The 125979-nt window shown below is 50.3% G+C and overlaps 2 protein-coding genes, 3 non-coding genes and 3 pseudogenes across 9 annotated transcripts; 2 read left to right on the forward strand and 6 right to left on the reverse strand.

Moving 5' to 3' along the window:
• Positions 1–1633: 1633 nt before the first annotated feature.
• On the reverse strand, positions 1634–80734 carry SCARB1 (scavenger receptor class B member 1). 5 transcript variants are annotated; one of them, XM_030859995.3, is made up of 13 exons: positions 80376–80734; positions 38120–38277; positions 35495–35636; positions 31963–32166; positions 29489–29584; positions 27529–27644; positions 25296–25462; positions 18930–19048; positions 14056–14129; positions 10563–10614; positions 9515–9661; positions 6281–6409; positions 1634–2616 (listed from the first exon to the last, which is right to left on the reverse strand). In XM_030859995.3, exons 1-12 carry the CDS (start codon positions 80499–80501, stop codon positions 6281–6283), a joined length of 1530 nt encoding a protein of 509 aa, XP_030715855.1. In that variant the 5' UTR covers positions 80502–80734; the 3' UTR covers positions 1634–2616. The 5 variants fall into 5 exon arrangements, 4 of the variants coding, with proteins under 4 accessions (XP_030715855.1, XP_030715859.2, XP_060166003.1 ...); XM_060310020.1 differs by lacking the exon at positions 1634–2616 and adding an exon at positions 40416–40507 and having other exon boundaries at positions 2711–6409; positions 80376–80495; XM_030859999.3 differs by lacking the exon at positions 6281–6409 and having other exon boundaries at positions 80376–80733.
• A 6102-nt stretch (positions 80735–86836) lies between these two features.
• On the reverse strand, positions 86837–87159 carry LOC115855520 (E3 ubiquitin-protein ligase RBX1 pseudogene; annotated as a pseudogene).
• An 18167-nt stretch (positions 87160–105326) lies between these two features.
• On the forward strand, positions 105327–107114 carry LOC115855108 (large ribosomal subunit protein uL11-like; annotated as a pseudogene).
• LOC115855561 (U6atac minor spliceosomal RNA) lies at positions 106546–106656 on the forward strand (annotated as a pseudogene).
• A 4859-nt stretch (positions 107115–111973) lies between the features above and the next one.
• UBC (ubiquitin C) lies at positions 111974–114546 on the reverse strand. Its single transcript, XM_030859994.3, has 2 exons — positions 114253–114546; positions 111974–113420 (listed from the first exon to the last, which is right to left on the reverse strand). Exon 2 carries the CDS (start codon positions 113415–113417, stop codon positions 112044–112046), a length of 1374 nt encoding a protein of 457 aa, XP_030715854.2. The 5' UTR covers positions 113418–113420; positions 114253–114546; the 3' UTR covers positions 111974–112043.
• Positions 114547–120539: 5993 nt separating this feature from the next.
• On the reverse strand, positions 120540–120611 carry TRNAA-UGC (transfer RNA alanine (anticodon UGC)). Its single transcript has one exon. It is a non-coding gene; the product is annotated as a tRNA-Ala (tRNA).
• A 3129-nt stretch (positions 120612–123740) lies between these two features.
• On the reverse strand, positions 123741–123812 carry TRNAD-GUC (transfer RNA aspartic acid (anticodon GUC)). The gene has a single exon. It is a non-coding gene; the product is annotated as a tRNA-Asp (tRNA).
• Positions 123813–124275: 463 nt separating this feature from the next.
• TRNAF-GAA (transfer RNA phenylalanine (anticodon GAA)) lies at positions 124276–124348 on the reverse strand. The gene has a single exon. It is a non-coding gene; the product is annotated as a tRNA-Phe (tRNA).
• Between the last annotated feature and the right edge of the window lie 1631 nt (positions 124349–125979).

The raw sequence follows: 125979 nt of genomic DNA on the forward strand, positions 1-125979 counted from the left end.
GTCATCAGACTCAAGCTGGGGAACGCTTTTCACCTTCGGGTCTCCCAGGGATCAGGGCCAGGCGGCAGGCGCCCTTCCCCAGGCCCCCGACCCCGCAGCAGGCAGGCGCAGCTCTCCCCAGCCCTCCAGCCCCGACCTGAGGGACACTCCCAAACACTGGCTTCGAGAACTGATCTAAAGATTGAGTAATCTTTTTGCAGTTCTTTTGCAAGTCCATGGTTTCCACTTTGCTGCCTTCTACAAATGTGAAGAAAGGTCAGATGGACGCGTCAGCTGATAAATCAGTAAAAATACTTTTTGATGACAGATTGTCACCTGATTTTTGCCCATTACTCAGCAGTATTAAGAATTGAGTGACTCTATTAAGATATCCCTTCCACTGCCAGCTATGTACTTATGTAAACAAGGCTTCTCTGCACTTATACAAAATAAGAATAGAATCGACGACAAAATTGGTCGCATCCTGGCAGTAACAGTCATTCATAGATACATAAATTCGTTGGGGGTGAAGAGGAAATCACCAGCTCATTAGGAGATGTATTTCCCTGCAAATAAAAAACACAGTGTGATACCACTACAAATGACGACAGTTTTTTAAAAGCTGGAAGTGCCAAGGTATCAGCCTGTATGCAGAGCAGGTGAAACGATCATACCTTAATGGTGGGAATGCAGAATGGTGCAGTTACCGTGAATATTGTTAAACACAGACCTATATCACGTGTTACCATATGACCTAGCACTCTCACTCCTAGGTATTTTACTTAAGAGAAATGAAAATCGGGAATTCCCTGGCGGTCCGGTGGTTAAGACTCGGCGCTTTTGCTGCTGTCGGCCCCCGTTCGATCCCTGGTCAGGGAACTAAGATCCCGCAAGCAAAACAAAAGAAAAAGAAAAGAAAATATATGTTCACACAAAAACCTGTACATTCGTGTTTTTAGTAGCTTTATATTCATAATCGTCAAAAACTGTAAACATCTGAAATGTCCTTCAACTCATGAATGCTTGGAAACCTGTGGTACGTGCCTACGATGGAATTCTACTCAACGATCAAAAGCGGGGTCGGGGGAGTGGTCCACGTGGATGCTATGCTTTCTAAACAAGAACTGAATTCACACAGAATTTATATAAAATGTTAAATATACACAAGTTTAAATTTTAGGGACTTCCCTGGTAGCGCAGTGGTTAAGAATCCGCCTGCCGATGCAGGGGACACGGGTTCAATCCCTGGTCCAGGAAGATCCCACATGCCACGGAGCAACTAAGCCCGTGCGCCACAACTACTGAGTCTGCGCTCTAGAGCCCGCGAGTCACAACTACTGAAGCCCACGCACCTATAGCCCGTGCTCTGCAACAAGAGAAGCCACCGCAATGAGAAGCCCACGCACCGCAACGAAGAGTAGCCCTCGCTCACCACATCTAGAGAAAGCCCGCGCGCATAGCAACGAAGACCCAACGCAGCCAAAAATAAATAAATAAGTAAATTTTAAAACAGGGGAAAGGCAAGTCTGCAGCCCAGTCCCTGAGAGACATTCATGGCAGTAACCAGAAAGGAGCTACTGGCTAAGAAAAGAAGAGCCCAGAACTTCCCAGGGGGCCCTCCCATCCCCCCTCAAACAGGCTGTCACAGACTCAGTCACTTTTTAAAAAGGTTTATTATTTCAACTGTGAATTATTTTTAAAAGATGATAAAATTCATTTCTCTTCCAGTAGAAAAGAGACAGAGGCTTGCCCTGGAGACCAGGAGCCCCGGGCAGACGGGTCACCCGACCAGACACCCAGGCTGATGGGCCCGGGGCTTCTCCACCTCCTCCCAGGCACCGAAGAGCTGAGGACCCTGGTGGGGGGCGGCTCGGGGCACAGCCTCCTGCCACCCCAGCCAGGGAGTGGCCGGCTCAGTATACATGATGATGTCAGTTTAGGCTGGAGGGAAGGGGCGCAGACACCCAAATCCGGCGCCTGTGCAGACTTCAGGGAGATCACGATCCTGCAGGGGGTTAAGGATGTGGTCGGCGGCATCTCCGTTTTGGGCCCAGATGGGTGTCCAGTGGCCACAGCTCCGGGTCCGGGCTGGGCGCTAAGCCACGGCCCGCGGCCCACCTGGCTGGTGCACAAGCAGTCTGCACTCCTGGACTAGGTTTCGGGACAGCGGCCACAGCCCCTCGGAGTAAAGGCCCTGTCCTGCCTGGGCGAGCCACCAGGCGGGGGCTGCAGTGTTTCGAGACTGACGGAGAGGACCGCTGGGGAGAGGTGACCTGAGTCCTCAAGAGCTCAGGCTCGCTCACCCAAGGGAGGGGACCCTGTGCCCACAACACCTGTGGTCGGGCCTGTGGATCACTTGGAGAGAAGGTTCCGGAACAGTCCTTGTTGACGAGCCTCTCCCCAAGTCCCCTCAGCAGCGGCTCCATCCCTGAGTGTCTGCACACACCTGTACACACACGTGGACACGTGCTGGGGGTGTGTGCAGTGTGCGACAGGCATGTGGTAGCAGGGGGTGGCTCAGACTTTGGGATTAGTGGGCTGTCCGCTGAGAGAGTCCTGAAGAAGCGGGGTGTAGGGGCTGGAGAGCTGGTCTGGCTGAGTAGCCAAGCTGGGCTGGCTGGCGGCATCTTCGGGACCCTGTGGAGAAAAGGGGAGGTGCTGCATCACTAAGCCCCGCCCACCAAGCCCCGCCCGGACCCTGGCTCCGCCCCGTACATCCTCCACCAGCATGGAAACCCCCCTTGGAGCCCCCATCTGCACCCCCCCATCAAGCTCGAGATGAGAGAAGACTGGAGTGACCTACAGACTCCTGGGACTCCACTACAAAGGGTCTCCTAATCTCATGAAACACCATCTTGCCATGCTCTCACCCATCTTAGAGATGGGGAAACTGAGACCCTAAGAGACTTGCCTAATACAGTGAGAAGGGCAGAGCAAGGAGTCCAGGGCTTATATAAGCAATACCGTTAACACAGAAAAGCTGGAAACCACCTAAATGTCCACTGATATCAGAATGCATTTAAAAGACAGAGTTACAAGATCGTAGTCAACCTACACAGCTGTCACACAGAAAACTGAAGAGGGGAAATCCAGCTGCGGAGTGATTCATATAGTTTGACACCACGGAGGTAAGCTTTTTAAAAATTATCTGTCGTTCGTGGATACATATATACAGACTTAGAGGGGAAGAAACAGGCAAACACCAAACTCCTAGCGATGGATGTCTCTGGGGAGAGGGGGAGGGGCAGTGGGACTTGGCGAGGGGGGCAAAGGACACACAGGGAAAAGGTGAAATACGACAAAATGTTAGCAGGGTTGTTGGGTCTGGGTGAGAGGGAACTCAGAGCGTGCAGTTCATCTAGTTTTACATTTTTAAGTTTCTCAATTTAAGGAAAATTTTAAAGGTAGCCATGATGATAAGAATTGGGGGCAACTTTTCATCCCCCCAGGCCCTGGCTTCCTTCCCCTCGAAGAACGGAGACGCTTCCTTGCCCAGCAGCTGTGGTCGGAAAACCCCGGACGCCCCTACCCACCTGGGCCTTTGCTCACAACCCCCAGGGGCCTGCTTCACCGCGGGGTGGGGTAAATCAAACCCCACTCTGGGTGGGGAGCGTTGGGGGACTCCTGACTCCTTTCCTCGGGGACAGAGCTCAGGCTTCCGCGCACCGAGCCACATTCCAGCCAGGGGCAAGGAGGGGTGGGCGTGCGCCTCTGCCGACACACCCCCCGACACAGAGGCAGCATGGGACAGCGGGGGTCGGGGGGCGGGGGATTCTTAGCGATGTGGGCCCAGAGAGCCACGACTGGAGAAAGCCTCGCTCAAAAGTGCAAAGGGGAGGGCTTCCCTGGTGGCGCAGTGGTTGAGAGTCCGCCTGCCGATGCAGGGGACACGGGTTCGTGCCCCGGTCCGGGAGGATCCCGCATGCCGCGGAGCGTCTGGGCCCGTGAGCCATGGCCGCTGAGCCTGTGCGTCCGGAGCCTGTGCTCCGCAACGGGAGAGGCCACAACAGTGAGAGGCCCGCGTACCACAAAAAAAAAAAAAAAAAAAAAAATTGCAAAGGGGAAACTGTCTTCCCAAGAAAGACACATGTACAAACCTTCAGGGAATACACTTCCGTTTAACTGAGGAATGAGGACTTGGAATTAACGAGAGAAATCATGAGACTGCAAGAGGTGATCCTGGAACATGTCCCTGAAGGGCTGCCCAGTACCATTGTCCAGGCTATTCACTGCACAAGGGCACCCAGCCAAGTGGGTATAAACGGGGTGTACTCTGTTTGCCAAGCCCTCAGCCCTAAAGTAGGCCATGTCTGCACAGAGGAGCTGTCTTTTCTTATTCGCAGAAAAACACCCTTCTGGGCTAGTGGAGGCCCCATGTCCTCCCTTTCCTGGAGCAAAGCAGCCCCTCAAGGCCACCCCCATGCCCAGACACGGGGCAAGGTATAGGACCGTCCCCAGGGACTCAGCACAGGCTAGAGGCCGAGCTGCAGGGATTCCAGGTCTCCAGGACCACTGGCCGCTTCCCAGGTGCCTGGTCCCCTAAAGCAGACCCGACAGGACACTGCCTTCCCCAAGTACACGTGACCGGGGGGTAGGGGTCTCATCCGGGCTGAAGGCTGACCTGTCTTCCAGAAGACAGAGCAGTAGCATCTCTTTAATCAAAAACTTCCCTAATAACTTGACATTTGGATTCTGCTGGTAAATCACGAAGAGACTCCAGCTTTGGTTTTGTTTTATTTTTATTTTGGGGGGGGCAGGGAGCAGGACATCCTGGCTGTGTCCAGGGAGGTGCAGCCATGGGGCTGAGACCTCACAAACACCAGCTCTATCTATGCTAAAAGCAAATAACCCCCATCTCTGTGCCTGAAGACCCCACCCCTGCACCGCGAGAACGCCAGGCAAGTTTCTGCAGAAGGGAATCGTGGCTGCAAGGGGGCAGGGGTGCCAATGGGGCCAAATTGTACACAAGAAGGGCGTCCCAAGAGGAATTCTGGGAGAGAGGAAGGCAACGGGGGGCTCGTCTCCAGCTAGGACACCCTGCCCCCTAAGCTCAGGAAGACAACCCCCTTAACACCCAGCCCTGACGTGGTCGGGCTCTCTTATCCCCAGATGGGCAGTAGGAGCCCCCCAGAGCCTGGCTGGGGGCACAGCGGTCCCTCCCTCCCGCTCCTTGCAGGGCTGGCAGTACCTGCCAACAAACACACCCACGCCCAGCGCCCATGTTCTATTTTATCTCCTCCTCCGGCCCTGGCAATCCAAGCAAACTGGAAGCCGCCAACTGGTCCCAAAGAGTAGGGCTGTCACCTCATCCCCAGCCTGTGGCTCTCAGGAAAGCTATTTAAACCCGAGCAGGCCCAGCCCCAGAAGCTGGAGAGGTGGTACATTTTTCAGAAACCAAAAGCTATAATCCGAGGCATAAGCATAGGGCGACTCACCCCCGCCCAAACCCCAACCGTAGGGCCCAGAGCGCTGCCTGTCACATCCCCTGGTGGGACTCGGCTCTCCTAAGACCTCAGACCTAAAGGAACACAGCCCAGGAGGTGAACCCCCAAAGGCACTAGCCTCCGTCTCCCGCAGGTAGGCTGCCCGATGAAGGAGGGCAGCCAGTTAAATGTGAATTTCAGGTAACCAGCAAACAGTTTTTCAGTAGAAGCGTGTCCTGATAATTCCATGGGACACACTTAGGCTAGAAATCATTCACTGTTTCCCTGAAATTCACATTTAACTGAGCGTCCGGTTGTTGTTGTTTCTGGGGCTGTTTGTTTTTGCTCAGTCTGGCAACCATACCCTCAGACCGAGTCCTAGATCTACACTTGGTGCCCAGGGGATGCCTAAATTCTTTTGTCTTGGCCAGTCATCCGGATTTATTTAAACTTATCTACATCAGGATCCTGTTAGGGGGCCATTAAAATACAGATTCCTGGGCCCCACCCATGACGCTATTCCAAGAGGTCTAGAAGGATGTCTGTGGACCTGCATTTTTTCGCAGACTTTCCCAGAAGAGTCTATATCGCACCAGAGGTTTGAGAAGCAGCTGAGACCTAAACCTCGATCCTGCCTTTCTAAGACAACCTTGCAAACAAGACAGCAGCCCACTAGTCACCCTCCATCGCCTACCACGCCTGGGATCACTCGGAACGTAAGAAGACAACAAAATACACAAATACGTATTTTCAATCTGTAGACACTCCAGGTGAAGTTCAGGCTGAAGAGATGTGTGAGATCCCAAGCGTTTCAAGCCGCCAGAGTTCTACTCACTATGGGAGGGGATGGGGGGCGAGAGGTGTTACCTGGTACCCACCTACAGTCTTGCTTCTTGCAGTACAGTCCCCTTGGGAGCTGATGTCATCAGGGATTCAGAATAGGCCTGAATGGCCTCCTTATCCTTTGAGCCCTTTTTACTACTACTCCAAAATAAATAGCACTTCTCCTAGAAGATAACCAAGCTAATTTATAGTTGACGTTGCAGCCGAACACACACGGTTTTTACACGGTTCTCCGATTTTCAAAAAGCAGAGGGTGGGGTACAGAGTTCTAGAGTCCAACCACCATTAGTGACTGGAGTTGGCTGAGACCTGGGGAGTGATGGTGTCTTTCACCAAAGACAGAAAGACGAGCATCTTCAGGAAACACACTTGGTCAGACGGGCAAGCTGAGCTGAAAAGGGTTTGTCAGCCTGAAAATTTAAGGCGAATCACGGAGGGGAGATGGGCCGTGCTGGGCAAGGTGGATTGGCCGAGACTCAGAGAGTTGAGCAAGTGGCATTTTAAGTCTCATGCTCCACTGACTGAGCTAGTGGGTGGCATCTTAAATCGACCAGAAACAGCGACATTTCTGTCTAAAAAAAAATTTTTTTCTTTCAAGAATGACTTGACAAAAACGTCTTTGAAGAGAAATTAAAATACGTTGAGTTTAACGACATGCCATTCTTTTTTTTTTTTTCTCCCCTATCAGGACAGATACATAAAAACACGTAAGGCCTAACCCCTGCTAAACCAAAAAATACGTAATGGGATAAATTTCAACGACTGGGCCTCCAGCAAAACCTGCGGGGAGGGGGCCTCAACCATGGTCAGTAGAGACGATGATATTCTTATCGGATTTGGGGGACACGGATGGGGGATGTGAAGCAGGGAAGCTTTCACATTGTTCATCCTCACCGTCTTCCCCCTCCCCCTTCTGACGGACCATTAGGAGAGACAGAGGGCAGAGGCTGTCTGGTCCAGCCCCTCACCGCTGCTCCCCTGGGCTTCACTCCTGGAAACCCATGCTGGCCCCAGGGAGGCATCCATGGGTTGGGGGCTAGGGCTTCTGCCCCCTCTGTCCTCCCAGCATAATTCATTCCAAAAACCCTAGGGAGTTCCCTTCTGCTCTGGCTGGGGCAGTGACAGAGGACCGGGCCCCCAACGTTCACTGGGGGCTCAAAACACCAGAGGCTGGTACCCTCACACCAGTGCAAACCTTTTCCCCCAAAGGACTGGGAATTTGGAAGGGAAATCAGGTTAAGGGTCTGAAAGCCCAGGTTAAGAGCCTGGAAAGGTTTATCCTCGCCCCAGCAAACAAGCAAGTTAAGCGAGCGAGCGTGCGAGCTGCCTCCGAGGAAGAGGAAGAAGAGAAAACGCTGTTGGCCGGAGCTAAAGCAAGAAAGCAGGCGTTGCAGGTGGCCCGAGGGGCAGCAGGGGAGCTGCGCAGCCCCCGACCGAGGCTGAGGCCTGTGGCTCCAGGACAACTCGGGGGGCAGGGGGCACCGGGGGGGGAGGTTCTGGTTCATGGATTCAAAATGGCCTTTCAAGACTCCCTGCCACTGAGCAGTGTCCCCTGTCCACCAGGTAGCTGCCCACCCATCCCCGCTGCCCCGGGGGCCTTGCATCCACGGGCCTTGTCACCATGTGACGGCAGTAACTTGCTTAAAGCCCCCTGGTCTCCGGACCTCACATCCTACTCATGTCTGTATCCCCAGAACTGTGCACAGTGACCCCCCCATAAGCTGTGAAGGTGTCAGTGAATGCCATGAATGAATGAATGATGCAAATCAAGAAGGTGTATTTGTTGGAACTTCCCTGGTGGTCCAGTGGTTAAGACTATGCACTTCCACTGCAGAGGGCATGGGTTCGATTCCTATTTGGGGAACTAAGATCCTGCATGCCTCACAACGTGGCCAAAAAAGGGGGGCATTTGTTATTGGCCCCTCTTTTTCCTGCCTCTGAATGGTAGATGCCCCAGGGCTGGCTCTTCAGGGCTCTTCTCCATCCGTGCTCCCTTCCCCAAATACCTGCTCCTATCCTGGTCCAAGCCACCATCCTCGCTCACCTGGGCCTCTTCACTGGTCCCCCTGCTTCCGCTTTCCCATCTGAAGACCAAGCGGCCACACGTTAACTGACCTAGTCACTCCTCTCCTTTACAGCTTCCAACAGCTTCCCGTCACCCCCAGAATCAGTTCCAAGCTGCTCACCCTGCATTACAGGACCAGGCATGACCTACGTCGGCCTCTCAGACGCCACCTCCTCCCCCGCTGCCCCCATGCCCACTCCCCTCCAGCCACCCTGGCCCTGCGGAAGCCTCCAACACACCTCACCCACCCCTGCCTCAGGGCCTTTGCACTGGCCATTCCTCCATCCGGAGCACTCTTTCCCTGACTCTGTGCTGAGCATTCACTTCTAAGCTTAAATTCGACCTCTTCCGAGAAACCTTTTCTGACATTATCTCTATAGTTGTCGCCAACGCCCTGGGATGCTACGGTGTCCAACTTGGTAGCCACATATGGCCGTTGAGGCTTCGAAAAGGGGCGAGTCCCAGTCAAGACCTGATGTAAATGTAAAATACACACCGGATTCCAAAGACTTAACCAGAAAGAAAATGTAAAAAATTTATATTTTTTATATTGATTACACGTGGACATGGTCATATTGATATTTTGGATATATTCGGGTTAAATAAAAGATATGATTAAAATTAATTCCCTTTTACTTAAGGTGGCTATTAGAAAATTTAAAATCACACACGTGGCTCATGTTGTATTCGTATCAGACAGCACTGCCCTAAGCCCATCACATTTTCTATTATCATCGGTGAAATCATCTCTTCTGTTTATTTACTTGGTTTCCACCTGTCTTTCCAACTAGAATGCCAGTCCCCGCACCCCCCTTCCCCCGGGAGTAGCAACTGCCTTGTTCACTGTCGTGTCCCTGTCCCTGCCAGAGCCTGAAAGCCAGCAGCTGCTGACTTGAAGAACAAACCATCAAGTACCAGGTCTCCTGATCCAAAACCACCTGCAGCCCCTCCAAGGGAGGGTCCCCAGGCCTCCCAGAACAGGCAGAGAAGTGGCAACAGAACATGCAAGAGAAGCAAGGATGCGGCAACAGCTCCCCAGCCCAGGAGGAGACCTAGGACTGCCGCCCGAGGCGGGCTGCAGGCTGAAGGTGTCCGTGGGCACAGCAGGAAGGGGCTGCTGGGGGATCTGATCTGAGCCCCTCCTTCCCCCAAGCAGGCAAGCAAGGGGCCACTCGGCCCCGGCCAGGCTCTGGCCACCACCTACTTGGCTCCGGATTTGGTAGACGATGGGGATGAGCAGCAGGACGCAGCCCAGGGCAAGGAGCACGTACTGGGCACAACGCAGCACCTTGGGCATCAACACCAGCTGGGTGTAGAACGTCTGAAGGGTCTCACCCTCCATTGCCCCGCTCTGGCGAAGGAGAAAGACAAACAAGTGGACTGGTGCCACGTACTGTGGGCTGAGGGTGCAGACGCCACCCCACACCACACCCCTCTGTCCCCCAACCCCTCTCCCATCTCAAGCCCACTGGCCAGAGCATGCGATGGGTGGAGCCAGCCATGCCTCTTATTTCCTCTGGGGCCACACAACAGGACTACATTTCCCAGACTCCTTGCAGCTAGGCAGGCCCATATGACTTGTTCTGGCCAATGGGATGGGGGCACAGTGATGCTGCAACTTCCACGCCGGGCTCCCATATGATTCTCTCCATCTCTTTCCCAATTTACTAAATGGAGACGGATTCTGAAGATCTCCAAGAGGGCAGGACCAGAAGATGGAAGGAGCCTGGATGTCCCTGAATGTCTGCGTGGAGCAGAGCTCCGCCTGCCCCCCATCAGACTGTGATGTGAGTGGGAAGTGAGCTTGACATCTGAAGCCTGTCTGATCCAGCGGTTAGCTCACCCTGATTTAAAACGAGCTAAGCCAGAAGGAACCCTGAAAAGCTGGGAGAGAAGAAATTTCAATAAAAAGTTGACACCCTGAAAACCAACTTCCCTTCATCTCAGGAGAAGGGGCCATGTGCATTAACAAAATTATTTTACACCCTGACCAGGGACTTTACAGTTTCATGCAGCTCCTGTGTTCCTCATCTCGTGTGATCCTTTCAACCCAGTGGGATAACTGACATAAAGTGCTTGGAGAGGGCGAAGTTTCTAACAGATGGTTCTGCATTACTCAGTCCAGCTCCCCCAGCCTAGCCTCCCCACCACACACAGCCTCCTGCCCCAAATGCCCACATCAACTCCTCACTGAGGCATCAGACACCACGCCCTCGGGTGCCCAGTACCCGGGGAGAGGGAAGCAGCCTTACCTCTCCAAACCACATCAGTGGCAGGATCACCGGCTCGATCTTCCCAGTTTGTCTGGAAATAAGCGAGACCAAGCAAGTGAGAAGTTATGTCAGGGTGTCTTAGATCAGGCAGCTCTGGACCTGCGATCGGAAGCCCCAGGGTCAGGAGGGATTTGACGTTGCAGCAACTTGGTCGGCATGGGCTTGAGCGATGGGCATCTCCTGACAGGGCGCAAACTGACGACCCAACAATATCTCTTTAAATGAAAAATTCTTACGTGGAGGGGCTGCCAGGGACCTAGCTGATACCCATGTGTTCTTTTTTAGAAACAGAATCCCGATCTTATTCCGGATGGCAATACGCCCAGACAACAAACAACACGGTTTATGCTGATCACTTGCTTTCCTTTGGGGAGTCTGGAATCTGGGTCCGTGCCAAGCAGAAGGCGCCTACGTGACCAGCCCCCAGTAAACACCCTGGGTGCTGAGTTTCTACTGGGCATCTCTGGTAGGGGACATTTCACACGTGTTGTCACAACTTGTCACTGGGGAAATGAAGCGTGTCCCGGTGTGACCCTCCTGGGAGAGGGCTCTAGAAGCCTGTGCCTGGTTTCCCCAGACTTCACCCCGTGAGCCTTTTCCCTTTGCCAATTATGTTTTGAATCCTTTCTCTGTAGTAAATCACAGCCGTGACTATTAACTACATGCTGGGTCCCCTGAGTCTTCCCAGTGAATCATCAAACCCGAGAGTGGCCTTGGGGACCCCCGACACAGTCAGCTACTAGATAGCTGTGTGACCTTGGCCATGCTACTTACCCTCTCTGTTCCTCCTCTGTAAAATGGGGATTATAATGGGCTCCTCACAGGGCTCTAGTGAGGACGGAACGTGACACCATGAAAAATACCCAGCATATAAAAAGTGCTCTAGGGGAGTTCCCTGGTGGCCTAGTGGTTAGGATTCTGGGCTTTCACTGCTGTGGCCTGGGTTCAATCCCTGGTCAGGGAAATGAAATCCCACAAGCCGTGTGGCACAGCCAAAAAAAAAGACATATAGTGCTCGATGTTTATTATTGTTGTCTTGTTGTCAAATGCCTGCAAACAACTGGACAAACAAATATTCTGTAACTTCACCATTCCTGGGTCTGCTTAAAGAAGGCACAGCTGGAGGGGAGCTGGTACTCTCTCAGGGGACAGGCACCAGAGTCAGCACAGAAGGTCAAAATCCTCAGTCACAGTTCTCAAAAAGCGCTTGTTCAATAGAGTACTGTGCAGTGAAATGAATTTACACCGTATCACCTACAGAGGAGACAGACACGGAGGACGCTCTGGAAATACAATGGCACATCCCCTTCACTTCAGCCTCTTTAATCTGAGTTTGTAAGAACTGATGTCAATTGAATGCACAGAGTGTGCAACCCTGCTGCCTTTATCTTGTGAGCAAACAGCACAGAAGTTCCTCAGACAAGTCACAGCCAGACAGCTCTGCTTCCGGGCGGGCGGCGGTCTCCAGACATTTCCCTCACAGGTTCCTCGACAGCCCTGGGAGATGCCGACAAGCACTGCTGTTGGACCACCGCCCTTGAGACCACCATCCCAGCCCACAGGGGCAGCCAGGCAGCTGTGCGGCCTTGGTTCCGAACAGATGGGAACACAGAGGCCCAGAGACATCAGGGTGCTGGCTCAGGGCCACCAGCAGGCAGAATCCAGCCACCCAGACAGACTGCTGGCTTGAGCAGCATTTGTCAAAAATCTGAATGAACTCCCAACAGGTGGAATGTGTGCTAACATCCAGATTTTGAAAAATGCATTTGCAAATGCATAGGATGTGGCCACACTGAGTGCGTGGGCCCTGGCGCTGGACAGAGGCTGGCCCTTGGTCCCATCCCCACGGGTTCCACTTAGTCACCTGCCGGCCCTGCACATCCAAGTTAGCAGCCCAGGCGCTGAGGGACGGGAGCCCTGTGGAGCTCACGTCTGGGCAGCAGACACCTAACGCACGCGTGGGGCTGTTTCACCCGCCACAAACGCTTCAGGAACAAACTCTCTGAGCAGCCTCAAAATGTAAAAATGAAAAGCTAGTGGGGGAGTAAGGATGAGCTGCACTGACATGCTCACCAGCTCAGACAAAGTGTTATTCTTTCCAGCTGAGAGGCACCTCACAAAACCAAACAGATGCTCACATTCCTGCAGCCCAGGATCTTTCTGGGGGAATTTTTTTTTTGATGAAACTATTTCAAATATGCTAAGAAGTACAGGGGACTTCCCTGGTGGTCCAGAGGTTAAGACTCTGTGCTTCCAAGGCAGGGGACACGGGTTCGATCCCTGGTTGGGGAACTAAGATCCCGCGTGCCACACAGCGCGACCAAAAAAATTTTTAAAAATAAAGAAGTACAGACCCTGACGTAACGACCAGTGTGCTCCCTCACCCAGCTCTATCCTAACTCGATGTTATAACAAGAGCTGGCAAGGATGTAGAGACACTGGCACCTCCCACGCTGCTGGTGGGAGTGTAAAATGTCGCAGCCGCCCTGGAAACCAGTCTGGCAGCTCCTGAAACGCTTAAACATAGAGTCACCATATGACCCAGCAATTCTGCTGCAAGGTGTCTACCCAAGAGAAAACACACATCCACACAGAAACTTTAAATATTCAAAGCGGCACTATTCATAATGGCCAAAAAGTAGAAACAACCCAAACGTCCATCAACTGATGAATAAAAACATGGTCTTTCCATGCAATGGAATGTTATTCGGCCATAAAATGGAATGAAGCAGTGACACAGGCCACAACGTGGATGAACCTTGAAAACATCATGTTAAGTGAAAAAAGCCAGACACATATTATATAATTCTATTCACATGATATGGCCAGAATAGGTAAGTCCACAGGAACAGAAAGTAAATTAAGGGTTGCCTGGGGCTGGGGAAATGGGCAGTGACTGCTAAAGGGCGTGGGGTTTCTTTTGAGGGGGTGGATGGAAATGTTTCAAAATTGATTGGGGTGACGCTGCCCAGCTCCGTGAATGTCCTACAAATCACCGAATTGTGCACTTTTAAAGGGTGAGTTTTATGCTGTGTGAATTAAATCTTGATAAAGCGGTTACTGAAAACCAACTCCAAAAAAAGAAAAAGAAACCCAGTGCTTAAAGAATTCCTCCCATCAAGTGAACGGTCTCACTTCAGAAGACTGTTTGCTAAGTTTCCACTTACAGACACTTGGTTTTGGCAGGATTTAATTTTTGCTACTCTGTCGAATGGGAGACAGCTTGGATGGAAGAGTCTGGCTAATTTGGGGGACAAATGTCAAGAGAGTACAGGGCAGGGATGTCAGGATGCAGTTTGGGCTCGGCTGAGAGCTAAGACCCCCCTCAGGGGTTCAAGGGGCAGGGACCAGATTCCATATCCCGAAGGACCATCTCTCTCCCCAGATGCCAGGTTCCGAAGGACATGGCCAGAGTCCCGAGTCCCTGATCTCTCAACAGCAAGGCAGCCCGGGGCTCCCAGACCCCACTCACCCGATGCCTTTCACAGACTTAATGTAGAGGCTCAGCTGCAGTTTCACAGAGCAGTTCATGGGGATTCCGGTGACCTGCAGTGACAAGAGCAGTGAGGGGCCCGGCTTCCCTGGAGCCCTGGGGACCCCTTCAAATGGCCCTCTCCCTGGTCACGCTCAAGAGGGTACGTATCCCAAATGAACTGCCCATCCGATGGGGTTTCCGCTACCCATTCAAAGCCCTGATGGGTAAACACATGTTCCCCAAATGGCTCTGATGTCCACGACCTCGAGGGATCCCCTCTGGTGAGCCAGCCTCGCTCTGGATGGAAAAAGAACTAACCCTTTCCATCTGTTCTCTTGCATAATGCATCCCCCAGTGCAGAAGGACGTTTCCCAGTCATCGCCCCTCCCTCCAGCCTCCAAATAAAATAAAATAGATTTACATGTTAATAAAGTCACTATCTTCTCCATTCACCCCCCATTCCCTCCCCACCAGCGTCTCAAAGAGAAAGTCTGCAGGGAGCTGGCTCGGCCCCTAGTGCCTCTGCAATACACCTCCACCTGACCTCCATTTCAACAGAGCTGGCCTCAGGCTCGTGCCAAGGGCAGGCGACGCTATTTTACAGAGAGCCCAGTGATATTTTGCGTTCTTTACTTGGAGATTTTTCTTTTCTTTGGCTGCACTGCACAGCTTGCGGGATCTTAGTTCCCCGACCAGGGATCGAACCCGCGCCCCCTGCTGTGGAAGCGCAGAGTCCTAACCACCGGACAGCCAGAGAATTCCCTATTCAGAGACATTTTTAATTTCCGATTTGAGGTCATGATAGAAAGCTTCCTTTGTGCAGGAATTTTTTTTTTATGAGATTTTTTTTTTTTTAAGTAGTAAGTCAATAACACAAAAAGTGACACACATATAGGACCAAAACCAGGAAGGTGCTTCCAGAATGATGTCAGGAAATGAGAGTGGAAAGGAACCTAGGTTTGAGGACAGACTGCTGCTTCTTAGCTGAGACTCTTCTCATCTGGGAAGTGGAGACAACTCTGCCCACCTCACAGGGTTTCTGCAAGGGCAAAATAAGGGATGCAAGACAGCCACACTCAGAGCTATAAATGCTGTGCTGTTATCACATACACCAGTGGGAGAGGGCATTATCTTCCAATATAGCCTGGCATCCTGAGGTCCTTTGGGACCCCAGGGGCACAGAGCAACTGGCCAAAGGCCATGCTCCCAGGACGGGGGAGAGTTTGAACTTGAGAACCCGGTGGGATGGGAGTGAGATCACCCGTGTGCAAAAGAGCCAGCAGGGGTGAGGCTGCCCTGCTAGCAAGGCTGTCCCTGGCTGGTGTCTGCGATCCTGGATTTCAGGAGGGCTCCCACCTCTCCCTGACAGATAAGAAGGGCTCACTGTACCAGGACAGTTTGTACAAGCACTGTGGTTTATGCTGACACCTGATTTCCTTTGGGAGTCCGGAATTTCGGTCTGTGCCAGGTAGACAGCGCCTATATGACCAGTCCCAGTAAGAATCCTGGGCACTGAGTCTCTACTGGGCGTCCCTGGTAGAGGACACCTCACTCGGGGAATGAAGGGTGTCCTGTGTGACCCCTGCCCTGGGAGAGGGCTCTGGGAGCCTGTGCCTGGTTCCCCCAGACTTCACCCCGTGCGCCTTTCCCTTTGCTGACTGTGCCTTGTGTCTTTCACTGCAATGCGTCACCGCTGTGGGTACCACCATATGCTGGGTCCTGGGAGTCCTCCTAGCAAATCCTCCAACTTGGGGGTGATCTTGGAGACCCGACACATCCTGCTTTCTAGACTCTACATTCTGGGGTCTCCACTCAGGCCACTTCCTTCTCCAGGAAATGTGTCTCCTTCCTTCCTTGACTGTCCAGCCCCCTCTTCTTGGGCAAAGCCCCGCCTGTCCCCCACCACCCCGCAATCTCAGAACAGAAACTTGGACCCGTGAGCCCACGTCTGTCACCACACACACACACACACACACACACACACACACACACACACACACACACCCCGGTTTCAGGAGCAGGAAAGAAGGCACCAGAGAAGCCGCTTCCGGCAGGCATTCTGTTTTCCGGGCTAATGAGATCAGAAACCAGCAAATCGACCCCATGACCATCCTCCCCAAATCGACAACAAAATCCAAGGCCACTTCCTCTCCCCGTCTGCCCCTGACCTGAAATGAGAAGTAGAAGTCTACTTCTGCATCAGCTGATGTGCTGCTGCAAAACAGCTGTTTGCATTTCTCCAGCCTCCCAAACTTAACTGTTTCTCTCTCAATGTGGGGAAAAAAAAAGAAAATCCACGCAGCACAATGCAAGTCACCAGTGACAACAGAGAAAAGATCTTGCTCTTGCTGGAATACCCAGAAGCCAGCAGAGAGAGAGAAAGAGAGAGAGAGAGAGAGAGAGAGAAGCAGTGAAGTGGATGAACTAAAAGAGAAAGTGGAAAACCATTTGTTAGCTTTATAATAAAAGCCTTTTAAAAACTGGTTAAAAGTTTAAGACAGTATGGAAAAGCCTTAACACAACTAACAATAAAGGATGAATTTAACATAGAGCACGCAATAGATTCCTATTAATAAATTACTATTTATTAAGTAATTAAGTAATAAATTACTTAATTCATTAATACCCACTTAATTAACTACATATTAATACAGGACAGAACGTAGTGGGCATTAAAACAACTGTTCGTACAGCCAATATTTTAAATAACTGTCAATGGAGTATACCCTTTAAAAATTGTGAATCACTACATTACACACCTGTCACTTGTATAATATTGTATGTCAACTATACTTCAATTTTTAAAAAAAGGCTACATACTCTGCGGTTCCAACTATATGACGTTCTGGAAAAGGCAAAACTACAGAGACGGTAAAAGGTCAGTCACTGCCAAAGGTTGGATGGGAGTGAAGGTAGGAGGGGGATAAGTGGGTGGAACACACGGGATTTTTAAGGCAGCGAAACCATTCTGCAGGAGACTGTAATGGTGGATACAGGTCACGATGCATTTGTCAAAACCCATAAACCTGATGGACACAGAATGAAGCCTAATGTAAGCTATGGACTATAGTTAATGAAGCCTAATGTAAGCTATGGACTATAGTTAATAATAATGTTCATTCATCGACTGCGACAAATTTCGTGCCAGGGGAAAACGACGTCTGGGAACTCTCTGTATTTTCTGCTCAGTTTTTCTGTAGGCCTAAAACTATTCTAAAAACCAAAGTAAGGACTTCCCTAGAGGTCCAGTGGTTAAGAATCAGCACTTCCACTGCAGGGGGTGCCGGTTCGATCTCTGGTCGGGGAACTAAGATCCCATGTGCCGCATGGTACGGCCAAACAAACAAAAATGAAAGTATATTAATTTTTTTAAAAAACAGACATATGGGGCTTCCCTGGTGGCGCAGTGGTTGAGAGTCCGCCTGCCAATGCAGGGGACACGGGTTCGTGCCCTGGTCCGGGAAGATCCCACTTGCCGCGGAGCGGCTGGGCCCGTGAGCCATGGCCGCTGAGCCTGCGCGTCTGGAGCCTGTGCTCCGCAACGGGAGAGGTCACAACAGTGAGAGGCCCGCGTACCGCAAAAAAAAAAAAACAAAGAAGACCTATGTTTGAATTCGGCCTCATCCCTTACTCACTCTCAAGCACTAATATCTCAGTAAATCAAACCCATATTTACTGAGATACTAGTACTTCTGTGGTAACTACTAGAATCCAAGCGATTAACAAGACAGAACAGACCTTTCCCTTATGGAGCCAAGAATCCCATTTACTAGCTGTAGCACTTAACTATTTGGGCTACAGTTTCCCCATCTGTAAAATGGGAATAGCAATGCCCACCTCTCAGATTATTGTGAAAACTAAATGAGTTGGTGTGGGTGGAAGCATCTAGAATTATGCCTGTAGCATAATGAGCATTCTATAAATATTTGGTGAATGTGAAGTGTGTGCAGTCATAGCTGACTTCACTAGCTGGATTTTTATTTATTTTATTTTATTTTATTTTGTTTATTTTTTTAATTTGGCCGAGCCGCACAGCTTGCGGGATTTTAGTTCCCCGACCAGGGATTGAACCCGTGCCCTCGGCAGTGAAAGCACGGAGTCCTAACCACTGGACCGCCAGGAAAGGCTCAGCCTGGATTTTTAGTGAAAAAAAAAAAGAGAGAGAGAGAGCTAGAAGGTGGAGTGCTGGGGGCTGGGGATTGAGTCAGCGGCTTAGAAAATCTGAGGAGTACCAAGGAAAACGGCAGGGAACAGCACCGGGTAGAAGAGCTTCCAAAAAGGCCTGTGGGGGAGACCACAAATGTCCACTCAGGAAACAGAAACCCACAGAATTTATTTAATCAATGATAAAAAGCCACCGAGTCCAAATGGGCAAATTTCCAGGGAACGGAGGCACTAAGAAAAGAAGCAACTGGGTAAAAACATGCCCACGGGAGGGCCACACGTACAGGTCTGATACCCTCCTGGTCCCTGTTCGCAGACAAAACAACACACAGGACAAATTCCCCAGAACCCAGTTTATCCACAAGATGTTCCAGGCTCTTGTCCGCACCTAAAGATCTTTACGGTATGCTGGCGCAGCCAGAGGGCTGCCTCTGGCTAATTTGCAGGCTGATAATTCCTAATTAATTTACTTTCTTATAATCCTTTTATAGAGACAATTTCCTTATAAAGAGATAAAGTCCTTGCACTATGAAGTCGGGGCAATTTGAAGGCTTGATAGCCTAGAAGCTATCACTGCCGAAGAAATCCAGGCTTCCCATCACCCCCACACTGGAACATTTTGGTGCCTAGTGGGGAGAGGAGAAAGCCAGGTGTGCACCAAACAGAAATCCCCGCGCCCACCCACAGGCTGACAGGCAGGGGCTCACCGGGTGGACGTCCAGGAACAAGGAATGCTCTTCTGGGTTAGGGTGGAGGCCAGACACTGCCTCTGCCAGGACTGGGTCAGCGTTGTAGAAGTGAGGATGGGAGAGAAATAAGGGTGCGTCTAGAAGGCAGAGGGGCAGAGAGGGGATGTCAGACAAAGGCAGCATGTTGGCACATCCAGAGACCTGCCCCTGTCACACCCTGAGCTGGGCAAGGGGATGCGTAGGTGATGAAACACAGCCACTGCCTGCAGTGCACCCCCCTCATGATGATGACGAGATGCAAACAACAATAACTAGACAGAGAGAATCCGTTCAGTCTGCAAATATTTACCAAGCGCCCAAGAGGCACCAGGAACCGGAACCCACCCAGCAGGGGACATGCTCGGTGCCACAGGAAGGGTAACATAGGAGCTGCTGCTTCTGCCAGGAGACATCAAAGGAAGGAGAAGAAGCCGGCTCAAAGATGCCAGACAGAGAAGGTGAGGGAATGGCGTTCCAGGTGGAAGGGATGGCAGAAGCCAAGGCAGGGAGGTGGGAAGGTGCGCGGTGCATGTGGAGCAGACGGCGCCCGGAGGGGAATGACGGCAGCTGAGGACAGAAAGACTCGGACTTGGGTGAGAGGAGGGGCATCTGGACCGCCAAGCCAAGCAGCCCGGACTGTCTTCTGCAGGCGACACGGCAATGATCAGAGATGCTCAGGTGTGCACACCTGCAGCCAGGTCTCCCTAACGTCCACGGGAGGGGAGAAGACACACCTGTTTTGCTCCTTCTCTCCCAGCAGCTGGTCTGTGGGAGGGACGCCAACGTGTGAGAACAGGGACTGACCTGGGTCCCTCTGAGAGGGAAATTCACACCCAGACACCCGAGGCTGAAGCTGTCCATCAACTGACCAAGCGAGGCAAACGCCAATGCATGCTCGTGTGCTCAGGACAACACACAACAGGCCCGATGGACAGCAAGTCAGCGGGGAAAAGAATAAGCCTCTCTCAAAACTGACGAGGATCAAGAACCGGCACATCAGAGACAGAACGCAGACTGGCGGTGACAGGGGCCGGGGCAGAGAGATGGGGAGTGAGTGTAAATGGGTACGGGGTCTCCTTTTGGGTTGATGAGAATGTTCTGGAACTAGATTGTGGTGGTGGCTGCACAACGTTTTGAATGTATTAAATGTCACTGAATTGTGCACTTTAAAATGGCTAATTGCGGGGCTGCCCTGGTGGCGCAGTGGTTGAGAGTCCGCCTGCCGATGCAGGGGACACGGGTTCGTGCCCCGGTCCGGGAGGATCCCGCGTGCCGCGGAGCGGCTGGGCCCGTGAGCCATGGCCGCTGAGCCTGCGCGTCCGGAGCCTGTGCTCCGCAGCGGGAGAGGCCACGGCAGTGAGAGGCCCGCGTACCGCAAAAAAAAAAAAAAAAAGGCTAATTGCGGATTAGTGAACTTCACCTCGATACGGAAAAAAAGAAAGAAAAAACAAACAAAACTCACAAGGTCTTCTTCCCTAAAACCAGCAGCCCGTCTGCTGCCAGCCAGGTGACCCGCATTCCTGTTTCTGTGTGTCTGGCAACCTCCAATGTCTAGATTCTTTCTGCTTTTCTTAGCAAAGCCAAGCATTGGTTTGGAATAAAAGCTGAGATTTAACCGCTGTCTGACTTCATTTTTCCCAGAGTCCTTTTACATTCATTGCCTTAATGCTTCTCAACATTAATTTATTCATCCTAGTACCTCTTTGATGTGTTGCCATATTCAGCTACCCCCTGCCCTGTTACACAATGTGCTTCTCTGAAGCAACTGCTATTGCTCTACATAAACAGCTATATTTTCAAGGACGAGCTTGCTATCTGAGGCATAACTGGCAAACACTTGCCAGAATCAGAAAATAAATATAGGAATAAATACAATGCGGATGAATGAATGTTGCAGATTCTAACTAGAGACTGTTACCTACGTGAGACTTAGACCCTGAGACTTTCTCTTTCTCTGTCAAAAAGAAAGACAGACGAGTGTTAGACAGGTACTTTCTTCTGGAAGTGATCAGGACAGAGAGAGAATGGAAAGCAGAAGACCTCTCTCACCACGTAAGTCAGTGTTATATAAAGCTACGTCTTTGGACCTTTGAAGTCTTGGGCACCACCAGGGACAATGTTTCACAATTTGGAAAACCCTGTTTCCCATTCTCCCCTCTCACTGTGAAAGGAGATCAACAGAGCAAACACAAGGACCGCCCCCCTCCCTCGGTAAGGGAAGCAGTCACCGAGCCAGGCCCTTGCAGGCGGCGCATCTCAAACAAGCTCCATCCTGCCTCCAAGGCCAGGGTGGCAGGGTTGGGGGGAGACTGACACGGGCTGGACCGACTTGCCGTCACCTTCCCTTGCTTCAGCTTGCTTGGTTGTTTTTTTATTAATTATTATTATTTTTGGCTGTGTTGGGTCTTCGTTTCTGTGCGAGGGCTTTCTCTAGTTGCGGCGAGCGCGGGCCTCTCACTGTCGCGGCCTCTCTTGTTGCGGAGCACAGGCTCCAGACGCGCAGGCTCAGCGGCCGTGGCTCACGGGCCTAGTTGCTCCGTGGCATGTGGGATCCTCCCAGACCAGGGCTCGAACCCGTGTCCCCTGCATCGGCAGGCAGATTTTCAACCACTGCGACACCAGGGAAGGCCAACTTGCTTGGTTTTTTAATAGCATGCATGCATGTACGTGTTTCTTTCTATTTTATTTCCAAACAGACTGAGAGACAACACCCAAGTAATAAATGGTAATTCATTTATAGCTTTATGGCGCATCTAAGCAGACCTAATGGCCCGGGATCACCACAGATTAAGGGCCTCCACTGAGCAAGCCTCAGGACCCTACACAGCACAGAGGTTGGAGGAGGAAGAGTTCTCTGGGTCCGAGAACTCCTCAAGGCCCAGCAAGGGAAATGTGTGGGTATTTCTTATCTTCAGATGAAATGCCACAGAAATACAGACACAGGTGCACCCGAAGACATGTATGAGAGAACGTTCTTAGCAGCGCTGGGGTAACTGTCCACAGCAGAACCTCGTCGGATGCCCATGAACAGCAAAAGAGGTGAGGAAATGGAGGTGTGGTCCCACCGTGGAATACTATATAGCAAGGAAGAGGGCACCCACGACTGCGGGGACGGACCTCACCAATGCAAAAGTGGGCGAAAGAGGACATAAGTAGAGAAAAAGGAATATATGCTTTAGGATTCCGCTCACATAAGCACCAAAGGCAAGCAAAGCTGTGCTGCCAGCAGTCAGGCCAGTGACGGAGGGGGAGGTCACTCCTGTCCTCTTTCCCCATTACTTGGTGGAATCTCAAAGTGCACGTGTCAGTTGGGCCTCTCCCTGTATATACGTCTATTTCAACGTAAAAGAAAAATTTTTATTTGCATAATACGTACATAATTCCCTCGCACTTCTGAAGTTCTCTAGGCATGTGTGCTAAGATGAGGCCGCGCGATGTTCATCCCTAGCCCTTGGCAGTGGACGGATATGTAGTTTCTGCCTGTCCAGCACCCACTCTTTCTCCTGGAACCTATACCCCGAGAAAGCCCCTCCCCTATTTTCAGCCGCCTGTCACGTGGGTGCTGGCCCCACCCACTGGAGCCAGGGGCTGAGCATGTGACACAGCCTGGCCAATCAGCAGAGGCCACCCTTGGACACTTACTGGTTCACAGCTGGTCGTGTGATGCAAGCCAGCCCAATCAGAGCAAACTCTAGAACTTTTGCTGGAGTGAAGAGGAGCCAGTTGTCCCGTTTCTGCAGGACCCAGAGCTGGGAGGAGGTGAGCCTGGAGGCTGGAGGGGAGAGCCTGCCTCGCAACAAAGCGGTCTGGAGGAAAACTGAGCTAGCACATGGCGAAAGGCGGCTTCGGACAACAGCTGAGCTCTAGAGCTATGCCTAATGCAAAGGTAAACCGAGAAGTACCCTTTTAGGCCTAATCAGGCTGGTGTAGCACCTGCCACTTACCACGGCAATCGTGTAGCACACAGCCCACCAGGTGTCTGCACTGTCAGCCCACCTACAAGCAGAAGTTCCTGTAAACACCAGTGAAGAAAGAATGAAGCGAACAGGGAACAAGGGCAGGTGGGCCAGAAGAGGCCACGACAGAGGTGGGCACTTCCAGGCCCCAGCTCCAAACCCTTCACGCACGGAGCACCTCACTGCCTGAACTTGGGGAAACCATCCAACCTGATGGCAGTCCTTCCTCCCAACCCTGCAGCAAACTACGCCTCCCAAATTCCCATCTCCAGCTGGAAATGTGGTTCCAACCAAACGGGCCGCAGAAGGCGAGACCCCGGAAGATAAGGCGTGGCTTCTTGTCCTACCAGCTAGGGCGTCACACCCTAGCCTCGAGCCTCAATTCCCTCGGTGCAAGGTACACCCACACGTCCATACGCTCCCGTACTGTGTGAGCACCCACTACATACTGGGCCCAATTCTAGAAGCTAAGGACAGAGTCCTGCGTGGAGTATTTGCAAACCAATACAGGAGACAGACAATAAGTGAAATAAAAGACACACTCAGTGATTTCGGGGACAATCAAGGGTGAAACGACAGGAGCAGCTGGGAGGCGGGGCAGGGGGGCAATTTCAGGATGGAAATCAGAGAGCAGGCCTCCTGGAGGAGGTGGCATTTGAACAGACCAGAAGCAGGTAAGGGAATGATTCACACAGATCTACAGCAGCCTAGGGAACAGCGGATGCAAAGGCCCTGAGGCAGGACCAAACGAGCTACATCCTAGAAACAGGGAGAAGGGGCGGGGCTGAAGAACATCAGTGGGGAAAGTACGGGAAGAAATGACATTAGAGAGACTGCCAGAGGCCAGATCCTGACGGCACTGGGGCCTCTGTAGGGATTTTGCTCTACACGCACGGGGCGCTGGTAGACATTTCAAGCCAAGGATTGGGTGGCAATCCGAGATTTTGAAAGGTCCCCTGGGCTGCTTGCTGGAACAGTGTCCAACAGAACTTTCTACGATGATGAAAATGTTCTCTTTTTTCACTGTACGTCCCACAGGGCAGTCTCTAGGCACGTGTGGGTGGGAATCATTTGAAATGTGGCCGGTGCAAGGAATGCACTGCCTTTTTAATTTGATTTCATTCAAACCAATTTCAATTTACCTTTTTTTTTTGGGGGGGGGTGGTGCCGCGCCATGCAGCCTGCAGGATCTTAGTTCCCCGACCAGGGATTGAACCTGTGCTCCCTGCGGTGGAAGCGCAGTCTTAACCACTGGCCCGCCAGGGCAGTCCCCGATTTCAATTTAAATAACCACGCGAGGCCAGCGGTGACCGCACTGGACAGTCTGCGAAACGGATGGTGCGCGGGGCGGCCACAGTGCAAGAGGAGGGCCAGCTAAGGGCCTGGACCGCGAGGCGGGGGGCGGGAGCAAGCAAGGACGCAGGCAGGGCGCACAGGGCTTGCTGGCGACCTGGATGAGGGTTGGGAGAGGGAAATCGAGCTGACACCCAAGTGTCCAAATTGAGCATGTGAGGCGGGGCCGTCTCGGGGACTGGCACACAGCTGGAAAACACTGACGATGTCAGAGGACAGTGTGCCAGCGCCAGGGGCCGCATCCAAGCCCACAACTGCAGAACAAGAGTTCACGGAACCATCAGGTGCTGCCAGCTTCCTTCCCTCCCCAGGTGGGGTGGAAGGTCCTCCCCATGAAGCCTGCCTCTCAAGCCACCTATCACGACCTGGGAGGCAGAACGATGCCCTTCCCAAAGATGTCCGCACCCTCATCCCCGGGACCTGTGAATAAGTTAGGTTACACGACAAAGGGAATTAGGTCGCAGGAGGAATGAAGGCTGCTAATCCGCTAAAAATAGAGAGCAGTGGCCTAGATTATCCAGGTGGGCCTGATATAGTCTCCAGGGCGCTTAAAACTGGACAAGGGAAGCAGAAGAGCTTCAGAAAAAGAGATGTGACCACAGGAGTGGGATCAAAGACTTGTGATGTTGCTGGTTTTGCAGACAGAGGAAGGGAAACCTGAGCAAGGGATTCTAGGGGCTTCTAGAAGCTGGGAAAGGCAAGAGAAACGGAGAGTCCCCGTCAACCTCCAGAAAGGAACGCAGCCCGCTGACACCTGGATCTTAGCCTGGAGAGGCCTGTGTCCGACCCCTAAACTACGGAGCTGCTTAAGATCATAAACTTGTGCTGTTCTAGGCCACCAGGTTTGTGGGAATTTATTACGACAGCAACCGATATACCCAAAGCGTATTTTTTTTTTCTGGTTATCCTTCTGCTGCCCTATTTATCTCCAGCCTAATGGGATTATCAAGAGTATGGAGGCCATGGCGTAAACAGACAGATAAGCCCCTCATCACGGGCCACACCCTCCCGCCCTCCCGTGGGGAATGACACATACTGAACCTGCAGGTGCTGACATTCTGAATTCCGGACTCCCGGCACGGGCAGAAGCCCTCATTGGGCGGGTAGACGGACCCGTTGGCAAATAAGGTGTTGGGAGCCACGAAGCGAAAGGTGGGGATGCCTTCGAACACCCCCTGCTCCTTGTAGATGAGCTTCATGGACCTGCGGGGACAAACGATGGAGGATGACACCCCAGAATGAGGTGGCTGGAAGTGGGTGGCCCGAGTTGAGCCACGCCCCACGGGCACGGCCACCCCCCGGGTCCCAGCAGCCGCCGTCTCTCGCCCGGCGAATTGCAATGACCTCCCTTATGGGTCTCCCTGCCTCCCCCGCCTACGCCAATCCATTCTCCGCAAGCAGACGGAGCTTTAAAACAAGGACAGAATATATCGCGACCCCACTTACAACTGCAATTGCTTCCAGTCTAATCTAGAATAAGATCTAATGTCCTCACCATGGCCCACAAGCTTGTAGAGGGTCCAGCCCCTGCCTACCCGTACTGCACCCCACAGGTGGTATTCCTCCCACATGCTCCATCCTGCCCCAGGCCCTTTGTATCTGCTACTCCTGCTGCCTGGAACGTTCCTCCCTCATCCCCACATCAGACCTCAGTTCTTCACTCAGGTCACGGTGCGGTGCCTGGAACGTTCCTCCCTCATCCCCACATCAGACCTCAGTTCTTCACTCAGGTCACGGTGCGGTGCCTGGAACGTTCCTCCCTCATCCCCACATCAGACCTCAGTTCTTCACTCAGGTCACGGTGCGGCTGTCAGCTCCGTAGGCAGCAGCAACGTGGCCGACACCCTATTCCCTCTTCTGCTCACCCTGTCGATTTCTCAAAGGCACGTCTAACCTCGAACATGGGCTGTGGATCAGAACCGCTCCACCTGTGCTGTCCACGGGGGCCACTCAGCACACGTGGCCTTAGAGCCCTTGAAACAGGGCCTGTCCAAGTCAGGATGCAGCTCTACGTGTCAAATGCACTCCACATTTCTACGACTTGATACCCCCAAACAATGGAAAACAGCTCTTCAATATTTTACATCTGTTTACACATTGTGAAATGATACCATTTTGGATCTCCTGGGTCCAACAAAACATCATTAAAATTAATTTCACCTATTTCTCGCTACTCTTCTTTAATGCGGCCACTAGAAAGTTTTAAACTGCAGATGGGACTTGAATTATATTTTTATTGGAGAGTGCTGGCTTAGACAATAGTATCATGTCAATGCTGAATTTCCTCATTTTGGTGACATGATGGGGTTATGTAAGAAAATGTCATTTTTAGAAAACACCCACTGAAGTATTTAGGCGTCCAAGGTACTCTCAAAGGGTCCAGGAAAAATATACAGAAGGAGAGAGAGAGAAAGAGAGAAGTGTGGGATGAGGATAAAGCAGAAGGGGCCAAAGAGAAACCACTGGGAACTTGGGGAAGGCGATGCGGAGGAAGTTGCACGTTCTCGCAACTTTCCTCTAGGTTGAAATTCCTAATTTTAAGAAGTGAACACACACACAGCAAAAGCGCCTCCGCTCTCTGACGCTCCCCTGGGGTGCGTGGGCCTGAGTCCCCCGCCAGGACATGACTCCCAGGGAACCATTTGTCTCTGTGGGGACCCCAGTGTCTCGCAAAGACAGGGCTCCATCAGGGTTTGCTGGGGAGGCAGGTGGGTCAGAGTTCACATCAGTGAGATCCCAAGCAAAGGGTTTTTCCAGAGTGGCCTGAACAGAGAAGCCGAGGACAGGACAGCACCCAGAGAAGAGCTCTAGGAGCCACTGTCTCTTCTCACCCCTCGGCCGGGGCCACCGCCATTGTTCAGCCCCAAGCTGACCTCCGAGGCTGCTACTCTGGAGACTGGAGGGGCTGCAGGAGAGGCACCCAGATGTCACAGCACCCAATGGGAAATTAGGGCAGCCGAGCAAACAGCACAGGGGGCCCATCGCTTGCCTTATGGCACGGTCCCCGGCAGTCCTGCCCATTTCCTGCCCACCACGACCGAGCTCCAACAACCGCCAGCAGCCTCTGTCTGGGCCTTGCAAAAGCACCAGCGATTGGCGTCTGCCCTTCATGGGCAACCAAAGAGAATTCAAGATGGCGCCAAAGGCCGCCGGACACACAGAGAGACGAGCGCTTTGCAATTCACACCACAAGCCGCTTGATTCCGCTCTGAGCAGCCACAAGGCAGATTTCCCAGGAGGCCCAGAATGTCCCACGTCGGGGCAATTACCGGCAGGCCTCGGGGCTGTAGAATTCCAGCGAGGATTCAGGAGTCATAAACGGCGCCCATATCTGCCCGGAAGTCCCATTAATCATGTTGCACTGATCGGAATGCCAGAAGTTGACCTGTGGGGACGCAAGGCCTCGTAAAGAAATGCTCTCGGGCATTTCCTACCTGACTTGGAGCTGTGACTTCACGGGCCATGTGCCCTGGGGGATGCCACTACCCACTTGACAGAAGCCTGTCCCCTCGGAGAGACAGCCTGGTGCAAGGTGAGCAGGCTGTGTAGACAGCCAGAGACACTGTCGACTGCAGCTCCCCACTCCCTAACCATGGATCCCTGAATGTGCAGCTTTGCTGGGGACTCAGTTACTTCATCTGTAAAATGGACCCATCACTCACATCTCCAAGGAGCACAGTGAGCAGGGGACACTGACCTCCTCACCTCTCAGAGAGGAAGGACACTTCCTGAGAACAGATCAGGTTAGAAGGTAGCCCAGTAAGCAAAATATTTAAAATAATGATGGTGGCTACCAGATCTCAAAACAGTAGTTGCCTCTGGGGAGTGAGACCTGCACAGAAAGAAAACAGACTTCTCACATTCTACCCCTCTGTCCTAGGAGAAGGTTTTTAGGCATGTGTACATTTATATATATATATATATATATATATATTTTTTTTTTTTGGGGGGGGGCCACCTGTGGGATCTTAGTTCCCCGACCAGGGATCGAACCCAGGCCCCCTGCAGTGGAAGCACAGAGTCCTAACCAATGGCCCTCCAGGGAAGTCCCTGTACATTTTTATATTGAAAAAGCAAGCCAAAGAGAATTTCAGTAGCGCCCATTCGGAACGGTTACTAATGGTTGCAAATGGTAACCCTGCCTCTCTGGGCACTGATGGGGAATAACCTGTTCCCCCCGCTCAGGTCTTTGCCACCATCACCCAGATAAGCGTTTGGAAGGTGTGAGCACCACCACTGCACAGTCATTCTCGTGCATGATAACAAAAGGCCACCAGGTAAAAAAAGCAAGTTGCAAAACTATGCACATAGGATGATTTCACTTTGCTCCAAGGAGAAAAAAAAAAACACACGTGCAAATCGCTACAAATAGGAAGAATATACCCAACGCTGATAACTCTGGGTTTCCTCTGTGACTCAGGTGGGAGTGGGGCTGGATGTGTGAAGTCGTACAAAGTGCACTTTATATCTATTATTTTATTTTTTCATGCGAATGTCTTCCTGTGTTTCTAGCGTAATTTTTTTTTTTACTCAATAATCTTTTACTGCAGTGGATGGTTATATCATCAGTGTAATATCTGAAGCATTCTCGTTAGTGAGGCATCAAAGAAACAGTTCTGTTCCCAGCATACACGTAAATAATCAGTGTCTATGCCCCCCCACACACACCTGGAACAAAGAGCTAGATTTTGGGGATTTTTTGTTTGTTTTGGTTTTTTAGCCACATCTTGCGGCATGTGGAACTTCCCCGACCAGGGATTGAACCCGCGCCCCTTGCAGTGGAAGCCCGGAGTCTTAACCACTGGACCGCCAGGGAAGTCCTAGTTGAGCCTTAAACATAGGTAAAATCCCCAACTCTGAGAGCATCTTCCCTGCGGATGCAACCCCCTCGTGTTTTTGTTTTGTTTTGTTTTGTTAATTGGAGCACAGTTGGTTAACAATGTTGTGTTAGTTTCAGGTGTACAGCAAAGTGATTCAGTTATACATATACGAGTATGTATTCTTTTTCAAACTCTTTTCCCATTTAGGTTATTACAGGATATTGAGCAGCGTTTCCTGTGCTATACAGTAGGTCTTTGTTGGTTATCTATTTTATATATAGCAGTGTGTACATGTCAATCCCAAACCCCTGTTTGAAGAGGAAGAAGGTGCACTGGGTGGCCTGCCCTGGCAGCCCCTGCCATCCCTACCCGGCCCCTGTACGGGACGGCCAGCGCCTCTTGCCCTCACCTTGCTGACCCCGTTCCACTTGTCCACGAGATGGATCCTGCTGAAGTTTTTGACCCCCGTGAACACGGTGAAGAGCCCGGAATCAGAGTTGTTGAGCTGCAGACAACGGCAGAGAATGACACCTTTAAGCCCCAGGATGGAGGCAAAGGACCCGGGGACCAGTAGTCAAGCCAGCCCGCTTAGTTACAGACGGCTCCCTCTTCACCCGGAGGACAGGGGCCTCGTTATCTTGTTCACCGCTGCATCCCCAGCACGTGGGGGTCAAGAGGAGGAAGACTTGGGGGCTTTCTAGGAGGGACACTCCCCTGATGACAGCATCCGTCCCAGAAAGAGTCCCACCTTCCCTCCCAGACTCTAGGAGAGTCTGGTTCTCCTCCTAGGTGAATAGTAGGGCCACCCCGTTACTCCCCCAAAATTAAAATAAAGCATGGCCACATGACCTCTTTGATCAGTGAAAACGATCAATGAGGAGAGAAGTGGTTTGTCACTTCCAGGTGGGAGCTTTGAGAGCCAGTGCATGCAATGTCACCGTGCTTTCTGTCGCTGCTACAGAAACCAGGGAAGTGTGTGTCCAGCTGGAGCCTCCCTCAGCCTGGGTCCCTGAGTGACAACAAAGAGCAGAGGCCCACTGGCCACCCGCACTGGACATGGCATATAAGCAAGAGATAAACTTTTGTTGTTTTAAGCCACTGAGATCTGGGGGCTGCTAAACCTGGCATATCCTGAAGCATACAGGCACACAGGACCTGATGTTTATCAAGTACTTTCTAGGCAGGAAGCACAGGCTTTGGCACTCTGAGGGTATTTCTTAGAAAAAGATTTCTAATTCAGAGCGAAAACATGCAAAGCGTACAAAGAAATGAGTGGCTGCTGGGTCGAATCTAGAAAGCACCCTTCCGAGGACGCCATACAATGTACAGTGTAGCACCCGTTAGGAACTCAGTAGGGGGTGTTGAGTGGCCGAATAGCTACATCGGTTACTGACTGGTTAAGCCAGCAGGGCCCAAGTTCAAAGCCTGCTCTGGCTTCCTAATATCTGTGTATTCTGTCATCCGTCCATTTAGAGCTTCATGAACCCAAACTTTAGCCAATATAAGGGGACAGTAACAGGAGACTCTACAAAGAGGTACTGAGAATACTAAAAGAGCTAATGTGTAAAAACTGCTGAGCACAGTGTCTGAGAGATAATAAGAACTCAAAATGCTTTATTATTACTATTGTTGTTGTTGTTATTATTATTAATAAATGCTCACCCAAAAGGATACTAACACAATAGTTATAATAGACAAAGTGTGTCAGAGACTGCTAGTCACTACCCGAAGTCCATTCTCCCCTTTCTCCTTCCTAACAAAACCCGAACCTTACTCAGGGCATCAACACACTAGCTAAAAGGTAACATTTTCCAGATTGCCTTGCAGCTGAGTGTGGCCACATGACTAAGTTCTGGGCAATGGAAAGCAAGTGGAAATTGGTTTTCTCCCTCCTAAAGAGGGAAACAGCTGGGACATGCTGTTTTGTCCTCAACTCCCCTGACTGCCCCTAAAACTCCCACCACTTCATACTTCCTGCTGTTGCCTAGAATGTGGATGTGATAGCTGGTGCTCTAGCAGCCATCTTGGACCATGTGGTAATCTTGAGTATGGAAACCACACCCTCAGGAGGGCAGAGCAGAGGAGTAGAAGAATTCTAGATCCCTGAAGAGTGTGAAACCACCACAGGAACACTGAACAGTCACTGCTGGACTGTTATTTTGGGATTTCCACTATACATACTCAAAAATAAGTTTTAACATGCTACTCAGTTGGTAATAACTTTCATTTGTTTACAAGTTTACAGTTTGCTTTGGCAAGAATCATGTCACTTACCTTAAACTTGCCAACTTACCCACACACCCAGAACCTGTCATCCTAGTCAAAAATGTACTGAGCAGCTACCATGCGCCCAGAACAGAATCACGATTCCTCCCTCCCACTGCCCCCAACACCAGATCAGCGGAGCCCCAAAAGGAGGCTGAAGCTGGAGCAACTCAGAGGACTGGTTACAACTTGTGGTTGAGGGAGCCAAGGTCAGGGATCTGCCTCTACATCAGATCATGATTCAGGATCCCAATCACTGACCCTACTAGGTCAGCAGGGGTCAAGGTTAAGAAAAAGCAGGCAACTCAGAGCAAGGCTGTAGTTGACATTTGTGACCCGCCTCCCTCCCCAGCAGCCACGCCCCTTTCTTTCAGCAACAGTCACATCATTTGCGCCTGGATCAAGCTGCATCTGAAACCACCCCTAGAGTTTTCAATTATATAAGCCAATGAATTCTCTATTTCGCTTAAGCCGGTTTGAGTTAGAGTTTTCTGTAATTTACAACCCACAGCTCCTGGGCCCCCAACCAGCTCCAAAAGCGAGCTGGTAACCGGTTCCCAGGCTGTGTCAGTGGAGGACAAGACAGAGGCCCTGAATGTCTCACTGGGCCACACTTACCTCAGCAAATAACCCGAACTTGCCCTTGAAGGGGAACATGTTTGGGAAGTACTTATTGACGAGGTGGATGAGGGGATCCTCGTAGCCCCACATGATCTCGCTGACAGTGCGGTTCATGAAGGCACGTTCGCCAAGGGTGCCGAACGCCAAGGTCATGAGCAGCTTCAGGCTCATGGGCCCATTCTCCATCATCATTGCTGCACTCTGCAGAGCCAGGGGACACCACGGGTTAGAGGCCAGACACAGCTGGTCTGTCCTCCCTGAACTTCAAGCCAGGCTTCCAGGCACAGCCCATCTAGAGAAACGTTCAGGCCTAGAAGGGTCCCTGCAGTGGACACGCGGGGCGTCTGGGTCATCCGGAACCATTCCCTGATCCTTCAGGAATAGGACCACCTGTGCTCTTGAGTTCAGGCCGAGTTAACTCCACCCCTAGCAGGCATGTGGCTTAGGCCTGGCCAATCAGAAACGTTCCTCTCGGGACTTCCCTGGTGGTCCAGTGGTTAAGAATCCGCCTTCCAGAGCAGGGGACGTGGGTTCGATCCCTGGTTGGGGAACTAAGATCCCACATGCCGCGGGGCAGCTAAGCCTGTGCGCTCTGGAGCCCGCACACCACAACTAGAGAGAAGCCCGCGCGCCGCAACGAAAGATCCCACGTGCCGCAACCAGGACCCAATGCAGCCAAATAAATAAATATTTTTTAAAAAAACAGTAAGAAAGAAACGTTCCTCTCTGTGTACGTAGCCCAATCACAGCCAACAAGCCCCAAGGAGCCAGTCGGCTGGGACTGTGGGGTAGAGAGGGGGAGTGCCTGTGGCTGTCCTTGAACGTGGGGTGTGCAAGGCCATAGCCACCCTGAGGGGCAGGTCGGCCAGTGCATGGAACCATCACAGATCCGGGCAACCTTGTTTGTACTCTGCATCAAGCCACATCTGAAACCACTCCTGCCCTTTCAGTAACAAGAGCCCACATATGCCCTTTTTGCTTATGCCAATTCAGAGCACCTTCTACTATAACCTTGTAACCAAAACAATCTTCATGGAGACTCGACTCTAATTCCTTAGCCCTCCCAAACTCCAAGACCCCAAGCACCTCTTCTACCCAATATCTGGGTGCTTAGAATTTAGGTGAATTTATTTTCTAATCTTTGCTTTCCTCTGGAGATACTGTCTTGGCACTTGGTTTATGTTTTAAAGGCACCTCATCCAAAAGCTAATCTCCACCTGTAGAAAAGGGAACAGAGCCAGCATTTCCTAAAACATAGAGGTCTGACTCCATGGGAACTCACAAGGGTCTCCTTTACGTCATGATTTTTTAAAGGTAATAAATAGAAGGTTTTTAAAAATCATAAAAGGATACAAAGCAAAAGTCCCTCTCCGACCCCTGACCCCCCTCTTCCTATTCTTCTCCCCCAAGGTAACCCACTGCTCTGGGCTCTTGAGTATTCCTGCAGAGAGAATCTACACCAGCAGTCAGCAAACTATGGCCCGTGGGCCAAAGCCAGCCCACGGCCTGTGTTTGTACAATCTGGGAGCTAAGAATGTTTTTTTATATTTTCAAATGGTTGAAAGGAAAACAAAAGAAGACTACTCTGAAAAACATGAAAATTATATGAAACTCACATTTCCGTATCCATGAAACAGTTCCATTGGAATATAGCCACACCCACTCATTTATGTTTTTGTCTTGGACTGCTTTTGTGTTATGCTGGCGGAGTTGAACAGCTGCAACAGAGAACGTCTAGGCGTCCAAGCCTCAAATATCTATCTGGCCTTTTACAGAAGCAGCTCACCCTGGTCTAGGCACGTAAAGGCGCTTGTGTGGAAGTGGGTACGTGCGTGCAGGTAGTTCTCCTTTAGAAATATTTGAAGCAGGGGCCTCACACGTGTGTTCTGCACCTTGCTTTTCCCCAGTTACATATGACTAAGAGACTGTTCCATGACACCCCCTGCAGCCCTGCCTCCTTTTGCTGGCTTTATACTAGTCCACTGCCTGCCCACGGTAGATTGTCACAACATAACTCCACATAACACACGTTTAGGTTGTTTCTAGATGTTTGCTCTGAAAACGTTGCTGAAATAAATATCCTTGAGAACAAACATCTTTGCCCACATGGGTTACTCTGTCAAGAGGACAAATTCCTACCTATGAAATTTCTGAGGTCAAAGGCACATGCAATTTATATTGAAAATCACTACCTTCCAACAGCTCATACCAGTTCCGTGCCTAACGACAGTATCCGTTTCCACACACGCTCCTAAGCCCTGGGCGTTATCACACAGTCTTTGCCAACCGGCTCGGTGGGAGAAAATGACTTCACTGCCAAAACATGTGTATCTCTGAGGGGGGCAGCTGCAAGGCTTTGGGCTGCATTTTCTGAGCTTTTGTTCTGTCCACCCAACGGACTTACCAGGTGCCTTTACGTCTGATCCTGAGCCCAGCCCTGGGCCAGGCCCAGACCAAATGCCTGATGACCTTCAACTGGGTGGACAGAGGACTGAATGGAAGTCTGCGTGCCACAGAGGGCAGACTCACAGCCCAAACTTCGTAGGTTCAAAACCCTAATCTGCTACTCACTAGCTGAGTGACCTTAGGTAAGTCACCTAACCTCTCTGTTCTTCAGTTCTCCTCCTCTACAAATGGAGAAAATAATGGTACCTAACGACCATGGGATCGCTGACAAGTAAACAAGGTAACATGTGTACAGCCTTAAGCACAAGTTCTAACACGCAGCGTTAGCAAGATGCTCGTCCAGCAGGCCTGAGACTGCTCTCTCTAGAAAGGCCTCCTGGCCAGGCCGGCCTTTGGCTGGTGTCTGAGATCCTGGCTTTAGGAGGGCGTTCACCACCCCGTAACTAAGAGGGGCTCACTGCGCCTGGACTGTACCAACGTGGTTTACTGGACCTACATGACCAGCCCCCAATAAACACCCTGGACGCTGAGTCTCTAGTGGGCGTTCCTGGTGGAGGACACCCACCTGTATTGTCACAAGTCACCGCTGAAGGAACGAAGCGTCCGCTGTGTGACTCCCCTGGGGCAGGGCTCTGGAAGCCTGTGTCTGGTCTCCACCCCACGTGCCCCTTCCCTCTGCGGATTCTGTTCTGTCTCCTTCCACTCTACCAAACCAGCCAAGGGCAGGACCACATCTGCTGGGTCCCGTGAGCCCTCCTAGTGAGTCAGCGAACCTGGGGGTGGTCTTGGGGACCATGACACTCATGGCAGGCAGTAAATCCAGCTACTACAATGACTCTCACCTGCAGAGAACGGACACCCTGCCCTTAACCTCCCCCTAAACACCACAGACGACGACACGGACCCCCATTCAGCGCCCCCCCGCCAGTACCTCGTTTTGGAGATTTTAGATTTGCAGAACTGAAAAGAGGAAGACCGTGACTTTGGCCAATATCCCCAAACCAGAGCCCAGGATGCACCCAGGAAGCCCACTGGGCTTAATGCCACCGCAGGGGCCACAGGCTGTGCCTCAAGGGACTGACCGGTGCAGGGGGCAGACAGAGAGACAGAAGGGGCGCCTCACCAAGACCAGGATGTTGGGCATGACGATACTGTCGCTCTCTAGGCCGCGGGACTTGTCAGGCTGGAACTGGAAGCTGCGGTACTCGAGGAAGGACACCGTGTCATTGTCATTGAAGGTGATGTTGCTCTTGTGTCTGAACTCCCTGTGGGCGAGGAAGCCGGTAGGTCAGCTGCCTGGGAGCCAGAGGCCCTCGGATGTCTGCACCAAGCTTGGCCACCTCCCCTCCATCTGTCCTCCCGCCACCTGCCCACTGCAGGACACGGCACCAAAGCCTCTGTAACCAAATCCCAACACGCCCCCTCCCCCTGGCCAAGCCGCCGCTGTCCCTCATCAGTCTCTTCCCGGGCTTCCCTGCTCCTCCGGGGTAGGCAGGGAGGATGGTGGTGAGGAATATGCGCTCTGAAGACAGAGGGTGGGGTCTTGAATCCCGTCTCCATCATTTACTACCCCAGCCTCAGTTTTCCCACCTATAAAATGGGAGTAATGGCACTTCCCTGCCGGTCCAGTGGTTAAGACTCCGCACTTCCGTTGCAGGGGACACGGGTTCAATCCCCGGTCGGGAACTAAGACCCCACATGCCGCAGGGCGAGGCCAAAAATAAAATAAAATAAAATGGGAGTAATAACAAAACCTACTTCATTAGGTCCCTACTTGTGAGGATTAAGTGAGTTAATGGTTGTCAGATGCATTGAAAACATTACAAATCAGCGGCAAGTTTCATTGCTGCTCTGCTGTCATTATTCTCCCTTGTTCTGCAAACTGTTCTCCACAGAGCATCCAGAAGAATCTTTGGAAAGGGGAAATCAGATCACGTCATCCTCTCGCCCACCACCCTCCTTTGCACACAGGATAAAACCAAGCTCCTACTGTGGCCTCCGGGGTCCTCACCATCTGACACCATCCCGTTCTCAGACTTCCTCTCTCCCACTATCCCCCTCACTCCTAACACGCCAGCATTTACGCTGCTTGGTTTTACCTTACTTGTCCACTTGTTTATTCCCTCCCCGCTCCCCATCAAAATGTCAGCTCTGTGAGGCAGGGGCTTTTGTCTGCCTTTAACAGTGAACGGGGGAACTTCCCTGGGGGTCCAGCGGCTAAGACTCTGCTCCCCCAATGCAGGGGGCCTGGGTTCGATCCCTGGTCCGGGAACTAGATCCCAAATGCATGCCACAACTAGGAGTTTGCATGCCGCAACTAAGGAGCCCGCCTGCCGCAGCTAAGACCTAGCGCAGCCAAATAAATAAATAAATATTTAATAAAACAAAACAAGAACAGTGAACTGGCACAGTGCTTGGCACACAGGAGGCACTCAATAAACGCTTACGGAATGAAGGAATAAATAGGAACTTTGGCAAACCAGACTCAGCTCTGACACAGAAGCCTTTCATGGGTGAGCGAAGCCAGGGTCACAGTTTCCTGAGGGCACAACAGGCAGAACAAGAAGTCGGGCCTCGTATTCCGACAGGCCTCCCTGCCTCTCGGAAAACTGCTCGGGCCAATCCAACGAGCCCAGTAGCCACTGGAGATCTGCACCCTCTCAAAGAAAACAATCAAACGAAGAGGCTGTGGCAGCAGTGGTCAGAATGGAACGGAGCAGGACCCCAACAAATCCTTTCCATGTGCCCCATTTTGTGTTTGTAGGAAATAGGCTTCATTCAGCTTCCTTGACCTCCCCTGAGTTCCAAAGGGTAGATTCAAACAGTTGCTAATCAGGGGAGGGAGGGGATACAGAAACAAAGGAGGAGCAGTCAGGAGACGATAGTGCCGCCTTGGAGCAGGGTCCTGGTTCCCCCTCAAAGGATACAGAGAACAATATCTTGGAGTTGTTCTGCAGGAACTAAGGCCCCCACCCAGGTGGAGGATGGTAACTTCAGGCCGAGCACAAGATTCCTGGGACACCACCCAGTTACCTCACCACCAACCAATCAGAAGAAAGTTTTGCACACAGTGGGAGGTGATGAAGGCTCTGGCTCGCTCCCCAAATGATTTCCCTTTAAAAACTTCCATGGTCAAGCAGAATCTTTGGAACTGGTTTTTGGACATGAGTCCGCCTTCTCCCCAGGTTGCCGGCCTCCTGAATAAAGCAACCTTTCCTTTTCAACCAACACTTGCCTTTTTTTTTTTACTTTTTGGCCTCACAGCACGTAGGATCTTAATTCCCCAACCAGGGGAACTGTGCCCCCTTCAGTGGAAGCTCGGAGTCTTAGCCACTGGACCGCCAGGGAAGTCCCAACACTTGCCTTCTGAGCAGCGAGCAGCTGAACTCAGGTAACAATAATATGTTAACAGCTAATGTTTATTGAACACTTACTACATGCCAGGCACTGTGCTGGGCTTTCCGCTAAGCATCTTATCCAATCCTCATAACCACCCACAGTGCGTACTGTCATCCCCATTTTACAGAGCGGGAAACTGAGGCACAGGGAAGGAAAGGCCTGTGCCCACGGTCAGAGAGCTGCTGAGTGGCAAAGCCAGGCGGTCGCTCTCCAAGTCTCAAGCAATAGAGCACCAGATTGGGAGAAGCAGATTGACCCTGAACAAGCCCCACTACTGCGAGGGGCCTGTTTTCTCATCTGTAAAATGGGGTGATGACCTGAGTCCCAGCCCAGCCCCCTCCATCCTCACCTGTACACGTAGGGTCCGCGCTCCCGCACCTGCGGCTTCTGGCCTTGGAGGATCTCATTGGGGTTGACGACATCGAAAAAGTAGACAGAGAGGTAGAAGGGGACAGGGATCTCCTTCCACATGTTGAAGGACAGGCTGCTGGGGTCGATGCGCACATTCTGTGGGGGATGAGAAGAACAGGTCCGTGAGGAGGAGGGCCAGGGCCCCCGCCCACCTACCCACCCGGCTCCCAAACAGCTGCCAGCCTGTGCTGCAGACTCCACAGGCACATCCGGGAAGGGGCTCCCTGGAGGGGGGTGCTCTGGGGGCAGGAGGAGGTGGGAACGCTGCTCTGGAGTTGACATAATTAATGTTAATAGGTAATATTATTTTTACGTGGTATTTTTTTTTTATAAATTTATTTTGTTTTTTATTTATTCTATTTTTGGCTGCGTTGGCTCTTTGTTGCTGCGCGCGGGCTTTCTCTAGTTGCGGCGAGCGGGGGCTAATGTTCGTTGCGGTGCGCGGGCTTCTCATTGCGGTGGCTTCTCTTGTTGCAGAGCACAGGTTCTAGGCACGTGAGCTTCAGTAGTTGTGGCACACGGGCTTAGTTGCTCCGCAGCATGTGGGATCTTCCTGGACCAGAGATCAAACCCGTACCCCCTGCATTGGCAGGCGGATTCTTAACCACTGCGCCACCAGGGAAGCCTTTATGTGTTATTTTTAAAATGTGTTTTCATAACGGCAGCCTGACTGGGGGACCAGGAGATGGCCGCTGCTTGACCACAGCACTTGGCACCCAGCGGAAAGTGGGCTCTGTGTGCCAAATGCGTCATTCATTCATTCACTCATTCATTCAATTCATTCATTCATTCACATTTTTTAAAAACTTTAGTATAATTGATTTACAATGTTCCAGGTGTACAGCAAAATATTCAATTTTACATATATATATATTCTTTTTCAGATTCTTTACTATTATAGGTTATTATAATATATTGAATATAGTTCCTCGTGCTATACAGTAGGTCCTTCTTGTTTACCTACTTTATATATAGTAGTGTGTATCTGTTAATCCCAAACTCCTAATTTAGCCCTCCCCATCCCACTTCCCCCTTTGGTGATCATAAGTTTGTTTTCTATGTCTGTCAACACACATTTATTGAGCACCTACTACAAGTCGGGCCCTCTTCTAAGAGCTGGGGATAGGAGAGCGAACAAGACAGACCCAGATCTCCAACGTCGTGGGGCTCTTATTCCAGTAAGGGAGAGGTCTTCAATAATTACGGTAAAGTGCACACTAGGTGACAGGGCATAGTGAGAACACAGCAGGGACAGGGAAGAAGGCTGCAATTTTAAACAGAGGAGTAAGGCAGGTGAAATGTAAGGAAAAACAAAAGACCAAAACTAAACCAAAATTAAAAACTAAGGGCACTGAGGGGAACACGTGTATTTGGTGGTGGTGGATAAGTCTATGAAGAAGCCACAGTCCGTGCAAAGGCCCTGAGGCAGGGAGGAGCTGAGACAGAGCATTCAGGAACAGCAAGGAGGCCAGCATGGCCAGAGCAGGGTCTCTGAGGGGAAGAGCAGAAGGAGATGAGAACAGAAGCAGTTTTCCACGAAAAGCCAGCAAGGCAGAAATTTATATAAACTCTAAGTCTCCAGATTTATAAAGCTTGGACAAAACTTGATTTCCTTAAACGGCGGAAGATGACAGGTCTGAAGCTCACTCGGAGAGTCTGTCAGATACACTGGCCTCTAATCCCTGCTTCGCTCTTCAGCTCTGAGCTCCCTGCCCCAGTGACACAGGAGGTCCCCCCAATCCTGCCCCCGCCCAGCCTGACCCAGCCCATCAGATAGACGCTCAATGTTGCAAAGCTAGATGTCTGGGCAGCTTGCGTCACCCTCACCCTTTCTTTGAACGTGGTCTTCCAGGACAAGGACAGCCACCCCCACTGTCCCCAAACAGACTGTCCCAGAACCAATGGGCAGCAGCCCCAGAGCAGGCAGAAGGCTGGAGCTGGAGATCAGGCTCAGCCCCATGTATCCAACCGGCAGGCTCTGGGAAGGAGCAGATTTGGAGGGAGTCTGACCCGAGGGCCCTCCGGGCAAGTTAGTCGGCCCTGAACCTCAGTTTTCCCATCTGTACAATGGGGCCAGTGACTCTATAGCCTCAGCTGTGCCTCATTTGACCTACGTGGCATTTAAATGAAGAAAAGTTGAACTCATTGCCAAGAACAAAAAACTGGGAGATTTAATTAACATAAAACCTGGACTTCAGGGTTCTCTTGAAAATATCAGGAGATCAGAGACTTGCCTTCAGGTGTAACAATCCTTTATTGATAAACACGTCTTCCTACCAGCTACAGGAGTCACAAGGATCATTTTTATAACCCGAGCATCCAGTACCTGCAAATAAAGGTGACTAGTAAACATGGTTCGTACAAAGCAACAAAAACGGGTATTTCCCTGCTGGAGAGGGTATGGAGAAAAGAGACCCCTCCTACACTGTTGGTGGGAATGTAAATTGGTGCAGCCACTATGGAGAACAGTATGGAGGTTCCTCAAAAAACTAAAAATAGAATTACCATATGACCCAGCAATCCCACCCTTGGGCCTATATCCGGAGAAAACTCTAATTCGAAAAGATACATGCACCACAGTGTTCACTGCAGCACTATTTACAATAGCCAGGTCATGGAAGCAACCTAAATGCCCATTGACAGACGAATGGATGAAGATGTGGTACACATATACAGTGGAATATTACTCAGCCATAAAAAAGAATGAAATCATGCCATTTGCAGCAACATGGATGGACCTAGAGATGATCATACTAAGTGAAGTAAGTCAGACAGAGAAAGACAAATGTCATACATATCACTTGCATGTGGAGCCTAAAAAAAATGATACAAATGAACTTATTTACAAAACAGAAACAGACACAGAAAACAAATTTACGGTTACCAAAGGGAAATTAGGAGGTTGGGATTAACATAGACACTACTATATATAAATCACTTAGTTGTACACCTGAAACTAACACAACAGTGTAAATCAACTATACTCCGATATAAAACTAAAAAAAAAAAAACACGAGCATTTCCCGAGTGGGCCTGTGTGTCAGGTGCTTGTTCTAGACTCTTCACTGCACTGTCACTTCCCTGACTAGCACCACGATCCTTCGAGGCAGCCACTATTATTATTATTATCATTATTATTACTATTATTATTATTGGTTTCCTTTGTCAGTTTTAATGAAGACGTAAGTGAGGGAGTTCGGTGCGGGGTGCAGGAGGGTCCACTGTGACAGGTGACAGCTGACCTCTTCAGTGCGAGGGAAAAGGCCACAAGACCCTGGTGGGGGCCAGCCCTGAGCGCGCCTCTCCCAAGTTTAATGCAGGGAGGGGGAAGCCAGCATCCGGGCCTCCCAGCCCCCAGCTCTGGAGCTGCAGAGCCCAATGAGGGCACATCCCAGGGCGGCCAGGAGAGGGGAAGAGGGACGGAGTGGCAGCCCCGTGCACAGCTGTAGGGAGGGCCCGTCCCCAGCTCAGTCCTGACACATACAACCGAGAGGGCAATTCGGGTGAGCACGGAGGTGGGGGAGGACATGGTGAACGGAAGGGGTCACCCCCCCTAAAACAAAGGCAGCAGTTGCAACTTCCCTCTGGGCCCCTGAGGTCCCCGGGGCTTGGGTTTTTCCAGCTCCTCCCATGTTTTGTGAGCTACCAGAAATCCAGATGTTTCTATGGCATCTCCCAATTGTTTCAATGGCAGCAACTTATTTTTCAAAATCAAACACACCTGGGGGTTTTCCTGGTGGCGCAGTGGTTGAGAGTCCGCCTGCCAATGCAGGGGACACGGGTTCGAGCCCTGGTCTGGGAAGATCCCACATGCCGCGGAGCAACTAAGCCCGTGAGGCACAACTACTGAGCCTGCGCGTCTGGAGCCTGTGCTCCTCAACAAGAGAGGCCGGGATAATGAGAGGCCTGCGCACCGCGATGAAGAGTGGCCCCCACTCCCCGCAACTAGAGAAAACCCTTGCACAGGAACGAAGACCCAACACAGCCAAAAAATTAAAATAAATTTAAAAATTTTAAAAAATGTGCAGTTCCATCACATTTTAAAAAAAACACACCCGGGAGGCGGGTCACACATCTTAAGGCCACGGCTGGACCGCCGGGATGCCCCTCTGCCACGCCTGCCGGAGCACCTCACCTGCACCATCTCCCAGAGGGGGGGACCTCTCCGTGTTACGGCGGGGGCGGGACTGGGGCCCGCGAGGCTGGGTAGCTCTCCCCCTCCCCACTGGCCCACAACAGGTCCCACCCCAGAGGCCATTTCCCCACCCCCACCCCCCACCCCCACCAGCCAAAGGCTTGGAGAGTGGAATTCAAACGTCAGCCTGGAGTCCGCTCGTGGGGTTGCAGGTGGGGGGGGCAGGGTTGTTAGTCATGCAGGACGGAAATCTTTAACCCAAAGCAACAAAGACAGGCCCACAGGGAGGAGCGACAGAGGGGCAGTGCCATCACGCCCTCTCTCCATCCCCCATCCACAGAACAGATACACCCGGGGCTAGTAGGTAGGGGGCCCGCCTGTCCTGGCTTCAGTCAGGCACTCGGCCAGGAGAAAAGCGACATCGATCCAGTTTCCTTCTTTTGACGTGTTTGGGATAAAATGTAACAGGGAAGAGCCAAATCTGATTCCATGTTGGACCTGTTTCTTTCACTTTAACCTTTGCTTGCCGCTGCTTTTGTTCACTAAAAGGACTGTCTATACAGAACCGCCTGCCTCGGGGAACCCTATCCCTCTGCCTGAATGTTAAACCAAATGCCTTTGTTCAGGGAAGCATCCGGACCCTGTCCACCTGTGCACGGCTGCAAGAAAGAAGAAATGAACACATCCCCTCCCCGGGGCTGGCCATTCCAGGGGATATTCGCAAAACTTATGGCCTCTGTACTGTCTTCCTCATCTCCTCCCCCTCTCTGTGCTAGAAAAGAAACTGGCATCCAAACCCTGTAAGATGGTTACTTTGAAACATTAGTCGGCTGTCTTCTCCGTCTGCTGGCTTTACGAATGAATAGTTGTATAGACAATGGACTCGAGGACACGGGGAGGGGGAAGGGTAAGCTGGGACGAAGTGAGACAGTAGCATGGACATATATACACTACCAAATGCAAAACAGACAGCTAGTGGGAAGCAGCCTCATAGCACAGGGAGATCAGCTCGGTGCTTTGTGTCCACCTAGGGGGTGGGATAGGGAGGGTGGGAAGGGGACGCAAGAGAGAGGGGATATGGGGATATATGTATACATATAGCTGATTCACCTTGTTATACAGCAGCAACTAACACACCATTGTAAAGCAATTATACTCCAATAAAAATGTTTTTTTAAAAAATTCATATTCCCTGCCTCAACACCTCGTCTCCAATTTATTGGCCTGTCGTGCGGCAAGCAGAGCGAGCTTGGACTCGGTAGTAAAAATATATAACATGAGATCTACCCTCTTAGCAAACATTTAAATATACAATGCAGTATTGCTAACTCCTATTCATCATGCGTAACTACTGTTACTACTACTACCAATAATAACAAACATAAATAAAGAGGTTGGGAGGAAACTTTCGGAGGTGATGGACATCTTGATCGTGCTGATGGTTTCACAGGTGTACACTTGGTGATGGTTTCACAGGTGTATGCTTCTCTCCAAACTCGTGGTGACGGTTTCACAGATCATGGTGATGGTTTCACAGATCATGGTGATGGTTTCACAGATCATGGTGATGGTTTCACAGGTGTATACTTCTCTCCAAACTCATCGAGTTGCATAATTATATACATATAGCTTTTTCCAATGTCAATCATACCTCAATAAAGTGGTTTAAAATTTTAAAAAGTTTCCAGTTCCTGCCTCCCTCCCCCAGCCCTGTTTCTTGGCAAAGGTCTGGACACGGACAAGGCTTTTTTGGAATTCCGGAATCCCTCTGTGCTTTCCTAATCTCCTGGCCTGCCCACCCAGTTCAGGGATAAATCAGTGCCAAACCGATGAGTCACCAGATGAAGCCATGTGTCTCTCCCTCCAACAGAAGGGGTTTTGGGGCCCTGGGGTCCCACCCCTGTTCATCGGGCAATCTCCTGTGACCCAGCTCTGCTTTCTGGGATAAGTCACTGATCCTCTCTGCACCTCAGTTTCCTCATCCATAAAATGGGTGTAATGATAGCGTCCAAAGTAAGTGGGTATGTAGAGGTAAAGTGCTTAGAACAGGGTCCAGTAGAGCCTGGGGACCCAGAAGATCAGCCATGCAGTTACCTGGCACGAAGTGACCAGCCCTTCCTCCTCCCCCTGTCACTGCCCCACCTCCAGTGGGGGTTGGACTTTGCACCGCTTGCGATCCACAGGATAACTTTGTTTCGGTCACACCGGACCACAGGCATCAGGACCAGGAAGCTGATTAGATAACAGTGCACAGGCCAAGCTCAGGGCCTTTTGACTAACAACTGATTCTATCCCTGCCCCCTCCCCTAAGGTCAAAGATCACAGCCCGAAAACAAAGACTGAGAGAGAAGGCCAAGGTGATCCCTCGTTGGACGCCACTCCCTTTTATCCAACCAGATTCTCCAGGCTCATTCTGGACAGTCAGGAGGGCTGCCTGGAAGAGAGGGCATGTGAGCTGGGGATTGAACAAAGGAGTTGGGCTTTGCCAGGGAAAGAAGATGGGGAGGGCGGTCCTGGCAGGGGCCCCGCCTCTGCAAAGGCTAGGAAGCCTTTAAGAGCATGACTTACCTAAATGTCCATCAATCACAAAGATGTTTTTAAAACAACTCAAACATCACAATGGATAAACCAACTGCTGTGCCTCCACACAACAGAATAAATGCTCGGCAATAAAAGGAACCAACTGCTGATAAACGCCACATGGATGAACCTCAAAGCCTATGTTAGGGACTTCCCTGGCAGTCCAGTGGTTAAGACTCTGAGCTGCCAAGGCAGAGGGCACAGGTTCGATCCCTGGTCGGGGAACTAAGATTCTGCATGCTGCACGGCGAGGCCAAAAAAAAAAAAAAAAAAATTAGATAAAAAAGCCTATGTTAAATTGAAAGAGCCAGATACAAAAAGCTACATACTATATGATTTCACTTATATGACACTGTGGAAAAGGGAAAACTCTAGAGGGACAGAAACCAGATCGGTGGTTGCCAGGGGCTCGGGGGAGGGAGGAAGCTGACTGCAAAAGGGCATCAGGAAGCTCCTTGGGGTGATGAAAATGTCCCATCCCTTGATTTTGGCTGCCAGACAGGAGAGATGTATACATGTGATAAAGCTCATCAAACGACACTTAAAAAGGATGCATGTTACGGATGAACCTTGAAAACACGACACTAAGATTTTCTGACAGTTTTATTGAGATCTGATTCAGACACCACACAATTTATCCATTCAAAGTGTACGACGCAATGGTTTTTAGTCTATTCTCAGAGTTGCGCAGCCATCACCACCATCTAATTTCAGAACATTTTCATCACCCAAGACAAAACCGCATTAGCACTCAATCCCCTCCCCCAGCCCCTGGCAACCACCAGTCTACTTTCTGTCTCTATGGATTTGCCTTTTCTCAGATAAAGAGAATCATACAAGTCTTCAAATGTGTCCCTAATTCTCTATTTCTTAAAAACAAGCAGAGACACAAAAGGCCACATATGTCTTCTTTCACTTAGCAAAAGGTTATCGAGGTCCTGATCACGCATCCTTTTTATGTGTAGTTTGTTGAACTTTATGCAATGTATATACCTCATCGGTGTGGCAACTAAAATCAAGAGATGGGGCGTTTTCATCAAGCCTTTTTTAAAAGGGTGTATATGAGCACATCTATGTTCACAGCAGCATTATCCACAATAGCCAATAGGTGGAAGCAACCCAAGTGTCCATCGATGGATGAGTGGATAAATGCAATGTGGTGTATCCAGTGTTATTCAGCCTTAAAAAGGAAGGAAATTCTGACCCAGGCTATACACCATGGATGAACTTTGAAAACATCACTAAGTGAAATAAGCCAGTAGCAAAAGGACACACACTGTATGATTCCGTTTATGTGAAGTGTCTAGAATAAGCAAGGGAGTTCCCTGGTGGCCTAGTGGTTAGGATTCTGGGTTTTCACTGCTGTGGCCCAGGTTCAATTGCTGGTCGGGGAACTGAAATCCTGCAAGCGGCGCGGCGCAGCCAAAAAGAAAAGAACAGGCAAATCCACAGGGACAGAAGGCAGCCTGGTGGCTGCCAGGGGAGCACTGGGGAGGGGCTCCTTAACGGGTATAGGGTTTCTTTCTGGGGTGATGAAGATGTTCTGGAACCGGACGGTGGTAATGGCTGCACAACATCATGAATGTACTAAATATCACTCAACTGTACGCTTTTTAACGGTTTAAATGGTGAGCTTTATGTTAAGTGAATCTCACCACAATTTCAAAAAGAAAAAAGATTAGCTGCAAATTAAAACGAGATATTTCCCAAAAGATGGACACAAATTAAGTCACCTGAGAAAACCAAGTGCGGGTAAAGGTGTGGGGAAACGGAGGTGCCCCAGAACGTGAGCACGGCACGCCCCCATGACCCTGCGGTCCCCTGCTCTGCACACTGGCTCTCAGACACTACTGGCCCCGCCCAGGACCACGACCTACACACCTGGGGTGACTGAAACAAGCTTCAGGAAAGAACACCCGCCTTTCCAATATGATGCCACTTACACTCCCAACGGATTATTTGCTCCTCAGATATTCTCTCCCAGTCCATCCTGTTTTTACAGTGTTGGCCCCCACTGACCCCAATCGTCTCACATCCCTCTATCGGATCACAGCCCACAACTGGACAACTCTGCCCTACAGACAGTCCCACGTGTGTGCGAGAGGGCTGCAGAAGAATCGTCGAGGGACTTCCCTGGCAGTCCAGAGGTTAAGACTCCTAGCTTCTACTGCAGCGGGCACAGGTTCGATCCCTGGTCGGGGAACTAAGATCCTGCATGCCTCAGAATCGTCGAATCTCGAAAAGGAACAGACGGTTCAGCAGATTCTCAGCCAGAGATAAATTGGGCTTCTGCACACAACTATATCAGGCAAAATGAATGAAAGGACCGGGTCTACCTGGATAAGGCTCAGAGAAAGAATCTTGAGGGAAAAAAAAGGCAAGCTGCAGAAAAGGTAACAGTCACTATTGGCTCTTCACATGAATTTTTCAAACACACAAAATAATGTGGAACATTTTATTTCTTGAAAATGCTATTAACCTAAAAGTTGCCAGCTCAGCATTGGTCTATAAGTCCCTCCATCTGGTCTGGCCCCTGTGGCCTCTCCAGGCCCCACATCCTACATGTCCCTGTCACTCACTCAGGCCATCCATGCTGGCCTCCTTGCTGTCCCCTGTATATGCAGGCACACTCCTGCCCCAGGGCCTTTGCATGGGCTGTTCCCTCTGCCCTCGATGTTTTTCCCGAGGTAGCAGCATGGCCACATCTCTCGCCCCTCCTAATCTTTCCTCACATGCCCCCTTCTCAGGAAGACCCACCCCATCCACTTCAAATTCCTGAACACCCCCCAGCCTGCTCTGGGTTTTCCATAGTCCTTGTCACCTTCCGGCATAATTATAATTAATTGTGTCTATTGTTCTTCATCTGTCTGCCCCACTGGATCAGAAACCCACCAGGACTGGATCCTCAGCTGCTCACTGATGTATCTCAGGGCCTGGAACAGTGCTTGGCACTCAGCAGGTGCTCAGCAACGTGAGCTCGGGAACAAATAGAATCCAAGTAGAAACGTCTAGGGAGCGGCGATCTGCTTTCTCCTTTGTGTATGTTTTAAAAAGCTCGTAATGGGGGAATGTGAGGAGGCGGGCGTGCTGCGCGGCTTGCAGGATCTTAGGTCCCTGACCAGGGATTGAACCCAGGCCCACAGCAGTGAAAGCGCACAGTCCTAACCACTGGACCTCCAGGGAATTCCCGAGATAATTTTTTTTTTCTAAATACACAGAGAGCATGGCCTATTTGGGGCCCAAGCAGCTCAGTGGACGTGTGATGGAACAAATGCAAATTTCATGTTTCAAGTAAATACATCTTAAAAATTACCATTTTAATAAAAATGTGAGCTGCGGGCTTCCCTGGTGGCACAGTGGTTGGGAGTCCGCCTGCCAATGCAGGGGACACGGGTTCGTGCCCCGGTCCGGGAAGATCCCACATGCCGCGGAGCGGCTGGGCCCGTGAGCCATGGCCGCTGAGTCTGCGTGTCCGGAGCCTGTGCTCCGCGGCGGGAGGGGCCACAGCAGTGAGAGGCCCGCGTACCGCAAAAAAAAAAAAAAAAAAAAAAAAAAAATGTGAGCTGCAACCTCACAGGCCAGGCCACAGCCTCAGGACTGGGGTAGACAGATGATGAGACTCAGACCACTATCCCATCCAAGGGTGGTCCCACCTCCAACAGACCCCATCTCCTCTCCAGGCCAGGCGGTGAGGACCCTGCCTAGGGAAGGGGCAGAGCAGATGTCCTGAGGCCCAGAGGATGCAGGGTGAGGGACAGCAGACCAGCCTTCTGTTTCACAGAAAGGCCAGCGGAAGGCAGGGGAGAGGCCCAGGCCTCACATGGCTGTCCCTCCAGGGGCCTCAGGCCAGCCAGGCAGGCCTCCTGCACACGCATGGGATGAGCTTGGAGTAGAGAAGCAGGCAGAGGCTGAGAGGGGCCCCATGACTCCAGGGACCTCTACCTTCACCCTCAGGAGCCAGCAGCCAGAGCACGGGACCTCAGCTCACAGAGGCCAGAAAAAGCATCTCTTGCCGGGTCTCGAGGGCCAGGAAGTCCGTGACCCCCGGTGAAACCACCTACCAGGAAATCTCTTCTCGCCCATCTCCCGAGCAGTAAAGCATCTGCGTTAGGCCCCTTGGGCCACTGGAACAAAGTCACACACTGGGTGACTTAAAATATGTAACGCCTCCCAGTTCTGGAGGCCAGAAGTCCGAAATCAAGGCGTGGGCAGGGCCATGCTCCTCCAGAAGGCTCCAGGGCAGGCTCCTAACCTGCTCCTCTAGCTCCTGGTGGTCTCAGGCTTTCCTAGGCGCATCCCTCCAACCTCTTCCTCTGTCATCACATCCCCCCCTCTATGTGTCCTCTTCTTATAAGGACGTTCTTGTTGGACTTAGGGCCCACCTGACCCTTACCTTAATCACATCTGCAAAGACCCTATTTCCAAATAAGGTCACATTCGCAGGTAACGGGGGTTAGGACAGGACTTGGAAGTAATATTTTTTGGGGGGGACCCTATTCAGCCCAACCCAGGGGCAAAAAGCCAGGGCAAAGCGAAGTGATCAGGGTGTCGCTTGAACCCACAAGTGGCCACTGCCCTCCCACGGCACTCTCCCTGCTCCCAGGATGGCCCTGAGTGCCAAATCCAAAACCCCACTCTCCAGGTGCCACCTCCTCCACGAAGCCTTTGGGGAACTACCTACGATGAGCCTGCTCTGACCTAATTAGGACCCAGGTCATTCTGTGGACAGTCACCCACTCTGTGCTAGACGACATGTTCTGAATTTAAAGATGAACAAGACAGGGCCCCTGAGAAGCTGGGGGAGGGTCGGGGAGCTGGAGAATCCTATCCACCATCTGTAAAGCACTACTCAGGTAGCAAAACACTTCCACCTACCTCACCTCATTACATTCTCAAAGGCCCATGGAACAGACACAGACACTGAAGCTCGAGGACCAATTACCACCCCGATGTCACAGGTGCAGGAAGAGACCAAGCCACAGGTCCTGCACCAACATGCAGGCCAGTGCCCTCACATTTCTCTCCCACTGAGCTCAGAGCACACAGGACAGGAGTTTCGCAAATTAATCATTAATTTTGACCTGGCCATTGAATTGCAAAACCCAATCCCTCCCCCAGTGATAACAGGCAACACACCTCTGACCAGATGGGCCAGGAGGCTGATTCACCTGTCTGAGGCCAGGTTCTGGGACAGGACCAGACCCTTCCCACTCCAGTCACTTCCTACCCCCTGCATCCGAGGGCTCCAGAGATGTCCCCAGCCCCGTGGGGCCCATGAGCGCAGGGAAGACTGCAGCATGGGCTGATTCAGTCTGGAATTTGGGAACGTCACACCCTTGGCTAATGTTCCAACTTCTTTTGGTTTTAAAGGTAAGAAGAATGAAAGAAAAGGTTTTTTATAGAAAACCCAAGCACGTTGCTGAAACAGCGGGGTGAGTTGCTTAAGCTAAGAAGTTGAGTCATGCTTGATTCCTCCATTTCTCTCCCACCCAAAAACCATCCATCAGGAAGTCTTGCTCTAAGATGCACAAAAAATCCATCCAACCACCCCAGCTCCTAACATCATTTGCTCCGACAGATGCAGTCACCTCTTCACTGGCTTTCTCACTTTTGCTTTTGTCCCTAGTCTATTTCCCGCATAGATCAGAGTTACCCTTTTAAAAGGTACATCTGATCATGATATTCCCCCCACTCAAACACCTCCCACGGCTCCCTACTTATCTTGGAAATAAATCCAAATCTCTTGACAGTGACCTACGAGGTCTTGCACCATCTGGCTCCCTGCAGCTATACCAATCGTAGCTCCCTTTGCCGTCCACCTCGTTCACTCTGATCCAGCCACACTGGCCTCATTGTTCCTGAGCCCACTGGGCAAGATTCTGCCACAGGGCCTTTGCACTGACTGTTTGCTCCTCCAAGGGCAATCTTCCCCCCGATGCCCACATAGGTGACCCCCTCATTTCTCAAGTCTGATGTCACTTTTTCAACGAGACCTTCCCTCAACAATATTAACTGGTTTCTCACTGCATGTCAGGCTCTGTTCTAGGTCTGGGGACTCTAGCAGTGAATGAAATGGACAAAGAAACCACCCTTTCTAAAGTAACCCTTCCCCCATCACATTCTATCCATCACCTGTTTTGTCTTCCCAGCATCATCAACATCGGCAGTTCCTACGTATTTGTTGACAAGTCCCCCTTCCTGCTGCCTGGACTGCGGACATGATGGACGAAGCTACAGCAGCCACCTTGGATCATGAGGCAGTCATGAGAATGGAAGCCACGCACAAAGGATGGTAGAGTAGAAAGATAGGAAGCTCAATCCCCGTGGCTTCACAGAGCCACCCCACCTGCCCTGGGCAGTGTAGTCATCAGAGAAAGGTCCATTAGATTCACAAGGAGATCCTACACCATACACCAAAAAGGCTAACATGAAAAAGACTGACCAAAAAAACAAAAAAAAAACCCTACTGGGATAAATAAGGAGTATGCGATGAACAGTTACACACTACTATATATAAAATAAATAAGCTACAAGGATTACTGTATAACACAGGAAACAACATTCAATATCTTATAATAAACTATAATGGAAAATAATCTGAAACAATACACATATAATAATAATTAAATACATATATATAACAGAAAAAAAAAAGGATAAGAAAAAGACTGACAATAACAGATGTCAGCAAGGATGTGCAGCAACCACGAATGCTCACACACGGCTGGCGGAAGTGTAATTCGGTACGATTGCCATAGAAAGCACTGGGGCGTTATCTCCTAAAGCTAAATAACGCAAATGTCCACAAACAAGTGGATGGATGACAAATGGGGGCACCTTCGTACAATGGGACGTCACCCAGCAAGGAAAGGGAGTGGACACAGATGAACCGTACGAGCACAACGTGACGAAGAGATGCTCGACACCCAGGAGAACTCGCTGTATGAGTCCGTTTACGTGCTGTTCCAGGGAACGGGCAAAGCTAATCTCTGGTGATAGGGGTGGGCGTTGACAGAAAGGGGTGCAGGAGAGCTTTCTACAGGTGAGCATGGCAAGTGTGCACGCCCACGTAAAAATTCATCAACCTCCACACCTAAGGTTGTGCACTTTCCTGTATGGATGTTAAATTCAGATTTTTTTTATTTATTTATTTTTTGTGGCTGAGCCGCGCAGCTTGTGGGATCTTAGTACCCCAACTAGGGCTCATACCCGTGCCCCCTGCAGTGGAAGCACAGAGCCCTAACCACTGGACCGCCAGGGAATTCCCTAAATTTAGATTTTTTTTTAATGAAAAAGAAAATTAAAGCAAAAAATTTTAATATGAAGGTGAGTGTTTTTAAGCCATTTATCACTCCCTCAAGGGGAGCCTCAGCCCACAAAGGCTCAACAAGGGGGCTGCGTTCCATCAAATCTGACCTCTGGGCTTCCCAGGTGGCGCAGTGGTTGAGAGGCCGCCTGCCGATGCAGGGGACACAGGTTCGTGCCCCGGTCCGGGAAGATCCCACATGCCTCGGAGCGGCTAGGCCCGTGAGCCATGGCCGCTGAGCCTGCGCGTCCGGAGCCTGTGCTCCGCAACGGGAGGGGCCCCAACAGTGAGAGGACTGCGTACCGCAAAAAAAAAAAAAAAAAAAAAAAATCTGACCTCTGAAGCTCTCCGCCTGCCCCCTGGAGAACAGCGAGGAGACCAATGGGGGCACGGGGGGTGGTGGGCGGGAGGGCTGGGAGCGACACCCTACAAGCAAGGAGACCCAGCCCTACGTCTGCAGCGAGCTGCTCCCTACTTCCCAACTTCCTGCCCTTCTCCTCCTGCCAGCAGGGGCCCGACACAGCTTCCTGTGCCTCGGTTTCCTCATCTATAAAAAGGGATTGGAAGCAGGACCAACCTCAACAGGGGCGTCATGTTGACATAACGGGATGAGCACGGCACTCGCCCTCTGTGCACTTCCTCCCCAGACCCAGAAACCACAGTCGAATCATGAGAGAAGCATCTGACAAATCCCAATAGAAGGGCATGTGACAAAAGCGCTGACCGGTGCTCTTCAAAATCGTCCAGGTCACCAAAACCAAGGATGGTCTAAGAAACGGGCACGGCCGAGAGGAGCCTGAGGGGACACAGTGACTAAGTGTGACACGGTGTCCCGGACGGGATCCTGCGACAGAAAAGGGAGGTGAAATAGAAATTAAGGAAATCTCAACGAAGTGGCGACTTTAGTTGATACCAATGTATCACCACTGGTTCATTCGCTGTAATAAACGGACCACACTAATTAAAGATGCTAACAACGGGAAGACCAGGTGTGAGGTACACGCTGTACTATCGCCTCCATTTTTCTGTAAATCTAAAACTGTTCTAAGATAGGAAGCTATTGAAACACAAAGCAGGACCTATCTCACAGGGCTACCATGAGGTTCAAATCAGTGCCTGGCCAAGTCACATCAGAGCTTGAAGCAAAGGAAGAATGTGAGCCCCTAGATACATTTTTTTCCCAGAACATTAAAGTCGTTGAAAAAATACTGAAATGTTTAAAAGTAGATATGTTAGGCTTCCCTGGTAGCACAGTGGTTGAGAGTCCGCCTGCCGATGCAGGGGATGCGGGTTCGTGCCCCGGTCCGGGAAGATCCCACATGCCGCGGAGCGGCTGGGCCCGTGAGCCATGGCCTCTGAGCCTGCGCGTCCGGAGCCTGTGCTCCGCAACGGGAGAGGCCACAGCAGTGAGAGGCCCGCGTACCGCAAAAAAAAAAAAAAATGTACCAGCTTAAAACATCACAAATTTAGTACCTTACAGCTTTGGAGGTCAGAAGTCCAAAATAGGTCTCACCCCGAAATAGGGCTAAAATCAAGGTGTCGGCAGGGCCCGCTCCCTCTGGAGGCTCTCGGGGAGAATCCAAGTCCCTGCATTTTCCAGCTTCTAGAATCCTCCTGCATTCCTTCAGCCTCTGCTTTCATCATCACACTCTTTCTGACCCCCCTGCCTCCCTCTTACCCTTAGGATGACACTGGTCCCACCCAGATAATCCCATCCCCCAAATCCTTAATTTAATCACAGCTGCGAAGTCCCTTTTGTCACGTGGGGCAACACACTCACAGGTCCCGGGATCAGGATGTCTTTGGGGGGGGGGGGCCATCGTCCCGCCTGCCACACCCACTCAGAGATGCGGGGCTTCCTCCCATACAGCCCCTTCCACACCCAGGAGCACCCAAACGCCGCAGCAGAGGGACATTTGTTCCTCATGTACCGCTTCCTTTCCAGAGCATCGCTGTCTGTAGCCAACAGGCGGGGCCCCCGCCGGGGACACGGTGGACCAGGTCCCGCCGTGGGAAGCCCCCTGTCCCGAAGTGCAGCCCCACGCCCAGCCCAGGACGCTCGGTCCAACCCTCTTTAAAAGAAACACAGGGCTGAACACAGTCTGCGTGGGACTTCCTGCAAGTGCTGCAGTGCGGGGTGGGAGGGACTTTGTTCTCAAAGCTTGGATCTGCAGAGAAGCCCTTTTTGGGCTGCAGACGGGCCCCTACCTCCTCCCGAATTCTAAGACCAAAGGGTAGTCTGGCTTCACGGTGACACAAGGGTGTCCCTCAGAACAGGAACTGAGACACCCCCCAAAGAGCTCAGCCAGCTGCAGTGTCAGCTGGGAACACGGCGCAGGAGGGACTGAGGGGCCCAAGAAGGCCAGCCTCCCCTCTCCTGGGGCAACATCAGAACCAGGGGGGCGTCTCCCCAAAGCAGGCCTCCAAAAGCCAACAGGTTCCCACAGGACAGATTGGGGGGAGCAAAGGTCAGATGACAGAGCGATTCGGGATTCTAGGGGGCCTCGGGAAGCTTCCTGGCTGGGCAGAGACCGATCGACCACTGAGCCGCACTTCCTCAGCCCCCCAAAAGGGACCCAACTGCAGGGGGTGGGGACGCAGGGCATTTCTGAATAGCTGATCAGGTTCCTCATTTCAAAAACTCATCACTGCTCCTTGGAATTCATTTTCACGGGATAACAGCATGGGGGCAACGTCAGGGGCAGGGGGTCTCCTGCTTCATGTCCTTGTTTACCATGGACCTGTTCAAGCAGTGGTTCTCCAAGCGTGCTCCCTGAACCAGCAACACCAGCATCACCTGGGAACTTGATAGAAAAGCTGGCTCTCAGGCCCCATCTCAGACCTGCCGACTCAGCAACGCTGGGGGAGTGCCCAGACATCTGTGTTTTAACAAGCCCTCCGGGGCTTCTGCTGCAGGAGACAGCTAGCGAACCACCGCGTTAGAGACTCAGACGAACCTGTATACATGCTTCACAATAACTCGGGGAAGGAGAATGGATGCAGGCGGTGGCACACGTGAAACCGGAGGGCACGGGCCTCAATGTCCATTAACGCAGAGAAGTGGCACAGGGCAATCATACTGTTCTCTCTCTCTTTTTTTTTTTTTTGCGGTACGCGGGCCGCTCACTGCTGTGGCCTCTCCCGTTGCGGAGCACAGGCTCCGGACGCGCAGGCTCAGCGGCCATGGCTCACGGGCCCAGCTGCTCCGCGGCATGTGGGATCTTCCCGGACCGGGGCACGAACCCGCGTCCCCTGCATCGGCAGGCGGACTCTCAACCACTGCGCCACCAGGGAAGCCCTCTTTTTTTTTTGACCACACCCCGCGGCATGTGGACCAGGGATCAAACCCGCGCCCCCTGCAGTGGAAGCGCGGAATCTTAACCACTGGACCGCCAGGGAAGTCCCGTGTTCTCTCTTTTTTTTTCAGGGACATTTGAAATTTTCATAACAAGTTTCTTTTAAACCACTTAAAGATTCGAACCCCTCCCCCACCCCCAAAGAAAAAGACAGGTCTTCTGTCTTCCTGAAGCCAACTCCACAAACTGTCTGATTTGGCCAGTGATGAGTTTTAGATCACATGGTATTTCAAAATATTTGAATTTGCTGACAACATCTTAAAAACGGCAGATAGGGCTTCCCTGGTGGCGCAGTGGTTAAGAATCCGCCTGCCAATGCAGGGGACACGGGTTCGAGCTCTGGTCCAGGAAGATCCCACATGCCGCGGAGCAACTAAGTCCGTGCGCCACAACTACGGAGCCTGTGCTCTAGAGCCCGCGAGCCACAACTACTGAGCCCAAGTGCCACAACTACTGAAGCCTGCGCTCTAGAGCCCGCGAGTCACAACTACTCAGCCCACGTGCCACAACTACTGAAGCCCACGCACCTAGAGCCCGTGCTCCACAACAGGAGAAGCCACTGCATTGAGAAGCCCGCGCACCGCAACGAAGAGTAGTCCCCGCAACTAGAGAAAGCCTGCGCGCAGCAGCGAAGACCCAACACAGCCAAAAATAAATAAATAAATAATTTTTTAAAATAAAAATTAAAATGGCAGATAAATTCTGGATTTCCGGCTTCTTCTGAAAAACCAGGAGACGTGCCAGCACTGGGCCTGGGCCTCCCCGCATGGCCCAGCTGAGCTGAGTAGCAGCTGCTCCTGGTGTGGGATCTGCTCTCCAGGTTACCACAGGTCTCACTGCTTCCTATCATCTCACACCAGGTGGCTTCACTCACTGGAGTTGCTGCATGGCCCTCACGGGTATCTGAGTTTGCAATGCCTGTCCTACAGTAACACAGGATGAGAACATGGTACTCATTCATTCATTCATTCATTCCAACCCTGCCTGAGCATCTAATATGCTCAAAGCTGGTCCTCAGTGCTATGGGGGGCAAAGTTCATCAGAGAGGAGCTGAGCAGGGATTGGAAAAATGACAGGTTACTCACAAATGACTCAGACACACAATAGGAAGAGCTCAGCTCATCAAATGTATTTATTGGCAACCACTGGCCAGCACCAGAACATTGTTTAACATTGGCAGGACTGTCAACCACTTTGGAATATTGTTGGGGCACTAGCTACTAAAGCTAAAGTCCATGCCCTACATCCCAGTAATTCCATTCCGGGGTATCACCTAAGAGAAAGGAAAACACATGCCCACACAAAGACTTGTCCACAAATGTTCCCAGCAGCTTTACTCCTGGTAGCCTCAAACCAGAAACAACCCAAATATTAACCAGACATCACATACATTCACACAGCAGTGAGAAAGCACAGCCATGTGGGTGGATCTCACAAGCCTAATGTTGAGCAAAGAAGCCAGACCACAACAGTACCCGCTGGGTGATTCCATTTAGATAAACTAAGCTATGCTGGAAGAAGTGAGGGTAGCGGTCACCCTTGGGGCTGGGTAGCAACAGGGGGGAGTGCAAGGGGATTCTGGGGGCGCTGCTGATTACTTGGGGATGTTCAGTTGTGAAAGTTCTGCCTGCCCGACATGTACTAGGCTAACGTTGACAACGATGCCAGCATTTACTGGGTGCCAGGCCATATGCTAAATGAGCATTCGATGTGGCAGGCCCAAAGGCCACCTTTATCCCCTCCTCCCACTAAGTGAACCCCGACTTGCTTCTAGTATTGGAAAGAAAGCCCTAAATCTCAGAGAAAATGGGCCCAGACAGTAGACCAGGCCCATGAGCCTGTCTAACAAATGAGAAGGAAAAGGAGTCTGCTGGCAGCTTCTGAGAAAAAAAAGATCCTCTTCCAATAAGAGGAAGAACTGAACAGAGCCCTCCCACGGCACCATCCCTCCTTCTGGCTTTGAATGATGTGTGTGACAGTGTGATGTCTGGCACTGTGGCAGCCATCATGAGGCTATGAGGGCAAAGCTGAGAGAGCTGCATAGACACTGACCCAGTCCCCTGACATCACTGAACAGCTGAATAAATCTGGAGACATCCACCACCTCCGGTCTCCCATGAAGCACAATAATAAACCTCTGTATTATACCAGCCACTTGGAAGCAGCTTTTCTGTTGCTTGCAGCCCAAAACATCTCATTCGATGCAATGCTTGCTTTCATCTAAATATGACAATTAGTCCGTGAGGTAGGTACGATTATTTGTTTTGTTTTTTTGATGAGGAAACTGAGGCACAGAGAGATTAAACTACTTACTTGCCCAAGGGCACAAACCCAGTAGTGACAGAGGGTCCTCAACTCCAGTCTGCCCCCAGAGCCTGAGCTCTAACATTCTACTGCCTCCATAAAGGCTCACCGCAGGTGTGGACAGATAAGGATCACAGGGAAGGGAGATGACTGCTGGAAGGCGCACGCAGTTCCGATCCCAGGCTCCCAGGAAAATCAAGCACAATCTCACCCTCCACCTGTAAGCCGGGGTCTCACCTGGACCCACCAATTACACTACCATGATGGGAACTCCAGGCAGTCTACCTGTCTGTGCTCTTTAGGACGAGCACAGTCTCCCCCGGGGCTGACTTCTGCCCCACTCTCTCCACATAATTCAGGCAGAGGACAGCCCTTCCTTCAAACACCACAATTTCACCCCAATAATAAAGAAAGGGCTCAGCAAACTACAGCCTGTGGCCACATCCGGCCTGCTGCCCTTCATCCCGGGAGCTCACAACGGTTTTACATTTTTACGTGTTTGAAAAAAAAAAAAAAGAAGAATACTAACTCAAGACACATGAAAGTTACATAAAGTTCACATGTTGGTGTCCACAAATAAAGCTGTGTGGCACTCAGCCAGCCCCCTCACAGATATATGGTCCACGCAGCTTCTGCACCACGGCTGCGGAGGTGAGAGGCTGAGGCAGAACCTGTTTGGCCCGTAAAGCTGAGAATATTTACTATTTGTTCTTTACAGAGAGTGTGCCAACCCCTGCCCTCTGCCCCTTGGTCCCCTGACCGGCCACATGGAGACGTGAGCACCTCCCCCTCCTCCTCGGTGGCAGCACCGAGAATCAAGTGACAAGGACATGCACTGATCTGAAGAAAGCACCCGGGTGTAAACGGGCCACAAGGACGCTTGCTAAATGAGCTTTCCGCCACTCACCTTGGCCCTGGTTCCAGAACGCGTGCGGAAGCTTGCCAAGGTCTCGTAAAATGGCGCAACGGTGGTTTGAGCCCGGAGGAATCAGAGGCTCAGGGGCTGTCTCCTCCAAAAGCTCAATCTTTTGCAAGAGGCTCAGCGTCCTGTAATCACCCTGGCCAGAGGCTGGGCCATCCGGTCTACCACCTACGAACCCGAACCCGATCCCTGACGCCCGGATTGGCGGGGCGGTGGGGAGGGGCGGGAGGGGGACCGGCACTGATCTCCCCTCAGGTTAAACCCCATCATGACTTTTTATTTTTCTTTTTTTTTTAGCTGGGCCACTCGGCACACAGGATCTTAGTTCCCGGACCAGGGATCAAACCCGCACCCCCTGCAGTGGAAGTGTGGAGTCCTAACCACTGGACCACCAGGGAATTTCCCCCATCACTTTTTAAAATTGTGGTCAAATACACAAAACAGTACATGGACCATCTTTACCATTTTTAAGCGTACAGTTCAGTGGCATTAAGTACATTCACACTGTCATGCAATCATCCCCACCATCGGTCTCCAGAAATGTTCATCTTCCCCAGCTGAAATTCTATTCCCATTAAACACTAACTCCCCTCCCCCAGCCCCTGGCACCCACCCTCTATTCTCTGTCTCTATGAATTTGCCCCCCCCATAGGGACTTCATATAAGCAGAATCACATAATATGTGTCTTCTTGTGACTGGCTTTTTTCACTTAGCATAATATCCTCAAAGTTCATCCATGTTATAGCCTGTGTCCGAATTTCTTTCCTTTTTAAGGCTGAATCACATTCCAGTGTATGGAGGGACCGTATCCTGTTTATCCATCCATCTAGTGATGGTCACTTGGGTTGTTTCCACCTTTTGCCTACTGTGAAGAGTGCTGCGGTGAACATGAGTGTGCAAATATCTCTTCAAGTCCCTGCTTTCAATTCTTTTGGATATGTACCCAGAAGTAGCATTGCTGCATCCGATGGTAATTCTATGGTTCAGTTATCTGAGCAACTGCCAGACTTTCCCACAGCAGCTGCACCATTTACATTCCTTCCAACACTGTACAAGGGTTCCAGTTTCTCCACATCCTGACTAATTGCTGTCATTTTTTGACAGCAGCCAGGCCGGTGGGCACGGGGTGATGGTTCACTGTGGTTAGGATTTGCACTCCGCTCATCATGAGTGATGCGGGGCACCTCCTCGTGTGCCTGTTGGCCACTTGCGTGTCTTCTTCGGAGAAATCTCTATGAAGTCCTCGGCGCATTTTCTAATCGGGTCGGTTTCTGTTGTGAATGAGCTGTCCCACCAAGAATTTAGGACCAGATTTACGGCCCACACTTTCCATCTGCTCTTGACTGCCCTCCCGGATATTTCCATCTTAGAAAACAGCTCCGCCAGCCACTGAATCCCTCAGATAGAAGTTCAAGAGACTTACTTCTCTCCTCCCCTCCCATCCCGAGCCTAAGCCATCGGCATCCCTGGTTCACGCTCCCTACAAGAGGAACCTTGACTCTGTTCCCTCCTTCCAATTATACTGCCTCTGCCTTGGCCCGAGGCACCCACCGTCCTCCCGTGCCTCCTCTCAACCCCCCAACACTGCCTCCCCGCGCCGCAGCAGCCAGAGGGCTCTGTAAGACACGCATCAGATCGTTCCCCGCCCCCCACTCAGAACCCTCCACTGGCATCTCAAGGAATTGAAACCCAAATCTCAACTCCTCCCCATGTCCTACAAGGCCCCGGCCCGCCTCTCCCCTCTCACCACCCACTTCTCCCCAAGCCCACGGCCTGCTAATCACATTGGAGTGATAGGTTGCTTTTCACTCCAATGTGACAAGCCACTTCCCACCACCGGGCCTTTGCACTTGCTGTGCCCTGTGCCTGGCGTGCTGTTCCTACGCCCAACTCCTCAGCAGCTCCAACGGCCCCTCCTCAGGGAGGGCCTCCTGACCACCCACCCAAAGGAGAAGGACCCGGCCTGGGGTGTCCAGGACTGCAGCTCCCCTGCCTGGTACAATGCCCAGCACACAGTACGAGCTCAGAACACACACGCCGAAGGCTGCTTACGTCCCAAACCACAAAGAGGAGTCAAAGAACATCCTCCCTACACCTGCTCCCCGGGTTGAAGGACTTCTGAAACCTCAGCTGGACGCTGCCCCAGCCCCCTGCCTTTCTCCCTCCCCCGCCAAGGACACAGATGGCCAGGACTGCTGACAGCTGTACCCCACTTATCTGGGCTCCGCGGCCACACACAAGCTGCCGGAGCCCAAGGGAGCACGGAGGTGACGTCATTCTCCTGCAGGATAGGACAGGGAGGGCCCGGCTGCCCCCCAAGGACAGGCTCCCACCCAGGCCTATGGCCACAGCCACATCCGTTCCCAAGCCCCCAGGCCATGACGCTCCAGGTGCTGACACACCCTTCATCACCACCGCCCCACCACCCCTACCCCCACCATCCCCACTGCTCTCACCAGGAGCGGGCAACACTCGAAGCACTTTGCTCCCTGAGTCCTCACGACGGCTCCATGCCCTGGATGCTAACATCATCCCACCTTACAGTTGGGGAAACTGAGACTCAGGGAGATTAGGTCACTGCCCAAGCATGGCCAGTTTTCTGAATCCTCAACTCTATATATACTGCCACATATATTCATAATTACAGTCAAAAATTATATTTTTAGGGCTTCCCTGGTGGCGCAGTGGTTGAGAGTCTGCCTGTCGATGCAGGGGACGCGGGCTCGTGCCCCGGTCCAGGAGGATCCCACATGCTGCGGAGCGGCTGGGCCCGTGAGCCATGGCCGCTGAGCCTGCGCGTCCGGAGCCTGTGCTCCGCAACGGGAGAGACCACAACAGTGAAAGGCCCGCATACCGCAAAAAAAAAAAAAAAAAAAAAATTATATTTTTAAATTCTTTTCATTATTCTCTCATTTGAGCAGGTAGAAAGAACAGGTGCTGCTAGAGATGAGGAAACTAAGGCAGGAGGCTCACAATGAGCCTAAGGCCATAAGCGGCATTAGAACCCCGAGGGGCTCCCGACTGCCCGGTTTTCCTCTGTGATGAACTCGTCCATCACCCAGGACCCTGGATGGCCTCCATGAACTAAGTCTGAATTTATTCCGAAAGAAGGTTGGTAAGTAACAGCCACAAGGCCAGCCTGACGTAGCAGCGCTCACTCACTCCCCACTTATCAGCCCACTGATCCCTTGCAGCAACAGCCATGAGGCCAGGGCTATGACTATCCCCATTTTACAGATGAGGAAATCAAGGTCTGGAGGGGCCAAGTCACTTGCCCACGGCCAAGGAGCTGGGAAGCATCAACCTGGTGAGAATGAGGTCTGCCGAGGAACAGACCTCATCCAACGGGGGCAGCCCCCAGCCGACAGCGGCCATGTAGAGTTTCCAAACTGTCAGGAGTGCCTCAAAATGTAGATTTGGATCTAAATCTGCCTGTCTTTAAATGCTGGCGACCGATATAATTTTTTTTCATACCAGCGTGGGCCACACAAAACACCTCTCCAGCCAGGTCTGGGTCTGGGAGAGGCTGGGCTGTAACCTTGGGACAAAAGTGAGGGTTCCAGGTTCCGCTTCTACCACCAGCTGTGTGACCTCGGGCAGGTGCCTCAACCTCTCTGAGCCGCCAGAACTGCAGCCAGAAACTAAGCACAACCACACCTCGGAGGGGGTTATGAAGACAATGAACCTGTACCACACGCAGCTTGGTGCCTGGCACATACTAAGTTCTGCCCCAAAACCTATGAATGTGACCTTATTTAGAAAAAGGGTCTTTGCCGATTTAATTAAGGATCTCAAAGTGAGATCATCCTGGATTTTGCGGGTGGACCCTAAACCCAACGATGAGTGTCCTTAGAAGAGAATACACAGAGGCAGAAATTGGAGGGATGCGGCCACAAGCCAAGGAATGCCTGGAGCCACCGGGAGCAGAAGAGACAAGGCAGGATCCTCCCCTACAGCCTTCAGTGGGAGCACGGCCGACACCTCGATTTCAGACTTCTGGCCTCCAGAACCGGGAGAGAATACATCTCTATTCTAAACCACCCGTCTGTGATGACGTTTACGGCAGCCCCAGGAAACATATGCTCCCTGAGAAAGCTCCAGAAGACACACAGGCGTCTCCAGCAGGAAGATTTTTTCTAGAATAGATTCCGACCTGCACCTTCCCTTGCCAACGAACGAGGACTCCTTCCCGCGCAGGCCTTTCATCACTGCTCCAGCAGTAACAGGGAAACAGCCCCGTCCTTTGCAGCGCTCTGTGTACAAAACCCTCAGGGCAGAGAGGCAGGCCCACAGGCCACAGGAGGGCGAGTTCCAAGACCCACCCCTCAGTGCCAAACCCAAGGTGGAAAAAGGCATGCAGGGTCCTCAAGGGTGGGCCTGGGACAGGAGGATATCCCGGTCCCTGTAGACACAAACAATGTTGTTCAGGAAGGAACTATTAACCCAAGTTGCCTTGGGAGCCAAGACCCACTGTGGGGAGAGGCAGTGGTGACTTTTCACATTGTGCCTTTTTTTTTTGAGGTTGTAACTCTCTGCACGCTTTCCATCTTTTTTCATTGTACCCCTATTGTGCTTCCCTTATTTTTGATGCCAGTGGGGGCCTGCTGGGCAACAGCTGGCCCTGCCCAGCACATCCCATCCAGCTGGCATAAGTGACGCGACCATCCGAGGCTGCTCTACCTGAATTTTAGTCTGTGGGAGGTAAGAAAATCGGCCCCAACTGCAAAAGAGGACATCGGCTTTTAAAGAAAATCAAGTTCCCAGAGAACCCAAGAACTAGGACCTGGATTTGAGCCCGGAGTTCTGTGGGTCTGCAGGTCGGGCAAACACTTGGTCGTGGGTCAAATTGTGTCCCCCAGAATTCACGTCCAGCTGGAACCTCAGAAGCTGACCTTATTTGGCAATGGTGCCTTTGAAGATGCGAACGAGTTACGGATCTCGAGATGACATCATCCTTGCTTTAGGGGGGGCCCTAAATCCAATGACAGGTGTCCTTATAAGAAGAGGCAAGGGGCTTCCCAGGTGGCGCAGTGGGTGAGAGTCCGCCTGCCGATGCAGGGGACACGGGTTCGTGCCGCGGTCCGGGAAGATCCCACACGACACGGAGCGGCTGGGCCCGTGAGCCATGGCCGCTGAGCCTGTGTGTCCAGAGCCTGTGCTCCGCAACGGGAGAGGCCACAACAGTGAGAGGCCCACGTACCGCAAAAAAAAAAAAAAAAGAAGAGGCAAGGACACAGAGGGGACGGCCATGTGAGGAAAAAGGCCTCGGAAAGTAATACACACATTACAGTTACACAGCAAGGAGGCCACAGTCCCGCCCTTCGCAGGAGGGGACCCCTAAGCCGGTTGCAGACAGCAGGGGGGCATGCGGGGTCAGCCACATTCCCTCTCCGTCCTGCACAAGGCTGACGTCTCCCTCTGAGCCTTTTCAGCTCAGAGGGAGAGGCCCCTCACATCCTCTGTCCTCTCCCTGCAGCTGACCTCAGTCACCGGGGTCCAAAGATTTCTGATTAAACCAAGTCCAAGTCCCGGGATCTATCCCTAGCTTTCTGTGTGTGCCCCCCCACCCGCAAACCCCTCAAACTCTCTGAGCCTCAGACCCCATCCCCCCACTGACTTAGAAAAGGAAGAAGGCTCAAACACACAACTCAGAAGTACACCCGTCACAACCACACACAGCCTAGAATGCCAGACGGTATCGGGCGCTGGAGCAGATGGGGGAGGGAACGGCAACGGCCCTTCTGGAAGGCACATTTGATGGCACTGGCTCCCTGCCTCCCCCTCCCGTGCCCTTCGACCTGGCAGCTCCACTCCCCACACATCCCGAGGAAATTCTTGGGAACTTTAAGATGGAAGGTTCCAGGATGTTTGCTGTCTGGGGGGGAAGGAGTGGACGGAACCAGGAATAAACAAAACATGAGGAATGTAAACTTGGAAACCCAGGCAGTAGCAAGAAGCCATGGGCCAGATGAGAACACGGCACCATAGATAGATTTCCGAGAGCGTGATGGGAGAAGAGTAGGGCTCAGAGCAGGAGTCAGAGGTCGCCCTCTCCCCAGGCTCCGGCAGCCCATGTGCTGCGCGTGGGGCCTGCTCGGCCACGCCCAGCTCAAAGCACTTACCACTTATTAGCCTGCCCAGTCCTCACCTCAACCCTACGGGAAGGTGTGGTTTGTCCCGTTTTGCAGGAGCCTATCCAAACGCGAGACCCGAGGAACCTACCCCAGGTCACCCAGGCAAGTGGCAAAGCCAGGATTGGCCCCCACGCCCACCTGGCTCCAGAACTGAGCTCCAGCCCGCTGTTCTGTGAGCAGACTCCCGGCACCGCCTGTGGCACAAGGACACACACGTCCTATTTAAAGACATACCACCCAGGGGATGGGTGCCAGGGCAAGGAGGGGTGAGACATGAGAGGGATAAGGGGAAGAAGAGGGAATAGAAGGAGATGAGGGAAAATAGATCAACAGGCACATGTACGCACATATCCGCAGCGGCACTCTTCACAGTGACCAAAGGCTGCAAATAACCCAAGTGCCCCTCAACTGGTGGAGGAGTAAACAGAATGTGGTCCATCTGCACAGTGAAATACGATTCAGCCATAAAAAAGGAGTAAAGCACGGGCACAAGCTACAATCTGAAGACCCTTGAAAACGTGATGCCGAGTGAAAGAAGCCAGGCACAAAGGACCACACAGGGTGGGATTCCATTTATAGGAAATGTCCGGAACAGATACAGAAAGCAGACTAATGGCTGACAGGGAGTGGGGGAGCTGGAAGGAAGAAAAGATGGGGAGTGGAGTTTCGCTTTGGGGCGACAGAAACATTTGAGAAGCAGAAAGAGGTGATGTTTCACACTGTGAATGTGCTAACTGCCACTGAATGGTTCACTTCAAAATGATTAATTTTATGTTGTTTGAATTTCATCTCTATAAGTTATTCACTAAAAAACTTGTGGACTTCCCTGTCTGTCCAGTGGTTAAGACTCCATGCTTCCACCACAGGGGGCATGGGTTTGATCCCTGGTCCGGGAACTAAGGTCCTGCATGTCGCAGGGCAGCTAAGCTCGCGCGCCACAACTACAGAGCCCACACGCCACAACTAGAGAAGCCTGTGCGCCACAACGAAGACCCGACGCAGCCAAATAAATTAATTAACTAATTAATTTTAAAAAAGATGGGGTGCGGTTTATTGCAGCAACACGGATGGGTCTCACAAATATAATGGGATGCAAGAACAGCAAGACAAAATAAAAAATACAGAGTATGTGCCTTATTCCGTCAGGGCTGGGCTGCTGTAACAAAACATCACAGACTGGGTGGCTTATAACAACAGACATTTATTTCGTTCGGTCAGGAGGCTGGAAGTCTGAGATCAGGGTGCCGGCATGGTCAAACGAGGGCCCTCTTCTGGCTTGAAGACTTCTCACTATGTCGTCACATGGTGGAAGAGGTGAGGGAGCTCTCTGGGGTCTCTTTTACAAGGGCACTAATCCTATTCACAAGGGCTCCACCCTCATGACCTAATCACCTCCCAAAGGCCCCACCTCCTAACACCATCACTTTGGGCATTAGGATTTCAATGCATGAATTTTGAGGCATTCAGACCAAGCAATATGATTCCGTTCAAGTGAAGCTCAAAACCAGACAAAACTAAGCCCAGTGTTTAGGGATGTAGATGGGGTAACACGATAAAAAGCCAAGCAAGCTGGGAACAAGTCTCCTCTGCAGGGGCTTCTGGAGGGCAGATGAGGGTCTGCTTTTTCATCTGGGGATGATCACAATGGTGTTCGTTTTAGTTATTTATTTAATTGTGTGTGTCTTAGGCACTTTCCTTGAAGTGCATAAGATTTCACAATAAAAAGAAATCAAAGTTGAAAGTCCAAAGCAGGAGGCTGCAGCAGGTGGAATCCAGGGATCCTGGGAACAGGCGGTCTAAGGAAGTCCTGAGGCTTAGAGAGTCTTTCAAAGCTGCCAAGGGATTCCAGCTACAGCGGGCTCCCGGCCGAGTAAAGCCACAGTGACTTCCTGTGCCAGCCAAGAGGCCAGATGGGGCCAGGGGGACCTGGCACAAGAATTTCTTCAAGCCTCAGAGGGACAGGCGGCGGAGATGAGAAGCCCTCCTACCTGCCACCCCATCTCGACCAGACAGGCCCTGACACCCCAGGGCTGCAACGCCTTTCCAGCCCAGAGGATGAGGCGGCATCTGACCCAGCCCATGGCCCCCAAGTCCATGGCGCTGGGAGATGGCGAGGGCTGGAGGGGAGGAGACAGGCTGGCCAAGGGCCGCTGGAAGGATCCGCACGCCTGGGCGTGAGGGCAAGGAATCAGAGCTGAGAAAATGAGGAAGCAGATGGAGGAACAGCTGAGCGAGGCAAGGCCTGATGGAATCACTGGCTTCTTCCAGTCCGAGGGGAGGTTCAAACTCACCTGGGGGCGCAGGCCGGCTGTGGGATGGGGTCACCAAGCTGGGATGGGGGTGGGGTCCAGGCGCCCATCCCACCTCAGCCAGGAGAGCTCTACTCCCATCTGACTCACACAAGGAGGCTTTTGTGTAGGACTCTGTCGGAAGAAAGCGTGCACTCACGAGGAAACAATTAGACAAATCCAGATCGACAGGCATTCCGCCAGAAAAACTGGTCTGGTCCCTTAATAAACGCCAGTGTTGTGAAGGACCCAGCAAAAAGAATAAGGCTGGAGGCCTGGTCTGGATTAAAGGAGGAGAAAGAAACAAGGCAACTGGACACAGGACGTGATTTAAACAATAAAAACCAAAAAACTGCTATAAAGGGTGCTCTTGGGTCAATAAGAGACTCTGAATGTAACCTGAGCATCAAAGAAGTAAATTATTACGAGCTTTCCTGAGTGTGACTGTGGTCTGTGGTTACAGAAGAAAATAGTCTTGTCCTTAAGACACGCACGCTGCAGTATTCTGGGGCGAGGTGTCCTGACGTCTGCAAGCAACTCTCAAATGGTCTGGCAACGAGAGAGACAGACAGACAGAGACTGAGAATGAAAAGGCAGCAAATCGTAAACATTGGTGGAGCTCAGGAAACGGCTTACAGGAATTCGTTGCACTGTTCTTGCGATTTTTCCAAAATAAAATTTTTCAAACTGAAACATCGAGGTGGGAGAAGAACACTTTCGGCTGCTTTATGGATTATTTCACAAGTTTGAAAGCTCCCTCCTGGGAATGGCTCGTGCATCCACACCGTGGGATGTTCAGTCATCTAGACACCCAGTCAGAGCTACCCAAGCAACCGGGGAAAGTTTAGAGAAGAGACGCAGTGAGAAAAGCAAGATGCGGGGAAGTGGGCGTAGTATGGTCCCGTTTCGGTAAAATGACAGACTAACTAATCCTACTATAGGTGTGTGTATAAGGCTAAGATGATGACAACAGCAAACACTTATGTGACACTTGCCAAGCTGTTATTCTAAGTGCTTTACATGTGCCAACTCCTCCATCTTTATAAGAGGCCTGTACAGGAGATACGTCCATTAATGCCATTTTACAGTGGGGGAAATAAGGCACAGAGAGGTTAAGTTACTTGTCCAAAGACACACAGCTGGGAAGGGGCAGAACCAGGATTTGAACCCAGGCTGTCTGGCTCCAAAGTCTATGCTCTTGGGTCCACCTAAACTCCTGGATGCCAAAACCCTGGCCAAGGGCTAGAGAGAGTCATGCGGGTTTGAGAACCCATGCCTGACCTTGAGACGGTGACATGCCACCACTGCCTTCCAGCTCCCCGTGTTCCAGTCTGCCTCATGCCTCTCACTCAGGTGGAAGGTTCTCATGTGGGCACACAGGGCTCTCTCAGCACACAAAGGGATGCTCCCAGAGGCCCTGGGGGCCTGGCTGTCCAGGCAGGTCCCTCTCACACACAGCTCCTTGCTGTCCTAGGTGAAGAAGGGTGTGCCCCAGAGTTTGGGGCAAGGGCCAACAAGCTGGCAGCCGTTCATCCGGGGGACTGTTGATGACAGGTGTGCTGGTTCACATTGCAGAACACACCTGCTGGCAACAGCGATTCCAGATCAAGTCCTCTGCAGCTGTACCTGGGCAGATTCTGATAAAGGTCAGAGTCTTTACTCATCCCTCCTCTGCCCCAACCCCTCCAGGGCACACCACTGGCGCCTCCCACCCGGGGCAGACAAAGCCTGCACTTTGGCACACCCCAGCCCTGACACCTCTCCCAGTTTACAACAAACACCTCCTTCCCATCCTGCCAGGAGGTGGGCGGACAGGAATGCAGACAGGGGACCCTGGGGACTTTCTGCCTGAAGAATGCTAACTAATGACTTGCTTTTACAACTACTTGGCTTCTTCCAAGCCCTGCTCCGGGGGCCCATCTGACTTCCACCTACTTCCCCCGCCCACTTGAGACAGTCTTCCCTGCCAGTACTCACTGCTAATTTTCTCTGTGGCCTTACTTAAATCTTTGCTCCCTTTGGGTTCTGGTTTCCCCAAAGAAAAAATAAAAGATGGAACTGAGTAAAATCCAAGCTCCAGATCTAACAATCTGAGTGTATGAAACCTTCCCTGATAAAAACAATTAGCTGATAAGCTACCATCTCCTCCAGAGGTCTTGGGTCTAGCCAAAGAAAATAATCTCTAATACTATAATAACAAGAAGCAATGAGATGAAGTGAGAAAGCTACCCTGGGGAAAAGGGCACATCAATCATTTTTGCTGCCTGTCACCCTTTCCTCCTTCTGCTAACAGTGCCCACACACACACCTCTTCCTTTAGGGCACCACCCCACCCCACCTCAGTCCCTCTGCTTTGGGGAAGAAAAGTCCTCCTTCTCCAGCTCCAAGAATGGGCATGTAATCCAAGCCTGACCAATCGGAGCAGTCCATTTCTCAAGCTACAGTGATTGGCTCAGGGATAAGCATGAGAGACAAGCCCAGCCAATCAGAGCCCAAGAGCATTCACACCACAACTTTTCCCAGCCACTGGGAAAATTCTCTAATTATCTTTGAAGGTCCCTCCATAAGGTTCCCTTTGGAGGCCTCCAGGGAAATTCAAAAGAGCCAGTTTCTCCCCCATGTGGTACAGATGGCCATCTGAGCCCCAGATAAAGCTGCTGGCCAGTGATACGAAAGCACACATACAAAAAATGAATTTTTAACTCTTGGATTGCATTCAAGCTGAACTCATTATGGGACCCCACAGGAGGAAGGGCAGAGCACAAGAAGCTCGCTCCCCACCCTCTCTGCATTCTCCAGGCCAACACTAACCCAGTCGACTCGTGGTTTCCTGAGAACAGGTAAAAGATTTTGCCTGGTTGAGCTGATGTGCGATCCTGTACGTACAGAGCAAGTACGTATCACCAGCAAACTGGACCTGGGTCTCCCGACTCCAGCCTCATGAGGTTTCCACTCCTAAGGACAGGAAACGCAAGTGGTTCCACTTTAAGGCTGAACTTGGGCTTAAATGCAGCAGGAGGGAAACACCGCCACACCCCCAGCCCAAGCCACCCAGCTGAGGCCAAGATGCCAGCATGAGGATCCCTCCTCCTTCCAAGAGGCAGAGCGAGGCAGCCTCAGACCAGCCTCCACGCCTCCGCTGGCCCCTTAGACAGGACAGATGCTCTTTCTTTACCCACCATCCCCAGATGGCCCCAATGACATCTTTGTAAACCTGTGTCCCTTCCTTCTGGCGACTCCGCCTTCACGTTGGGACAGAGGAGGGGTCAATCAACACTCAGCCAGTAGAAACACCCAGTCACTGGAGTCAGAGAGACGTCTCTGGAACCCAGGCAGGGCTTGTTAAGACTCAGGCCCTGAATCCACGAACACATCATGGACAGCAGGCTCCCGGGTGCTCCCTGGTGCCGGGCACACAGATAGGAGGGGAAGAGCCAGTATTGGAAGCCAAGGAGTCTGGCTTCAAAAATCTGTGCTTTTGAGGATCCCGATTGGAATCGTCTCGCTGCCTCGACCCAAGGTCCCACCCCAGCCAGGTCTCTGCCCTGGACCAGGGTCCCCAACCATGGAATACAGTCATGAAGGAGAGAGACATAGGCCCCTGCCTCATGGAACCTCAAGCAAGTGAACAACATAATTCCAGAGCATGGTGACGGCTTGGAAGACAGTAACACGGAATGCTTATAACATAGATGGGGTGTGGTTCATGGGGGGAGGGGGGGTCTCTTCTTCAAGAGGTCACATTTGAGCTGAAACATAACAGGAACCAAACATAAAAGCCAGGAGAAAGGAACAGTCTGTGCAAAGGTCCTGAGGCAGAAAAGAACATAGTGTATTGGAGGAAAAGAAAGGCCTGTGAGGCTGTAGCAGGGCGGAAGTGCAGGGAGTGGAGGTAAGTGGCTTACAGGCCATGGTGGGCAGACGGGTTTCAGACCCCACGCAAGAAGGTTTTCATCAGGGCTGTGAAATGATCCAATGTGCATTATTTTAAAGAGCATTCTAGCTGCGACAGGGGAAACTGACAACAGAGTGGCAAGGATAGGAGCGGACAGGCAGGAGAGGAAGCTCCTGCGGCAGGTGAGAGGGGGAAGGGCTGGATGTGGAGTGGGGGCCGCGCAGGGGGAGGGGCGCGGTCCCCAGGTCCCCGCCCAGGACGACAACCTGACACTCATCGCGAACCTCCCAGTGAGACCACCCTCGTCTTCTAAACATCCGTTCAGTAACTATTTGAGAACCTACCACTATGTGCTAGGCGTCGTTCCAAGTGCTTGGGACACAGCGATGAACAAAAACTAAGGTCCCTGCCCTCGTGGGCCCGACATTCTCACAGGGAGAAACAGACCATAAGTGATAAACGGGGTGCATAGGTAAATTCCGCGGTATCTCAGCAGGTGACAGGACTACAGAAAAAAACAGCATGGTAAGGAGGGTTCAGAGCACCAGGGAATGGGAAGGGAACTTGCAATATTCAAAAAGAGAGCTCCGTGGGCAAGTGAGATCCGAACAAAGGCCTAAAGGAGGTGGGAGAGTGAATCACGCACATGTCACATCAGGGAAAGAGCTGTGGGCATGTGGGCAGAGGGAAGAACTTAGGAAGGCACATGTGCCAGTAAGTCTGAGGAAGTGCTACAAGGGCCATGTGCAAAGTCAAGGTGAGGGGAGGACGGAAAGGGGTCAGGATCGGATGGCAAAGGCCTCAAGGCACAACATAAGGGCTCACCTTGACTCGGAGGGGATGGGGCAGGTTCACGGCAGGGCTTTAAGCAGAGGAGGACGGTGCAATTTTCATAGGATTCCTTGGGCTGCTGTGCTGAAAAACCTGACCAGGGAGCACAGGTGGGCACAGGGACCCTGCAGGAATCCAGGTGAGAGCCGATGGCACCCTGGACCAGGGCAGTGGCCGTGGGTGTGGAGAGAAGTTGGATTCTGGTTCTATTTTGAAGATGGAGTCATAAAATACCCTGATGGTCCAGCGTGAGAAGTGAGAGAGAGTCAAGGCTGACCCCAAGGCTTTCGGCCCGGGGAGCTGGAGAATGGACAAGCAACGGCCTGAGATGGGAATGTGGGTTTCACGGGGAGTGATGGGAAGTCAGGCGCTGGCTAGGGTAAGCATGAGCTGCCTTTGACCACCCAGGTTGAGATATGGAGTTGGCCACTGGATGCTTGAGGCTGGAGCTCAAGGGGAAAGGTCCGGGCCTGGGATATCAATTTGGGAGGTGCCAGGACAGGGATGGCATTGACACGTGAGACCGGGTGAGCGCGGCCAGGAAAGGCCTGAGCCCTGGGACGTGCCAATGGCCGGCGGTCAGGGAGATAAGGAGACACCAGCATCTGAGTCCAAGAGCGGCCCAAGAGAGCACACATTAAAGCGTCTAAAGAGTCCTTCTAGAAAAATGGTGCAGATGAGCCGGTTTGCAGGGCAGAAATAGAGACACAGAGGTAGAGCACAAACGTATGGACACCAAGGGCAGAACGTGGCAGGGGGGCTGGGGGCGGTGGTGGGATGAACTGGGAGATTGGGATTGACATGTATACACTGATATGTATAAAATGGATAACTGATAAGAACCTGCTGTATTAAAAAAAAAAAAAGAGTCCTTCTAGAAGCTTCCAGAAAAGGTGGAAGGAACTTCACCCCAAATACCAGGAAGTAAGCACAGGTCAGGCCACTCCTGTTCCTTCCTCCCCCCCAGCACGAAGCAATCGGGGAACAGGAGGAAACAGTGGGGCGGAGGTGGGGGAAGGAAGCAAGACAATGAAGCCAGCTGTGCCCTGGGCCATCAGGGGCCCGGACCTCTGGGTTTGGGGAGGTTCTGAGCAAAACGATCCTGAGCTTCAAATCAGAACCACCTATAACTCAGCAGCTCCTGGGCCCTGGAAACCTCCAAAGCCAAGAGTGAACTTCTGTGTGTTGTTTTCGTTTCTCTTTGCGTTTCAGCTCTGGTGGCCACTCCCAGAGCCAGTGGAGGCCAAGGTCTCATTTGACCAAGGGGGAGGGAGACGAGGCACATGAAAGGACTTCACCTTTTGTCTTGCTTTTGTATTTCTGGCCGACTGCTACAGTTGAATTCTTTGCACCATAAATGTGTTTATGGGGACGAAGCTGCTAGATCTCTGTGGCACAGAAGGGCCGGGGGTGTGGGAGGGAGGTGGGTGCTCAGGCTGGACTCCCCATAACCGAATTCTCTAGTTCTAAGATTATGAGCCAGAAAAGTCAGCCTTGTGGCCGAAACCAGCCTTGGGGGCGGCTTATGACCCCAGGGGCCTCTCTGCTGCTGGCCAAGGGCATAGGATCACCCTTCCGGGCACCATGACCGCCGGGACCCACGGTCATTGACGGAGCAGACATGCCTGTGCCGGGGCTCCAGCGGGACCAAACTGCCCAAGGGAAGCTCTTCAACAAACAAGTCCTCGACACAGACTCACTTCTGTCCCATTTGCTAGAAGTTGAAGCCAGAACGGGATGATTCCAGGTAGCTGAGTGTCACCAAATACTAGCTAATCACATGAGTCACAGAGCAGAGGCCCAGCCAGCATGAGTCATTCTAGGAAGGGATGGGGAACATGTCCTGAAATGGGAAGAGCCAGGCGCACTGAACACAGCCCCGTGCCGGGCCTCGGGAAGGCCAGACCATGGTGGGACACGTGGCCACACGTCTGTGCACACACCCCAACACACGCGGACACGTGTTAACACGTGTGTCCACATGTCCCCGTGTGTAACTGTACACTCAACAGGTGTCAACACACATGTGTGAGGCCACACATAGACACATACATAACCGCACGTGTGAACGCGTGTGCCAGGCTACCACACGCGGGCACACATCATGAGTGTGCACGCGTGTTCGTTCACACGCACGTGTACGCCATCACAGAGACACTGTGCTCCACGCCGACACACGCTGACACATAACACTTGTCTGTGTGTGCGTGCTTCAGCACGTGGCCACACGCAGGCGTGCATGGCGCATGCCGACACACGCTCCTGTGTCACCAGTCAGCGTGTACAGCCGGCACACGTGTGCACACACAGAAAGCCAGAGGAACGAATCTGTCAGCAGCAAAGAGGGGAACAAAAATAACCAACGCTCGGGGAGACTAAAGATAGCCCGTATTTTCAGCTGTGGCTCTGGAGGGATAGGAAGCTCCCGGCAGGAAAGACTAAGAAAAACACAGCCGAATCGGAGCACACCTGCGACCCCACTGCCCCCCGAGAAGGGAGCACTGCCCCACCGTCCGCGGCCACGGGTCAAGTCCACGGCCAGATGGAGCCTGATGTGGTCAGAGGCGGTCAGCCCGCGATGCCGTGACGCCCTCTGAGACGCAACCCTGGGGCTTTGTGGAGGCTCAGACGGACGGCAGGGCACAGAGCTGGCCGAGCAGACCCTGCAGGACAGGCGGGGTCACCCTGAGGGTCGCTGGGACCACGGGCCAGGGAGAGGCTGCCCTCCCCAGCTTCCCTTGGCATCTGCGATTCTAGAGCTGCCCGGGCCTAGCAGACAGCCCTGGAGGGAAGACGTCAGGACGTACTCTGTACTCGCAGTTTGGGGGAGGTGATTATCAGGGGAAAGGCCTGGGAAGGACCCCGCTGCCCCACTGTCTGTGCAGGAAAAGGACAAGGAAAGGTGGACCCAAGCAGAGAACAGGGGAAGGGCCTGCCCTGCCCCCCACGTCAAGTCGAGCTGCTCAGAAATACTGCACAGAGAGTGGGGAGGACAGGGTCCACAGGTGGCAGACCCGCTGGAATCTTGTTTCCGCCACTTCAGCTGTGTGACCTGGGGCAAGTGTCCTTCCGTCTCTGTGCTTCCATTTCCCTCAAGAAGAGAGAGGCAGAGGGAGCTATTTAGATACGAAATGAAGCAACTGAGTACAGGTGAAACACGTAGGCCAGTGTCTAGTGCATAATCAGCGTCCACTGACTGTTCTCTCTCCCCAGCCCCTGCCTTTGAACTGATGGGCAAAGGAGATTCGCCAGAGGGCACGAAGCACGGGGGCAGGGCACAGTGCTCCTGAAGGCTCTCTGGGTGGCCCTCGCCAAGGGAGGGGGGGGCAAAATAGAGTCGGAGGCTGGGGGCGGCGGTGGGAGGGGCTAAGGAGACAGCCCGACCTCAGAGCGCTCAGCGCCCGCCCATCCCACCATCCTACTGTGAACCCCAGCACTGCTCTGGTCCTGAGGACACTGCAGGGACAGCGACAGGACAGCCCGCGCCCCGGCTCATGAGGCAGAAAGAGAATGCACAAATCAACATATAACATGAGGGGGTGACTTTTAGGGACATGAGGGGTGACCTGTACAGATATCTGGGGATGAGCCTTCCGGGCGGTAGAAAAAGCAAGCCAGAGTTTGGTGGGACCAGGCTTGCTGGGTTCAAGGACTTCAAAGAGATAAGCATGGCAGGTGAGCAAAGGAGCCAAGAGGGGGTGCAGCGACAGAGGGAAGGAGGGCCGCATGGTGGCGGGGGGTCTTCAGGCCACTGAAATGACCTTGGTATTCACTCGGAGTGACACGGGAAACCTCAGTGGGTGGTGAGCAGAGGGGGCACATGACCTGGTTGTCTATGGAGACCAGAGATGAGACTATTGCACTAGTCCAAGCAGTGAATGGAGGAGGGCAGAGTGGTGGAGACGTTGAGAAGGGGTCAGTATGCAGGTATGCCTTTGAAGGTAAGCCGATAAGATTTGCCGATGGACCAGATACAGGGGTATCACAGAAAGCCTGCAGTCAAGGATGACCCAAGGTTTTTGCCTCTACCCTTGGAGGGAACGAATGGAGATATCACTTATTGAGATGGGGACACGGACGGGAGAAGACTTTGGCAGCTGGAAAAATTCACGGATATAGCACCCAAGGCTGATTCCAACTAGAAAACATAAAAGACAGCAGAGGGGAACTCAGCTTCCCCCCCGACCCCCGGCCGTGGAGAAGGCCACCAGGCCCATCATTGCACATGGTGGCCCAGCAAACGAACCCCTTCCCCTGTGGCCCAGCGGGGCCTTCCCTGGTGGACCAGAGACACCCAGTAACTTGGAAATACACGCCCAGGGACCTGGACTGTGCTTCCTAATCCATGCAAACACAGAGGGCCACGCATGCCAGGCTCTGTTCTAGGCTGTGGATATAAGAGCGCCCGTCCTGCTGGGGTTTGCCTCAGGATTTTTTCACACACACACACACACACACACACACACACACACACACACACATACACACACACACACACACACACACACACACACACACACACACACACACCAGCAAGGTAATTTGGGCAAATTACTCTCTTAAACTTCTGTTTTCCTAACTGTGGATGATGACAGTGAGATGTGTGTCCCAGAATTCTCCCAGGACTAAACGAGATGATCAACATTTACAAAGATGCCTGGCGCACAGTCATCCTCGATTATACTCCAGAGTGCATTCGGTCTGCACACCTCTTGTCCAGCCCCACCCATTGGGGGAAAGGAGAAGAAATGAGTCTCATTCTCCCCCAGGGCCTCTCCCAGCGACCTCTATCTCCAGGGCCCCTCCACTGTGTGCCTCCTGCATTCTTCATCTAACTCATTTGGCCATTCTCTGGGGAAAGCTATGGATTCGTTACTAATTTTTAACTAAACACACAATACGTGAATACATTCTCCTTATTTACAAAGAAAAAGTATGAGCCTTCCAGATAATGCATAAATATTCCCCCTGCCACACCCCCAGTCCCCTGAGAGTAACCACTTTCGTCAGTCTGGTGCACACCCTTCCACACCTTTTTCTGTGCCTTTACATGCACTGATAGAAACCCAGTGAAAAGACAGAGTATCGTTTTGTGGAGGTTTTTTGGAGTTTTTTTGTTTTTTGTTTTTTTTTAACATGAGTAGCCTCAAAGCTTTTTTTCAATTAGTAATGTGTTTTTTCTACTTTTCTGTGCCCAGACGTAAATATCTAGCTCCTTCTCTCTAACTTTTACCTAGAACTCCACTGGATGAAGCACTCCTGCTTTAATTCCTATGCCCCTATTGAAACGCAGACCAGATTTGGCAGGGTCAGGATTCCTGCCCGAAACTGCCACGAGCTGTGTAAACCGGGTACCTCCAGAGCAGTTTCACACACAGGTCACCGCCTTTGTACTTTATCATCTTGCCAGGAAACAAACTAAATCCACCCCCTGCCTCAGAGCTGAAGACACATGCCCTGGCTCAGAGGTGAAGTAACTGGCCTGAGGCCCCCGGTCAGCAAATGGTACAGCCAGGTCTGCAAACCCTGAGCTCTGGAAACTGACATCGGTTTCAAAACGAGCCACACCCCTATGCAACCCCACCAGTAACCTGAGAAATGTAAATCACACACATCAGATTAACCCCCCCAAAAAAAATTATAATAAGAAATCGGTAATCCCAATAATGGCAGAGATGTGAGGGAGTGACTAGTTCCATACTCTGTGGATGGGACTGTAAATGCCCTCAGTCTTCAGAAGGGCCATTAGTCTGTGTCCAAATGCAAACTGGACACACCATCTGGACTAGAGGCTTCCCTTCTAGAAATGTACCCAGTGGAAATGTTCGTCCAGGTACACAGAGAAGTATGTATGAGAAAATTATCAGTCAACGGACAAACGGGTAAGTAATTAAGCGTACAGCCATTCAAAGGAATACTATGCAGCAGTGAAAAGTGTGACCGATTTAAATGTTTTGACATGGAAAAATTCCCAAGTGATATCTGTGAATTGAAAAGCAAACTGCAGGCTATTTCGATGTAGTTTATAGTTCAATAAATGTAAATATATATATATTAATGTGTCTAAATCATGCTTGTGATGTGTACCTCCATAAAAATCTAGAAAGATACTCTCGGATGACAGTGGTACTATCCCAGGAGGGGAATAAAATGGGGGGAACCTTTTTTTCCCTCCACTTGAATTTTTTTTTTTTTTTTACAAACAAGAATCCATGTATTTTATATACACGGACTTCTTTAACCCCAAAGCATAAAAAAAAAAAAGGAGAAATCAAAGCACAAGCCCTCCCATTCAAGTTGCACATGGACACGTGCAGCCAAAGAAAACACCAGCAGGCCGTCCCTCCCTCTCCTAGCATCCCATCCACTCGGTCCCCTGAACACAGATGCCCTTCTTCCAAAGGAAGGATCTTGGCTAGGGCTCAGCCTGAGCTGTCCAAGAAGAAACTGTCACAGGCTGGACTCGCCTCCGTGCCTTCACGCCACTCAGCCACAAACCAATCACCTTTGGGATATTCACGGAGGACGCTGGCTGGCTCTCACTCAAGTTTAAGCCCAGAAATCTTAGTTCCGGGACAACTGAGGACAGTGGCGCTTTCCTCTTTGGAAGCCCTGAGGAGGAGTGGGAAATTAGGTAGGGCATGCGGGTGTGCATGTACACACACACACACACGCACACACAGAGAGAGAGAGAGAAAGAGACATCCTTCATCTGATTGAGAGCCGTGAAAAGAAAACACCTGAATTATAGTCCAAGAAGGACTGGGCTGACAAGATTCTGCATCAGCTATAAATCCCACTCATCCCCACACCCCCAAAGCAACAGGCTCTCTGCACGGGATCACGACGGGCTTGCCACGCTTACAGCACCCAAGTGATGGTCTCTCCAGGGCTCACACAGTACAGAAACCACAAATTTGGCGGGCGTTTACGGCCGGCTTTCACTGAGATAAAGCTCTCACAGCTACTTTGAAAAGCAAAACAGATACACCCGTTGGCCACCACGGGAGAAAAAGAAGCAGTTCTGGCTGCTCTCAGGTTTCCCCAAGAAACTTTTTCCCGCCACTTCACGGGCAAGAAAAAAAAAACACTAAGAGAAACTCGCAGCTCAATGTCACCATCGGCCAGGATCTCCTTGCAATCAGATTACAGGATTTAATGGGACAAGATTTGACAACAAAACAAAGGACACAGTGTGGCCAAGATGACTCAGACAACTGCTCACCCAGAGACCTCGAGAAAAACCAAACTTGCTCCATCTGTAAAGCCAAAAACTGGCAGCCAGGTCCACGCAGATGCAGCCTTCATTCATTCGCTCATTCATTCATCTCCCAGGCATCCTGCGCTGGGCACGGGGCACAGACACGGAATGCGGACAAGTCCCCGTTCTCAAGAAACTCGTCTAAAGAAGCCGGTTAAGGGGAAAAGAGAAATCAACTAGCAAGTGATGACAGCCACATCTTTATGTCTCTGGCTGGATCTTGGGCCAAGGTGAGCCTCAGTCTCCCCTCCCGGCCCTGCAGGTGCTGGCCTTTCCTTCAAAGAGCTGAATGCTTTTACCTCAAGCGTGATACTCTGCAATCTCCCTGTCCTTCAGTAACTCCAGACTCATTCAAAAATGCCGCCAGACACCCAGGGCAGAGTCTGACGGTCTGAAGGCCAGCTGACAGCCTTCATTTGTCTCCCTGGTTGAAAGGGCAGTGGTGTATAAGGTTAGGATCGCAGGAAAGCTCTCAGGCTGTGGACTCCCCGAGGACCCTGCTTATGCAGCCCTGGGCTTATGCCTGCCTCTGTGTGGATCTGGGGAGAAAAGCGGCTTATCGCTGCCAATCTGCATCAGGAAGGCAGCGTCCGGGAAGGACAGAGCAGCCCATTCTGCCTCTGAGAAGGGGTTTGTATGGGGAGGCTCTGGACAGCAGAGACCGCCGTCTGAGCACCCACCGGCCTGGGCACCCATGCGAGTCTCACGTGCACGTGCATGGAGGGTTCCTGTCCTCCTGTGCTCACAGGAAACAAGCAAAGTGCAGCCCTAGTTTTACCGCACACTGTCACAGGCTGCCACAGAAGAGGCAAGAAGCATGTGAGCCCGCTCCTGGGCTCCTCCAGGCAGTACCAGAAACGTGGCCACACTCCAGGACCGCCTCGGACCCCAGACCCTTAGGGTGAGGTCAGGCTCCCAGGTGGTCTCTAATTCAGGCTTCCCCAACCCGGGCCTGCACCTCCAGCAAAAGCCCTGGATGCCCTCCTTGGCCCCCAAACTCAGCCTGCGTCCTGGGTCGGGGAGGTTCCTGGGAAGGTGGCCTGCTGCCCCTCCTCATGCCCTCTGGGCTCTCCGGTGCTCAGGGGCCCCGGCCCAGGACACCCGGCCCTCCTCGGCGCCCAGCGCCCTCCAGCCCCTGAGGGGCCCGCGTGCACTGACCTCCGGCCGGGCCCCTCACCCACCTTGAGGACCTGCTGCTTGATGATCGAGGGCACCATCACGATCATGATAACGCCCAGCACGGCGCACAGCAGCCCGGCGAAGCCCAGCGCCGCGGCCACCCGGCGCGCTCTAGAGCGGCTGCCCATGTCTGCGCGCCCCGGCGCCCGCGCGGTGCTCGCGGAGCTCCGCGCCTGTGGAGGGACCGAGGCGGGGACGAACGTGACTGAAGCAGCGACTCCGCGGACGCGGGCCGCAGCGGCACGGCGGGCCCCGGACCGCAGCGCACGGAGGAGCGGCCCGGCAGGTGGCCAGCGGTTTTATGTGCCATCGCCGGGGCGGACCGCCCCCGGGACGCCCTGGGCACCAGGATCTGGGCGGGCGCCAGCATCTGGGCGGGCGCCGGAGGACGGGGGCTGAGGGGCGGGGCCTAAGCTAGCAAGGGGCGTGGCCGGGGCGGGGCGCGGAGAGATGGTCCGATTGGGGCGGGGCCACGGCCACCGGCCCCAAGCTCTAGCTTCCGTTTCCGCGGGAGGGAGGCGCGGAGTTCGCTTGGGCTACGTGCAACGTTGCGCCTGGACCCCCTCCACCTCGTAACCCTTCTCCCCTTCCTCGCTCCCAGTTGCTCCCCGCTCACCCCTGTCCCTGATCCCGCCTCCCCATCTTCTCCCCCCTCCTCCTCTGTCTCCTCGTCCCCCCCCCGCCTCTCCCTCCTCCCCCTGCCTCCCAGACCCTCCTCCTCCCCTCTTCTCCTCTCCTCCCCTCCCACTTCCTCTGTTCTGAGCGTCGTCACTGTTCGTATTTAGTACGAATTGCCCAACTCTGGCAGGGACTCCAGAGCGCCCGCCCCCAGCTCTGCGACCTCCTCTCCCCCCAGGGCGCCACACACACCTTCCCGCGTGTGCGCACACACATGCTATTGCAGCCTCTCTCTCCGTGGAACAAGCCCAGCAGACTCCCGCCTCAGGACCTTGTACCCCTACGACTTGGAATTCTGTCCCCTCCAGATATCTGCCCGGCTGCTTCCTTCACCACTGCTCCGCCACCTTATCAGAAAGGCTCTTCCCTGCCACCCTGTGTGAAATAAAATAGCGGCCAGTTCTCCCCTCACCCCTCACCCTTATCACCGGGCCACCACCTGGCCTGTTCCACGTTCATATGTTCTTGCGTTCTGACCATCGCCAGGCGCTAGAATGCTCCAGGCAGAAGCTTCGTCTCTTGACAAAGCTTGAGCGCTGCCTGGCTGGGAACGCTTGCTCCCAAGGAACATTTTAGAATGAATCGGCGAGGAGCCTTCTAGGTGGGGTCCTTGTGCTAAGTGCCTGGCCCACAGCGACTCCGTTCTACAGATAAGGAAATAGGCACAGAGGGTTAGGTCAACAAACCCAAGCCCCTGCTTTCTAACGAACAGGGAAACAGACGATTGGCAAGTGAACAAATGAACGATGGATTGCAGATAAGTGCTCCAAGAAAATGAAACCTGGGTGCGTGCTCCGCTGCAGTCCTCAAGCCCACCTGCTCCTAATGCCTGCAGCCCTCCACCCCACCTGGACCTCTGGATCCCTGATGTAGACCAGTCCCCTCAGTCTCTAGTGGGGGCCACGCAGGGATAGGAGGGCAGTGTCCCCAGCCCCTGCGTAAGGCAGGCCAGTCCCTGAGGGCTCAGAATGAGGCCTTCTGAAACTCTTCTTCAACCCTGGAAGGAAGCAGCCTTCTCCCAGGCCCACACTTAAGCAACACAGCCTGGCCTGAGTCAGTATTTATCAGGCACCTGCTGTGACTAGCCAGAGAGCCTTGCCTGGCATTGTGTTCCCCTTGGGAGACCCGACATTGTCCAGGGTACCGGGAGCAGGGAGCCAACCCCTGACCTAGATCAAGATGGCTGGGGCAAAGGTGGCTAGATGAGGCGGCTGTGGTGTCAGATGGGGACAGGTTCCAAGAAGTCCATGCTGCAGGATTTCCTACCCTAGAGTCCTGGGGAAAGTGGCTTGGCCCGTTCTGTGCCTCAGTTTGTTCACCTGTCAAAGGGGATAATAAGAGCCTCTCTCCAAGGGCTATCGCAAGGATTCACTGAGTTGGGAAGATGTGCCAGTGCGTAGAATAGTGCCCCAAGGTGAGAGCACCATGAGGCTAGCTGTTCCTGTTGCTGCCGCGAGGTCCTAACTGACCTGGCTTCTGCTCACCTTTCTGCCCCCATGTCCCAACCTCTGCCCCTTGTTCTCTCTACCCCAGGCTTCTGGGCCTTCTTTCTGTTCCTTAAACAGCCCCAGCTTTTTCCAGCCTCAGGGTCTTTGCACTTGCTGTTCCCTCTGCCTAGAATACACTTCCCCACACCTGACGCCTTCTCCTCCTGCAGGTCTCACTTCAAAGCCTGCTCCTTAGAGAGGCCTTCCCTGTGTAATCTGTCCAAAATGAAAGTCCCAACCCACCAGTCACTCTCTATCAAATCACCCCATTTTATCTAAAATTGTCTTATTCGTTTATCTGTTTACTTCTTTCTCTCCCCAGCTCCCAAGAGACAGAAGCTGGTCTGTTTTTGCGAGTGGATGTAACCCCAGCACCTGGAACAATGCCTGGCACCTAGTACATACTCAATAAAGGCTTGAAATAATTAACCTTTAATTAATCAACCAACTCATTCATTAATTAATATAATTTCATTGAATTCCTTAAGGCCTTCAGCGGCCATCAGCTGTGGGGATTGTTTTATGTTTGCTGACTTTTGTAGTTCTTGGGAATTAACTAAGTAACTAAAATCTGGGGTCTGTGCTCGCCCTGACGCCACCCCCTTCTTTGATACCCAGCCTCCCTCAGCAAGGACTGGCTCGCCTTGACCATCTCACCCAATCTAACTTTCAAGTCTTCAAGGTCCAAATGTACGTGATGCTTACCCAAGAGAGCCCCCAAGGCCACGGCAAGAGTGTTCTCATGTCACGCCACACTGTCACTTGACAAGAGAGAAAGCAGAGATGAAAGGATGTCTGAGACACATGACCAGCCGTGACCTCGCTGTGGGGAGTCACATCCACTGGGGGAGTAGGGGGCGGTGACCTAAGAAGCCAGAGAAAAGACTTCATCATGTTTCAGAGAGAGGCTTTGCCAGGATGAGGCAAGACAATGATGCAGAAGGAAAAGAAAGATTAGTGATAGTAAAATATTATCAACGTGCATGTCAGAGAAATCCTGTAAACACCAAGTCAGATGACGTTCCTCCTCAGCTCAAAACCCTCCCACGATCGAAAGACAGTTAGTAGGAGTGTTGGCAAAGAGGTGGAGAAATCGGGACCCTCATACACTGCTGGTGGGATTGTAAAATGGCACGGCCACTGTGGAGAACAGTCTGGAAACAGCTCCTCGAAAGACTAAGCACAGAGTTGCCATAAGTCCCCGCAGTTCCCCTCCCGGGTACACATGAGAGAAATGAAAACTGTGTCCGCACAAAAATGTGTACATGACAGCACTCTTCACGGTAGCCAAAAGGTGGAAGCAACCCAAATACCCCCCACTGACACATGGATAAATAAAACGTGAAATATCCCACAATGGAATATTATTTAATATTTAAAAATGAAGTACTGATCCATGCTGCAACACGGATGACTTTGAAAACATTACCCTAAGTGAAAGAGGCAGTTACAAAAGACCACATACAGGGCTTCCCTGGTGGCGCAGTGGTTGAGAGTCCGCCTGCCGATGCAGGGGACGCGGGTTCGTGCCCTGGTCCGGGAAGATCCCACATGCCACAGAGCGGCTGAGCCCGTGAGCCATGGCCGCTGGGCCTGCGCGTCCGGAGCCTGTGCTCTGCAATGGGAGAGGCCACAGCAGTGTGAGGCCCGCGTACCGCAAAAAAAAAAAAAAAAAAAAAAAGACCGCATACAGTATGATTCCATTTCCATGAAATGTCCGGAACAGGCAAATCCACAGAGACAGAAAACAGGGTAGTGTTTGCCTAGGCTGGGGGCAGAGAGGATCGGGAGTGACTGTTAAGGGCTCTTTTTGGGGTGACGGAAAGTTCTAAGATTGATTGTGGGGATGGTTGTACAGCTCTGTGAATAGACTAAAACCCATTGAATTGTACATTTTACACGAGCGGGTTGTGTGCTATGTGAAGTATAGCATATTTCCTGTGGTTCTCACCTCACTCAGAGTAAAAGCCCAAGTCCTCACCACAGCCCCCTCTGTGAGCTCTGTGGGTCACCCTCATCTCCCTGACCTCGCGTCCCCCTCTCCCCCAGCCCACTCTGCTCCACCTCCTAGGTGTTCCTCAAACCTGCTGCCTTGCCCCTGCCTCAGGGCCTTTGCACTTACTGGTCCCTCTGCTAAACCACTCTTCTCCAAACCTCCATGTGGTCACCTTCCCTTCCTTCAAGTCCTTCTTTATATGTCATCTTCAAAGCAAAGACTTCCTTCCTATCAACCTTCTCAAATTACAACCACACCCACAATCCCCCCATCTCCCTGCCCTGTCTTATTTTTCTCTATTATGCTTACCACCATCCAACACTACATTATTCCTGTATTTGCTTGTTTTATTGGTTCTCTTCCTCCTCTGGAATGAAAAAGTCTCCACGAGGGCAGGAATCTGTCTATTTTGTTCATTGCTGTATCCCCAACTCCTAGAACAGTGCCTGGAACACGGTAGGTCCTTAATCAATAGGCGTTGATAAACAACAGCTATAAGAGCCCAATGGTTAAGAACCTGCAGCCAGGTTACATAGCTGTGTGGCCTTGGGCAAGTTGCTTAACCTCTCTGTGCCCTGGCTTCTTCCTTATCTATGCAGTAGAGATCATCTCAACAGCGCCCACCTCCTAGTCATGGGATTAAATGAGCTAATCCTGGTTACACACTTATCGAGGTGCCACCCTTACATGGGATCATCACTGCCTGCAGGCTGCCACACCTGGTCCACCCCACCTCAGCGCAGGGAGAATTATTATTACCACCTGGGGCAATGCATGAGCGGTATTGCATGGAAGCTGAATGGCTTGATTCAGAAGAGTCATAGCTGGTTAGTGGCAGGGCAGGGATGGAAGCAAGTCGCTTGGCTCCAGAGCCCAGACATGAATCATTACTCTCTTTGCTGAAGAAAAAGTGGAGAGAGGGGAAAGAGGAAGTAGTTGGGGAGAGTGAGAGAAAGCACAGGGAAAAAAGAAAAAGCCAGCGAGGAAGAGGAAACAATCACGTTTGGCCACGTCTGCCACCTAGGTCGCCACCGGGTGAAGACAGACCCAGAGTTCACATTCGCTGCTCTTATTCATTCAGCCGATATCGACCTACTATGCGCCAGGCACTCTGCTAGGTGCTGGGGACCCAGCAGTGAACATACAAAGCCTTGCTGATCTTCTATTCCAGCAGACAAGCAAGATCAATAAATGGTGAACATAATCACGGGTAAATTTTATAACATGCCAGGGCTGCGCTGCCCTATATGGTAACCACTGACCACGCGCGGCGACAAGACACTCGAAATGATGTTCACGTGAGAGCTGCTGTGTCCTACACACGCCAGGTTTCAAGGACTTACTGTGAAATAAAGATCATAAAATATCTCAACATTTTGATGTTGATTACACGTTGAAATGACAACATTGGGATATGTTGGGCTAATTAAAAATATACTACTGAGATTAATTTCTCCTGTTTCTTTTTACTTTTTAAAATGCAGCTACTGGAATTCCCTGGTGGTCCAGTGGTTAGGACTCCACACTTTCACTACTGAGGGTGCGAGTTCGATCTCTGGTTGGGGAACTGAGATACCACAAGCCAAAAAAAAAATAAAATGCTGCCGCTAAAATTTTTTTTTTAATTGCACATTTCTGTTGGACTGCACTGTGTTAGAGGATGATACATGATTTAGCAGGAAAAATAAGAGAACAGGGTAAGTGCCCCCAGTGGGCAGGGTTGCAATTTAAATGGGGTGGTTGGGGGAGGGCCTCCGTGAGAGGATGCCATTTGAGCAAAGACTTAAGGTAAGTGCAGGAACGAGCCACGTAGATATCTGGGGAAGGTCTTTCCAGGCCCAGGCAACAAGTCAGTGCAAAGGTCCTGCGGCAGGAGTGTGCCTGGATAGATGCTCTTTAAGATGCTGTAATATCCCATTGATGCAAATGACTTCTTAGGAGCTGTTTTTCTTCAGTAGGTGAAAATGACTCCTGCAATTTTTTTTTTACAATCCTTTTTTTTTGGCCATGCCAGGCGGCTTGCTTGCAGGATCCTAATTCCCCAACCAAGAATTGAACCCATGCCCCCTGCAGTGGAAGCACAGGGTCCTAACCACTGGACTGCCAGGGAATTCCCAGAACACTTTTTTTAGAATTTAGGAAAGTAGATTTTATTTGACACAGAGTACATTAGGGCTGCAGGAAGAGCAAACTGAAAAGACAAAGCAGGAGAGACACAGTTCTATTGAACAATTAAGTAACAGAGGGCAGGTCATTAAATGAAGAACAAAACAGTTGAGCTTGATCAAAGAATGCTCTTTTTCTAATGCCCATACTTTTGGAATTCCCGCTCTCTCTTGTCCAGCGGACACAACTACCGTGTTTTGAGGCAGCAGGAGTTGCAGGGGAAGTGCTTAAACTCCCCCATGCAACGGCGCATCTTCAGAAGTAGCAGACTCCTGGTTAGCTTGACATTCTATGCAAAGATTCATAACGTGGTTCCTGCAGGTGGCACAGTTACCAACCACGCTATCCCAGGCTCAGAGGGCTACCACATTTCCCCCTTTTCATGTCAAAGCGCTTCTTGCCTGCACTGATGCTGGTGCCACCCCAGGTATCCACATCCATCACCGCCGCCATTTTGGAAACACACAGACCCTCGCAGCTGTGTGCATGTTAATGCTAGTGGAGGTCTCCGGAGTCCCACCACCACCACCACACCCCCTAGGAGACTCAGCCAAGCCCCTACAAAACCCTGACTCCCTGCAGAATCACCCACCACCTCGGGAGTCTCCAGACGTCTTCCTTCACTAAAAGCTGCCAGTTGAACTTCACCTTTGCCCCCGCATCTCAGGACTTGAGACATGTATGTCTCTCTGGCAAGAGCTAAGTCTCCAACGCAAAACCACCTTCCATCTCAAAGGTGTAAGTGTGTGGGAGGGCTCAGCTGGCAACCAGGAGCTAACAACTCTGCTCTGTGTCTGCCGGATCACAAGAGAAAAGCCTCTGCCTGTTCCCACAGCCCAGACGGCTGGAGACGTGAGGATGGTTCCAGTCCCAGGACGCAGGAGGCTCCTCTGAGGTCACCTGGCCCCGCCGGACCTGCAGGGATGAACATCCATCCATCCATTCATGTAGCAGATATTCACCCGGTACCCACACTGTGCCAGGCCTACTGTGTGCTACGGGCAGGGGATAGAATAGTGAACAAGACAGACAGGTCCCCTCTGTCCTGGCCTCACGTTTTAGCAGGGGAGAGAGATTTTAAAACAAAACAAAACACACCTAAGCAAATAAATAAGGATTTTATATGATGCTAAAGTGCCAGTGAGAGAAACAGATGAGGTAACACCACAGAGAAATGAGGGGGTGGAGGGGTGACACCAGAAGGGTGAGACTGGGGAGGACATTCTGGCAAAATACACAGTAAGTGCAAAGGCCCTGTGGCAAGGAGATGTCCCATCTGTTCAAGGAACAGGTAAGCAGAGACAGTGCCATGAAGGGCAGGCGCCTCAGATAGCATGACCGTCCAGTTTATATCTCTTGTCCCAATATGATTATTACTAGCACCCTCCCCCTTTTACTCTCAAAGTTTGTGCAATAAATTAATTGTTAGGTTTTTCTTAGGCCATGGTAAAGAATTCCAATTTTAGCCGTGGAGATCTCATAGCAGAAGAGTAACCAAAATCAGAGTGATCTGATTTAGATTTTAAAATACCTTTCAGGGAATTCCCTGGCGGTCCAGTGGTTAGGACTCTGCACTTTCACTGCCGGGGCCCAGGTTCAATCTCTAGTCGGGGAAATAAGATCCCACAAGCTGCGCGGCACAGCCAAAAAATAAAAAAAATATATGGGACCTCTCTGGCGGTCCAGTGGTTAAGACCCCACGCTTCCACTGCAGGGGGCGCGGGTTCGAGCCCTGGTTGGGGAACTAAGATCCCACGTGCTGCGCGGTGCGACCAAAAAAACAAAGCTTTCAATGATTGCTAATTTTGAAGGGGTGATAACTGTTACGTGAAGCATTTTCGAGGTGCGTACTGCAGGATGTAGGGGAGAAAGGCCATCGTGACTGAGAGTAGTTTCAAAATAATTCACTAAAAGAGAAAGTGAAGAGGCTGGATGAAGCAGCTGTAACAAAAAAACTTGATAGGTGTTGAATCTGAAAAATGGGTCCATGGAGGTTCATGGTACGATTTTCTCTACTTTTGTGTCTGTTCCTAGAATAGACTGAATGTTTGTACCTCCCACACACACAACACACACACACAAAATTCGTATGTTAAATCTTAAGCCACAGCGTGATGGTATTTGGAGATGGGGGTGTCTCTGGGTGGTGATTAGGTCATGAGGTTGGAGCCATTTTGAATGAAATTCGTGCTCGTATAAAGGAAACCCCAGAGAGCTCCCTCACCACTTCAGCCACATGAGAACACAGGGAACCTATAACATCTATGAACCAGGAAGTGGGCTGTCGCCAGACACAGGATCTGCCAGCCCCTTGGTCTTGGACTTCGAGCCTCCAGAACCATGAGGAAAAAAAATATCTGTTGTTTATAAGACACCCAGTCTGCGGTATTCTGTTACAGCAGACACAGCAAACTAAGACAATTTCCCTTTTTTTCTTTAAAGAATAAAAATACTTCTCCCTGACTGCTGCTTGAGGGTCAAGAGTAAAAAGTGTGGCTCTGCTAGGATGAGAATGAGGTTGCCCTGCGCAGCCTGGGTTGTAGTGACTTGGGTTGGGGAAGCCAGGGAGACCTGGACGGATGGAAGGTGTATTTGGGATGGATGGATCAGGGGTGAGGGGTAAAGCCAGGGAAGAGATCTGTGTCATATCAGGAAGGGCTCAGTCATTCAACAAAGATTCATTGAGCATCTACCCTGTGCCAGACACAGTGCTGCGCTGGGGGATCCAGTGGTGGGCGAAGCAGCCGTGATCCCAGCCCTCTTGGAGCTCACCGTACTGGAGGAGAGACTGACAATAGATAATCACAGAGGTCTAGAATTACAAACAAAGGAAAAAGAGAGAGTTCTCGCAGAGCTTGAGAGTGGGAGGTCCTACGCCAGGATATTGTTCTGTCCCTCAAGGACCACCTTCTGCTTCTCCATCCTGACGTCTTCCCCAAGAAGGTGACCCTCAGAAGCCAGGTCAGCAGCCTCCCTTGTCCTCTGGTTTCTAGCTGGCTCTGGCCACGGGGAGGTAGGAGATCTGAAGAAGTTGAGTGAGGGAAAATGAGACGTTCTCCAGCCTCCTCTGGTGGTATGTTCTTAGTAAAGATACCGTTCATGCTCCTTTGCTACTCCGCTTACTGAGAATCCATGTTCCTTCCCCCAGAATCTGGGCTGACACTGTGACCTCTGTCAGCCACGGGTTGACTGTGGCAGAAGTGACCCTAGGTAGCCTCCAAGAGCGGACCTTAAGCCATCAGCAGCTCTACCTTCACCTCCTAAAACACTCCTTCTTGAACTCGGCCACCATGTTGTGAGGAAGCCCAAGCAGCTGTGTGGAGAAGCCACGTGAGTGAGGACCATGCCCCCAGCCACCAGCCCAGCTGGCAGCCAGCATCTGTGGACCTGCCCGGCACCCTGGCATTCCAGAACTATTCAAACCAGAAGGTGATAAGAAATACTAAATTTTTGTTGTTTTAAGTCACTACCTTTGGGGTGTTTTGCTTTTTTTTTTTGCAGCAACAAATAACAGAAATGCTCAGGCTGGCCACGACCCTTTCCAAGTAAGGCAGCCCCTCTCCTTCCAGGTTCCAAGGTCATTCCCTCCCCTCCAACCTTCAGCCCTAGGAGTGAGAACAGCTTCACAACTCCTTTTGTTTTCCTCACACCTTTAAAACAGTCCCTGTGTTAAAACCTCTTCAAAATCTCCCAGTTCTAATGCACTGTCCCCTTCCGGCTTGGACCCTGACAGATATGAGAACTGATTCTGTGGTGAAAAAGGAACTAATTAGAGAAGAGGAAGAGAATCCTAGAGATAGCATTCTGGGGAAAAGCCTGGAGGTAAGAAAGAATAGTCATTAAAAACAGCAAGTCTGGAGCCAGATAATCCAGGTTCAAATCTCGGCTCACGTGTGGGCATGATACTTACTTCTCTGGACTTCAATTGCCCCATCTGTAAAATGGGGCTAATAATACCTATTTCAGAGGGCTGTGGTGTGAACCAAGTGAGCTCCTATCTGTGAAGCCCTTAGAACTTTAGCGTGCTTATTTAATAAAACAAACAAACTGAAAGATCTCAGGTTGGTAGAGGGGAGAGGTGAGAATATGAGATGTGAGGTCAAAAAGTAAGCAAAGGTGGGACTTCCCTGGTGGTCCAGCGGTTAAGACTCCTGGCTTCCACTGCAGGGGGCACGGGTTCAACCCCTGGTCAGGGAACTAAGATCCTACATGCCGCGCGGTGAGGCCCCCCAAAAAAAGCAGAGGTGAGGCCCTCCTTTTCCACCATATGTCAATTCAGAAAGCCTTCACTGGCTGGCCCAGATGGGGTCAGGTCCCTCAATCATTCATTCATTCATTCCACAAACCATGGCATGCATTGGGCCCTGCTGTGAAGACAGGCAATGTCTTTGCCCTTGTGGTGCTTTCATAGCAGTGGGGGGCACAGACATAAGCAATCAGGCTGGGTAAAATTAGAGTGCCATGAAAATAAAACAAGACGTCGTAAGGAGAGTTACTTGAGATGGGCCGGCCAGTGGAGGCCTCTCTGAGGAGGTGGCATCGGAGCCAGACTTTGAGGGAGAATGTGGGGACCTGTGAAAAGTGCTTAGAGCAGTGAGCATAGCACGCGCCAAGGTCCTGGGGTGAGCACAGGCTGAACACATCAGAAGATCCACAAGAGGCTAGGGAGGCTGCATCTCAGGGAGTGGCAGGGGGAGAAGTGGGGGACCTGGACCAGCGCCAGAGCTGCAGGGCCTTGTGGGCCCTGGAGAGGGGTCTGGGCTTTATACCTGGGCAACGGGAAGACAGTGCAGGATTTAAGCAGGAAGTAACTCGATCCTGTTTGCTTTGAAAAAGGTTCACTCTGTGACCTCTGTAATACACCCTCCCAGAAGCAGATTCCTTTCCCTGAGAGCATTTTTCTCAGGTGCAGGTGGCATTATAGACCCAGTGGTGTGAGAATAATATCTTTGTCCCCACTGGTCTGGGACCTGTGTGAGACCGTGTCCCCCTTGCTCACAGGAAACTCTCAGTAAACACAGTTAAACAAAGAACCCTGTGAGTGAGTGTCCTGTGGTCCCTCTCGGCACCACCCCATGTCTGCCCAAACAGGAGTTTCTGCTGCTGGCAGCCGTGTGCAGAATGGTGTTGCCATCCATTTCTTGCCAAAGAATATTTCCAGAACCTGCTTGGACCTGGGTTTCAGCCACCCCCGGCACACACCTCAACCTGGTGTCCAGAAGCAGTGTCCTCACTGAGGAAAGAAAATGGCAACTTTGCTGTTCTACAGTTGAGGGAATTTTTTAAAAGGGCAAAGGCCTTTTCTATCCTAAAGGATTCTTTGTACCAACGTTGGCCTCAACAACACTCCTGCTTGGCGGCACAGCGGCCGTCCTCTTGCTCTGATGCTGTGGGATGTGTCCCCAGGCATCGGCAGGCCCCAGGCAGACAAGGTGGGTGTTGTAAAGGAAGGGGCCGTGACAGGAGCTGCAGTTTTCTGGGCAGGACAGAAAATGTTCTGTCAGGAGAAACAGCAAAACAGATGGGGACCTGCTGCAGACAGAGCCGTTTAGTTAGGCTGAAGCACGAACACTTGGCTTTCATTGAAGAAAGCCAGTGTATAGCAGGCCACACACGGTGAGAGGTTAAGTGGTTCTCTTGAGTTAGGAAGAGAAGCCTGAAAAACTCCACTCAGATTTCAACAAACCAGCGCTAGCACACTTTGGACCTGAAAACAAAAGCCCTAAGAAATCGAGAGAAAGAGAGAGAAAAAGCTGGACTGTGGGGCTTCTGTGTGCTTTTAGATACTTCCCTGAAGGCTGCTGGCATAATCATGCCACCTTCACATTCCACATTTCAGTTCCTTGAACAAAGTTCACTCCCACCCCAGGGCCTTTGCACCTGCTGTGCCCTCTGCCTGGAATCCTTCCCCTGCCCCTCTTCACATAGTTGGCTCTTCTTCATTCAGTTCTCTGCTCAAATGTCACCTTCCCAGAGAAGCCCCACCCTCCTTCACTCTCCAGCAAACCACTCTATTTTCCTTCTTGAACGTTGTCTGAAATTATTCTGTTGGTTTATTTGTGGACTTGCTTTTGTGTCTGTCTCCCCCCGCTGGAATGCAGCTCTACAACAGCAGGGACCTCTCTCATGCTCTCCAGTACCCAGAACCATCCTGACACATAGAAGACACTCAGTAAACATTCACCGCATAAGTAAATCAATAAAGCTGTTGACTGCGGCTGCTGGCTACTTGCCAGAGGGTTTCACACCTGCAGCCATTGAGATGCTTTTGGCTGAAAGTACTAGAAAGCACCAACCTGAGCCGTTTAACAATGAAGACATTTATTATTTCCACAAAAGGGGGAAGTCCTGAGACGGAGCAGCTTTGGGGTTCTCAGTTTCCGTGGTCAAGGATGGACATCATTGAGTACCCACGTTCTTTCCATCTTCCTGCCCCAGCATCTGCTGCAAGGCAAGTTGGCAGCCATCAACCCGGAAGTCCCCCGGCACACCACCCCCATGTCTTATTGGCCAAAATTTGGTCATGTGTCCACTTCTCAGCCAATCATAGTGAGGGAATGGTGTCAACCTCAAACTTAGCTGACCTTTAGAATCCTGGGGGGCTTCAAAGTCAGAGCTCATGCCCCGTTCTCGGAGATTTTCGGGGTCCGGGGTCCAGCACTGGGGTTGGTGTTTTTAACTCCCTGTGTGACCCCCACGTGCAACGGGGGCTCAGAGCCATTCATCTCGGGCTGTGGTTCTCCGTTCTGAGAGATGGGAACAAGATAGAAATGCAAATTCTTGGTCCTTACCCCAGACCTGCTGAGTCAGACACTCTAGGGCGAGGCCCAGTATCTGGGTCTTCACAAGCCGTCCAGGGGATCAGAACTCCTGGGGACTGCGAGAAGGGAGGAGAAGAATCTTCCAGAAGAACAAATGCTTTGAGTGCAGCCTGTGGTTGGGAGGGAGGGACTCCCACGCTGACGGGTCCCCCAGCTCCTCTACCAGGAGACAGGCCCATGGTCTCCCATTCCATCCTTTCCTCTGAGGCCGCTGAGATCTGCAGCAGCTTCAGATGTCCCCGGGCTCTGTGACCTTGATTTTGATTTTGGCTCTCAAGTGTGGCCTGAATTGAAGTTAGTGCAATCAGCTGGGGGCTCCATGGGCAAAGGGCATCTTCTCTTCCAGTTCCTCTCTCCCCAGACCTGCCCCGCAGGGAAGGGAGACAGGTTCTCAGGCGGGAAGGAGTTTATTTCAGCAAGGTGTTTACCGGTCCTAAGATACTGGAATCAAGTTCCTGAAACTCTACCCGAAGGAACTCATTCAGAGAGCAACAAGACACCAGCGTCAGCCCAGGCTTTGTTATTGATGTAAAAGCATTTGAGTCGTTTTTCCTCTTCGTTCTGTTTTCTCTCCCTCCTACCCCCAGCTAACCATTAAGATTTCGCTTGTCTTGATATTTCTCAAATCCTTTTATTTCTCTCCATCTGTAGTGGGTAGAATTGTGTCCCCCAAAAAAGATATGTTCAAGTCTTAACCCCCAGGACCTGTGAGTGTGACCTTATTTGGAAATAGGGTCTTTGCAGGTGTGATCAAGTGAAGAATTGTGTCCCCCAAAAAATGTATGTTCAAGTCTTAACCCCCAGGACCTGTAAGTGTGACCTTATTTGGAAATAGGGTCTTGCGGGTGTGATCAAGTGAAGATGAGGTCATCCGGGATTGGGGTGGCCCTAAATCCAATGACTGGTGTACTTATAAGAGGAGGGGACACAGGGGAGGCTGGAGTGATGGGTCTACAAGCCAAGGAACGCCGGCAGCCACCAGAACTGGAAAAAGCAAGGAAGGTTCCTCCGGTAGAGGCTTTGGAGAGCATGCGACACCTTGGTTTCCAACTTCTGACCCCCAGAGCTCTGAGAAACACATTTCTGTTGTTTGAAGCTGCCCAGGTTGTTGTACTTTGTTACGGCAGCACTCGCAAATGAATGCACCATTTCCACTGCCTTGGTTAGATCAGTGGTTCTCACACCTGAGGCACTTCAGAATCACCTGGTGGGATGGTGGTAGGGGGGACCCAAAGAGCTGCCCCCCGCAACCAGGGGGCCTGATTCAGTAGGTCTGGATGGGCTTATAATTTTGCATTTCTAGCAAGTTCCCGGGAGACACTGACGCTGCTATTTTGGAGACCACACTTTGAGAATCACTGAAACACCATCATCCTGCCTGGACGACAGACCCATCCCCCAACTGGCCTAAACTGTCTTCTCCATCCCCCACCCGCAGGCAGACAGAGCTTCTTAAAACTCACCGTGGAGGGCTTCCCTGGTGGCGCAGTGGTTGAGAGGCCGCCTGCCGAGGCAGGGGACATGGGTCCGTGCCCCGGTCCGGGAAGATCCCACGTGCCGCGGAGCGGCTGGGCCCGTGAGCTATGGCCGCTGAGCCTGCGCGTCCGGAGCCTGTGCTCCGCAACGGGAGAGGCCACGGCAGTGAGAGGCCCGCGTACCGCAAAAATAAAATAAAATAACAGGGGGACTTCCCTGGCGGTTCAGTGGTTAGGACTCTGCACTTCCACTGCAGGGGGCACAGGTTCAATCCCTGGTGGGAGAACTAAGATCCCACATGATGTGCGGTGTGGCCAAAAATATTTTTTTTCGTTAAAAAAAATAAACAATTAACTTTTCTTCCCCTGCCCCCCTTTTGGCCCCATCGCATGGTATGCAAGGTCTTAGTTCCCCGGCCAGGGATTGAACCCGGGCCCCCTGCAGTAGAAGGGCAGAGTCTTCCCTGGACCGCCAGGGAAGTCCCTTAACTTCCTCTTTAAAAAAACTATTTTATTGAGTCACACACCATAAAGTTAAGCCTTTGAAGGCATAGGATTCCATGGGTTTTAGTACGTTCATAATGTTGGACAACTCTCACCACCATCTAATTCCAGAACATTTTTATCTCCCCCAAAAGAAACCCCATACCCTTTAGAAAGTCACTCCCTGCTCCCCCTCCCCCAGCCCCCGACAACCACTCATCTGCTTTCTGTTTCTGGGTTTGCTTATTCGCACATTTCATATAGATGGAATCCAATCAACTGTTAAAAAGAACGTAAGCAGGACTTGAATGGACCAAATGATGAGGTTGGGGTGCGAACCACGGATTACAGTTCATTCAATTCTGTGCTCTGACAGCCAACGGGAAAAGCCAGAATCTGGGTCATTGTGGCGATGTTCAGGTACTAAATCAACCCCTACTGGAGCAGCCCCACTTCTGGCGTCTTGTTACGCAACGTAACAAAGGTCTCTATTGTTCTAGTCGCTTTTGATTGGATTTTTCCTTACTTACCACCCAGAGCCCTCAAAGTGATATGACCCAGAAACCCACACCCCTACGGCTGCAGTTCCCTCCAGCCACGAGCCTTTGCACATGCTGTTCCCGCCGCCTGGAAAGATTCTCCGACCAGCTGCGGCTTCTCCGTCCTTTTGACTTCAGCCTCTGTTTAAAAGTTACCAGAGAGCTTCCCTGGTGGCGCAGTGGTTGAGAGTCCGCCTGCCGATGCAGGGGATGCGGGTTTGTGCCCCGGTCCGGGAAGATCACACATGCCGCGGAGTGGCTGGGCCCGTGAGCCATGGCTGCTGAGCCTGCACGTGTGGAGCCTGTGCTCCGCAATGGAAGAGGCCACAACAGTGAGAGGCCCGCATATCGCAAAAAAAAAAAAAAAAAAAAAAAAAAAAAATTACCAGAAGTCTTATTTTAGGGGCTTGCTGGAGGCCCTGTCTACATCTTGCTGGGTGGGCCCATCAGTATTCACGCAGGACACGTGCGTTGTAGAGGAGGGGATTCTGCCCCAGAGGAGGAAGGAGGAGAAAGATCCTGGCAGGGCAACCACCAGTGCCACCTGCATTTCCATGGGATTGAACACCCAGCCCTGAGCCCGCTGGATCCAAAGTATGCACCTTTTTCATTTTGAAAAGCTTTTCCAAGCCAGTCTCCAAAAAGAGTATCACCATTTATACTCCCAGTGACAGTAGACACAAGAACCTTTTCTGTATCCTCAACAGTTGGGTATTATCAAACGCTTCATTTTCGCACACTGGAGAGGTGAAAAATGACTAATTGCTTGGCTCTGCACTTCTTTTCATTATAAATGAGGCCGAACATTTTTTCGTATAGTTATCAGCCATTTGTGAACTTCACGTTGACCTCCTGTGATCGTTTCTTCTACTGTCTTGTTTGTTAGCACTCGCTCTTTGTATATGAAGGACACCAATTCTTTGCCTAACATCAGAGTTACAAATATATTTTCCAAGTCAGCTTTGCGTTCAATATTTTGCAAAAGGTGAAATTTTATTTTCTCGTGATCAGATTTACTTTTTCTATGAATTCTTAGTTTTGTGTTATATTCAGAAAAGTCTCCCAAACCAAGCATTTTTTAAAAATCTGCATTCTCTTCCAGTGATTTGTAGGTGTTTCTATTTTTATATCTCTGCTCCATTTGGAATTAATTTGTTTTCAGCTATGGAGTAAGAAAGGAATCCAGTTATGCCAATCCAATGTATTACAAGTCCTTTCTCCACTGAATGAAGTCACCATCTTTAACAAGCCAGTTTCTTTATATACTTTCATCTCTCTCTGGATTCTTCTCTTTCGACAATGCTCAATCCAGCCATTCCTTCTCTAGGGCCAACTGTATCTAATACTCCACCTTTATAATTCATTATAATATTTGGTAAAGCTAATCTCCCTTCTCTAGTCTCCATTTCCAGAATTTTCCTGACAATTCTCACGTATTCATTTTTTTCTGTGTACTTCAGCACCATTTTCTCAAAGTCCTCCATAATTTCCTGTTGGTTATTTAACTGGGATTGCACTGATTTCTGGCTATATTTAGGGAACTCTGACATCATTCCAAAATGGATTCTTCTTCTCTAAGAACAAAGATCATCTCGCCACTCATCCAAGCTTCCTTTTATATTTAATAGCAGAATTTTAACACCTTTTATATTTATATCCTCCACATTTCTTGAGAAGTTTGCTGCTAAATATTACATCATTATGGTTGCTATTGTAAATTGGATCTTTTCTTCCATGATAAGTAAAGTTGTGTTTTTATAGTCAAGTCCAAAGATTGATTCAGCAGGTATGGATTGAAACTCCAAGAATTCTGCACTGTTAATCCACAATCCAGCCCATCATGACACTCACTGGAGTCTGAGAACCTTCTTCATTCAACACTACGAATCTCAGATTGGAGAAGAATCTTAGGCCAAGAGAGCAAATTTGTTTCTTCCTGTGCCACGTTTCACATCCTTTGCAATTTTTGAAAAGTAAGAACTGAAATTGGAGTTTTGCCCAGCACAGAACTGACAAGAGGAAATGTTTTTTGTTTTTTTGCGGTAGGCGGGCCTCTCACTGTTATGGCCTCTCCCGTTGCGGACCACAGGCTCCGGACGCGCAGGCTCAGCGGCCATGGCTCAGGGGCCCAGCCGCTCCGCGGCATGTGGGATCTTCCCGGACCGGGGCACAGAACCCACGTCCCCTGCATCGGCAGGCGGACTCTCAAACACTGTGCCACCAGGGAAGCCCGACAAAAGGAAATGTGTTCTTATTTAAGTGAAACAAAACACAAACTCTTAGATTCCCGTGAATGAGCAACTCAGACTCTGCTCAGAGCGAAAGGCAAGACCAAGCCTCCATAAACCGAGTGAAAGGAGGCTCCAGGAGCACGTGGGAAAGTGCTCTTCTCCAGCATGTGGCCCGTGTTCATCCAGGATGTAGGGTCTTTGCAAATCACCCACTCCAACTGTCCTATGTTACAAATGAGGGTTATGAGGTCCTGAGAGACCTGTTCCAGAGGATCCAAGGTCCACCTCATAGTTCATTTTGCATAAATACAAACTGTGCACAACTTCTATGGAAAATTTACATCACAAAGCCTCAAAGAAAACCTCTGGAAAGCTGCACAAGAAACCAGTGACAGAGGTTATCTCTGTGGAAGGCAGTCAGAGCAGAGGGAGACATTTCCTCCCCCCCCCAGAACACTTTCATGCTTGTGGTAGCTTTAAAACATGCCTGTGAATTCTCTGACATTTATCCATGAAAAGGTGGAGCCCGTTATGCACCAAAGGACACAGTCAACAGAGCGAAAAGGCAACCTACAGAAGGGCAGAAAATATTTGCAAATCATATATCTACTAAGGGGTTAATCCAGAATATATAAAGAGCTCTTACAACTCCACAACCCCCAAATCAAATAACCCAATTTAAAAATGGACAAAGAACTTGAATAGAAATTTCTACAAAGATGTTATACAAATAGCCAACCAGCATATGAAAAGATTCTCAACATCACTGATCATCAGAGAAATGTAAATCGAAACCACAGTGAGATATCACCTTACACACATTAGGATGGCTACTATCAAAGCAAAATGAACAAATAAACAAAACAGAAAATAACAAGTGTTGGGAAGGATGTGAAGAAATTGGAACCTTTGGGCACTGTTGGTGGCAATGTAAAATGGTTTAGCCATTATGGAAAACAGTATGGCAATTCCTCAAAAAATTAAAATAGAATTACCATATGATTTACCAATTCCATCTCTGAGTATACACCTAAAAGAATTCAGAGCAGGATCTCAAAGAGATATTTGCACATCCATGCAAATAGCAGCATTATTTATGACGGCCAAGAGGTCGAAGCAACCCAAGAGTCCACTGATGGATGGATAAACAACAGGTAGTATACACATACAATGGAATATTGTTCAGCCTTAAAAATTAGGAAGGAAATCCGGTCACATGGTACAACATGGATGAACCTTGACGAGATTATGCTAAGTGAAATAAGCCAGTCGCAAAAAAGACAAATACTGTATGATTTCACTTATATGAGGTACCCAGAGTAGTCAAACTCATAGAGACAGAAAGTAGAATTCTGGTTGCCAGAGGCTGGGTGGAGTGGGGTGGGAAGTTGTTATTCAGTGACTTTTAGTTTTGCAAGATGCAGAAGTTCTGGGCATCTGTTGTACAATGATGTGCATATAGTTAACACTACTGAACTGCATACTTAAAAATGGTTAAGATGGTACATTATATGTTATGTGTTTTTTAACCACATTGCGGGGGGCGGGGAAAGAAAGCAAAAACCGGAACAAAAAGGCAGAAACTAATTCTCTTCCCCTTGAATGTTTAGGCAGTTGTCTCGCTGCTCTGCCATACACACACCCCGCCCAGAGAGTCAGAGCTGGCTCACTGGCAGGCCGTCCCCATTCAAGCCCGAGGGCAGAGGGAAAGTGAGTGAAGGACAACCAGGTTCCTTTCTAATAACATGACCTTGAAGTTGTACCTTCTAGCTGTACTTGCTTCTCATGCATAGAAGGTGGCAGAAGTGATGCAGTGTTCACCTGGCTCTCAAGGGCTGCTGGCTCTTGGAACCCAGCCGCCATGCTGGGAGGAACCCCTAACCACATGAACTTGCTCTGCGTAGAGTTCTGGCAAGAGCCCCCACTGAGGTCCCAGCCAAAACCAGCTCCCGATGCCAAACGAGTGAGGGAGGAAGCCTCCCCGACCCCTCCAGCCATTTCTGACCCCAAGCACAGGAGAGATCCCTGCAGCGACCACCTTGCTGAGCCCACTCACCCCAGAACCATGGGAGATCATCGTAATAGATCATAGTGGTTTTCCACCACTAAGTTCGGAATGGTTTATGAAGCAGCAATAGATAATCAAAGCAATGCTGTTGAATTTTTTTAAATCGTGTATATGTATTAGGTATTTTTTTAATTTTAAAAAGACATGGGGGGGCTTCCCTGATGGCGCAGTGATTGAGAGTCCACCTGCCGATGCAGGGGACATGGGTTCGTGCCCCGGTCCAGGAAGATCCCACATGCCACGGAGCAGCTGGGCCCGTGAGCCATGGCCGCTGAGCCTGCGCGTCCGGAGCCTGCGCTCCGCAATGAGAGAGGCCACAACGGTGAGAGGCCCGCGTATCCCAAAAAAAAAAAAAAAAAAAGACATGGGACTTCCCTGGTGGCACAGTGGTTAAGAATCTGCCCGTGCTCTGCAACAAGACGCGTAACAGGAAACTCCCTGGCGGTCCAGTGGTTAAGACTCTGTGCTCAATGCAGGAGACACGGGTTCGAGCTCTGGTCTGGAAAGATACCACATGCTGCGGAGCAACTAAGCCCGTGCGCCACAACTACTGAGCCCGTGCGCCGAGAGCCCGTGCTCTGCAACAAGAGAAGACGCCGCAATGAGAAGCCCATGCACTGCAACGAAGAGCAGCCCCCACTCGCGGCTCACGCAACTAGAGAAAGCCCGCGCACAGCAGTGAAGATCCAACGCAGCCAAATAAATAAATAAGTAAATAAATAAATTTATAATTTTAAAAAGATAAAGCCTTATTGCTGCTTTTACAGTCTAAAGATTTACATAAAAGCTAAAAAGATTCTACATCATAGTTTTTTTTGCCCATGTATCCTAAAGAACTACTTTCAGAATTTTTTCCTGATTGTGGAATATTTTAAACATTCATGAAAGGATAGGGAATAACATATTCAGCATCCAGCTCTATTGAACCTTAATATTATGACATATTTGGTGCGCTTGTTTTTTAAAAATACTTTTTAAACATTTTAAATTGTGATTTTAAAAAGACACATAAGAGGGCTTCTCTCGTGGCTCAGTGGTTAAGAATCCGCCTGCCAATGCCAGGGACACAGCTTCGAGCCCTGGTCTGGGAAGATCCCACATGCCGCAGAGCAACTAAGCCCGTGCGCCACAACTACTGAGCCTGTGCTCTAGAGTCCGCGAGCCACAACTACTGAGTCCGCGTGCCACAACTACTGAAGCCCACGCACCTAGAGCCCATGCTCCGCAACAAGAGAAACCCGTGCACAGCAATGAAGAGTAGCCCCCGCTCACCACAACTAGAGAAAGCACGCGCACAGCAGTGAAGACCCAATGCAGCCAAAAATAAATACATTTTTTAAAAATAAATAAATAAATAAAAAGACACGTAACAGGGAACTCCCTGGCGGTCCAGTGGTTAGGACTCTGTGTGTCCACTGCAGGGGGCATGGGTTCAATCCCTAATAGAAGAAGTTCCCAAATGGGAGCCTCTATGACTATTTTCTGTTTCTCCACCTATTTCCTAAACACTTTTCCATGTGTGCACTGTTTTTCTTTAATCATTTTAACCATCTTGCAAGTGTACAGTTCAGTGGCATTAAGTACATTCACATTGTTGTGCCACCATCCATCTCCAGAACTTTTCCATCTTCCCCAGCTGAAACTCTGTCCCACTTAAACAATTCCTCATCTCCCTCCCCCAGCCCCTGGCAGCAACCCCCATTCTACTTTCTGTCCCCATGAATTTGACATCTCCAGGGACCTCATATAACTGAAATCCCACGTTATCTGCCCTTTTGTGACTGGCTGATCGCATTTAGCACAATGTCCTCAAGATCAACCATGTTGCAGCCTGTGTCAGAATTCCCTTCCTTTTCAGGCTTCCCTGGTGGCGCAGTGGTTAGGAGTCCGCCTGCCGATGCAGGGGACGCGGGTTCGTGTCCCGGTCCGGGAAGATCCCACGTGCTGCAGAGCGGCTGGGCCCGTGAGCCATGGCCGCTGAGCCTGCGCGTCCGGAGCCTGTGCTCCGCAACGGGAGAGGTCACAACAGTGAGAGGCCCGCGTACCAAAAAAAAAACAAAAACAAAAGAATTCCCTTCCTCTTCATGGCTGGATAATATCCTAATGTATAGATACACCACCTTTTGTTTATCCATTCATCCGTTGATAGACGTTTGTATTCTTCCCACATTTTTGGCTATGGAATAGTGCTTCTCCGAACATGGGTGGACCAAAATTATCTTTAAATGTTATATAGTTTAAAAGTCAACAGTCCTGTGTATCTGCCACTGCAGATTTGCATTCCGAGAGCAGAAAGTCAATTACTCATGAGGAAAAGGACTAAGTGACAGCCCCTTACCTGTGCAGTTAAATGAACAATCTGTACCTGATGATGGAGTCTCTTATGAGAAACATCATATTTTTTTTTAAGTGACAGCCGGGCCCTTTTATAATTTGTCGTAGCTTTGGGCGTTCCATATCCAATTCTACCCTTCCTTCTGAATCCACCATAGCTAATAATTAGCAGCACACAGTTCAACACCAGTGACGGGTGAGGCAATCAATATAAACGGTAGACGCTGCCCTGAAGGGCAAAGTCCCCAACTAAGATACAGAGAACTTGGAGAAGTGTTCTTCATATTGAAAGTGCTTTTGCCAGTGAAATAATGAATAAGGTTAGGGGAAACTTAAAATAATTTTCAAATTAAAACTATTGTAAGATACCATTATTCACCTAGCGGACAAGCAAAGATCAAAGTTTGAAAAGCCCCAGTGCTGGCCAGGGTGTGGGGAAACAGGGGCTGTTGATTATTGTTGGCAGAGTGTAAATTTGTGTAACCTCTTTGGAGGGGGACTTGGCAAAGTCTGTCTAAATTTAAAAAGCATGTGCCCTTTGACCCACAAGTTCCCTTGAGAAGCGTATCTATCAGATATACATGCGCACGCGGGCAAAGATCTATGTGTAAGGATAGCCATATAGGGAATTCCCTGGCAGCCCAGTGGTTGAGACTCTGAGCTCTCACTGCCGAGGGCCTGGGTTCAATCCCTGGTCGGGGAGCAAAGATCCCACAAACCGCGCAGTGAGGACAAAACAAAACAAAACCTTATTATAAAAAAAGAATAGTCTTGGACTTCCGTGGTGGCGCAGTGGTTGAGAGTCCTCCTGCCGATGCAGGGGACACAGGTTCGTGCCCCGGTCCGGGAAGATCCCACGTGCCGCGGAGCGGCTGGGCCTGTGAGCCATGGCCGCTGAGCCTGCGCGTCCGGAGTCTGTGCTCCGCAACGGGAGGGGCCACAACAGTGAGAGGCCCGCGTACCAAAAAATAAATAATTAATTAATTAATTTTAAAAAATTTAAAAAAAATTAAAAAAGAATAGTCTGATTATCTTGTTCCACTGATTATAGTAGAAAAATATTGGAAGCAACGTGAATAGCCAACAGCAGAAGGATGCTTAACTAAGTGATGGTCCACCTACACCAGCCCCACCCAATGGAACTTTCTGCCATGATGGAAACATGTCCACTAGTCACATGTTTCTACTAAACTTTTTTTTTTTTAATTTTGGCCTCGCCACACAGCTTGCCAGATCTTAGTTCCCCGACCAGGGATTGAACCCAGGCCACAGCAATGAAAGGGCCGAATCCTAACCGCAAGACCACCAGGGAATTCCCCCATTACTAGACTCTTAACATGTGGCCAGTGCAATGGGTGAACACATTTTATTTAATTTTAATTAACTTAAATGTAAATAGCCATGTGTGGTTAGCTTCCTGGAATCGAGCTATGAACTTCTAACAACTTGGCCTTGTCTTTCTTTTATCCACGCCAATGAATCATCCCTGAGACTTCCCTGAAGCCGTTCATCCTGCCGCTCCTAAACGTGAGACACGACAGACCATTCTTGAGGCCCTGGGCTTGCTGTGACGGCTCTACTACCCAGCCCAGCAAGAAGATAAAAGGCTTCTTCTTGGAATCAGAGCCTGAATCAGACGCTTTGGGTTCCAAGCACCGAGAGCTGCGGTCAGAGCAATAAAACAGAAAAAACCCCAATCTTCGTGGTGCTTCCACGGGGACCTGAGAGCATAGTGGTAAAGACCGTGGAGCAGGGTAATCCCACTCTTGGATATATAACCGGAAAAAACAAAAACACTAATTCAAAAAGATACATGCACCCCAGTGTTCCTAGCAGCCTTGTTTCCAACGGCCAAGATATGGAAGCAACCTGAGTGTCCATCGACAGATGAATGGATAAAGAAGATGTGGTACATATATATACAATGGAATATTACTCAGCCATAAAAAAAGAACAAAATGTTGCCATTTGCAGCAACATGGATGGACTTGGAAGTCATTACGCTAAGTGAAATAAGTCAGATAGAAAAAGGCAAATACTGTATGATATCACTTAAATGTGGAATCTAAAAAATACAACAAACTAGTGAATATCATAAAAAAGAAGCCCACTCACAGATACAGAGAACAAACTAGTGGTTACCAGTAGGGAGGGGAGGGATGGGGCAATTTAGGAGTGAGGGAGTGGGAGGTACAAACTATTGGGTGTAAGGTAGGCTCAAGGATGTACTGTACAATGCAGGGAATAGAGCCAACACTTTGTAATAACTGTAAATGGGAAGTAACCTTTAAAATTGTATTAAAAAATTAAAAATACAAAAAAATAAATAAAAATCTATGCAAATATATATTCTATAACATTAAAAAAAAAAGAGTGTGGAACTGGGGCCAGACTGCCTGGTGCCCTCCCTGTACCTCAGCTTCTACATCAATAAAATCTGGACGTTCACCGTGCCTTGGTCTCAGAGTCGTTAAGAAGTTTCGGACTGGGACTTCCCTGGCGGTCCAGTGGTTAAGACACTGAGCTTCCAGTGCAAGGGGCACAGGTTCGATCCCTGGTCGGGAACTAAGATCCCACAGGCCAGACAGAGCAGCCCAAAAAAATTAAAAAAATAAAAGGACAACGAAGAATTTTCGGATTGGAGTGCCATGCATGATGAGGACTGAGTTATCAGTATGCTAACAGGTAGGGGAACTAACAGTAGACAAATATCCAACCAGTCAGAAAATTCCAGATACTGAGAAGCGCTATGAAGGACCTAGGAGTGGATCATGGGATGAGACTAGTTGAAAGCCAGTGGACTAGTTTAAAATGGTGGTCATGGAAAGGAGGTTGGAGTTGAGACCTGAGAGAGGAGGTGGGTCCTCTGATGGGAAGATCCAGGGGAGGGCATTCCAGGCAGAGCTGAGTGCAAAGGCCCTGAAGCAGGAAAAGCCTCGGGCTGTTTCTAAGCCATAAAGAAAACTGTGCAGCTAAGGGAGAATGAATAGGGGCAGAAGAGCAGCAATGAGGCCGAGAGATAGGACTGCTGGTCTTTGGGGATTTTTACGCAGGGGAGGGCTTCTTGTTTTCAATAACTAACTGGGATGGCAAACCAGCAAGCAGGAAGACCTGGACACGAGGGCCGGCGGTCCATGTGCTGACACACTGTCACCTTCTGGGGGTCCCCTGGGCCTCATCCCCCTCCCCATGCCCTTCACATCCTCCTGATGGTTGTATTTGCCCAAAGAGTGAGTCCAAAATGAGGAATGAGGAACATAGGCTCAAGCCATCAACTTTCTGGAACTCTGCACATCCCACACTATTTGGAGGAGGGTGGGTCATCCAGGGCCCAAGTGGGAGCAGAGACCAGTTCGGGGGTTAAGATGAAAGAAATGGGTGCCTCGGATCAGGGTGTTGGCCTGGAGAAAGAGCCACAAGAGTCTGGCTATGTTTTAGAGGCTGAGTGGATGGGATTTGCTGATGAATTGGACTGGATGGATGAAAGAGAGGTTGAGACTTTGGCTGGAACAGGAAGACACAGAGGAGATATTAGCTGAGACAGAAAGACGAAGGGACAGACAGGTGGAGTGCAAATTGGGAGACAATAAATGTGTTCTATTATATATATTTTTCAAAACGGCACACACATATGAGGAAACAATCAGACGAATCCACAACGGGAGACATTAGTTAAATCGGCTGGCCTGGTTCTTCAGTCAGTGTCCTAGGAAATACAAAAGACATAGGGTTGTTCTAGATTAAGAGAAAGAGAGGGTGTGGGGAATTCCCTGGCCGTCTAGTGGTTAGGACTCTGCCTCTCACTGCTGAGGTCCTGGGTTCAATCCCTGGTCAGGGAACTAAGATCCCACAGGCCACGCTGAACAGCCAAAGAAAAAGAGAGACAGAGGAGAGGTGTTGTGTGAAGAGAGAGAAGGTTAGCTCTCCCCTGGACTAGGATAGAAGAGGCCCTCAGGCCTGACAACACAGATATGGTTAAAGTACAGCCACCTACCCACGGTTTCTCAAAGTTGTGTGCCTGAGGTACACTGGTGGGGAATTCAGTGCCACATCTGCCATGACCCCTGAGATCTGCCCCGTAGGTCTGTCTCCAAAAAAGGTTGGTGATGACATTACCAAGGCAACCAGTGACTGGAAGCGTCTGAGGATGACGGTGAAACTGACCATTCAGAACCAACAGGCTCAGACTGAGGTGGTACGTTTTGCCTCTGCACTGATCATCAAAGTCCTCAAGGAACGGCCAAGAGACGGAAAGCAGCAGAAAAACATTAAGCACAGTGGGAGTATCACTTTGATGGGACTGTCAACATTGCTCGACAGATGCAGCACCAGTCTTTGGTGAGAGAATTCTCTTGGAACCATCAAGAGACCCTGAGCACTGCCCAGTCTGTGCTGATGGCCACCACCATCACGACATGAAAGATGACATCAACAGTGGTGCCAGGCAATGCCCAGTTAGTTAAAAACTAGAAAGGGAAGTGTTTCAATAAAGGAGCACATAAATAATCATTTCACATCCAAACCAAAAAAAAAGAGAGAGAAACATAAAGGAGATATAATAACCAATGCAAAGCATGAATCTTTACTGGATCCTGGATCAAAAAATAAATCAGCTATACTGACATTCTTGGGATGATTTATTCCAAAAACGTTCAAAATTCTCTTTTGGCAGGGAAACATTTGAAAAAAAAATGTCTAATCTGTTTTCAATTTTCTTTTTAAATGAAAGAAAAGAACAGGGCCATTTTAAGACCCATGTAGGCTCTAGACATTTTTACTTTGGATGCCACGGCCAAATATAAAGCATTTCATATTCTATTTTGCATTAAAAAGTACCCCCATTAAATACAAGTCCCTATGTCAGCACTGAAGTCTGTGCCAGTTTATGTGTTACCTTCTGAAGATTCTAAAATATTTAAATTCAATCTTATAATTTTCATATATTGGATACAATGTGTTTTTTACAGTCTCGAGCATTTGGACGGGTGCCTTTGAAAACTCTCATGAAGCCCATCAGGTTGGACTATGCCAGGGGAATGACCAACAGGGAGGGGGCAGGGAGTTGTGACCCAGCATCTGTGTGGGCCAGTGTGGAGGAGTCAGCATTTCCTTTAAAGCCCATATGACCGGTCTGTTCTGCATTGTGTGTGACCGCCTCTAGGAAGTCCACTTACCAGTTTCCCTTCCCTGGTATTTTTGGGGGTTTCTGAGGAATGCTTACACTTTCCACAAATCTGTGCTGATAGCCCCTTGCTGCTCAGCCAGCCTCCTGCCTCAGGAAATTCTGCCAGTGACCTCTTGCCATCCTATACACGCCTTCTCTGGGCTGCAATATAACCTCTCTGTGCTGTCCCAGGAACCCAGCTCTTTCCTTACTGCAGCCAAGGCTATAGACTTGTTTTTATTAAAGTCAGACATAGGGGAAAGGTGGTATTTTAGAAAGAGGGAGCAGCTGGAGTGAAACAAGGACGTAGAAAATGTCAGGGAGCATATGGGGAAAAAGAAAGTGGTCAGCAGATAAGAGAATCAGGGAGAAGGGCATTGTGAGGGGTTAGATCTGATGAGATACTGTAAGAAACAGAGAATCTACGTTGAATAATAGCTACGTTAGATGCTATGGAGGAGTCATTCCAGCTGGAATGGAAAAGGAGATGGCTTGGGGCTTCCCTGGTGTTACAGCGGTTAAGAATCCACCTGCCAATGCAATTGAACCAGGGATGAGTTTCATCCCTGGTCCGGGAAGATCCCACATGGCGCGGAGCAACTAAGCCCGTGCGTCACAACTACTGAAGCCCGTGCGCCTACAGCCTGTGCTCCACAACAAGAGAAGCCACGCAATGAGAAGCCTGCGCACCTCAATGAAGAGTAGCTCTGCTCTCAGCAACGAGAGAAAAACCTGCATGCAGCAACGAAGTCCCAACGCAGCCAAAAAATAATTTTTTTAAAAAATGGAGATGGCTTCAGGACCGGCAGAAACAGGATAAAGTAAAAGGCATTTGGGAGGACAGTAAATTAACTTTTACCAATGAGTAAACAACCCACTGTGAGAAAGAAGTAAAAGCACAAATTGCCTAGTCAGCCACACCGCTTGGGGGCGCTGCAGGCTTCATGACTAAACCAAAGTCTGTTCCAGTAGCTCCCTCTTCCGGCAGAGATATCACTGCACACTAAGGCTGACATCCTTGAGTCAACAAGCGCTTGCCAATCTCTAAACAGCATACCTCTCTGAGGACCGTATTTATAATAATCTGACGAGGACTTCGTTGTGCTTTCAGACGAAACATAGAAAGGAACACTAAACAAATGAGCCACGCATTTTTCTTCTGGTTTATTCAAGATTCACACAATCACATCTATGTAAATGAATCCTTACGTAGTATTAACTCACGTGTGAAACCAAACTTTGGGGTGCTTTAAGATCATTCAACGAAACTGAGCAAGTCGAGTATCTCTGTTCTTCAGCCTCAGAATCCCTTGATGATAGAAACGCTTCTCGTTCATCACTATATCACTATTTTTCCTGTCATGCTTGTATTTGTTGGGTGAAGGGTCCTGTAAATGTTCACTAGGGATTGTGTTGCTCTCGGGGTCTTTATTCTTGAGAACATTACATGAAAGGTATTTTTCCTTTATAATGAAAGGATATTAGAACTCTGTCAAAACTATAAAAGACATAAAGTGAAAAAGCATGGTGCAGGACAGACTGCAAGCCAGTATGCTACCTTTTGCATAAAGGGGAATTAATAATTAGTAGTCGCTTGTACATGCATAGAGAAACTCTGAAAGCACATACTAGGGGAGGTGGAGAACCAAGTGGCTGGGAGACAAAATTGAAAACTTTTCATTATATACTGTTTTAAACTTTTTATATGTCTGAAACACATGAACGTATTATCTACTCAAAAAGATAAAAGTAGGAAAATACGAGACAGGAACAAATACAGTAATCATTATTTATAAAAATGTTTTAAGGCTGATTTTTAAAATTATCCCCAAGAGCCTTATTAAATAGAAATCTTGTATTTTTATGCTATCCTTTCAAAATATTAGTATATGACAGATATGTGTATAAGGATGTACTTTACAGCAGGATTGTAACAGCAAAAACCTAGAATCAAATGTTGGTGGACAAGTTAAATTAAGTCACAGATCATCTATACAATGAAGTACTAGCTGGAGTATTAAAAATGATGGAGATCCTGATATGCTGGCATGGAAAGATGTCCATAATTACCTAGTTTAAAAAAAAAAAGCTGAGAAACACTATGCTGTGAATGGTCCTATTTGTATTTATGTATACATCTCTATGTATTTACTACACAGGAGGAAAGCCCAAAGGAATACCAAACTTTAAAATTAGTTATCACTAGGAAGGAATATGGTTAGTTAACTACTTAGGAACTTAGGTGGGCTACCTTTGACTTTATAAAACAATGTATACATTGTAATTAGATACAGTAAAAGGCAAATATACTCATTTTCCTGGGAGTAAGCTTATGTGTAACTTTCACTTCCTTTATCATGATTTTAATGTTTGTACTATCTTATGCATATTTTAATATTTAATATATTTACATAGAGTTTGTACCATCACTGATTTTACTGGTTTTAATTGTTTTTCAAATCTTTTCTAGTGTTTACACCTGTAGTTAGCAATTTCTTTCATTAAACTTGACAGGAAGGAGCCAAGTGTTCCTCAGCAAGTTCTCCATTGAGCATCCCCACCCCTAGGACACCCACACAGCTTTATGCTCTAATGCCAAGATCCTTCTAACTGCGTGTCGCACACATGGTTCCCCCCATGAGCTGACCCAGCCCCACATTCTGAAACATCACTAGCCACTGACCGCCTCACACTCGAAGACAAAGCATTCATCACTAACACCGCCCTAGGAAGCTTGCAAAGCCTGTCCTGCACGGCGGTCATTTTCAAGATGCTATTGACGTTTTACCCCTATGCTATGACCACTTATTTTTAATGAGCAATAAAATTACACAAAAACTACTCACAGCGACTGGACGTGGTTACAGGTGCTGGTGGAGTTCCAGGGATTTCTGTAATGTTGCTTCTCGACCTGTATGTTCATTTGCATGGGTGAATCACGGAAATCCAGTGAACTATACATGCTCTGGTGTCAATGAAGTGAAAACTCACAATAAGAAACAGATTTGCCTAAGACAGACTTTTCAAATGGCATTTCCTAGTTGTGATGCCCTAAAGCGAGGACTTATGCCTGTTGACTTCAGGTATTTTAGGACTGGCAGTAATACAGAATTTCCTCTGCATCAGAAGTTACACATGCATACCCTAAAAGTGGGAGAGAGGAAGGGAGAAGCTAGCAGGAGTGATGCTCTTTGGAGAACAATCCCTTATTTCGAGTCCTTCAAATAAGCCTCTGACTTCTGGGGTACCTACCAACCAGTGCCAGCTCCTTATATTAAATCAGCTTCCCTGCAACTTTCACCTTTGGCTCTAGTTATGACATACAAAGATACTTACCAGTAGCATCTGATTGGTAAGTCACTACTATAAAAGACCAAGAGCCAATGTCTTCACCCACCAATTTAGCTATATACAAATCTTTCACCTATTCACAGAAAATTAAGGAATCTTGACAACTTTATCTTAGCAAAAATTATGACAATAGTTTTACTTCTCTAACTACTAACTCCTAAACTTTCTAGCATAACGCCTAATGAGACTTTAGTAAAAATTAAACTGCCACATCCTCGAGAACAAACTTACGGACACCAACAGGGCAAAGTGGCAGGGGGTGGTGGTGTGATGAATTGGGAAATTGGGATTGACATATGTACACTAATATGTATACAATAGATAGTAAGAACCTGCTGTATAAAATTCAAAAAAACATTGCCACATCCTTTTTAAAAAACATCTGGTCAAATGACTTTCTATGTAGGTCAATGTGAATTTAAACAGAGCTATGTACTAAAACTGATTTTTCTGTAGGTTCCCTTCCACCACCCCGGCCCTCTAATAGCTCCTCCCTGCTGGTATTCCAGAAACTCTCCCACTCTCAGGGACCACACCCAAACTCAGTATTTTTAAAGTCAGTAGTTTACAAGTAAACCTACATCTAAGCGTCCACATGGAAAATTCTAACTTCAACCTCCAACTTGTCTGGGTTTTATTTATACTCACCCACTACAGTTCTATGTTAAGGCCACCTTTTACTGACACTGCTTACCTCTAGGTTACCACAGAATCATCTGGTAGACCAAAACTTTGATCCCTCACACCCCACCCCTAATTAAAAAGAATCTTCTGCAAACACTTATTAAAAAGAAATAAATTACACTATTTGAGAATGCCAACAATTTTATTGAAAGAAAAGTGCAATGAAACTTGTCGAAAGCTTAAAAGGGAGAACTTAGACACCTCCCCTCAAGCGCAGGACCAGGTGCAGAGTGGATTCTTTCTGGATGTTGTAGTCAGACAGGGTGCGCCCATCTTCCAGCTGTTTTCCAGCAAAGATCAACCTCTGCTGGTCTGGGGGGATGCCCTCCTTGTCCTGAATCTTCGCCTTGACGTTCTCGATGGTGTCACTGGGCTCCACCTCCAGGGTGATGGTCTTGCCAGTCAAGGTCTTCACGAAGATCTGCATACCACCCCTCAGACGGAGGACCAGGTGCAGGGTCGACTCTTTCTGGATGTTGTAATCAGAAAGAGTGCGGCCATCTTCCAGCTGTTTGCCTGCAAAGATGAGCCTCTGCTGGTCAGGGGGGATGCCTTCCTTATCCTGGATCTTCGCCTTCACGTTCTCAATGGTGTCACTGGGCTCCACCTCCAGGGTGATGGTCTTGCCGGTCAGGGTCTTCACGAAGATCTGCATACCACCCCTCAGACGGAGGACAAGGTGCAGGGTCGACTCTTTCTGGATGTTGTAATCAGAAAGAGTGCGCCCATCTTCCAGCTGTTTGCCTGCAAAGATGAGCCTCTGCTGGTCAGGGGGGATGCCTTCCTTATCCTGGATCTTCGCCTTCACGTTCTCGATGGTGTCACTGGGCTCCACCTCCAGGGTGATGGTCTTGCCGGTCAGGGTCTTCACGAAGATCTGCATACCACCCCTCAGACGGAGGACAAGGTGCAGGGTCGACTCTTTCTGGATGTTGTAATCAGAGAGAGTGCGGCCATCTTCCAGCTGTTTGCCTGCAAAGATCAGCCTCTGCTGGTCTGGGGGGATGCCTTCCTTATCCTGGATCTTGGCCTTCACGTTCTCGATGGTGTCACTGGGCTCCACCTCCAGGGTGATGGTCTTGCCGGTCAGGGTCTTCACGAAGATCTGCATACCACCCCTCAGACGGAGGACAAGGTGCAGGGTCGACTCTTTCTGGATGTTGTAATCAGAGAGAGTGCGCCCATCTTCCAGCTGTTTGCCTGCAAAGATCAGCCTCTGCTGGTCTGGGGGGATGCCTTCCTTATCCTGGATCTTGGCCTTCACGTTCTCGATGGTGTCACTGGGCTCCACCTCCAGGGTGATGGTCTTGCCGGTCAGGGTCTTCACGAAGATCTGCATCCCACCTCTGAGGCGAAGGACCAGGTGCAGAGTGGACTCTTTCTGGATGTTGTAGTCAGACAGGGTGCGCCCATCTTCCAGCTGTTTCCCGGCAAAGATCAGCCTCTGCTGGTCTGGTGGGATGCCCTCTTTTTCTTGGATCTTCCCCTTGACGTTCTCGATGGTGTCACTGGGCTCCACCTCCAGGGTGATGGTCTTACCAGTCAAGGTCTTCACGAAGATCTGCATTGTCTGTTGCAACAAAAAAATTAACACAAAAAATAACCCCAGCGTTTAACAGGTAATTCAGAGGTCAACACATACCTAATGCTATGAAATTATACATCACTATATACTAACCAAATGACTAACCTGCCCAAAAACTCAAAAGCTTGACAAATAAGGTCAAAACCAACGTTTCACGCACTTAAGGAAGAAAAGCAGTCAATTCGCGGGCCTCACTTACCCTCCCCCCTCACTGGCTGGCTGCCCCCGCCAACACGGCAGCGACCACCCCAGGCCCAAACCCTGTGCCCCGAGACCAGAAAAACTCTCCCTCCGCACAGACCAGCAGGCGGCCCCACCCTCGATTATGAGCCCACGGAAGGGATGACGTCTCGGAACCGCGGTGGCGAGCGGGTCCCCTCCCCCACCGCGGGGGCAGGACGGCTCCGTGGCGTCGGCAGTTACTGTCCCCTTACCGGGACGGGAAACCGAGCTCTCGCTTGAGTCAAACCGTGACCTCATGTTCGCTTCCCTCACACGCCGCCCAACCCCGTTCCCCAAAAAGCTGGGCCCCGCCGCCACGGAGGCCTCACGGGCCTCCCGCGTTTCCTTTTCAGCCGCAGTCCCCTCCCCCGCCCCCCATCTTCTCTCTCCCACCTCACAGCCCGCTTCGGAGTCCGGCTTCTCCCACCGAGAGACAGGGAACGGACGCCATTTTGCCGCGTTCCTCCCTCTCAAGGCTGCCCTGCTGCTAGCCGGCCCCGGGTGACTAAAGGGCTCGGCTGCTCCCTCTGCCGCAGCGGGCAAGTCGACACCCCGCGCCCCCCGCGGCCGCGAGACCCCCGGGCCCCCTCCTTACCAAATGGTGGTGTCGGCAGCGAACGCAGAAAAACCGCAACTCCACTCCCAAACTTCACGAAGCTGCTTGCGCACCGCTCCCGCCGGCGCTGCCTTATATAGTTACAGGTAGCGCCGCTCCGCTAGATCCTTCCGCAGAAACGCCGAGAAGGGACTACTTTTCGCAGCCCTCCTGCCCTCTGAAGAGAAACCCCAGACTCAACTAATTCCACTCATAAAATGCTCTCCTGTGAAGACTGGAGCTTTGGGGCCGAATCTGGCGCGGAGCGGGCCGCCGTCCCGAGAGGCCTGGCGGAGGGATCAGCGCGCTCGTGGAGCGCTGCGTCCGCGGACTTGCCCGGGGCTGGAATTGGGGGGAGGGAGAGTGGGGAGCGGGCGGCCTGAAAACCCGGCGTGGAGTCGCCCAGACGTCCGGAGCGGGCCGTCTCCACCGCCCGGCCTCGATGCCCCCTCCCCCCGGCCCGGACGGGACCCGCCATGCGCGAGGCCCGCCCTAGGCGTATAGGGCTCCGGCCGAGCGCCTCACACCGAGTCGGGGTCCCGCTCCCCCAGCGCACACCCCGCCCTGCCCCTACCCCCCGCGAGTAAAGAGGGGTGTTTATTGTGAGTCGTATTTAGATATGGGTAGTGTTTCTGTTGCCCTGAACTTCCCCCTCATCCTCAGCCCGCCGCGAGGCCTACTCTGGGAGTCCAGCCCCCGAACTGGCGGCGGCCGCGCCCATCCCCCACCGGGCGGGCACCTAGACAAGACGAATGACTCGACAAATCCCAGGGCCTCGGCCTCAAGCCCGCCTCAGACGGGTCGTCAGGAGCCTCAGGAATTCCTCAGAACACAGGAGTGAAAACTAAGTTTCCAAGGGAGAAATGCCTATGGCAGGTCTACATTGAATTTTGAAAAGAAAAGCAGAAATTCCACATAGCTGTGTAAAACTCTTTGCGCTGGACTTGAAAGCTGACAGAACTTTCCAGATTGTTCTTCAGCCTTCCTGGTTTGTGCTTGATTATCAACAGGGAGGCGTTGGAATTTGAATTCTGTTGACATTTAGTTGAGCTCAGAAATCAGAAATCAAACCTATTTAAGCCCGAGATTTTAAGAAGATACTTATTGAATCTAAGTTCTGTTTATTCCTGGGGAAAAAAAATTAATATCCCAAATATAAAATTTAATTCCCTAGGCAAATTCCCTTTGGGTAAAAGAAGAGAAAAAGATCGTCAGTTAGATCTTTTTCCTTTTTTTATGACAATCTATTTTATGATCTCTATGTCCTTTCACCAGCAGATTTTTCAAGTATTTTGAAATATACGAACATGATGCCAACAGATTTTTTTGAAGTTTACAGTGGAAAATCTTCCTCATGCCTTCAATTCCCCAGCCACCGTTCTTTCTGGACTCTTCTAGAAATATTCCCTATTTGTACAAATGAGGGGAGGGTGTTTTTAATTTTTACCCTTAAAGCCTTCAAAAATATATAGAGAGAAAAAGGGGCAACTGACTAAAAAATGTTCTGCCGTTAGGAAAAGACTACATTCGTGCTTGAAATTATGAACATTATATTATTTAAACATTATACTTAAAACGTGAATCAGAACAAAACTGCTATATATTTTCTTTGGTAACCAGCGTATGCACTTATGAAAAAGGTCTGAGCAATTTCAAAATAGACTTTAACCTCTATCATTTTTAACATTTTTCAGAATGAATTTATTACTGGGAAATTAGAATGAATAAGAAAAATAAAATGTCATTTTTCAGGTTAGCAGGAGACCCCAGTTGACAGGGACAGAGTAAAGAGACAAAGTTGGTGATTAAACATTATAGTTAATCCCACTAGGGGATTGTAAGTAGAGAAAAAAGTATGTAAGTTAAGGGGTCTTTCGCTCAAGAAAGCAGGTTTACTTAACCACAGAACCAGCAGGCTTGCTTAACAAAAAACCCATGCAACAGAAGCATGAGACATGCCCCGAAACAAACAACGGTGGAAGGAGACCCATATCATGCCCAGTGAGCTCAGTAACTTAATGATCCCTAGGACATGCTCCTCTGGGCATACTAAAAACAAACATATAAGGAGAGGGTGACATTATACTGAAACCTGAGATGATTTACCATTTTTAATATATGTTACCACCTTTTTGCTCATTTCCACTGTGCCATGACAGTCCTGACTTGACTATGGAGGGACAAGAAAACTCCCCTGCCTGACATGGCGGAGGAACTGATGATGGAAGCTTAACATCTACTCAAGAATGAGGAAGAAGGTGGTCTTTTCCCCCTCCCCATTTTTTGTCGGATTCTAAAACTGTAGCCCACTAAGTTCTCGAGGTGCAGCCCCCTCTCGCCCACCCGCTTGGAAGCCTCACAAGCGTCCTAGTCTAATAAATCCCTCCTTAGCTATCACTTTGCCTCTCGCTGAATTCTTTCTGAGCTGAGACATAAAGAACTGGAGCTCCTCGGAGCCTCCCCCCCCCCCCAGACGCATTTCTGCCGTTTCACAGTGACTTCCAGTACAGACTTCCATGAACGTTATTTCTAAATTTTTGGAAAGGGAGTTTAAAGGAACAGAACATCAAGGCTCTTTATAAAGTTTTTTTCTCCCTAAATTTCAGAAAGAAGTTTTTAGAGGAACAAAAAGCTGAGACACGTTCTCAGGTGACCAGACCTGGCTTCAAACCACACCCTGTTTGCTTTGGGCTGTTCCTTTCCTGCAAACCTTGTGATGCCTGTTGTTTAAAGGCTGAGTCACGAGTTTTGTGACATAGTTTTTTTCATGGTCCAAAAGGTACAGAGAAAAACAGGCCTGATTTCAGAGGCAAGGGAGGGAAAGAAGGAGAAAGAGGGGGGAGAGGAGAGAGAAGAGAGGCTCAGAGGGTGGGGGAATGGGCCCGGGGTTATCTCCAAAGAGAGAACAACATTCTTACGAGCTGAGAACACTGTGTTGTCTCTAGCAGAAAAATTCTCTGCACCACCCCTGCGGTCCCTAACTTAAGTCTAACTGTGGGTTCGGTTGAAGCACAATAGAAATAAACATTTGTCCAAGGGCACTGAGGGGAGGGGGAGGGGAGGGAAAAATGACTGCCCCAAAGACAGGTGGCTGCTGTTTACCTCGAGCAGTGGTTCTCAACCACGAGTGATTTGGCCCATCGGTGGACATCTGGCCATGTCTGAAGACTTTTTTTTTTTTTTTTTTTTTCCCCCTCTCCGCTCGCGGGATCTTAGTTCCCTGACCAGAGATTGAACCCAGGCCACAGCAGTGAAAGCACTGAGCCCTAACCACTGGACTGCCAGGGAATTCCCAGGAGACATTTGTGGTTGTCATACTGTGGTATTGGGGGTGAGGAATGCCACTAGCACCCAGTGATAAAGGCCAGGGACGCTGCTAAACATCCTTCAGTGGACGGTCCCCCATAATACAGAATTACCCGGTCCCCAATGTCAGTAATCCATTGGGTTGATAAACCCTGCTGTACAGGGGATTTTTGTTGCTCTTGTTACAACTGCTTTTCTATTTGCTGAGAAAGGCTCCCGAAGTCTGAATGTCCCACTTGGATTCAGGAATCGGGTATCAAGTCGCGCTCCTAAAATCCCCGGACCTGGAATGCAATGTGCTAGAACGTGCTAGAAGCAGCTTGAGTCACTGGATCCATTTTCAGCTCCTTCATCCACTGACCCATCCTTTGCAGGCGCCCCAGAAGGGATTGCGTCAGAGCTGGCACCAATGGAAGCGTGACAGAGACCCAGCAACAAGGCGGGATTGGTGGGCAGGCTTGAGCACGTGATGAGCTGAGCTCACAAAGGGCCTGGGTGTTGGGCTGCAGGGAGTCGGACTGGTGCCTGTTTGTCCGCCTGCCTTTCCTCCTTCCCCCAAAGGATTCAGCTCCCCTGAAGGTCACACAACCTTGTATGGGACTTAACTCAGCATCATGAGAATGTTCGCACCAGCAAACATTTTCCTCCTAAGGGAAAGGGTGAAATCGGAGAGCTGGATGGGAAAGGTTTGCCTTGTGTTGTCATCAGTTACATAACCATAAAAGGAAGTCAAGGGAATCTGCGCCTTAGAGGGGGTAAAAAAGAAGAAGAAGAAGCAGCCCTAGAGGCTCTGTTCCTTTTCCTGCTTACATTTGTGTATTTGCATTGTGTGGCAGAAAACAAACTGCTCCGGCTTCAAAAGAACCCATTTCATCCCCCCCAGTCAGAAAGTTCCAGTCCCCAATTTTGCCTAGTATAGGAACGTTAAGAAGTTAGTTAACTTATTGGGCCTTTGTTTTGTGTTTTAATTTGTTGCCTTTAAATTGTGGCAAAATACATACAGAACATATCATCTCAACCATTTTTTAGTGTACAGTTCAGCAGTGTTAAGTATATTGTAGGGGAGGAAAAATAATTTTCCTTTTACCCTTCTGAGTCCTTAGCTGAGATGCCTGTAATGAAAGACAGATTAACAAGAGGAACAAAACAAAACGAAGCACAATAATTTATTAACATGCACACATCTTGAATATATGGGAGTTACCCCGGAGGGAAAATGTGTCACTCAAAGATGTGACTTTAGAATTTAGGCTTAAATACCATCTTAACAGGGAAAGTCCTCTTAAGGGAGAGTAAATGATTTTTACTGGGAGAATAGAAGAATGGATAGAGATATGATAGCTTGTGACACAGTTTGGTGTCAACTTTTAGTCTCTCCTGTGTCAAGAGCCAATCTTCCCTGGTTGCTGAAACTCCTGGGGAGGGGATCTAGGACCATGGAGTTCCTTTGGAACGATCTGTCTTTGGGCGGAGAAGGGGAGTTCAGTGAAAAGCCTTGCATTTGCTGTTTTTCAAGTGCTGGTAGCTCAAAATAACGTCAGGGGCAAGTTCTGCTACCTTTCAACTTTCACCCTGTTGTGCAGCCACCACCGCCATCCATCTCCACTTTTCATCTTGCAAGACTGAAACTCTGTACCCGTTAAACACTAACCCTTCACCCACAGCCCTTGGCAACCATCATTCTTTCTGTTTCTATGAATTTGGCTAGTTTTTAAATTTTAGATATTAGACCAGGATCTAACCTGGGTCTCCCTGCAGTGGGAACGCGGAGGCTTAACCACTAGACCGCCGGGAAGTCGCAAGAACGTGACTACCTTTGGTACCTCATATAATGGATTTTGATTTTTTTCATTGTAAAATCAAATCTAATCATTGGAAAACATTTTTTTCAAAGATTTATGACATCTTTTCTAGAAAGCTCCATTTCTCAGCACACCTTGTTCTTTTTTCCTTATGGTGTTTTCCTTGTCATTGTGCTATTAGAAATATTTAAGCATAAGATACAAAGTAAAACAGAATCATATGATTCATTTCACGTGAGGCCTGATAACTTTAGAGATAACCTCAACGTTTTGTTCTCTTAAAACCTTGTTGACATTTAGGGAGAAATAACCTTCATGGAAGTTCATTACAAAGAGAAGCTGTCACCAGTACTCCACTCCCTAACTGGGAGTCATTTCATGATTTGTTTCATCTCAAAAAACGAAGGCTGTGCAGAGTCAGATCCCTCCAGATGAGATGTTTTTATGATTTAAAACATGAGGTCAAATCAAATGAGAGACAGGATTTGATGGACGAGGAATTCATTATTTCCACAGACAAAGAACCAGCGAACCCAGAGTGCAACAGGACCCCTTCTTTTAATAAAATAGCTTTTATTTTTAATGATAAAGTACAGTGTATAAACATAGGTTTAAACAGTATGTGCGCCACAGCCATTCGTGCGTTCATACGTGGCCTGTCGCTGAGGAAGCGGGAAGCACGGTCCCGCCTGCCGTGTCTGCTGGTTTCCTTTTGGGTGGCTCCCTCCGAAAATGGCTTCATTTTCGGAGGGAGTCATTGAGAGCACAACTGAAGGGCAAGGGCCCGCACGGACGCTCAGACCTTTGAATGACGCCCGCGCTTGCCGTCTGATGGCCGGGAGTGAGTCGCCAGGCCTCCAGGCCTTTGACTGCAGTCACAATGCCAGGAAGCGTAGGGTACCTTCCCTAAATGATCATTCTCACTTTTTCCGTGGTTTCAGTCATCGTGTCAGGTTTTGCCTTTACATGTTTCTTGTAACTGCTTCTCTTTGCCTCTTCTAATAAAATTACATTTGGAGTGTTAGGGACTTCAAGAAGGGCAGATCCCACCTATTGTGAAAATCCCACTTCCAAGTAGTGACCGGAGGAGTAATACCCGTTATAATCACGTCCATGGTGTCTGTATGATGAACAGAGGCAGAAATTTGAGGGAAAATAAATAAATCAGGGACGGTACAGTGGAGATGCCGGGGATCGAACCCGGGGCCTCATACATGCAAAGCATGCGCTCTACCGCTGAGCTACATCCCCCTCCCCTTTCTCTTTGCTTTCTGAAATTCTCTGCTATAGTCTATTCTTTAAATTTTTTTTCCCTAAATTAAAATGTTGTATACCTAAATGGGTGTTAAAGTTTAAAGCAAACCAAAATCAATCATTTTCTGTTTCCCAACTAAACCCATCGTTCACAGCTCTGCAGCTGAAATTCCAGCTGATACCGGAGCCAAAGAGCAAAGGGAGACAGACCTATTCTTGAATGTTGCTCCTCACAGACAGAAGAGAAGGAACAGAAAATAAAAGGGTTTCTTTCCAATAAATAAGGACATTGCCTGCATCGCACCTCCACCCAGAAATCTCCGGTTTCCTGGTCTTTAAAACCATGCCAACCTTTGGTGACTGTGAGGTTTGCAGACCGTTTATTTTTCTTTTTATTTTTCTCCAACAAGAACTCTGACTATTGGGACTTCCCTGGTGGCTCAGTGGTTGAGAATCCAGCTGCCGATGCAGAGAACACGGGTTCGAGCCCTGGTCTGGGAAGATTCCCACATGCTGCAGAGCAACTAAGCCCATACGCCACAACTACTGAGCCTACGCTCTACAGCCCGTGAGCCACAACTACTGAGCCCACGAGCCACAACTACCGAGCCCCATGAGCCACAACTACTGAGCCTGTGCTCTAGAGCCCGTGAGCCACAACTGCTGAGCCTGTGAGCCACAACTACTGAGCCCGCGAGCCGCAACTACTGAAGCCTGTGCAACTGGAGCCCGTGCTCCGCCACAGGAGAAGCCACTGCAATAAGAAGCCCGCGCACCACAAGGAAGACCTAACTCAGACAAAAAAAAAAAAAAAAAGAGCTCTGAATGTCAACATGAACCCTCAGTGGAAAAGAATCTGAAAAAGAATATATACATATATACACTTGAAACTAACGCAACACTTCAATTAAAAAAGGTATATTCAAAAAAAAACAGCAAACTAAAAAAAAACCAGATCCACCCCCACTAAAACGCTGAGGAAGGAAGGAATCTCCGTGAGATAGCTCACTGAAAAGAGCCATTCCTTAGCTGTCAATTAGCACCTCTTTTCCAGAGTGCTCCCCAAGGGGAGAGAAGTCACAATGCTATGGAGTGTCCCTCAAGTCATCAAGGTGCCACTCACTGGTTCGGTGAGAGACAAGGAGACACCGAAAACTGAGGCTACGCCTCTTTCCACCAGCATTTGAGATTTCCTGGCAAGAAATAGAGTCACTTTACTATGATGTGGAGAACGCACCCCAAAATACACTGCCACCTCAGTCTTTAACTAATCATCTCCCTTACAGCCTGCCCGTACCTGAAACCCCTCATAGTCAAGTCCCAAATGAGCTGGTGCCCGGGACACTGGACCCAGCAGCTGTGATTTCATTACCTCACCTCTCTGGGCCTCATCTGTGAAATGGAGATTTGAATAGTAACTTCCTCACAGGGTGGTTGTGACCACTGAATGAGTTACACAGAGAAGGTGTAGAACAGTGCCTGGTACGAGGCCCGTGCTCTGAAATGCCAGTTCCCATTATTAAAAATGCTGTTATTTTATGAACTCCAGCGAAGACCTACTACTTCTCATATTCACCCCGTGTGTGAACTGACGCTTTGCTGATACTATTTGGGTGAAACAGGAAAGAAGCAGGAGGGCGATGGGGTGAGCTGCGGAATGGGGCTCCGTTGAAAGCCATCCTCTCTCCTTATTGTTCTGGCTCCAGAGCCATGAGAGCAAGCGACCTTAGCCACAGAACGGAAGAAGGATGGCAACATAAGTGGTGGTATTTTGGACGCGGTTCGGGAGCGAGCTGAGGGCTTGTAGTCAGTTCAGCAGGTGCCCTTGATTGCTCCAAACAAACCCGATTATGTTTGCTTTCTGTGTAAAACTTAGAATCAAATCCATGCTCCTAACTCTGGCCTTTAAGGCCCTCGGTGATCTGGCCTCTGTTGACCCCCCATAACGTCCCTCCCTTACGCTCCTGCTCCTCTCTATGGGCACTCTAGCCACACCTGCCTCCTAGCTGTTCCTCAGGCGACCAGGCTGCTATGCACCTCAGGGCCTTTGCACTTGCCATTCCCGCTGTCTGGAAAGCTGTTCCCCAGATCTCCTCATGGTTGGCTTCTTTTCATTGGCGGGGTCCTCAGGAAGGCCTTCCTGGCCACCTCTCTAAAGGGACCTATGGGGCCGTCCCTGGCGGTCCAGTGGTTAAGACTCTGCCCTTCTACTGCAGGGGCTGAGGGTTTGATCCCTGGTCGGGGAAATAAGATCCTGCATGCTGCACGGTGTGGCCAAGATTTTTTTTTAATTTAAAAAAAAGTAAAAAAAAAAAAAAAAAAAAAAGAAGGGACCTGTGAATCCCATGCATTCGCTATCGCATCACTTCGATTTGTTTTTTCTCCATAGCATTTATCACTCTCAGAACCTGTTTTTATACAATTTGCTGATTGTCTGTGTCCATGCCTTGGTCCTAAGCTCAGTAGGGCAGAGCCTTGCCTGGTTTGTTTCCTGCTCTATCCCCTGAGCCTTGAACAGTGCCTGGCGCATAATAAATACTCAGTAAATATGTATGGAATTAATGTGAAAAAAAATAAATGAACAGACAAATAAATGAATGAAGACTAGGAGCCTGGGAAGGGTGATATAGGCATGTTCAGGAAGCTGAGTCTGCAACTGAAGTAAGACCAAAAAAACCGTCCAGTTTAGACTCACCCTACCTCCTGTCTCAAATCCATAGACATTTTCTGAGGGCCAACCTCTGGGCCAGCGCAAGACATAAGAAGACGAAATATTTGCTGCAAAAAAAAAAATTTGCAGCCGAATGAGCATTTCCTGGCCTTAGGAGTTGACAGTTTTATTCTGGGAGATCATTATATAAATCAAACACTTGACAGCGGCGCTGTGGCATGCAGAAAGTGGAAAATTCCACTTCAACGTGAGAACTTTGCCTTTTTTCTTTCTTGTAACCATGTGACGGGAGGACGCTCGTCCGTGACTAAGACCAAGCGGATGATAGACAACCGCCGGTGCAAATCTCGCTTGCCTGCCGGGTTGATTCTTTCAAAGAATAAGGAATTTTTATGAAAGTTATTTGTTTGGAAGAGAAGTGAGAAAATGTACTACAGCTCGAAAAGAGGTCGCGCCTCCCCGTCGGGGAATCGAACCCCGGTCTCCCGCGTGACAGGCGGGGATACTCACCACTATACTAACGAGGACGAGCTCTATGAGTTGCCTTTCGGCTCTCCTCTTAAAGGTACATTCAGCGTTCCCTAAATAGTCACATGTTCCAAAAGGTTAAATATTTCATCTTTTCCTACAAAACAAAAGAAGGGAAAATCCCACTTTATTTAATTCCATCTTAAAGAATACTTTTCCTCCCTGGTCCATGATTTAGCCGTGAGGGTTCAGAGAGCAAAAATTAATAAACAGCAAAAATTAACTAACAGACATCTAACAGAGGTTAAATGCCTATGAAGTGAAAGAAACGGAGTTAAGGAACTCTTGGTCTTGTCGGATTTTTCCAGTTGGGGAGTTGTAAAGAGGTTCCCATACCCTCTGGCTTCCCTTCGATACTGCTCGGAGATGTTTTAAACAAAGAAAATGAAACCCCTTTATTCACTTGAAAGAATCATTTTGTCTTTTTTGTTTTCCCCCGACACATGGGAAGAAAAACTAAGTTGCCGAAACCCGGGATCGAACCAGGGACCTTTAGATCTTCAGTCTAACGCTCTCCCAACTGAGCTATTTCGGCTACTGTTGCCACTAACCTCCGCTTCTGGCCTCCTCGTCGTCTAATGGCCCTGGGTCCTCGATCTGGGGATCCGCTGCTGAGGAACCAGGGTCGGCGGGAACGCATGCCTGCCAGGCTCGCCCGTACCCGCCCCTTCTCGTCCTTCAAAGCCACCGCCTCCGAGAAGCCTTCCCTGATCACGCCTCCCTACGCAACCCCAGCCCTTTATTGTTTACTGCTAGCTTATGTATTGTTTTCCTTGTCCATTATCTGTCCCCGCCCCCGGCTAGAATGACAGACCCACGACGGGCAGGGAACTCATCAGCCTCTGTCACTGCTGTATCGCTTAAGGCCGACAACAGTGCCTGGCACCTAATAGGTGCTTAAAAATATTTGCTGAATTAAGGAAAGAACGAATCTTACCTGGCTCAGAGCTCCGCTTTCTCAGGCTCCCTTCTCTGTGCAACTGAACAAGGTCTCCCCTTGGGTGCAGCTCACCAAGCAGCCCAAGGCACGGCAGGGATGCTGACCACGCCAGGGCATGTGGGAGGCCGTATGGGCTTTCCTTGGGGCAGTGACTGAGATCCGGCCTCCAAGCATGGCCACCCCACCTGTGGCAACTGCTCAGCTTCAAGGCATGAGGAAATCAACAGGTCGGCATCCAGGTTGGCTCTCTCTGCTTCCCTGCCCTTTGGGAGATGGGTGGCTGGGGAGTGTTGTCTGGGACAGGATGAACAAGCGTGGACGTCCTTCATGATGTGAAGTCATTTAATAAGCGTTTGCTAAGCACCTAATGACCCTGTAACCCAGTCACAAATACAGTAACAAAATAGTTCGTCTTAATAGCAATGCTAAGAAGCAAAATAAATGGTAGTGATGGGATGGAACACCTGGGATGGGGCAGTAAGAGAAGGAGAGAGTGCTGAGAAGACTTGGAGAATGAAGAGCCCGCGGGGGGAAGAGACTCTGGAACAGAGGCAACAGCTGATGCAAAGGCCCTGAGGCTGAAACAGAGTCCGGCTAGTTATATGAATGGAAAGAAAGTCAGCATGGAATAGGTGAAGAGGGTGAGGGGACAGAAGATAGGAGGCGAGGACAAAGAGGTGGGCAGAGACCAGATCGTGCCGGCCTTGAAAGCCACGGTGAAGGGTTTGTACTTTCTCTTGTGTTGGAAAGCTGCTGGGGAGTGAGTGATATGATTTACCTCTTAAAGTCTCCCTTGACTGCTGTGTGGAGAATGGACAGGAGGGGCTCAAGTGGCAGCAAGGAGACCAGTGAGGTGCTGACAGCTCAAAAGAAACAGTACACCAAAACGGGATGTCCTAAATTCCTTCAGGAGCAATACAGCAGGGGACCCTACTGCTGCTTTTCACAAAAGCGTAGTAGTTCTTGAAAAACTAAGTGTACCAATGTGATAAAAATCGAGTAAGGAAGAAATGAAGGACGGAAGGGAAGGAGAGCGAAAATAAAATAAAATAAAATTCAAACAGTCCAGAAAACTACCGAACCGAAAGGCAGAGTCACTCCCACCTTATCCCAGTCCTTCTCCCCGGAAGTAACCAGGGTCTAGACCAGACTGATTCATGTGACCTCGGACAAGTTACTGGATCCACGCTCTGTGCCTGCATTTCATCTGTCTGATGTGATAAAAT

Source organism: Globicephala melas, chromosome 13, assembly GCF_963455315.2.
Source record: "Globicephala melas chromosome 13, mGloMel1.2, whole genome shotgun sequence".
NCBI classification, from domain to species: domain Eukaryota; kingdom Metazoa; phylum Chordata; class Mammalia; order Artiodactyla; family Delphinidae; genus Globicephala; species Globicephala melas.

What these genes read in the sequence shown, in the direction of transcription:
- SCARB1 (XM_030859995.3), bottom strand. Translation starts at nt 80,501, where the DNA reads ATGGGCAGCCGCTCTAGAGCGCGCCGGGTGGCCGCGGCGCTGGGCTTC. An exon ending in TACAGCCCCGAGGCCTGCCG is followed by an intron (nt 25,463 to 27,528) that starts GTAATTGCCCCG and finishes TTGTCCCCGCAG; the next exon opens with GTCCATGAAGCTCATCTACA. An exon ending in TGTTCCTGGACGTCCACCCG is followed by an intron (nt 14,130 to 18,929) that starts GTGAGCCCCTGC and finishes TTGTCACTGCAG; the next exon opens with GTCACCGGAATCCCCATGAA.
- UBC (XM_030859994.3), bottom strand. Translation starts at nt 113,417, where the DNA reads ATGCAGATCTTCGTGAAGACCTTGACTGGTAAGACCATCACCCTGGAG.